Below are 144,179 nucleotides of genomic sequence, written 5' to 3'. Positions count from 1 at the left end.
AGGACAGAGTTGCTACATCGCGTCGGGGAAACAATTTCACTATCACACGGTACGTTTGCACGCCGACACAAGACAATAAGTGAGGCTGCCGCTCATTACCTTGAATTCTGTAGGCGGTGAGAGGAAATCCAAACTGGCCTGACCATTCCGTCCAGGATTCTTGCGTCGCATCAAAATTGCGAAACTTAGGTGCAACTGCATGTTGTGGCTGCGGTAGCGGTGAAGCGGCGGCTGCCGCATCGGTTTGAATGGCACGTTGACCCTGGACGAGCTGTCCAAGGGCATCCAATAACGCCTGCGTCTGCTGATTCTGCAAGCGATAAAATTCGGACAGTACATCTGGCGAAGCCATGACACAAGTAAATGTAAGCAATTAGAAAGAACACGTTTCCCTCGTCGCCAATGATGTGTTGGCAAATGTGCCAACACCTTGTAGATAGAGGAGGCCAAAATGCACGCTATCTAACGCAGACGGGCGTGAATTCTGGAACAGGATAAGTAGTGAATGGTAGCAAGAAAAGTACGTTGCTTTGGGAATACTTAACTTTTATATAGTCCTTTGGTTTACAACGTTCTTGATGAGACATTTCATACGATAACTATCAAACTATGTAAGGCTAATGGCGCCTTGCTAGGTCGTAGCCATGGACTTAGCTGAAGGCTATTCTAACTGTCTCTCGGCAAATGAGAGAAAGACTTCGTCAGTGTAGTCGCTAGCAATGTCGTCGTACTACTGGGGCGAGTGCTATTCCGTAACTCGAGACCTGCCTTGTGGTGGCGCTCGGTCTGCGATCACACAGTGGCGACACGCGGGTCCGACATGTACTAAATGGACCGCGGCCGATTTAAGATACCACCTAGCAAGTGTGGTGTCTGGCGGTGACACCACATTGGGCATGTGCAAAAGGGTATGGGTGCACGGCTTCGGAGGCTCAAACAAACTTTGGGTTCAAGTAATCTCAGTAATGGAAAGACAATAGGAGGGAGAGGCAGGCTTACTGATGAGGTAATTGAACGTCTACAGAGATTCTATGGGTATGCTATAAGGCAAAATACTAGTAATGTTAGTGACATGCGAAAAGCAGTGTGGGCATTGTTCCTTCATACTTCCTCTTCCAATGAATACCCTCAACACAGCCTGTGCCCAAAAGATTCCTGGTGCAAATACAATCCAAAAAAGGACTATGATCACAAACATGGTTTGCCAGCAGCTGTGATAAATGCAATAAAACCAATTTTTCATGACTTAGCACAGCCAGAATTGTTACACAAATGTCTACACGGATGCAGAATCCTAATGAGAGCGTCAACAATTTGATTTGGAAAGTGATTCCTAAAAGGGTATTTGTAAGCATAAAAACACTGCACTTTGTCATTTATGATGCAATAGCAACCTACAACCAAGGGAACAGTGTGAAGTGTGAAGTTCTGAAGGCATCAGGATTTACAGCTGGCGTGAACACTGTACGAGCACTAAGAAATATTGGCAGAGAAAGGATTAGAGGAGCAGAAAGAAGAGAAAGGCATATGAAGTATGATGGAACAACAGGCCAGAAAAGAAGACAGAAGAGGAAGCTTTTGTAGGATGAAGAAGAAGACCCCGATAGTCCATCCTATAGTGCAGGAATGTATTGAGAAACTTTGATAGCCATTTCCCGTAAATTGAATTTTTCGAATATAAGGAACATTTTCTCAAAATCCACTCAAGCTAGAGAGATGAAATTTTTATACAGCACTCCTAGTGGTCAAACTTACATTGTAAGACAGCCATTTGGCAATATGTTCAGTAGTTTCATTTCAGATAATTATAAAGCAATTATTTTTTAAAAAATTGGGTAATTAATAAAAGAAATAATTGGAAGGAATCTAGAAAAGATACTCCAAAATCCCTCCGTCATAACTGCAGTACTAAACCACTCTATATGTAAAAAAATTTCAAATTTTTCTATTTGGTAGTTTATTCATAAATGTTCCTCAAACTTAGTGATTTTAACATGGGCAGCATAGGGACCTCTGGCTCCCCTTAAGCCAATGTGCTGGGATTGCTTGCTTTCTGAATGATTTTTATTTACAGGGAAAGCACAAAATGTTGGATTTGAGATGCTTTCGGCAGAGAACGCTAAGAAGAAAGCAGTCACTGGCGTCAGTGCAGCCTGGAGCCCCGGGTGTCAGTCTTCGTCGAAATCGGGACACCAGTCGCGAGCGAATGTGTTGCTGTCTATTGTGTATATACAACTTGGGCCCTGCTGGGTGGTAGAATTGCGGCCAGGACAGTATGCCAGAAGCAGGAGAGGGCCGCTCCCTCTTGTTTTAATGGTAGTCTTTTGTTTTCCAAAAGAAATGCTGCTTGTGAGCTGCTTTCTAGATTCAGAGGACCTCTGATGTGATCCAGGTGCTGGACGCGATACTGCGCCACTTGTAAAATAGTCAGTGACGTCACGGAGATGTAGCGGCAGCGGCCAGATCCTAGGAAGTAGGAAGGCGTTTTGTCAAATGAATCGTGTTGTTTTGGAGGATTTTGTGTGCCGAAAGGACCCACTCTATTGAGCCACTGTGTATACATTTTTCGCTTTTGGTGGGCTACAACATCTGGTGGGAGATGATAGCAGATATAAGAATCAGTGAAAATTATTAGAATGAGTGTCTACACGCTTAGGAGAGCGGTTTGGAGGAGGCGTGTCATATCAGTGATACATGTTGGAGATGGAGATTAGCTCACCTTAGGAAACGGATGGTGTCCAGAATTGCGGCAGCAGAAATACGCCCTTTGCTTCTGTACTGCAGAGTCATTTGCATGACGGTGATGGTCAGCGTTGCTGTTCGTGTGAATAAGAGACAGCGTCGACACGGTAGGACATCTCCTGGTCTGCACTTGCAGACATCTGCCTGATCACGTATCTCAGGTCAACTGTTGTTCTAGTGAATATTTCAGCTTCTTGATTAACCAGCAGGTTTAAGGTTAGCGTTCCCATTCAGCATTAATGAACTTACATTTTCATTTTCAGATTAATACAAGTGCGCAAACTTTTTTCACACAGCCAAGTAAATCTTTGAATCAACAGAAATACCCTAATTACAATTTACACACACAGTATGTGAACCATTCCACAGTGTTTGCCAGTCTGTTCGATATAAATATGTTTATTGAATAAATTAAAGTATTAACTGAAAATTTGTTTGTGGTGGACACCTTTCATTATATTAATATGTTCCTTGCGTAAATATCCACTTTAGGAGCTACAGCTAGGGCCTTACAATCGCTATGTCCGTTAAAGTTGTGCATATTGAAACTTCTAGCTTTCATGATAAGGGTGTGGCCGTCTCACAGCTAGTTTTCTCTCTTAAGTAACTACACGCATGCAGCGTATTTCGCAATAATTGTCGATCTTGGAGCAGACAATTTGCTTTTGGATCTCCCGATTCGCAGTCAGAAGCAATAATGTCACCTTTTTTTGTTTATTCAAGTCACATTATTGGTGGCACCAGATTGGAGACAAAAACACCGTACTGCAATAGCTCTTACCACTTGCTAACACGAATTAAAGAGTCATGTAGTTTCTTTTCTCAAGGTTTACATTCATAGATCTGTAGATTCTGCTCCACATCTGATGGTGTAATCTGCATTTCAAATCAGCGTTGTCGATTTTTCTGAAGGGCTTACGCGTACAAATTTTGCATCATAGATACAATTTATTGTGCGCAGTAAATTAGAATACTGTATCATACTTTTTTATTTGAGCGATGTCAGACTTGGACACAACTGTCACTGGAACATTATGTCACAGTATCCAAATTTCACATCAGGTTGGGGCCATCGGCTCTAAATCAGTTCCAAGGGAACTTAAACAGAACAGAAAACCTTCATCCTACGAAATGCATTGAGTGCAATCTGAGCTGTCGTTGCGCGCCACGTAATCAAGCGAGATGGGAGGTTTGTGCAATGTGCCAACAAGACGGACACTCCGCCGATAGATGATGAACGCAGGTACTCGTAGATCAGCAAGAAGAATTTAGATATAAGTTCTATTGGAGAAATGCTTATTGTGAGCGATTTGTATAGTAGTTTGTGTAGAATTATGAGGAGAGAATTTATCTTCAAATCCTAACTACCAAGGAACAGATCAGTTCAGAAGAGGCTACCAACGAAGTACAAGAGTGGGGGACAATCGAAAAACGGAAAAGGTGTTAACAGATTTATGGTTCGTTAGAAGATACGAGGAGTGCGAAATTTTGTGCCACAGTTAATATTTACGTAGTAATCATGAGTACGATAACTTTCAAGGGTATGAAGGGCAGTGAATATCTCTTGTCGCACGTCCTCTGCCGACAGATAACGGGGTATTAAGTCCTTAATCATTTCAAGCCAGAAATTAGAGATACCTATAGAGTACATATTATTGTATAAGAAACAGTAGAAATAATTACCAGAAAGTATGTGTGGATCCTGGTATGAAGATGTGAGTGTAGTGTCAACCCACTTCACGCAAGATTTGAGTGTGTAAGTCGAGCGCCAGCACTTGCAATTTGATTTGAGAGAGTGTCGCCTGATCTGGCACTCTCCCGTCGGTAAGTCAGTGCCATGTCGTTATATAACCGCGTTTTGTGGAAAGTGATAGTATTTATAATAATACTTTCTTACAGTACAGTTTTAATACTGTGAAGAAGACAACGAAAGTATTTTCACAGAAGTGTACCATGTTCACTACCAAATGGAATGGGTTTTTGCTCGTAATGTTTATGTACACGCAAACACACATTATTACCAAGATATTTCTGACTGTAACACTGAAAAACCTTAGTACATTACTAAACTGAATGGTACTTTTTGTGTGTAAAAATGTTTAGCGGCAGAGCGACACTAGTATTTATAGACAGCGCACATAGTAAGTCGTAAAAAATATTCTTTCTTCTGCAACAATGAACAATGAAGTATTAATTCGGACCACAGACGCTTGATTAACAGTTATCAAATGTGAAGTGCTATCGGTTATTTCCATTTAAAACTTTTGAGAATATGACGGCACATCGGTAAACAGATAAAACGACTCGGAGTGATCGTAAATTGTAAAGCGAATTTAATTTTCGTTGATAGTTTCTCTGAAACTATTGTCCGCAGTATTTGTTCACTGAGTTTTGCAATTCATGTAATATTCATAAAAATTACCAGTTGAGTTTGCTATAGCACAACTGCAAAATGTAAACTTTCACGGCTGGAATTATCACAATTAATAAGAGATTCCGGGGTTTCACTTTTTCAAGGAGGATCGTAGCTTTGTTGAACGTCCGATTCGCACCCCGGATCGCCACTGACTACAGCAAACTTCCGATACCGTGAGCTTCCGCGCAATGGCGTGACGTCACATGTTTTGAATACGCGAGAGCAACTGGCCATTGTCGACTGCCGTCGTCCGCCATTATTCTCATCAAATGGTGGAAGACTGGTACACATCCTCTTAGACCACAGCTTAGAAATCATAGCGATACTCAAGCGCCGGTGAAATCGAAAGTTTTCCTCTCGTTCCTTAAGGACGTGATTAACCGCATAGGAAAAGTCTTGAAAAAGCGGAACGTCGCGGTGATTTACGCACCCACACGGAAGATACAAGATCATATAAAATCGGCCAAGGATGCTAGTCAACCACTGGAAAAAAGCTGGAGTTTATAAAATTCCGTGTAGTTGTGGGGAGGTGTACGTGGGTACTAGAAAAATAATTGTCAAAAAACGACTCGAAGAGCACAAGGGAAACTGCAGAAGATGGGAGGTTGACAGATCAGCTGTTGCGGAACATGCTTTACAACCAGGAGACCATCACATTCATTTTGACGAGACTCTAGTACCAGAAGCCACAGATACCACGAAACCTTACACAGTGAGGCCATATAGATTGTGAAACACCCCAGGAATTTTAATAGGAAGGAATAGGGCGTACAATTGAATGAAATCTGAATTTCGGTGCTGAGGAAGATGTGTATCAGTCTTCCACCATGGGAAGATAGTAACAGCGGACGACGGCAGTCTACAACGGCCAGTTGCGTTCGCGTATTCAAAACATATGACGTTACGCCACTGCGCGGAAGTTCACGGAAGCGAAATTTTGCTTTAGTCAGTAGCGAGCCAATGTGTGAAACTCATGTTCAACAAAGCTACGATTCCACTTGAAAATGTCCTCCGAAGATAGGGACGAAACGTCTGGATCTGAAGTGAAATCCCTTAGACCATGGCTTAATAGCCCGGTGTGTTTTATTAATTGTGGTAGGTCAGCTGTGGTAGCTCACTGTCACAGTTGTCCACAGAATTGACGAATAGGACTTCGATGTGAATATCGCTTGGTTGAGCGCTGAAGCCCACTTTCTTTTGGATGGTTTCGTCAGTAAGCAAAATTGGCGCATTTGGGGGACTGAAACCGCGCATTTAGCGATCGAGAATTCTCTTCACCCATAGAGGGTGACTGTGTGGTGTACAATGTCCATTAACGGACCAATCGGTGCGATAGTCCTTGGTGGCACAGTGACTACCAAACGGTATGTGAAGGTTTTGGAAGATGACTTTATCCGCATTATCTAAACTGACCCTAATTTCGGCAAGATGTCGTTCATACAAGACGGAGCTCGACTCCATCGAAGCAGGAGAGTGTTTGATATCCTGGAGAAGCAGTATGGGAACCGTTTTCTGGCTCTGGGGTACCCAGAGGCTACTGTCATGGGGCGTCGACTGGCCGCCATATTCTCCGAATCTGCACAGAAGCGACTCCTTTTTGCGGGGCTATATTACGGACAACGTGTACAACAATAATTCGAAAACCATTTCAGAGGTGAAAACAGCCATTCAGGAGGTCATGGACAGCATCGATGTTCCGTCACTTCAGTGGATCATGCATAAGTTCGTTATTCTTCTGCGCCACGTCATCGGCAATGATGGCAGGCGTATCGAACATGGCATAACCTAAATCCCAATATCTTTAGCGATGTCTACATGCCGAATAAAGTGTGTGCACGCTGTAGTTTGTAACTAATTTACCTTTTTTTCATATAGCTCAATAACTCTCACCCTGTATATAAGGAGTTGTCCCATACTACGAATACGTGACTGCAAGCAAGGAGAAAAAAAGATGACATCTGCAGAAGTTACCGCAGAACTGAATGTCATAGACGCAAACCATATCAGGACGAAAACAAACTAAAGGCAGCTCCACAAGCAAGAAGTAGCAGGGCATTCTGGATTTTCAAAATCACTCATCAGTGAAGCAAATGCCCTTAACAGTGCCGTCAGTGCAGCCTGGCGGTCCGGGTATCAGTCTTCGTGAAAATTGGGACACCAGTGGCGAGTCCAGGGGCTGCTGGCTATTGTGTATTTACAGCCTGGGCCCTGCCCAGTGGCCAAACTGTGGACAGGACGTTTTGCTAGCAGCAGGAGAGTGCCGCTCTCTCATGCTTTTCTGATGTCTTTTTGTAGGCAACTATCGTTCACATTCCAAAATAAACACGGGTTTTCAGCTGCTTTCCGAATTCAGAGGACCTCTCTTGTGATATCGGTACTGGGCGCGAAGCTACGCCTTTGCCAAATTAGTCAATGACGTCACAGAGACATAGCTGCTGCTGTCGGATTTTAGAAGCGGGCAGCGTTGGCCTTGTACCACGTCGGTGTTGTCTTGAAGGGAATTTGTGCGCAGGAAGGATCCGCTCTTTTGGTGGACATACGGAATCTAGCGGTAAATGATACCAGGCATAAGACTCAGTGAAAATTAGTAGAATGAGTGGCTATACTTGTAGGAGAGCGGATCGCAGCAGACGTCAGACCGTGCATATCAGTCAATTACACTGGAAACGGAGATTAGCGCAACTTAGGAGACGAGTGGTGTTAAAAGTTGCGGCAGCAGACACCCGGCCTTGGCTTCTGTACGGCAGAGCCACTCTGATGACGGGGGTGGACTCCACGGCTGTCCGTGAATAGTTACAGTGAGAATGAGTGAAAGCATCGTCATGATAGGACATCTCTTGGTGTGCACTTGCAGACATCTTCGTGATCACCTGTCTCAAGTCATCTATTCTTGTAATGAGTGTTTCAGCTTCTTGATCAACCAGCAGTTTTACAATCACTGTTTTCATCTAGTATTAATGAACTTTGAAATTCTTTTTTATCTATACGAGGGATAGAAGGGCATGACTTTTTCATACAGCCAAGTAAGTCTTTGAATCAACAGAAAGCTTCTAATTAGAATGTATATTTATGGAGCGTGCGACCCATTCCACAATCTTTCATATTCTGTTCAATAAGAAAATGTTTATAGAATAAATTAATGTATTCACTGAAAGAGTGTTTCAGTTAGACAGCTTTTATTACACTAAAATATTCTTTGTGTAAATCTCCACTTTAGGATCTACAGCAAAATCCTAAAAAACCGCGTTATTCATTAAAGTTGTGTGTATTAAAGTTCTTAGCTTACTTCTTAAGGCTGTGGCCAGCTCATTAATAATTTTCTGTGTTTGAGTAACTTTCCGCACCCCTGGGTTTTCACAATAAATAACGGTCCTGTCTATATGCTCCTTTCTTTGGATTTCCTGAATCGCAGTCAGTATCAACATCAGTCTTTTTGTTACGCTTCAAGGAGCGACAATAAAGTAATGAGACTGATGTGAGAAAAAAATGTTGCTTACCATTTTAGTCAAGTTTAGTGTTGTCTCCTTCAAAGTAGTTCCCTTCTGATTGCACACAATTTTTCCAGCGCTTCTGCCATTGATGGCAACATTTCTGAAACTCGTCTTCTGTAATATCCTCCAAGACCCTCGTCACAGCATTTTGGACATCTTGTGTTGTTTGAAAATTGTGTCCTCAGAACGCCGTTTTGACTCTTAGAAATAGAAAAAAGTCGCACGGAGCAATATCTACTGAATAAGGTGGCTGAGGTAGTACTGAAATTTGTTTCGAGGTTAAAAATTGCTGCACTGACAGAGCAGTATGGGATGGCGCATCTTTCTCATGCCAAGATCTTCAGTTATTATTCGACGAACCGTTTCTAGATTGATGTTCAGTTCTTCTGCAATCGTTTTCACAGATAATCTTCGATCAGATCGTACAAGTTCACGCACCCTAGCCAAATTGACACCCATCCGTGAGGTTGATGGTCGTCCATTGCGGTCTTCATCTTCAACATTCGTTCTGCCTTCACTAAACATTTTATGCCAATGAAAAACTTGAGTTCTTGACATAACCTCCTCTCCAAAAGCCTTCTGAAGCTTGCCATAAGTTGTCTTCGCGTTTTCACCGAATTTAACGCAAAAAGAAATGGCATACCACTGCGCAATATTATGCGATTCCATTTCTGTGACGACAGCCACAAACATATATTAACTTATTACAGCACAACTCACGACTGAGCAGTTGCATCGATGTGCCTCTTGGACTAGAAGCAGTTCATAGACCAAGGTCAAAGATATTGTGTCTACGCAAGTTTGCAGGGTTACCACATCTTGCAAAGAAAATCAGTCTCATTACTTTATTGTCGCACCTCGTATTACAGGTAGTAGACAAAAACATCGTAATTTCCTACTACTTGCCATCGTGAATTAATGGGTCATGCGATTTCTGTTCTGTAAGTTCACGTCCATCATCTTCTGGATTCTGCTTCGCATTTCATATCTGATTATGTAATCTGCACATCATAACAGTGTTGTGGATTTATGTAATGTGTAAAAGAGATGGATACAATTCATTGTGTGTATGGAATTATAATGCTGTCGTCACATTTTCTTCATGGGCTACTGGATTTGAGTTAGTACAAAGGGAACTCACACGGAACGTATAACCTACATCCTAAGAAGTTCATGTAGCGAAATTTGAGCGGTCATTGCGCGCCATGTAATCAGGAGACACAAGAGGTTTGTGCAATGTGCCAGTCCGGAACCGCGCTGCTGCTGCGGTCGCAGGTTCGAATCCTGACTCGGGCATGGTTGTGTGTGTGATGTCCTTAGGTTAGTTAGGTTTAAGTAGTTCTAAGCCTAGGGGACTGATGACCTCAGTTGTTAAGTCCCGTAGTGCTTAGAGCCATCTGAACCATTTTCGCGATGTGCCAACAGAACGGAAACTGTGCTCAGGAATGCAACAGCTGCATGTGGCTATGTCTGAGGAAGAAGAAATACCGGTATCAGTGAGTGTGGCAGACACGGAGCTATAGGTGATGAACGTAGATCGATCAGCAAGAAGAATTTAGAGATAAGTTCAAAAGGGAAGACGTCTATTCGGAAATATTTGAATAGTATCTAATGTAGTATGTGCAGGTGAGAACTTATCTTCAAATACCAAGGAACAATATCTGTATCAGATAAGGTTACTGACGAACTACAAGACTGAGGGATAAACGAAAAGCGTAAAATGCTTGTGTAGTAATTGATTTATGATTGGCCAGAAGATACGTGGCGGTCGAAATTTTGCTTTCATTTTTATGTCATTTTGTGCCACAATGAATAATTAAATGGTAATAGTGAGTGCAACAGCTTTCAAGGGCTCAAGCTCAGTGAATCTCTATTGCCGGACGCAACGTACTTCACAGCATTAAATCGAGGTGTGAACGTAGCACCAAATAAATTCGCAATGTCAGTACTCACGTACATCATTTTTTAGAGTACATTCATGTGGCACGATACAATTTTAAGACGAAGGTGATCTGAAAGATGATACCAGACGCGTGCCGCACTTAGGAGAAGTGTGTTTTCAACATAAACCGTGAGACGATGCAAATTAGCTGTACGATGAGATAGATTATGGTTACAAGGTGTTTATGAAGGAGTATAGAAACGGGATGAAAGTTGATCTTCACGAGAAAGAAAATAGAAATGATCGATGAATTAGATCCGGCCCAGGGGAAGATAATGGAATACATAACCAATCGTGTGCCACAGATCACGATTGTCGATGGACACGTGGAGAGACAGTCTATCGAAGAGCTGATGAAGAGGAAGCGCAACGAGATATGCATAGGAATGAATTCACAACCATATAAGAGGAGTGCACAAAGTCGAGTCAGAAGGCGTTAGATGTCACACTGGCAGCACCACTCGCAGTTTCACCATACACAACAAGTGAAACATCAGAAGATGAGTTCAGTACCATGAAATTGAAATGAGGGAAGAAAGTAAGAACATGGAAGAGGAGATACAACCAATGAGGAAAGAAACAGAAGACGTTGGAAGTTGGTTCAAATGGCTCTGAGCACTATGGGACTCAACTGCTGAGGTCATTAGTCCCCTAGAACTTAGAACTAGTTAAACCTAACTAACCTAAGGACATCACACACATCCATGCCCGAGGCAGGATTCGAACCTGCGACCGTAGCGATCTTGCGGTTTCAGACTGCAGCGCCTTTAACCGCACGGCCACTTCGGCCGGCTGACGTTGGAGGGAGGGTAGAAAATTTGAAACGTCCCCTTTGAACAATTTATATATGGCTGTGCTTAACCTGACACACAATATTTTGTTAGCGCAACGCAATCTGACTTTCAAAATTCCCTACAAAAGAATGGCCCTGACTAACATTAAACTATACCTTTCACAAATCACTTACCTCACAAAAATCTTCGCTGCTCAAGCTACTGCAATACAGCGAGCGCCACTACTGCCAGCTAAATAAAAGATTCAAACTATGGAAGGCACTAACTACTGATAGGGATAGTTAGCAAATGAAAGATATTAATAGAGAACGAACAATGTATTTACCTTGATATCATCATATATAAATATAGCAGTTCATGACAAATTTCAAAACTCCGCCATCTCTCTCCCCACATCCACCACTGCTGGCGGCTCACCTCCAACTGCGCAACGCTACGCGCTGTTCACATCCAGCTGCCTAACACTACAATGGCGAGTATTACAACAATGCAAAGCAGCCACAGACTGCACACAGCACAGCCAGTGATTTTCATACAGAGGTGGCGTTACCAATAAAAAAACCTAAACAGCCTACTTACATAAAGAAAACATAAACAGCCTACTTACAAATTAAATTCGAGAAATAAAGTGAGATACGGAGAAAACTGACAAAACGGTAGAGGGAAAGAAGGAAAGCGTTCAGGAAGTGAAAGACGGAGCCAAAGACGCAAACGAATAGCAGTAAAGGGAAATGAATAGTGTGAGGATATGAAGGAGATGAGCCGGGAGGCAATATTGAAACTAGAGAATACAATCAATATCTGGGAGAAGCGACAAGGGGTACGGGAGAGACTAGTGGGTAAGTTGAAGGAGCGTATCGGCCAATTTCAGGAAACAGTGAAGACAAAACCAGAAGAGGCCATGCACCAACTGCACTGCAAGAACCGCGAAGTGATATCAGAGGCGATAAGCAAGGCACAGGCCAGATTTAATAGCATGGAGAAAATATTTACGGAAGTATATTACAGCTATTGTCGCGGAGACCAGGAGGACATAACTACTAAAATAGAGAGCAAGGAAGCAGGGACGTGGGAATCAGGTATTGTCCAATCGGAAATGGACAATATGTGTGAAAAGGGGGAATGGATGAATAACAATAGTAAGACTGATTACGGGACAACCGTGAATAAACTCGCTTGCCAAATTGGGAAACCGAAATTAGTCACTAATGTAGCAGGAGTTAAAACTAGTAAATGTAGTAAGCTTTACTTTGTTTGTTTTATGTAGCTGTTAGTCCGCAGCTCGTGGTCGTGCGGTAGCGTTCTCGATTCCCGGTGGGGTCAGGGATTTTCTCTGCCTCGTGATGACTGGGTGTTGTGTGATGTCCTTAGGTTAGTTAGGTTTAAGTAGTTCTAAGCTATAGGAGCCTGATGACCATAGACTTTAAGTCCCATAGTGCTCAGAGCCATTTGAACCATTTTTTCTTTATATAGCTGTTATCTACCGTGTCTTATAACAAAACCTAAGGGGTGTTATTCGGAAAGCTATTTTTCTCATTTCATCCATACTAGAGCATTATTTTTGGATGATATTTCGCGTGCACTTAAAGTGCTTTCCCTAGATGTTAGTTAAAAAAGGCAGTTTACCCCTTTCACAGTAGTGCCCCATTCATTATTTGTTTTTCTCCGCTTTTTTTCTAGGCTTGACTCACTCACCTGTCATGCTTTGTACATTTTGTAAGTATCTTTTCAGTGTCTTGAATTTTATTATGACAACCAAAAAATGTGGTTTGGCTCTTAACGTGAATAACTTCCCGAAAACTGGGACTCCGTAATTGTCCATTTATACTATGTAAATATAACGACTGGGAGTACTTGTCATTGTTTTTTTGTTGAAAGCCAACACTATGGTTCTGTATTTCTACCATTTGAAAAGTTTCACACAGCGATTTGTATTCTTGACAGATGAGCTTGAAGATACGCCTATACTGACGTGAAACCGGTAGTTGCGAATGAACTACCTTCATAGAGATATGTGGCTTTTGGAAACACCTCGTGATTCTTGACGTTTAAACAGTCATAATTTTTGTGATATTTTGCATGGAGGCTTAATTACTTTTAAATGAAAATATTTTTAGTAGCTGTATGTCCGGTTACGAAGTCTCGTAATCGGTTGGCCCTGAGTAGTATTAGTACGCAATATGACTGCAGAGAATAACAATAAAGAATGAAAGGAAATTTGCGTTAACACAATTGATTAATTAAGTCCCCAGCAACTATAAATGCTACGAAACAACAAAGCACAAGAGTAACTGTTCTGTGTGTGGAAGTGTGATTCAACGCACACATCTGGCACGGTTCTTCCTCACTACGACAAGATATTTTAAACAGCATTTACAATGAAGTAATTAAAAAAACCAGAAATACTATAATTGCTTATAGAAACCAGAATTACAGTCTAATACATGAACACCAGCCAGATGCGTTGTTGACTCAACCTGTGACCAAGAGGCATTGTTATTTAGGAAATTTGAAATAAACATTTTTTTCTTACCTTCATATATATTGACGAAAAATACACTTTGATCATTGCAACACCCAACAGAACAACTGCACACGACATGGCCTCAACTAATACAGCTATCGACATCCTCTCAACAAGCACTGCCCACGGTAATCTCTGAACTACTACTGCCCACGGCAACTTCTGAACTAAAACTGCCAGTGGAGGCGGCTGAATAATACTCTTTGGCGCAATCTCTGGCGCTGTGACTCAGTGTAGCCACCTTTCATATGCCCCTTGTCGACGGGCTAGAATTTGATGGTATTTTTGCCAGAATTGGTGGTGAAAATACCACCAAATTCGTCCAAAAAATACAGACAAAAATAAAAGATAATATTAATAAGTAAATATCACATAACTTAATCAATTTTGCCTTTGCACTGACCCTTCAATAACCTAATATATAAAATACAGTAGCACCAGCATTGACGGATAGGTGTAGGTAAGAGTCTCATAAAATTTCATAAACAGTAAATACACAAAAAATCAATTTATACAAATATTCACATAAAATCTTTTCAGTGGTTCAGTAAACAAGCAGCATTCCTCACAGTAGTCAACAGTTCCAACAGTAGCATCCAGAAATGGTCAACAGGTGCAAATAGCAGTCTCATAACATTTCATCAGCAGTATTTAAACAGCTTCAACAGTGGCACCCAGAAATGGCGAGCAGGCGCAGACACCAACAAGTGACATTATCTCAGTAGAAGCAGTTCCATCAGTGGCACCCAGCAATGTTGACAGGTGCAGACAGCAACAAGTGACATTATTTCAGTAGAAGCAGTTCCATCAGTGGCACCCAGTAATGTCGAACAGGTGCAGGTAACAGTCCATAATATTCACTATCACTAATCAGGCAGTTCATCAGAGATTATCAGCAGAAATTAAACATTTCCAAGTGACACCCATCATGTTGAACAAGGGCAAGTAACAGTCTATAATATTCACTATCACCAATCAGACAGTTCATAAGAGTTTATCAGCAGAAATTATACGTTTCCAAGTGACACCCATCACTGACGATAGGTGCAAGCTCGAACAACAGTTTGAATGCACACACAATTGCTTTTACTAAATCATTATCAATGCTCTTACACTAAACATACAAATTATAACATACACACAAATGATATCAGATAATTGTCATATTAACTATTACAATACACAAATAACAGTAAACCTATAATATTTATGGGGTCAGTGCAAGCCACCACAAACAAGTAAAATAATATTTAGGAGGTAGGTCGGTACCAATTATTTGGGATTGGGAAACTAAAACACACAAAACACACTCATTCAGATTTTTAATTGAATAGTGTTAACTGTGTAAATGCAATTCTGTCAAAAATTTGATGTTCAACATGTGTATCAAGTAGTAGTAGCAGCAGTGTATAACAGTCAATAATAGTTTGTCAAAGTCATAGTCACCATGTCAAGACCAAAGTTTGCCAAGCCAAATCAAATGTACGGTTGGTGAACAACTGTCAGTGTGCCAAGATGTGCAAATACTTCCTCTCCCCCCTCCCCAAAAAAAAAAAAAAAAAGTATATACTGCTTATTGATTTAACAAAGTGCGTGTGTAGACAATCTTCCTCCCACTTGAGTGTTCTAGTCTGCCACCTCCATCCTCCTTGTTCCATATAAACCAACAAAAAAAAAAAAAAATACGCTTCTCACTTACTTTACCTCTTATCCACCGAAACTCCAATAATCATCAGCATCACATAATCTTAATACTTCAATAATACCTCTTACTTCGATAAATATAAACCTTATCATCAGTATCATTTACCTTACCTCTTGTCCACCAAAACTCCAATAATCATCAACTTCACACAATCTCAATACCTCAATAATACCTCTTCAATATATCAATACATATAAACCTTATCGCCAATATCATTTCACTTTCATAACAACTCTTTTCTCTAGTCAGTCTCCTCGGACAAGTACAGATAAAATCCTAATGCAAACTTCAATTCCTCATCCCATACAATCCGAAGACACAATGTCCATACACAACATCTATGTAATCCATCTGTCCCAAATCTTCTACTCATTATCAATTATAAAGTACATTTTGGTTACCTTGTCCATCATTAAATAAAAGAATTGCATACATTACCTCTAACAGCCTTTAGTTTGAATAACTTTCAGTAAGTAAGTGCGAGTACGGAGTGTGACTGATCCTAATATTTCACAGTGTGCACACCACTTCAAGAATCATGGCAAAACAGAAGCAAACACGTGGAGTATTTCTTGTGTCAAGTGTCACTTGCTATTTCAATTGTTCACAAGAATGCAGTGTAATAACTGGCAATGGTCTAAACCTAGTGCTGGTGTGTCATGTCGTTAGCTTCCTTCCTATTAACATAAATTTATACAGCTTCCATAAAACCTCCAGCTCATGTGACTTCCATGAAGTTTCTTGTACCAATGTCGTTCGTAGAATTATAGGAGTTCATTTTATTATCTTATAATATAAGGCACTGAGCGTAAGCAAAACGTGCAATAGCGAGTAAATGTACCAGTAGAGAACAGAATGTTAACAAGTGGATGTAGCGCAATCCCTATAACGAGCTCTGCCAAGCGAACAATCTATATTTAATACCATAGTGTGACCTAAACTCCATGTTCGTACACCGAATATCAGCATTTCTATATACCAAATGAAAAAGTAGTTACGACAACAAAACAGAAATGTGTAAATATGCAATCCATACGCAAAGCAGCAAATATATATATATATATATATCTTACATATTAAACAGGTCATTAGCATCATATCAGCATAAGCAAATAAATGTTCATATGTAATCTTAATAAGTAAACATGAAGGCGCAAGCAGATAAATCACAAATCATAACCTACATACATAACCATATCAGCACAATTAATCAGGTGACAATTATAATGTAAATAAATAAGCACAGCAGGCCCATAATTAAAAAAAAGTGACATCAGTGAAACAGCAGTGCAGCGAAGCGATGCGTAATATACATAACAACCCTGTTCATTAATCAATCATTGTCAAAATCAGATAACACAAAGTATAAATCACGTAATCGCGAGCAGAAAATTACGTCTAAAGTACGTACCTAAGTGGAAATATGTTACCTGAAAAATAAACTCAATTAATAGTTACCTTTTTAGTTCATTACTTTCTTCTTCGAAATTGCATTCTTCCTGAAATTTTCTCAATAGCAAGTCCTCTTAACGTCGGACACACACAGAATTTACCTGAAGTTCTTAAATATTTTATACAACTGTATCCTGAAAAAAAACTGAACGTTAATAACATAATTTATCAAGTCATTAAAGCTTTATACTGAATTTAATCAGAGAAATTAGATTGTGTATTTGCTTACGGCTGTCAGTGCATTCGCACTGAGCACTCGATCAGCTGTAGGTACGCGTGACGTAGGAAGTAATTGTTTGCGGTCAACAACTGCCTTGTGCTGCGCGCAGATTTGACTGTTGGTTTGAGTATATGCCGCCGCCACAACACGGCGCGGTATCCTTGTATTCTCTGCGTGTGTACGTATAACTGTTAGTTTCTCAAAAGTATGTCATTCCACAAAAATTTTAACGTTCGATATATGACGTATTCCCTTAGAGCGCCGAGATTTAAAAGTTTCTACTTCGACAGTGTTATCATGAATAATTTTGCGAACTCTATATGGACCGTTATAAAGCAGAAAAAATTTGCGACACAAGCCTTTTCCTTTGTGAGACAAACGGTGAAACTTAATTAACACCTTTTGACCAACTGACAAGGTTTTTAAACGACCAGGACGTTTAGCTGATTTCTCTCTTCTAGCAGCCACAGATGCAATATTTTGTAGAGCCAGGTTGACAACTCTAGAACGCCGCAGTTTCCGTGAAGGCGGAAAAGGAACGATTTCAGAAATGCGGTTTGTCGGTGCTTTACTTTTTAATATCAATATAGGTGGTAAAGAAGTTGAATCATTAGGGAGTTTATTCAGAATGTTTTGAAAAATATGAAGATACTGATCCCACGTTCTGTGATTCTGATGACAATAAAGTCGACACAATTTATTGATTTCCTTCATCCATCGCTCTGAAGCGTTAGATTGAGGGTGAAAAAGTGAAATGAAAATTGGATTAATCTTACGACGCCGTAGAGTACAAAGCCAAATTTTAGAGCGAAACTGTGATCCATTATCTGATATAACCTTATCAACATGACCCACTTCTTTACGAAAATGTTTGATGAAAGCATTAGTTACTGAACGAGCTGTTGCTTTGCGTAAAGGTGTAAAACACACATATTTTGATGTCAATTCCACTGCTACCAAACAATACACAAAACCATTAGTAGAACGAACCACTGGACCGAACAAATCGACTGCAGCCATCTCCTTTAATTTCGCTGGAATGATAGGAAACAACGGTGCTCTGTGAGAAATAGTTGGCGGCTTAGCCTTTTGACATAATTTGCATTTGGCAAGAACAGATCGAATACATTTTTCCATATTACTGAAGTAGCAATTTTCTCGTAATTTATGAAAGCATTTTCTGGGACCAAAGTGTGCATAACTGAAATGCATATACCAAATCAATTTATTAACCCACTCATCAGGAATGTAAACTAACCAAACAGAGTTGTCGACAGATTTTCGTTTAAAAAGAATATCATCGCGAACTAAATAATACTGTCTAATCGCTACGCTTTCCTTTCTCGTCCACTTCTCATTAATGTCCTTCCAGATTGGATCCTTGGTTTGCTCATTAGCGGTGTCCTGGGACGAACACGAAATAAAATTTTCAAACGCAACACCTTGAATATACATCAAACAATAATTGTTTTCTTTGCAGTCCTCCTCAGAACTTTGTTTCAAACCCATAGGTGCACGTGATAAAGCATCAGCAATAATATTTGAACAACCCTGTATGTAAACAATACTAAAATCAAATTCCTGTAGGTACAGCGCCCATTGTGACAATCTTCCATGTGTTAATTTTGTTGACATAAGAAATTCCAGAGCTCGATGATAATGTAAACCTTAGTACGTCTGCCATACAAAAATATGCGAAATTTTGTGAAAGCCCAAACAACAGCCAAGGCTCCAAGTTCCGTAATCGAATAATTCTTTTCTGATTTAGAGAGAACACAACTTCCTAATGCAATAGTTTTCTGTACTACAACGCCGTTTTCTTCTATCTCTTGAAATAAGTGTGCACCTAGGCCTTTGTATGATGAGTCCGTCGCCAAACAAAAATCTTTAGATAAATCCGGATGTGAAAGAAGTGGAGCAGCAGCTAAAGCATCACAGAGTTGTTCAAATTCTGACTGAGCTGCCTCATCCCAACACCAATTAGAATTCTTTCCAGACAGTTCACTTAAACGAGATGTGGCCAAATTGCCCAATCTAGCATAGCGTCTAAGAAAATTACAGACACCAAGGAAACGACGAACATCACGTTTTGTAGTAGGAACAACGTAATTACGAATAGCGTCTAGTTTCTCTGGATCAGGAAGAATACCTTCTGCAGAAATAATGTGACCAAGAAATTTCACCTGAGAACGACCAAATTCAGATTTTTCCAAGTTCACTGTAATGCCAACCCTTGCAAAAATACGTAATAATGAATTCAAAATTTAGTTATGCTCACTCCAAGAACGTTTAGCAATAAGAATATCGTCAACATATGAAGTAATATTGTCACGAAGATAAACAGGTAAAATTTCGTTTAAACCACAAATGAATGCAGCTGAAGATACAGTAAGTCCAAACGCAAATTTCCGAAATTGATAACAGTTACCAAAGGCTAAAAAGGCAGTGTATTTTCTACAATCAGGGTGGAGTTCTATTTGCCAAAAACTTGCGCGCATATCAATCGTGGATAAAACTTTAATTCCATGGAAATGTTGAAGAAGTTCATCAAAATTTTGTGGACGGTCGTCGGTTTCAGGAATTATATTATTTATCTGCCTGGGATCCAGAACCAAACGAATTGACCCATCCTTTTTAAGAACGACATGTAATGGGCTGGTATAAGGACTGGCTGTTGGCTCAATAATGCCTTTATCTAACATGCATTGAAGTTCACTCTTAACCTTGTCTCTATAAGCCAAAGGAATAGCGTACGTTTTTCCTCGAAATGGTGTGTGTTCTTTTACTTTAAACAAATATTGTAAGCCTTGTATAGTTCCTGTGTGATGACTAAATACTGTAGCATGTGAAGTCAAAATTTGGTGCAGTTCTTCCCTTGCAACGCCATCTGGCACTTCAGCTTTGTTAACCTTTTCATTAATTCATTCTTCGCTATTAATTATATCATCCATCCCGTCTCTGTATCTATTGTCGTTGTCGTGAATGAACACATTGTCGTTATAATGCTCAGCGAAAACATCTGAAGTAAGAAACCTTAAACATTTTGTGTCTGATTCAATTTCGTTACGCACTCAAAAGATTTCAAACATCTCGGCATTCCGGCAACAGTCAAGTTCACACTTCCTTCTTTAAAGTTTAAAATTGCTTTAAGAAACTCCATATCTAATACAATTTGTGAACTGAGTAATGGAACAATAATAAAATTAGCAGAAAATTCATATTCTTGACAAATGAAATTTAAGTTGGTCTGTTGTTTGATTTCCACACTTTTTCCAGAAATAGCTCCTCGAATTGTAGTTTTAGAAGCAGGTAACACAGGACAAGCAATAGTTCTTACACATATACGAAAAACTGATTCACTAAAAACATTCTATGGGCTCCCAGAATCTAAAACCGCAGTGAACTTATTCTTACCCACACATACTTAAATAACAGGATGTAAAAATGCGTCTACATTATTTTCCCTATCGTCTAGCAAAATGTCTCTCATGTCTTCCAGGCGTACGTAGTGTAAAGTCGTAGTGTCATTGCTTTCTGAACCGTCTATATTGCTGCCAGAAGCCGAAGCTACAAGACATTGTCAATTGTTCGCGTCACGTCTTTGATTATTCCCGTCATTTCGCGGATCAATTTCTACGATTTGCACTTGTCTCTCTGAATTTCTGTCACGCGGAGGATGCCAATTAGGTCCCTCCTGTCTTTTACATGTAAATTCTTATTAAAATTTCTATTTTCCTGGCTATCCTAATGGCTACTTCTTGTGTAATTTCGACTGTCACTTCTGAAATTATTGTTATGTCTACTACCCTGGTTATTTCTGTAGTAAGAATTCCTATTATTGTATGAATAATTTCTGTCTTGATGATACCGATTACTGTTTCCGTATGATTGATCATTCCGGTAGGACTTTCCGTTATTATAATTGTCTGTGTAATTTCTGTTAGAACGTCTGTTACTATCATAAGGCTGGTATCTATTGTCCTGTCTGTTTCGTCTGTCATTTTCAAAATTACCGCTATAACGTCCGTTCCGATCATTATCCCTTTTCTCTGAAAATCTATTTTAATTACTGTTACTGAAAAAATTACAAGAAGTTCCGTCGTCGTTGTCATACTCAAGTTCCTCTAGCAAAGTCTTAAAAGTCTTAATGTCGTCTTTACATCTTCCGGCTAAAGCAATTTGTCTTATGGATTGTGGCAGCTTAGTTAAACAAATGCGAATTAATTCAGTCGGGCTATAAGGGTTAGCAAGGAACTGATTCTTTGGAACCATGTCGTCAAAGTATTCTGCTGGCGTGCGGAACTCAGACTGTTTAAAATTACGCTGCACAATAAGACTATGTTCGACTCTCGTCTTGCGTGTTTTCGGACCAATATGCCGATAGAAATGCATGATAAAAATCATTTACATTATTACAAACCCTAATAAGTGCGCGCATCCGCGTCGCCGGTTCGTTTTCTAAATATCCACACATAAATTCCAGTTTGTGACTTAGTGGCCAATTTGGTGGAAGTGCGTACATAAATTGATCTAACCATGAACATGGATGTATGTCATTCTTAGAATTGCGAAATATCTTAAATTTCCGAACAGTTAAAAAGTGTTTATAGTCAAAGTTCTCGCCTCGTGGCGACAAAGACCTACCGCGTCTGTCCCAGTCCGAATGTCGATTATTGTCAAGCTCGCGCGCCTGGCGCTCTCTTGTTGCACCTCGTAAATGAAATAAATTATTTTCTTCAAAACCCGCTGATACCTGTGATTCTAAATTTCTTCTACTGTCATTTCCTACGATTTCGCTTTCAGTTTGTTTGACTTGCTTTCGTAACGCCTCAGATTCCCTTTTCACACGTTCATAAAATTTTCCCTGATTTTCAACATGTTTATTTATATTCTGGTACTCTTCGATTTCTGCAAATGGCAATGGAGCTGTATCATCTGAATCTGTGTCCCGATTTAAACTAAGACTTGTCAATTTATCTGAATCTCCTCAACACTTTCCGATAAGGTACCTATTTGTTCTTTCTGTTTACTTACGTCTTCCGTAAGTGTCGCGACTCGGGTTTCAGTATTGACACATTTAGTAGTTAACTGTTCATATTGTTGTGTTAGTATAATTATTCTTTCATTTGGTACGGATCCCTCGATTCTTTCAAATATTTCTTCCTTATCATGTGCACGTTGTAAATTTAACTCTGAGAATTTTTGTACTATCACGCGATCTCTTTCTTCCTGTTCTGTACCCTGTTCCTTTTGTCTAATTTCTATTGAAATTAATCTATTATTGTGAGAATTCAGAATCGGTTGTACTTCTTCTCTAATTTCTTTCTTTAATTCGTCTTTCATGTTTTTAAAACATGTCCCTATTCTTGAGTCTAACCGTGTTTCCATTGTTCCCATATCAGTTTCTAACCGTGTTGCCACTGTTTTTGATTCAGATCCTGTGATCCCATAAGTCTAACCGTGTTTCCATTGTTCCCATGTCAGTTTCTAACCGTGTTGCCAAAGTTCCCATATCAGTTTTAATTGTTCCTATTTGTGATTCCACTGTTTTTAATTCAGATCCCAAATTTAATATTGCGCTCATCAACTGCTTCATTATAACTAGTTCGAAATTCTTTTCGCCCCTAACATTTCCCGCAAAACCAGCTTCCTTCGTCATAGCTGTAAAGCTATCTGTGCTCGATACTATTCCATAATCTTCTGTCGTTAATCTCGTATTCGGAAAATTTTTTGATTGTGAAGCATTTTGAACTGGTTCCGGCCTATGTCGCCTGCTTATTAAATTATTTTCTACTTCATTATTCATCATACTGTTCTCCTGTGTTGGCGAGTTCACCATGTTAACAATTTTGTCATTCTGACTATCCATCATTTTTGCCTTTTTCAGTGATCGTGTAGTCTTTTACAAAACATACAAAACTCGTCACTATACGAAAATTACACACAATATGACACTTTATCACCAACAATACCATTCACACGAAATGCTTCCCGACAAACACGCCTACCGAACAATTAAAACCTTCACAATTGCACAAAATTGTCAAACCCGTATACGACTTATCAAAAATTAAATTCCACAAAAATACCGTCAGAAGAATTACAAGACAACTACAAATGTTCAATTACAAAATCTATACATGCAATATAGACTACAATTACTAAACTACACATCACTACAACAATCCTACTGTCTGCTATTTTTACTATCAAAAGAATTCCAAGTGACGATCCGAAGCAGCGGTCGCCACGTGCATGGGGCTTAATTATTTTTAAATGAAAATATTTTTAGTAGCTGTATGTCCGGTTACGAAGTCTCGTAACCGGTTGGCCCTAAGTAGTATTAGTACGCAATCTGACTGCAGAGAGCCGTCCGCGGTGGTCTAGCGGTTCTAGGCGCGCAGTCCGGAACCGCGCGACTGCTGCGGTCGCAGGTTCGAATCCTGCCTCGGGCATGGATGTGTGTGATGTCCTTAGGTTAGTTAGGTTTAAGTAGTTCTAAGTTCTAGGGGACTGATGACCACAGATGCTAAGTACCATAGTGGTTAGAGCCATTTGAACCATTTTTGACTGCAGAGAATAACAATAAAGAATGAAAGGAAAATTGCGTTAACACAATTGATTAATAAGTCCCCAGCAACTATAAAAGCTACGAAACAACAAAGCACAAGAGTAACTGTTCTGTGTGTGGAAGTGTGATTCAACGCACACATCTGGCACGGTTCTTCCTCAATACGACAAGATATTTTAAACAGCATTTACAATGAAGTAATTAAAAAACCAGAAATACTATAATTGCATATAGAAACCAGAATTACAGTATAATACATGAACACCAGTCAGATGCTTTGTTGACTCAACCTGTGACCAAGAGGCATTGTTATTTAGGAAATATGAAATAAAAAATTTTTTATTACCTTCATATATATTGACGAAAAATACACTGTGATGATTGCAACATCCCCAATCAAACAACATCTGCTGTCTCACCCAACAGAACAACTGCACACGACATGGCCTCAACTAGTACATCTATCGACATCCTCTCAACAAGCACTGCCCACGGCAACCTCTGAACTACTACTGCCCACGGCAACTTCTGAACTAAAACTGCCAGTGGAGGTGGCTGAATAATACTCTTTGGCGCAATCTCTGGCGCTGTGACACAGTGTAGCCACCTTTCAATTTTCAATGGTTATTGAATGTTAAATGTTCTTTCTGTTACTCACAGCATTTGGAAGACATGTGTCAGATGGAGTGCAAGGAGAGAGAAGAAAGAAGGTGAGAGCTTTTCCGTATAGAACGGTTGGAAGACATGTGGAAATTGTATAGTGAAGCGAGATGTATTGAGCGCTTTGGAAATATATCGAGAGGCCGGTGGAGAAAATCATCAACAACATGACAGTCGTTCTGCTAGTGTGTACTGTGTCTAAGACCGATGTAAAATAACTGAACAGTGATACTTTTTGTTGTTTCGTTGTGTCCTGTGTATAAAGTACTAAATGACTATATCTATCCTAGCTTATTGGTCGGAACTGGTACTCGGTTCATTAATCCAAAAAACTGATGTAAAGACCGTAGATCTGCGTGAATGCTGTGATACATGATTGTAGATAGCCGACACTAAAATGAAACAGAAGTGTGGTAACGCACTTCCTTGTCACACATTGACGTTAAGAACATTAATCTTGACTGTATGGTGAGCCGATCGCCATTCAATTGGCGTGACTACAGTGAGTGTTCTGCACGGTACGGATTGTCTGATGTGTAGCGTGGGTTGTTAATTCAAGCTACAAATTTATTAACGCTGTTTACTGTTATTCCGTTGAAGGTTGTCGAGCCACGGTCGAACGGATAAACCATAAATCTGTGACCAGACACGGTTAACGAACATTATGACGTCGGGATTCGTCACGCGCTAAGTGAATGCAGCTTGTCTCACTTTCGTCGTTGCGTGTAGAAGCGCCAATTGAGATAATTCTACAAACGTCGTGCATCCCTGATGTGTTCACAACTGTGTAGCTACGGTCGGGAGGCACAGCAAGATGACGATAATTGCTGCACTGTACGCTCAAGGGTTCTGAACCAACGACGCGAACGTCGACGTTTCACCGGCAGCACCAGCTAAATGGCAGCTGACTTTGAAAAACATTGCTAGAAAGTTCAGCTCTAGCGAACTGTCTCCCAAATAATCATCTAAAAGCTTTTGCAGAAGCAGGGGTAATTTCTCATTATCGATGACTATAAGTAAATGCAAATCATCACTCTGGTACCGCGCGCAGCGAAATTTGAATCCGCGCCAGACGTCAAGGACGTCGAAGACCCCCTAGAGGTCTCTGCATCATCGCGCCGAAAGCTGTGGCGGCGCGCGCCTCCTGGCCCGCTTTAGTGTGAGGTCTCGCTGCTCCTTTTTGACTGTCCTCTCTGTGAGGAAGTTCAAGTGGAAGTTTGTGGCCTGTTGGCCTTTACTCCCCTAAGAATCTTGATTAATCTTGTTTCTTGTACTATTTGGTTATATCTGGAACTGGCAAGGAGTAACAGTCGGGTTGGCCGAGCGGTTCTAGGCGCTACAGTCTGGAGCCGCGCTACCGATACGGCCGCATGTTCGAATCCTGCCTCGTGCATGGATGTGTGTGACGTCCTTAGGTTAGTTAGGTTTAAGTAGTTCTAAGTTCTAGGGGACTGATGACCTTAAATGTTAAGTCCCATAGTGCTCAGAGCCATTGGGCAAGGAGTGCCGATGATCTATTTCTGGTACTTGTCGATGTGACGCTTTTTCTTTTCCTTCTTACTGGTGACTGAGGATTGTTCCTCGGTGTCGGCTTGATGCGTAGCGTATTCAGCTTTCAGGTTTTCTCCGCAAACCAGAGTAGTGATTAGACAACGTATCTGCACTAAAGTGAAGATAAGGTAGGAATTGATGAGCTCATAATCCTCCCTGGTAAGTCCTAGAAGGCCTTCAGGATAGCTAACTGCTCAATGTGGGGGTGGCGGTATTGGATAGTTTGGTGGAACAAAAGAATAGGGATTTTCGTGGTGGCGGTATGTAACGTCGCGAAGCGAACTAGCAATCTTATTCATTACAGCACTTGCGCTGTACATGTCCGGAAGCGGGAGGAATGGTACTTCTTCCCACTCTTCTTCCTCTCGTGCAGCTGCTTCGGTGTCCTTTTGCTGCGTCGCCTCCCCTTCGGCAGGCTCGTCAGTTTGTGTGGCTACCGTTGCGAATTCCTTCTCTCGTGCAGGAGTCGTCTGGGTGGCGGTGTCTTCTGTTGTGGCGGAGTCTTCTTTGGCTGAGCGAAGTTCCTGCGTCAGCACAGCAACCTGACGCCGAGCCTCGCCCACTTCCGCCAACATGGCCGCCCTCTCTTCTACCATGGCGGATTTGAAGGCGGACATGGCTTCTTGTACAGCGTCCTTTAGACGCCTGGAGACGTCTTCTTCTGTACAAGAGACCATCTCTTCATGTGTGGTGGTCACTTGCTTCTGCGTCTTCTTCTTGTCCGGTCCGCGCCAGTTCCTCTTGTAGGTGCAGGAACGGGCGTTCGCCGCGTGTGCGCCGCCGCAGTTGACGCAGGTACAAGGGGTGTCCTCCTTCTTGCAGGCGCATGTGTCATGTGCTTGCACACACTTCAAGCACGCAACTGTGCCGCTGCAGTGCTTGGCGACGTGGCCAAGCTTTTGGCAGCGAAAGCACTGCGCTGCAGTCTTCTTCTTCTTGTTGCCGGACGTTCCTGCTAGCGTGAGCAGCAACTCCGGCAGGGCTGCAGCTTTGCGTCCCCTTCCGCCTCCCGACATCTCGAGGAGCAACAGTGACAACAGCGACCTCTCCGCAGACTGAGCGGGAATCCGTTAGTGTGAGGGCGCCACAGTGGAACACGTGGTTCCAGCGGTCAATAGCGGCGCCCCTGATAGAGTACTTAAGCACCAGCCTCTCGCTCAGCCAGCCAGTTTAATGTCGCGTACGTCTGTGGACACATCGCCTCGCGTTAGACACCTTAGTTACTTTCTTGTTCTGTGTACGAGTGGACGTGTTTGTTAGGTTTCCTTGTGACTCCATTGTTCGATCTTGTTGCTGTTCGTTCTGTCCTTCGTTGGTCGTGTCTGTCCTCTCCCGTGGTGTTGTTGTTCGCTTTCCGTCATTTCAACCCCGCGACCGACCGGGTCGCAGTTACAATGATCACATTGAACTGCAGTTTATTAGTAAGATTCAGAAATCTAATTAAAACTTTTTCCGTTCATTAAAACATTCTTGCTACAGATGTTATAATTTTATAGTCCCACTAATTTTCGACAAGTCCTTATATTTGGATATAATTGTTATTATTATTAACGAAACAAAACTTATTCAGTCTCTATTTTTCATTCGCCTTTTAATAACTTGCATGCTTACTTAGGTTGTTTTCTGTTGTAATTCTTTTATTTGCATGTTCCTTTGTTTTTGCGCCAGTTCTCTTGCGGATTATTGTCGTGTGCTGATGAAATACGCGCGTTGTGCAGTGTCCGCCATTACGTCAGCAGACAGTCATACCCCACCACGACCGGTCCAGTGTGTTTGTTGAAATACTTTGTTAGGGGGAAACATATTTACTTTGGCAGATGGGTGAGCACTTATCATGTGGTATAATGAGCCTCGCTCACATGTGTGAGCGTAATATTTAGTAAATCCTGGAGAAACATTCAGTGTTCTTGGTTTCAGTTATTCCAAAACGCAAGTACTTCAGAAACCAGAGGGGACGTATCAGGGTTCCTCCACTTTTAGTAGACGCTCGCAATCATTTCTAGTTGACTGATATGCAAGGGGTGTTGTGTTTTGTCACAAGAGGACGTGCCACTAAAGGGAGGTGGGTGAGTATCGAGAAGTAGTAACAGCAGAATACTTATAAGCCCGCCCGGCTAGCCGCACGGTCTAACGCGCTGCTTCCCGAGCAGGAAGGCATGCCGGTCCCCGGCACGAATCCGCCCGGACGATTAGCGTCGAGGTCCAGTGTACCGGCAAGACTGTGGGTTGTTTCTAAGGCGGTTTTCTGTCTGCCTTGGCAAATGCGGGCTGGTTCCCCTTATTCCGCCTCAGTTACACTATGTCGGCGATTGCTGCGCAAACACTGTGTCCACGTACGCGTACACCTTAATTACTTACTCTACCACCACGCAAACGTTTGGGGTTACAATCGTTTGGTATGAGACGTTATCGGGGGGAGGGGGGGGGGGGTGCGATCCACACAATAAACCTGGAACCCTTGATTTGGTTTGTTACGGGGTGGGTGGACTGCTGTGGCCTGGGGTTGTGAACCACTGAGGGCTATGGCGGGACGAAGCCTCTCCGTCGTTTCTAGGTCCCTGGTTCAATAGACTCACAATAACACTCACATCCCTAGAAATTGCTCATGTCGACTGTTGATGAAGTGATTGTATAGTAGAAATGTAAAGAAACCATCACAGCTAAACCAAGACCAAGCATACTCATGTGCTGACAGACATGGACGGTAGGGTATTGCGGAAGATGGCTGTAAAAAAAATCGAATTAAATCTGGGGAAAGAATCACGCATGAGTTAAGAGTGCTGCCAGCACAATGACTGTGTGTATGGATTTAAAAGAAAGTTGTACAGTGGTCGAACAGCTGCTCATAAGCCACGTAATTCTGCAGTAACATGCCAAGCGACGCCTGAGATTCTTTAAGCCTGATGAGCGATGACTGGAAACGAGTGATGTGAAATGATAAATCACACCACACCCCGTGGTAATTCGATGAATGGTTTGACTATAGCGAATGCGTGGAGAGCTTTGTTATGTCTAGTGCCAATAGTGAAGTGTGGAGGAGGTGGTGTTACTGTATGGGGGTATGTTTCGCCGTCAGAATGTGATTCACTTACTGCGCTTGAGAAAACGCTAAATGCTGAAGGACGTGAAAAACTTTTACAGCATTGCGTATTGTGTACAACAGAGGTACAGTAGGGAGACAATTACTGGTTGTATCGACACGACAATTCATCCTGTGGTGAAGCAGCATCTGTGAGGCAATGACTTGTGGACAAGATTATTTATGAAAATATGTCATTAGGTTCATGTTGTGGCTATGGGCTGTCTTGGGAAGACAACGGAAGCGTTTCCGCAATCGTTTACTTAAACAGCGTCTGCTCGGCGCCGGACCGAACACAGTTTATGCACACGTTTGGAGGCAAACGATCAGCGAGTGCGTAAATCAGTCCCGCGCCGAGCGCGTGACAGCGGCGTATGCGCCTAATGATCTACCCCAAATATGGTAATGGAAATGAAGTGGAAATGAACGTTTGGCGTCATTGGCCGGGAGGCCCCTTGCAGGGCAGGTCCGGCCGCCTTGGTGCAGGTCTTATTACATTCGACGCCACATTGGGCAACCTGTGCGTCGTATGGGGATGAAATGATGATGAAGACAGCACAACACCCAGTCCCAGAGCGGAGAAAATCCCCGACCTAGCCGGGAATCGAACCCGGGCCCGTAGGACGGCAATCTGTCACGCTGACCACTCAGCTATCGGGGCGGACGATAAGGTAATTTTCACCACACACATGGCCGTTATATACGTCAGAGGGAGTCGTCTACAAACTTAGTGAGTGGAATAAAGAGAGGACTCGGCTTGAAGCGATGGAGGGACAGTTTAGTAGTCCTCTGGGACGCAATCCCGTTTCGGTCGTCGCCAGGCTGCTGGCTTGGATCTTTTGGAGAATGTCTAGAGGGTAGTATCACTGAGACACGGGTTCGCGAGTTCGGAGGCAGCTGACTAGTAGAGCTGAATAAGCCATATACAGCAATAGCGTGCAATGAGTTAGAGCAACTCCAGTCTGTAGTTCCAGAAGTATACTCACATTAAACTTTGTTATTCGGAGTTTAATAGGCCCGAGTTTCTTTGAGAATTACACTGAATTCAGTGTCTCCCAACGCCCTTCCAGTTTGTAGATTCTTCACAGGTTTCAGTCCTGTAAGCTGCCCACACGAAAGCCGCTCTTCGATTGCATCGTTCGAAGTGAGCCCTTTTCAATCAAAACCTGTCCTTCTTACTCTCTGTCGTGACTCGGCACTAGAGTCCCGACCTGAACGAAATGGAAGAACTTTGGGATGATTCAGAACGTGGACTACACTCCACAACCCAGCATCGAACGTCACTACCTTCTTCGTTCCGGGTCGTGTTGAAAAATTAGATTCTGTTCCTCCACAGACGCAAGGCCGAAAGATGGACACACGCCAACCTACAGTCCGGTAACTGGTGTACGGATACTGTTGATCAGACTGTGTGAGGTGGCGCAGTGGCCTCGCATTCCGAAGGACCACATTTCAAACCCGCGTCCAGCCATCCAGATTTGCCTTCTTTGTGATTACCCTAAAGCGCTCCAGTCATATGCTGGGGAGGATCCTACGAAACAGCACGACCGCTTTCCTTCCACATCTTTGACAAAATCCGAACTTGTGTTCCGTCTCTAATGACCTCGATGTCGACAAGACATTGAACCCAATCTTTCTTTCTTCCTTCCTTGTGATTTTTACTCTATAATTTCTTCTGGTTTTGTATCTGTTCCCGATAAAAAATCCTTTCTGTCTAGCGCAATTTTCATCATGAGTTCTCCTGTACGCCGTTATTTCACAATGCTTATCCGGCTCCCTGTTGTTGAAGCACCCCACTGTTGAAACTCGTTTCCGCCCAAGAGAGATTTTCGCAGGGTATAGCGGGAAGCTTCGGGCAGCGACCGCTCGAACGAACAGCGTGTAGAGGAGGGGCGGCGACGCTACTGGCGAGTCGTTCGTCTGCGGCGGCCATCGCTCCGGGTGCGGCGGAGCAGAGCTGGTGGGCGCTCACCGGCCGCGCCAGACCGCAGAGGCGGCCGCCAAATTGATAAGGCTGGAGGCAGCTCCAGCTACCGCCTCCATCTGCCGCCTCCCCTTGCCGGCCGCCGCTACGCCTCCGCTCCGCTCGCAAAGTAGATTAGGCTCGGTTGCGGCCGCGGCGGCGATAAATTCGGCCGGCCCTGCGTAACGCGCCGGCGATACAAAGCGCCGCTTTATTAGGCCCTTCCGCCTGCCCGAGATTAAACATCAAGTTAATTACGACACGGCGCCTGCATGTGAGCGTCGTATCGAGTCTGGGCCTGAAAGGTAGTCGAGCACTGTCTGAAGCACTATGCTCTCCAACGGCGGAAAACGGCCTACGATGGACAGGGCGCTAATCGCTTGTAATAAGGCGCTTGGGCGGATCGTTGTTTTCCCCTCTCTTCTTCTCTCCATCTAGCACTAGGGACTTGCTATTGTGATGCCCATCTCTTCTTTGACTTTAGTTGATTACTTATTCTTTCTCATCTGTATCTTAATATTTTGTGAGTCAGTGTATGTCAGCTCACTCAACGAACGAGCGCTGCATTTAGTGAACTGATTTTAACATTTTTTAATTATCTCGCTTTCTCGTCTGTCGACCTCTTTAGTACAAATTCTGCAGCTTATTTTGAAGTACCCGATGTGCTAGATACTTGAAATTTTAAACATAACTCGTAAGTGGATGTCATTGCAATATTAATTAGATTTCTCGTCTCTCTGACCACCTAGCTCTAATATTGCTTGCGGGGGTGGGGGTGGGGGGGGGCTGGGGGTGAATTAAATGATATTACATGTTCCTAGAGACCTTTACAAGTCTCAGACATCTATTATGATATAGGTTGAAGCGATAAATGAAAATTTGTGCCAAGGCTGGGCTTTGGACCTGGGTCTCCCACTCACTGAGTAGATGCACTAACCACTACGCCACCTGGCACAGTGGCTTTTGTTTTTCCACAACTGCACAGACTAGCACGCCGCCCTCCTCAAGGGGGCTCAAGTGTGAATGGGAATTTGGACTGAGGAGGGAGCCAAGCTAGGTTGTCTGTTCAGTTATCCAAAGCCACCGTGGCAGAGTGGTCTAGTGTTAGACACATCTTCCTAGTGGACAGGAGACTTGGCTTCGAATCCCAACCTTGCAACAAATTTTCATTCTACGTTTCCGTCTGCTTATAAAAATCAGCGGTGAAAAGACGCCGCGTGGTGTGGCCGCGCGGTTAGCTCCCTGGCACGGATTGCGCGAGCCCTCCCGTCGGAGCTTCGAGTCCTCCCTCGGGCATGAGTGTGTGTGTATTGTTCTTAGCATAAGTTAGTGTAAGTTATTGGAAGTAGGGACTGATGTCCTCAGCAGGAATTCACAAACATCTGAACAGTTTTTAAAGAGGTTTTGGTAATACATGACATCTTAGCTGCCCTACAGGACCAGCGTGTTGTGCAGTTAGTATCCAATGCACTTCAGGCGATATGCTTGGAACTCGACGACGGCGCCTAGACGGCTCTGTCAGGTCCCAGAGCGCAGCTGTAGGGTCGTGCCCACCTTTTCGGCCAATTATCACTCTTGGATGCGTTATAAATCTACTTGCTCCGCAACTCTGTCTTCCGCTCTGTATTATTATTGCTCTTGTTTATGTTTTATAGCTCCATTGCTTGATCTCAGATTTCGTTACGCCTTAGGTTTTGCTCTTCGATCGCTGGTTTGCAATTATTTACTTTGGAGTGCCGTCTTCACTGTCCATTTCACTCTTGTTGTTGTCCTCCTGTTCACTTACGGCTGTTGACGGCCCTTGACTGGAAAGACAGTACCTGCTGCTTCATTGAGTCATTACCGATCTTTGTCAGATTCCTGTCACAATACTTTGCAACAATAAAAACAAAAATGTTACAGAAAATCATACCAAATCACAAAAAGTATTTTAGAGAAACAACAGTTAAACAGACTATTATATTTTTAGTTGGTAGGTACAACACTATAGTCCAATCAATGAAGGAAAATTAGGTGAAGAGGGGAGACTTTTGTAAACAAGATACTAAAAATCTTGACGTGTGGAGTGTGACCGTGGGCGGATTGTAAAGGTTACTTGTTCATCTTTTTCTCAAAAACATAGAAAACCGTGGCTTCTGGCGATAATGTTTCACAGTACAAAATTAAACTGCATCAAATTACATACAAAAAGGTATATTCGTTGTTGCCCTAGAACTAATGTTTCTGTATTGCAGTGGATGTAAAAATCGCAGATTATTAAAAATACTGTTTTCCCAGTATAAAGTTGGTCTTCGCTCTTAAATGAAGTGGATTGAGAAAAAATATTAAACATGTACCATATACAAATGAGGGAGAACCGTATTAAGGGATACACTGTATTCTAGGGCTGTAACAGAGAGTAAAGGGTGAATGGAGGTTAGATGTCTGAGGAGAGATACGTCACTGGATTCTGGTCATGCACTTCCCTCATTCATGGTCTCCAGACTGAAGAGCGAGCAGGCGATTCTCACTTTACGAACCCCACCACATCACAAAGAGCAACTACAGTGTGCTTAAAAAGCATAGACCGAGCCTCCCGCAGCTCGCCCTATGAATCACTGGAGAAGTAGCGTGTAGATGGACTGGAAGTTTTTATGTTCCACAAAAAGTGCGTTAACACTACATGAAATACAGATATGAATTACTAATAATATTAACACAAGAAATACGTTAAGCACAGTATCTACGAGAACGTAAATCTCTGCACGCTGCTCTACACTGCTAGAGGAGAAACTGATTCTTAGTCATCCTGTACTGCCGCTGTAGCGTTCTGCTGGGAAAGGAAACTTCCCCCACCACGAGCACTGCTTGCTTTTCAGTTTACGAAAAAACTGTGCGTCCCCTGCTTTTCGTGTTCACTTCGCTCGTGTTTATATGGTGAAGTTACTTTCAGTGAATTAAGAGAGTATTTATCTGCTGTAGTTAAGTGAGCCACTATGTAACAAAGCGCCGCATCTGGAACTGTCAACTGTCTGCAACCCTGAAGAGTCTGTCGCAAGTCTAGCATGGTAGAGAAGTGTACTTTGCAATGTTGATTTCATTGTGTCCACTATTATTGGCTGGAATAGTATCTGCAGCATGAGAGATATTAAACCCATCACACTCATTCAGCACTCCCAACATCTGAAAAGACCCAGATGCTTAAACTGGCTGCCTCTGTAACAGACGTCGGTCACCAAGGTGCTTTGGAACTTCAGAAATTTCAGTCTAAGGATCACTTTACATTAGATTATTATTAGATTTGAACATGATCAGTCGTATTGACTCCTACCTTCGAAAAATGTATGCTGTGGAAGTTTTATGTGGCTCCACTCAGTGCAGCCCACACTGCAACTGCCATAATTCCTTAATTGAAGAGATTATGTAGTCTACAAGTAAAACAACTAATGGTAATGGAGGTGAAGTAACTTCGTCGTCATTCATTAATTCGCAACCATGTGATTACAACATAGCTACATCGATTTACAATATGCTGTTGACGACAGAGAGAAGCAAGGTGCCATATTTACCAATCCACTCCCTTTCCCACCAACACTAAATAGATCACTTAACATCACACCTACAAATCAAACATTCTCATCCATCGTTTATAGAAACGTATTCTACGATAAAATTCACTTAACAGTTACAACTAAGTTCTCATTTAACAAACCTAAAATAACCCCACTACATAAACAGAAGGTCAATGAAGTAATTTTTTCTACTTACGTAAGAGGGCTGGACAAGAAATGCTGGGGAGGCGTAACCTGTCTGTAAACTGAAAAACGCTCTTGGTAGGGAAAGTCGCCTTCCCTGGAAGAACACTACACCTACTGTTCAGGATGATTAAGATTCAATTCCCCCTCTACTAGTGTAAAACAGTGTGCAGAGATTGATTTAGAATCTGTCCATATCTCTCCTTGCGTTAGTATTAAAACTCCACTTAGCAATTGATATCTCTATTTAATACATTGTTATTACACTTCGTGGAAAATACCCCTCCCCCACCGGAGTGCCTGCTCACTGCGTCGCCAGTGATTCGTATAGGAGCTGCGGAAGGGTCGCTATTACTTTGTGAAACAGCGTGTAGTTGCTTTTTGTGGCGTAGTGGGGTAGAGATAGTCGGGAATCATCGCCTACTCCATACTCGGTCGCAGACCTATAAAGGAAGGAAGCATGACCACAATCTGGCGACGTGCCTTCCCTCAGCCGTCTACTCTCCAACCACCCCCGGCCACGAAGTCGCTCCAGCCCATCTCACACAAAGAACACAGTTTACCCCTGAACCGGTTTTAATGCACACAGTTAATATTTGTTCTAAAACCTCTTTATTTAACATTAGACTTCCATTTTACACCGTAAATGTGATGGTTAAACGCTTTCTACCGGACCCCAACCCACCTCACTCACACCTATACCCCACCGGTCAGCAGTTTCACTATGTTATTCATTACACTCCTCCCGACCACTGCACAAAAATTTGCGACAGCGCGAATCTTTCCCTCAGTCGACGGTTTTCGGTCTTCGTTGACTGGGTTACTACTCTATTACAGATGTGATCGGATAAAAAGACACTGAAATAAACCTTAAATTTACATATGACTATCTCATACTAGTAATTGCATCGAAATGTTCAAAATCCATTGAGAAATCTCACACACGCAAGACTAAATAATAATAAATTTTGTTGCTGTTGATGCCGTTGATGTGTTCCAAGAAATCGACAAGTTTCTCACTTCGATGGTGCTAACTGGAAAATTGCAATGCTCTTACTCGTAGTCCTCGTCCACCTCAAACTAAAGAGACACATTGACCACAGTGTCTATAGATAAGCTACGAATACCAATCTGTACTGGCACGCCATCGTCATCATCTCCCTGTATAGAACCGCACTCTGTTTCGAACATTGGTACATCATGCAACAACGACAATGATAACAGAGCTGATAAAGTGGTCTATAAGCTGAGCCACCTACACAAAGTCTTTAGGAACAACGGCTAGCACGTTCATCAGATAAATGAAGCCATCTCAAGCAGGAATCAGAAAAAGACCACCCACGTGGAACCGGAAAAGAGACTTGCTTGTTAGCTATTTTGAAGCTCTTCGACGGGGAAGATAAGCCGCTTATAGAAAGGACACAAAGTAATGTTGATCTGAAGGCCTCCAACAAGAATCCGGCAGTTGCCGAAACCAATAAAAGATGCGGCAGTTCCAAGAACACCCGTTGTCTGCAAGCAACCTTGCGAGTGCGGCGTGTATTACATCGGAGAAACAGTGCGCTCTGTGGAACAAAAGAGGAAGAAGTCAAATTTTCTAGCCTTCACAACCTCAAAAACCCCGATTTATCTTACTCTAGGAAATGCTCACCAGATCAAAGTTGTCAAAACCACGGCCATGGCTCGCACTAGCGGATTCTCGAACTGTGTAATTAAAGGAGCCCTTCATAGAGGCAGTGGCCTACAGCTCAGTGCAGGGTGGAATCCAGCGACCCCGAAATTGAAACCGAGGCATCCAACACGGAGTCACTGTACGTCCACATATGACGATGCTATGGGCACCAGTGACGCCACAGGCGGCAGCTAGAGTATACGAAGACCTATCAGCAGCCCGTCGGCTGTCATTCCATTTGACAGTCCCTAGGAGTGCTCTGGTGGAAGCTTGTGGAATTTTATACACTTGATGCGATTGGGAGCTCAAGAACATTTTATTCTATCTGCTAACGCTGTCTCACATGAGAACGCAGTGTCTACTAGTCCTTCATAGTGATTACTCAATATCTGACATTGTTCATGCCCTATACATGCTCTACCAAGCCAGGTAACAAAACTAAACGAGAACTGAGCTAATACTCTATGGTGACCGTTCTTGCTATCACACAAGGAATGCTTTAAGTGTGAAGGCGCAAAATGGCCAATGATGTTTACGACATTCGACGACCCACATACTGCCTATCATGCAACCACAATATTTGCTGCTAATGACAACGGTAGGGGAGGATGGGAGGGAGGGGGGTGGGGGGGAGGGGGCGGGGCGGAACTGGAGGTATCCAATGACGAGCACAGCATGAGGCTACGGTGCGTGGCTGAACTGCTTAGTCGATGAGTAAATCACAACAGTGCATTGAAGTATATCTACAGAAACAGGTGTCGATGGGTACATTACGTCAAAAAGAAGAAACCCAAGGAATTTCATGGTGAGAAAGAAGTGGCCGATGAAATATTGGCGTTTCTGCAAGATGGGTTAGTAGAATGTGGGGTGCCGTATACGCTGGACTATGTGAACAATGTACATGAGGAGTATAATGATGAAGATGCGTGCTAAAATGTGAAAATGATATTGGAAGAGATGTTAAACTACGCAGTTAATTATCTTCGTCGGAAAGCGAGCCACGAATTCTGTCTCCAGAAAAATGTAGTAAAGGACAACCGTTGTCCAAGGAAAGGATACCAACATAAAAACGTACAAGGAAAATCATCCACAGCATAGTAAAAGAACAACTATGAATAGATCTCGAATAATTTAGCAGCAATGTAACCGTGTGGTGCATAAGAATAATTGTGGATATTCAAGGGAGGACAAGGCGCAGTTATTACAAAAACTGGTGTTAGCGCGTGTCAAGGATGCTCGAACCAATTTACACGATGTGCACGATAGTGACCTTTTACGTCATGCACATAATTGGGAATGACGTTGATTACAGTGATTTCAATAGAAGAAGTCGACGTCTGCGTGTCTTCAAACAGAGCTGCATAACTGGAAGACGTAAAGTACACTCCTGGAAATGGAAAAAAGAACACATTGACACCGGTGTGTCAGACCCACCATACTTGCTCCGGACACTGCGAGAGGGCTGTACAAGCAATGATCACACGCACGGCACAGCGGACACACCAGGAACCGCGGTGTTGGCCGTCGAATGGCGCTAGCTGCGCAGCATTTGTGCACCGCCGCCGTCAGTGTCAGCCAGTTTGCCGTGGCATACGGAGCTCCATCGCAGTCTTTAACACTGGTAGCATGCCGCGACAGCGTGGACGTGAACCGTATGTGCAGTTGACGGACTTTGAGCGAGGGCGTATAGTGGGCACGCGGGAGGCCGGGTGGACGTACCGCCGAATTGCTCAACACGTGGGGCGTGAGGTCTCCACAGTACATCGATGTTGTCGCCAGTGGTCGGCGGAAGGTGCACGTGCCCGTCGACCTGGGACCGGACCGCAGCGACGCACGGATGCACGCCAAGACCGTAGGATCCTACGCAGTGCCGTAGGGGACCGCACCGCCACTTCCCAGCAAATTAGGGACACTGTTGCTCCTGGGGTATCGGCAAGGACCATTCGCAACCGTCTCCATGAAGCTCGGCTACGGTCCCGCACACCGTTAGGCCGTCTTCCGCTCACGCCCCAACATCGTGCAGCCCGCCTCCAGTGGTGTCGCGACAGGCGTGAATGGAGGGACGAATGGAGACGTGTCGTCTTCAGCGATGAGAGTCGCTTCTGCCTTGGTGCCAATGATGGTCGTATGCGTGTTTGGCGCCGTGCAGGTGAGCGCCACAATCAGGACGGCATACGACCGAGGCACACAGGGCCAACACCCGGCATGATGGTGTGGGGAGCGGTCTCCTACACTGGCCGTACACCACTGGTGATCGTCGAGGGGACACTGAATAGTGCACGGTACATCCAAACCGTCATCGAACCCATCGTTCTACCATTCCTAGACCGGCAAGGGAACTTGCTGTTCCAACAGGAGAATGCACGTCCGCATGTATCCCGTGCCACCCAACGTGCTCTAGAAGGTGTAAGTCAACTACCCTGGCCAGCAAGATCTCCGGATCTGTCCCCCATTGAGCATGTTTGGGACTGGATGAAGCGTCGTCTCACGCGGTCTGCACGTCCAGCACGAACGCTGGTCCAGCTGAGGCGCCAGGTGGAAATGGCATGGCAAGCCGTTCCACAGGACTACATCCAGCATCTCTACGATCGTCTCCATGGGAGAATAGCAGCCTGCATTGCTGCGAAAGGTGGATATACACTGTACTAGTGCCGACATTGTGCATGCTCTGTTGCCTGTGTCTATGTGCCTGTGGTTCTGTCAGTGTGATCATGTGATGTATCTGACCCCAGGAATGTGTCAATAAAGTTTCCCCTTCCTGGGACAATGAATTCACGGTGTTCTTATTTCAATTTCCAGGAGTGTAACTAAATTCCAAACAAAGCGTCAACTTGACGATGGAAAGTTGTTTAATGTGCTGCGAGAAGTTTGAGGTGCTCTGCCCCCTACGATTATTTCTCTTGTGCGTGATCTTGAAAGTACAGTAAGGAATATTTGCGTTACAGCGAGCAAAAGTGGGAAAACGGGCCGCGCGGGATTAGCCGAGCGGTCTAAGTGGGTGCAGTCACGGACTGTGCGGCTGGTCCCGGCGGAGGTTCGAGGCCTCTCTCGGGCATGGGTGCGTGTGTTTGTCCTTAGGATAATTTAGGTTAAGTAGTGTGTGAGCTTAGGGACTAATTACCTTAACAGTTAAGTCCCATAAGATTTCACACCCATTTGAATATTTTTTTTTTGGGGGGGGGGGGGGGGAATGGGTGTAAGATATGAACTATGATACTCGCACTGCTTTCGCCTAATATCTGGCCAAAAAAACTGATTTTGTTTGGTTTCTGGTCGGCGCATAAAAATAATGCTCCTTTAGAGAAGAGTACCCCTCCTGAAAAGAGTGTGAAATTCCAGTTCATACCATCTGGAAGCACTGGACAAACTGAGCTTCTGGATCTTTGTTTTTTACGTGCCAATAAAACACATTATGTCATTATCTGCAGCTACGCGTTAAGGGATAGCCAGTTTCACGATATGCTCCACGGCAGTCTATTTCCCATTCGTTTGCATGTCATGACATTCCATCAGTTCTCTTTACCCCGTTACACCAAAATGATCCAGTGATCCTACATGCGTTCTTGAAGAGCGGATACATACCTGAGCGTCATGCACGGTTTGTATCCGTCAAGGAGTTCGCCTCCGAACTTGACGGCGCGAACCTTGGTGATCACTGTTGCGCGCCATTTTTCGGTCGGTGTTCATGAAATCGGGCAGTGGTTTGTTTTGAACATTTCTTGAATGTCCATTTTGTAAAGTGTAATACTTATGTCCCATAGAAGACTGATTTCAGCAACTCCCCCCCCCCCCTGCCCCCCCGCCCCTTATTTTCTGTCGCCCTCCTGAGTCATTAGCAGCCAATATTGTTCATGTCATAATTGTTAACACAACAGATGAGCCTTGCGACCTCGCCCTAAATGGGTTCCTTGTCGTGAACTGCAACTCTTAGGGCTAGCGCGCACGTTTAATTGTCACCGTGACAAAGAATTTTCCGTCACTGCCATACTACTTTAACAAAATGAAGTGCGCTCACGAAGAATAACAATCATCAAACTTTGTTTGAAATCCAAGCGTTATTTGTCGACATGGATTTTGAAGAGACATTATTTATTTGCCATTTTATTAGACGTAAATGAAAATTTGAAAATGGTTCAAATGGCTCTGAGCACTATGGGACTCAACTGCTGAGGTCATTAGTACCCTAGAACTTAGAACTAGTTAAACCTAACTAACCTAAGGACATCACAAACATCCATGCCCGAGGCAGGATTCGAACCTGCGACCGTGGCGGCCTTGCGGTTCCAGACTGCAGCGCCTTTAACCGCACGGCCACTTCGGCCGGCTGAAAATTTGAGACAAAATAATGGTGGGTGCACCCACTTTTGATTGACAGGCAAATAAGGAAACTCTTACAGAATGTTTCATAAGCTTCGACAGCATCCAAAGAAATTTTTATAATATTTTCCAATGAGTGTTGAAAGTTTTGTTGAATTATTTCGCACTTTACCTGCACTAATATATAAAAATAAAACATGAGATTGTATGTTCCACCCACCTGAAAATATTATTCTTCGGATTTCTTCCCTTCTATTTAATTTTCATATTTATGTCCAAATAATTCTTCACATTTTTGTCGCTATGTGTTGGTCTACATATTATCTGATGATGAGTCCTATACTTCTTTACACAGCTTAGGGGAGCGACGCGGGAGACCCGCGCCGACTTACTAGGCAAGGTCCTAGTGGAGGTGGTTTGCCATTGCCTTCCTCCGCCCGCAACGGGGATGAATGATGATGAGGAAGACGACACAACAACACCCTGTCATCTCGAGGCAGGAAAAATCCCTGACCCTGCCGGGAATCGAACTCGAGACCCCGTGCTCGGGAAGCGAGAAAGCTACCGCGAGACCACGAGCTGCGGACACCTTTTATCTAGGAATATCATTACTGATTTCGTCTTCGTGCACAGTCACGTTGGGCGAAGACGTTGATGCTATGTTTGCGTGTCACGGTGTCGGAAATTGGAAAGCTAATGGGGAGCGGGGAACGAATGACGAATGACAATTTTGTCACGCGTGCGCGCGTGACTATCAAAGCCTAGCAGCGCAGTGACAGTTTTCTCACAGGTTTGTTGGAGAATCGACTTACAAAAGTGTAACCCAGCTGTCATGCCGTAAAAAATTCGCATCTATGTGTCTGGACAAGAGTGACAAAACAGTCACGATAACATGTATCACCCGTGGGCGCTAATCCTAATCATTTACGTACTCGCCGATGACGTGCACGTGTACGAAGACAACCGACCATGTGTTCTGCGTGTTCTACTTTTTCTCAGGCAGTGTATTTTCTCCACCTCAAGTGCCCCAGCGACACCAGGCAGTGCTCACAGCGTTTTTAATCGTCATATTTTCTGTGTACATTATGCGTGCGACGTCCATGTAGTTATCGGTGAACTATAGCGTAAATGAGTGGCAAGACACCGCCTTTTCCTAAATCCATCGTGAATTTCGGTAATGGGTGCTGCTAAACTATAACAAGTACTTTGCAGTTTTTCACATCCGTGCGGCGAGACTGCGAATGTGTTCTCAACATAGTTGTAAAAAAACATGACTTCGTGGAATCCACGACCGGGGTGATGTCCTGAAAGATCATAAACCGGCTGCAAACTTGACGACGACAGGATGTGCTTCAGTATAACCACTATCGTGCTGTGAAGGAACTGCGAGATCAGATACAGCAAGTGTTTTTCAACAACATGAGTGAATAATGATACCTCATCGGGTATAATCGTCTCCAAGGTGCAGGCGCTTAATTCGGCTGTCGCAGTCGGCCATATTCCTTATGTTATGCGCGCTGTGTCCCACATGGGTAGCAAGTACACTGGCAAGACGGTTTACCTGTCACGTACTGTGCATTTCATGACACACACACACACACACACACACGCACGCACACACACACACACACACACACAGACATACATACAAATACCGGTGAGCAGCCATTAATTTTCTTATTGACATGGGTGTATCAAAAAGGACATATTTTCCATTTGAAAACTGTTGAGGAAACTATAAAATTCGCAAGTATAGTACTGTCCTCCAGTATACTTAAAAGTGAAAGAACTATTTCTAGCTTTCAAAACTATCAGTTCCTTCCTCATGGCAGGAACCGAGGGTAAGTCAATTAAGGATGGGACTGAGGGACAGATCACTTAGCCCAGAGGTTAAGAGGAATTCACTCACAAATGTATCCATCGAGTGTACTGCTATTTAACCTTGTGAAGGTAAATACAGGTTAGCCGTTCTATCAATTTCAATTTTATAATAGTTCATCTCACAGGCCTGTCCACAATCAGGATGTCCCAGATAACCCTCAGTTCTCAGTTTCCTCTGAATCAGTGCGTTCACCCTTTTTCGGGTAAAATATATTTTAGACAATTCTTTAAGAATAAGTTGTATGTGAGACCTCACATAGCCAGGAAACTGAAGGAAAAAAATCTCACATCCAGAGTTTCAAAAGGAAGATATCATAAAATTATTACCGCTGAATTGACCCGAGTTCTCTTTGTTTATTTTTTTTATGTAAAGTTGTTTCACGCATTTCACCCTTTCGAGTACATCATCAGTCTTAACGCCACTGGAAAACTGAACAACTGCTAATAAAGAAGCAAATATGCTACCTGATATGTTAATAATATCTTATTACATTGTAATGAAGAAAATAAATTTCAATAAGTTTCAACTTATATATAAAAGTGCTTTTTTTCATTTTCACGACGCAAAACGTGGTGCCCAGCTATTTAGAACCAAAATTGTTTGAAAATTATTACGAAAGAATACTACATTTTTCAAATTTTTTCATCGTAATGTTCTTTAAAAACACTTATCACCTTGTGCAAGACACTACGTATCGTATTACAGTGCTACTGTCAAAGAAAAAGGTAGGGCTGTAAGGGAATGACGTCTGTCTGCCACAGGAAACTGTTTCGTATTAATCACTGAACTGCAGTAGAACAATTTAAAAGTCGCCGTCGCCAGATTTTATGGTACGCTTCAGCAATATGCATATAAAATAACTGAATGCAACACGAAGAACAGCAACCAGTTAGCTGTTCACGTCGTGCAGTAAGGCCAGTATCACTGAACAGCTGTATAAGATAGTATTGTTCACATACAGATCTCAAACTGTAGCTATATCATGGGGCGAGTGGACGATTACGGGATCGTCACCTTTGAATAACACAAGCTATCTCTAAAACTGGTGACAATCACCATGTTGCCACAGAGTTTTCATTTCATTTTTCTCTGTAGAACACCCCTTTCATACAATGTGTTTTCGATGTACATAAAAAACTTGGTAATGACAAATTAAGCCGGCGTCTTTTCGTCTGAAAACATCAGCAATCGATCAGATTCTTTTCTTTAAAGTAAATTTATCATCAAATCCAAATCAGACATATACTGTCTTGAAATTCATACTACATAAAAATTTAATAATTTTACTGGTTCAATAGGAATTCGTACGACATCCTAAAAATTACAATGAATGCGGAGAAATAAGCTTCTGTATGCCAAGAGGAACACAGCTGAATTTTTCACGCTGGAGGTTCTGTGATTTACACACTGCACTGTGTATTATACGAGCGGTGTATTGGGTGTATTTGCTAGCGACAACATGCTGCACGGAATCCTGTGGTTGTCGAGTGACGGATTGGAATTGCTTATTGAAGGCACACAGGAGCGTGGTCGCGTGCTTTGTTAGCAGCGTATTTCTTCTTGTTAACCATATATGATTAGCCGTCTTCATCCTAAAGTCTTTTGTTTAAACCACGCCGTGAGAGTGACTGCTTAGAACTCATCGTGTTATTTTTTCTTTGAGAATAATCAATAGTTTGTGTAATTGTATAAATTTTTTTAAGACATATGCATAGGCAGTTTGGTAGAAATTTTGTGGCTTGTTGTCGTAGCTATCTGATGACGGTAGTAGCAGTAGACCATTACATAGTTGTGTGTGATGATTCTAGTTAACTTTCATAGCTGTTTTATCATTTTATGTTTTAATGCGGAAATTGTCTCAGATATGATGTCCGGTTATGGCTGAGGACCCGGCACTGTGAACTGTTAATACTCTGGCCTGGTTATGTGTATTAAGACAAAGATAGTATTTTAGTCTTTTATTTAATGGTAGACATTTGTCTATTGGTTGTGCGGAAATCTACTTAAGGTCCTTCACAGGCTAGAGCATTATTTTACTTTGGGGAAAGTGTGTTTCTATTCTGTTGTCATTAGTTAAAATAATAGATGAGATTCACCTCTGTACAACAACTATCCTGAACCCCACTCCACCCTAATCCTTCGCTGTGAATCTACTTTGGTAAGTAAGTAGGCACAGTTACAAGCCAAATAAGACATGCCATCCGGAGTGTTAAATGAATTATTACACATACTACCTCTAATACCTAAAATATCCTCTCAAGCGACGTAATATAGTCCTACAAAATGCAAGTAATATAGTTTCGGAAACCATTGCGGTTGCAGGGTGTTAGATGATATTTCACAAGTAATGCACGAGTAGCAGCTTTTCATCACTGCTCGGAAATAAATTCGCGAAATGTCGCACGTAACTTTGATACCCCTTCCCATCAACGACTCAAGATATGGACATAGCGTTTTAAAAATGATGGTAGGCAACGTGACAGGTATTTAGCAGTGTGTACTAAACACCTAATTTTTTTAGCTGCGAGACCAAACCGATGTAGCTTTGTTAACACTCTTCAAAACCTATTTAAAAATGATTACAGTGGTGGAATACTCGTCAAATTTTTTAAAATGGTTTCACAGGAATAACCAGAAAACTTATTGAAAATGAATGACAAACTGCTGGAACAGTGAACTTCCTCTTCAGTGGCCACATAAACATCACGGAATGTGTATCAAATTGTGCTGCACAGAAAAAGCTCACCTCAGCCATTTCTGAGGCACGATCTGAGTCTGGCACAGACATGGAGTTGGTAACAAAGGAATCTTATTTGCATGAAATAGCTCAGTGACCACGTTGGTAATGGCTCTGAGCACTATGGGACTTAACATCTGAGGTCATCAGTCCCCTAGAACTTAGAACTACTTAAACCTAACTAACCTAAGGACATCACACACATCCATGCCCGAGGCAGGATTCGAACCTGCGACCGTAGCGGTCGCGCGGTTCCAGACTGAAGCGCCTAGAACCGCTCGGCCACTCCGACCGGCCCACGTTGGTAATGCTACTTTATGAGAATCTCGTGAAAACGTCGAATGTAGCAGACGAAGAACAGCATGGAATGAAGAACCTGCACAAAGGAAAGGGCGTGTGAAGAACGAACTATGAGTAACCGTATAAAGGTTACGGGCGGGAAGATGTGCCGGTCCCTGGCACGAATCCGCCCGGCGATTAGTGTCGAGGTGCGGTGTGCCTGACAGTCTGTGGATGGTTTTTAAGGCGGTTGTCCATCTGCCTCGGCGAATGCTGGATGGTTCCCCTCAGTTACACTATGTCGGCGATTGCTGCGCAAACACTTACTCCCCGTACGTGTACACCATAATTACTCTACCACGCAAACATTGGTGTTACACTCGTCTGGCGTGAGACGTTCCCGGTGGGGTCCACTGGGGGCCGAACCGCACAATAACCCGGGTTCGATGTGGGGCAGCGGTGGGGTGAGTGGACTGCTGTAGCCTGTTGTGGGGTTGTATACCACTGAGGGCTACAGCGGGGACGAAGCCTCTCCGTCGTTTCCAGGTCTCCAGTTCCATACAATACAATGCAATACAAGTATATAAAGGGATAGTGCGTGGTGACAGAATCGAGCAAGAGCGAGTGAGTTTAATGTGAGGCAAGTGCCCATCTAGAAGTTTCTCGTTTGTTTTTCCACTCTTGCACTCCGGTCTAGATTCCCCCTGTTTCTTGAGTCCATCAAGAAGGGGATTATGGGTTTTATTCAGGAGACTGAATCAAGACTTTCCGTGAGAGTATCCTGTTATGACAAATTCCTAGAAGTTGGAGGTCTGTATCAGCAGCAACTTTTATCTCGCCCTAAGCAGTTCTACAATCGAACAAGGACAGAGTAATGCTGGGTATGCCGCACGTTAACTACAGCAAATGAAGCACGGGACAGGAGAGTGGACCAGGTATGGAGCACCTGACCCGCCGACATCGCCCGCATGTAGAAACCGTAGCCGCACCGCCAAGGTGAGTGTGGTTCACCTCAATAGACAAGCGTTTACGCATAAACACCTAGGAAATTCTCACAGTATTTGTCGGAGAGTGCTCCCCCTTGCAACTCGAATAAGGCAAGATGACAGCTACAGGCAGCACTAGCTGCTCCATTAGCCGCCAGAATTGAGCGACGACGACGTGGAAAGTGATAACGACGGTACACAAAAGAGATGTGCAAAAAATCCACTACCGATGTGGCGATTGCGACGACGAGGTCTGCTAGCAATGAAAACCAGAGGCTAACCAATAGGTCAAATGGAAGAAGCACCGATGTTGACAGATTCATCGCGTCACGAAACCCAGTGCCAGCTGCTAAACTTCGAACTCCATCGCCAGTACTATGCACGGTGTGTACTTTAACCGCCCTGAAAAATAACGAACAAAATTGCTGTGTAGCCCATCGGAGATGCTCTACTCCACTGCCACTTTTGGCGGAGTGCTGTTGTGACTACATAGATGAGAACCACTATGCTCCAGGAAGGGGACTGTCTTCCATACATATGCAACAGTGCCGGAGAGGACTCGAACCAATATCTCGAGGGTTTCAAGTACGACGTCAAAAACGTCTAGCAGTTTTTGGAAGATGTTGGATGTATAGTGAGATCTGTAACTCGCCTCAAGTAGCCGGCGCGGAGGGAGATGCCATAAATCCCTATAACCCTTTCCGATACTGAGCGCAACAAGAAGATATACCAAGGCGCCAAACTAGCTGTGAGATGACTTCCGAGGAACTGCGGAATAATCGAAGACATCTTCATCGCTTATACTGCCGAGGTCTGTGCCTTGTTGCTCTGTGGTAGGCCACTAAAATACGTGAAGTAGACAGAACCTCACCATCCTAACGAGTGCACCATCGACCGCCGGGTACAGAAGGCTGTCTGTCAGCCTTGAGGAGGGATGCTCATTCCACAAAGCAGTTGCGGCCTGCTAGCATAGAAATAGAAGATGAATAGGTAATGCACATCCTGGATTATCTTACACTGCAGCCGTCTAGTCATCAAAAACCGCGTAATCTTCAACTCAGCAGAGGGCGCACTACGAAGACAACAGATCAGACCCCCCCTCCCCGCAAACGGCTTCACCGAATGAAAGTGCAACGGGTATACATAAAGAATCAAACGGCAATGCAGTCGTTGCAACCAGCCAGAGCAGAAGTGAAATTTACGTTTCTTAACAAACACCATCAGCCGCCCTAAGCAAACTGTACAACGACCTGAAAGTACGGCAGCGCGTCCCACTCAGCATTACAGTTTGCTTCAACCAAGTGACGGCCATCATGGCACAATGCCGGAGACGTTAACCAAGATGACATCCGCAAAAGATTGAATCTGCAGACCAGTCCAGCTTCAGAAGGAGTCAGGTGGGAAGCTTCAGACAGCAGTATGGTTTCGTATTATATGGTCTAAGCAGACATCGTATGGAATGTCAATGAAATCCATCTGCAACAAGAACAATACCACGAGACCTGGTTGATAAATCGTTTCTGTGACGCATCTGACTTAAGGAGTTCATACTACAACTACCAATTACACTTCACAGATCGTCTGGCTGTTGGTGGCGTCTCAGTAGTCTACACACACTCCACATTGAATCACGACCTCTTACACCTACTACAACAGCTGAGGCAATAGCCATAACCATCGACACCAGGCATGGTCTAATATCGTCGACAGCAGGCGAATGACCGACAAAAGCATTTCAGGACACCATTAACAATGAAGTATTGCTGAGACATCTACGCATGCTATTCCTAGCAAGAGACATTAATGCAAAGCATGTTGCTTGGAAGTCAATGACCACCAATCGCAATCGTGGAAGGTTGCTATGCGTCGTTGAGCAAGAGGACGTGTTGGTGCTAGAGTCATCTCGACCACAAACCTATAACTGGAGAGAATTTGGCAGCTGCAATTCAAGTGAAGTGTCTGCCCTTTTAAATCATTGCAGAAGTCCTGGATGCGTTGGCTCCAGATCATTCTCCTGCTATCTTTAATACTTATACAGCTAGCTCATGGACAACCACAAGTGCCTTTAACTCAAAGAGGACGAACTGGGACAGCTACTGAACTCTTCGCTGACCATTACTCTCTGCCAAACTCAGGAGATTAGAACAGAAGAAGCACTTTACCCTTATGCAAAGAGATGCTGTACGCCGCTAGAGGCACCACTCCCCATGAAAAGGGAATACCGCGCCAGCAAACCCGGCGTGTGACTCATGACGTATCATGCCGGCAGATTTGAGTGCGCTTCACCAGCTTTTGGCAGCCAAATCAGAGAAGAACAGGGGTCGACGCGAATGGTAGCTTACATGGAATTCTGTCACGAAAAGCCTGATTCAAAGAACACAGTGTGACATTCGCAAAGAAATTGATGACCAGGTGTTGGACATTAGGGTCGAGGCATTATGTGTGGTACGACCCGAGGTACACCTCCAAATCCCACAACTTCACATCCAGTACTTGGTCGCCAGCGACATCGACGCCAAAGCTGATGCTGTCACAGATGTCGTTGTGGACAACTTCACTCTGCTGAAGATCCCGTGGATACGGCTTAAGTTGCTCTGGTCAGTCAGTGTCTTCCTTAGTTCTTGGGTACCAAAGTGGAAGAAGAACATATTCAACAGATCCTGGCAGATAAGGTCCGCTGCTAACTCGTAGCTCAGCCTGAAGAAGTTGAGTGAAGCATACAGTCTTCAATCCACTGCTTAAGCAGGTGCCACCCACAGCCACTAACAACAATACGAGCCTCTTCTACGACATTCTGGAACCTGCCGAATATCCAGCACCGAGGAAGCGTGCAGATATGGTCGCCATTCCTAAACCGGGAAATTATTTGCGATCACCACAAAGCTGAAGACACATAATCATTTATACAGCGATGTCGAATGTGTCTGAACGACTTTTTTCGCAGAGCCTGCTGCAGCAAATTGAAGAAGGAGTCATCTTCTCAAACAGCCACTTCGGGTTTAGGAGTCGTCACTCGACCACTCAGTAGGTGCCGCGGCTCTCTAATGAAGCGAAGAAAGCCGCTGATCGCCAAGAGTTCTTCGGTATCATTCTCCTTGATGACTCCAGCGCCTGGTGTGGCATGATGAACCACTGGGGTCACATGTGAGGCTCTTCTGCAGCGACCTTCCACAAAGCAACTTCTACGTCTGTGCTAGGAATAGGATCTCTAAAGGACTCCAGATCCTGGCTGACGAACCTCTAGGATTTGTATTGATCCCAAATCTGTATATCTTGTATTCACTGAACTTGCCACAGACACGAAAAGTTCAGCTGGCATTGTATTCTGACAACACGACTCTGCCACCTACATCACTACCGAATGACTATCGATGTGTAAGCTTGCGGTCAACGTGGCGAAAACGCAAGCAGCCATCGCCACACAGCGGAGAGTTCCTGCAGCCTACCATTCCGCTGCGCCCGAGGTAGTCCAGTTGCATGGAACGCAGCAAATCTCTACTTTGGAGTCACACTGGAGGGGCGCCCACCATGGCGCCAGATCATCGTACTACAGTGCAAACCACTGGGAAGATTGAAGACCTCAGCCGAATACTAACTGATAGGTCAACATGGCCAGCAGCGATCAGCTTGTCATCTATAAAAGCCTCATACGACTGCAGTACGCAGCTATTGTATGTGGAGACGTCATTTATATCCATGGCAGCAAACTTAAGAGGATTCAGGACAGGGCCCTTTTCGATATTTTTTCACTTTCAGATGGTTCAAATGGCTCTGAGCACTATGGGACTTAACAGCTGTGGTCATCAGTCCCCTAGAACTTAGAACTACTTAAACCTAACTAACCTAAGGACATCACACACAGCCATGCCCGAGGCAGGATTCGAACCTGCGACCGTAGCGGTCACGCGGTTCCAGACTGAAGCGCCTAGAACCGCACGGCCGCAACGGCCGGCTTTTTCACTTTCCCTGGGAATATCCGGACCAACAGCTGGGTGTACTCACCGATATTCAAGCACACAGTATAGTCGTTCTATGCCAAGAATGAGGATGCCACCAATGATAACATCCGTACCCTAGGTCGTCGACTCCACTGCCGCAGGGGGAACCGATAACCTGATGTGCTGTGGCACTGAACGTCTACCGCTAGTCAAGATCGTTTCCAATGAGGCAGAAACCCACCTGATAATTATGCATAAGGAAACAGAGTAAACAAAAGACAGTCAAAAATTACTTCTAGACGTCGACTGCAGGAAAAACACAGTGTTGATACCTCACCAAAACCGGGGACAGTGTACGTCCTAAAAGGAAAAGAGGAATGTATAAGGCGCCTATTGATGACAACTCGTTCTGCTGTCGAAATCTCTGATACAGCGATCGTTCTCTTCGTCCTAGGTCTTTTCCTTCGCATTACACGCCGGGAAAGTCTGGAGAACTAGCGTCACATCTGACTGCAATTGCACTGCTCCAAATTGTCATCCTGTTCTTCTGTACTGAATCAGTTGTTTAACAACAACAGCTCCTACTGACTACGGTTTGGTTCTCCTCGTTGTTGTACATATCAGTGTTTGAATTTTAATTGCACTGGATGCAGTGATGTTCCACTCTTTTTTTCTAAAAGTTTTATTTTGTAGTTTCCACATTACACTGCAGCGAGTTTTAAAGTTTCCACATACATTGAAGTGAGTAATTAAATAACTTATTGTAAGTGATATTCAAAACGTTCAAATGTGTGTGAAATCGTATGAGATTTAACTGCTAAGGTCATCAGTCCCTAAGCTTACACACTATTTAACATAAATTATCCTACGGACAAACACACACATCCATGCCCTAGGGAGGACTTGAACCTCCACCGGGACCAACCGCACAGTCCATGACTATAGCGCCCCAGACCGCTCGGCTAATCGCACGCGGCAGTGATATTCAGATTAACTTTGATATATATGGTGAGTTTCTAGCTCTTTGCACAAAACGTCTAGGGGTAACAGATCACGTCACAGATAACAACTTTGCTAGAGACGAAACATTAACTGAAGCTTTCCCTCTGAGGCTGTAAGGTTATGACTGGGTTGAGAGCGTTAAGGTACCGGTACCCGTCAAATAACATTTTATTTAATATTAACGAAAGGAAAAGTTTTACTTCCCCTTTTGTGTTAGCGACTTAAAAACAACACACCACCTGCAAAATAACATGTTAAGAATTCCACTAGGCTCAGTTAATCAGACTTCAGAGACTAACCAGAGACCAATCCAATCACAAAGAAAAGGAAGAAAAGATTAAGTATTCTCATACAAGTATCATGTATGTCCTATTCTTCACATCCACAGAAAAGAAATAAAAGCACAGTTTAAACACGCACTGGAGGCATCGATGTAAATCTGAGACACCACAAAGAAACAAAGGTGTATATATCTTCGCCTTTCACTTCTTACAGGGAACCTAATTAGGTATTCACTAAAAGGTGTTTCGTCCAAAATTTTACAATATGTGATTTACACACTCATACAATTTCCGTCGACCCATGCAGCTATTCGCGCCTCCAGCTATGAACCTAGTGTTTCGAATCCCGGAGGCCGGAACAGAGGGTCCGTACCTTCCCTAGCCCCATCAATGCATAGTAACCAAATAAATTCAAACTATTCGGGGAGCTTACATAAGATCCAACTTCAAACAGAGACGGCGCTTATAGAATTACCAATTGCCGGCCACTTCTGAGACTTCACAGTTGTTAATAGCTTCGCTTTTAGTGACACTGAAAAGCGCCTCAAGAGCATACTTTGACAAGAATTGATTAAACAACAACACTACGTGGAACGAGAGAAATAGTACTGCCAAGACAGCCAGACAAGTTAATGATACATTAAAAAAAAAAGTACCCAAATCCGTCAGAAGAAATCATCACCACAATGCAGATCCCAGTATAGCGTCAAACAGAATGAATGTACTCAAATTATTATAACACACTGAGGTGATAAAAGTCATGGTGTAGTGTAGTGATATGATGCTCACATACGGAAGGCGGTAGTGAAATGGCAGAGTTACCATTTCTACTCACAAGGGAACCTCACCATCGCACCCCCCTCACATTTAGTTATAAGTTGGTACAGTGGATTGGCCTTGAAAAACTGAACACAGATCAATCGAGAAAAAAGGAAGAAGTTTTGTGGAACTACGAAAAAAATAAGCAAAATATACAAACTGAGTAGTTCATGCGCAAGATAGGCAACATCAAGGAAATAATCATACAAATGTTAGACAATCGTTCGATCCCTTAAGGAACTTTCTGATTCCCTACAAAAAATGGTTAAAATGGCTCTGAGCACTATGGGACTTAACTGCTGAGGTCATCAGTCCCCTATAACTTAGAACTACTTAAACCTAACTAACCTAAGGACATTTCACACATCCATGCCCGAGGCCGGATTCGAACCTGCGACCGTGGTGGTCGCGCAGCTACAGACTGTAGCGCCTAGAACCGCTCGGCCACTCCGGCCGGCCGATTCCTTACAGTTCGGAAAATATTCATTGACCTTGTTATTGAAGTCGCGAGCTATATTTGCTGGATTCATATTGCCCACGGAATACATCTCACATATTAAATGCACTCTCGTCCAAAGTAGCGAACAGTCAACTGCCAGTCATGGAGCCTCGTTAGCAGGAATACTCCCTCTTCCGTGCGCTGTAATCGACTGACGTCGTGTGTTTCGATGTTTGTTTAGGTGTAGCGTCCCCATACGACTTCGCAGTTACCTCGCATCGGACGGACGGACGGACAGATAATAATTGTGTGAAAATAAAAAATTAAACTTTTCACTCAGACTTGGACCAATGACATCTCGTTCCTCAAATGCTCACGCTAACCACGAGACCACGGCCCTCTTGAGTTCACACTCTCCTTGATGTTGCTTATCTTGCACATGGACTACTCAGTTTGTATATTTTGCTTATTTTTTTCATAGTTCCACACAACTTCTTCCTGTTTTCTCGATTGATCTGTGTTCAGTTTTTCAAGGCCTATCAACTGTGCCAACTTATAGCTAAATCTGAGGGGGGTGCGATGGGGAGGTTCCCTTGGTGATTTATGTGGAAAGGTTTCCGACGAGGCTATGGCCCCGCGAATTGAATCAACGGACTTTGAACGCATGGGACATACCATTTGGATAATCGTTAGGGAATTCAGTATTCCGAAGATACATAGTGTCAAGAATGTCCCGAGATGTTTAGGACGCGTTGTAGGGATAGAGCATAGAGTGACATTATACTGAGTGAACTATCCGAAAATTACCTCGAGCAATTAAACAGAGAACCGACTCGTGGAGATAACATCTTGGACCTACTGATAACAAACAGACCCGAGCTTTTCGACTCTGTTAGTGCAGAACAGGGAATCAGTGATCATAAGGCCGTTGCAGCATCCCTGAATATGGAAGTTAATAGGAATATAAAAAAAAGGGAGGAAGGTTTATCTGTTTAGCAAGAGTAATAGAAGGCAGATTTCAGCCTATCTAACAGATCAAAACAAAAATTTCTGTTCCGACACTGATAATGTTGAGGGTTTATGGAAAAAGTTCAAGGCAATCGTAAAATGCGTTTTAGACAGGTACGTGCCGAGTAAAACTGTGAGGGACGGGAAAAACCCACCGTGGTACAACAACAAAGTTAGGAAACTACTGCGAAAGTAAAGAGAGCTTCACTCCAAGTTTAAACGCAGCCAAAACCTCTCAGACAAACAGAAGCTAAACGATGTAAAAGTTAGCGTAAGGAGGGCTATGCGTGAAGCGTTCAGTGAATTCGAAAGCAAAATTCTATGTACCGACTTGACAGAAAATCCTAGGACGTTCTGGTCTTACGTTAAATCAGTAAGTGGCTCGAAACAGCAAGAGTAATAGAAGGCAGATTTCAGCCTATCTAACAGATCAAAACAAAAATTTCTGTTCCGACACTGATAATGTTGAGTGTTTATGGAAAAAGTTCAAGGCAATCGTAAAATGCGTTTTAGACAGGTACGTGCCGAGTAAAACTGTGAGGGACGGGAAAAACCCACCGTGGTACAACAACAAAGTTAGGAAACTACTGCGAAAGTAAAGAGAGCTTCACTCCAAGTTTAAACGCAGCCAAAACCTCTCAGACAAACAGAAGCTAAACGATGTAAAAGTTAGCGTAAGGAGGGCTATGCGTGAAGCGTTCTGTGAATTCGACAGCAAAATTCTATGTACCGACTTGACAGAAAATCCTAGGAAGTTCTGGTCTTACGTTAAATCAGTAAGTGGCTCGAAACAGCATATCCAGACACTCCGGCATGATGATGGCATTGAAACAGAGGATGACACACGTAAAGCAGAAATACTAAACACCTTTTTCCAAAGCTGTTTCACAGAGGGAGACCGCACAGCAGTTCCTTCTCTAAATCCTCGCATAAACGAAAAAATGGCTGACATCTAAATAAGTGTCCGAGGAATAGAAAAGCAACTGGAATCACTCAACAGAGAAAAGTCCACTGGACCTGACGGGATACCAATTCGATTCTACACAGAGTACGCGAAAGAACTTGCCCCCCTTCTAACAGCCGTGTACCGCAAGTCTCTAGAGGAACGGAAGGTTGGAAATGATTGGAAAAGAGCACAGGTAGTCCCAGTCTTCAAGAAGGGTCGTCGAGCAGATGCGCAAAACTATAGGCCTATATCTCTGACGTCGATCTGTTGTAGAATTTTAGAACATGTTTTTTGCTCGAGTATCATGTCGTTTTTGGAAACCGAGAATCTACTTTGAACGAATCAACATGGATTCCGGAAACACCGATCGTGTGAGACCCAACTCGCTTTATTTGTTCATGAGACCAAGAAAATATTAGATACAGGCTCCCAGGTAGATGCTATTTTCCTTGACTTCCGGAAGGCGTTCGACACAGCTCCGCACTGTCGCCTGATAAACAAAGTAAGAGCCTACGGAATATCAGACCAGCTGTGTGGCTGGATTGAAGAGTTTTTAGCAAACAGAACACAGCATGTTGTTATCAATGGAGAGACGTCTACAGACGTTAAAGTAACCTCTGGCGAGTCACAGGGGAATGTTATGGGACCATTGCTTTTCACAATATATATAAATGACCTAGTAGATAGTGTCGGAAGTTCCATGCGGCTTTTCGCGGATGATGCTGTAGTATACAGAGCAGTTGCATCATTAGAAAATTGTAGCGAAATGCAGGAAGATATGCAGCGGATAGGCACTTGGTGCAGCGAGTGGCAACTGACCCTTAACATAGACAAATGAAATGTATTGCGAATACATAGAAAGAAGGATCCTTTATTGCATAATTATATGATAGCGGAACAAACACTGGTAGCAGTTACTTCTGTAAAATATCTGGGAGAATGCGTGCGGAACGATTTGAAGTAGAATGATCATATAAAGGTCATTGTTGGTAAGGCGGGTACCAGGTTGAGATTCATTGGGAGAGTCCTTAGAAAATGTAGTCCATCAACAAAGGAGATGGCTTACAAAACACACGTTCGACCTATACTTGAGTATTGCTCATCAGTGTGGGATCCGTACCAGATCGGGTTGACGGAGGAGATAGAGAAGATCCAAAGAAGAGCGACGCGTTTCGTCACAGGGTTATTTGGTAACCGTGATAGCGTTACGGAGATGTTTAGCAAACTCAAGTGGCAGACTCTGCAAGAGAGGCGCTCTGCATCGCGGTGTAGCTTGCTCGCCGGGTTTCAAGAGGGTGCGTTTCTGGATGAGGTATTGAATATATTGCTTCCTGCTACTTATACCTCCCGAGGAGATCACGAATGTAAAATTAGAGAGATTCGAGCGCGTACGGTGGCTTTCAGTTAGTCGTTCTTCTCGCGAACCATACGCGACTGGAACAGAAAAGGGAGGTAATGACAGTGGTACGTAAAGTGCCCTCCGCCACACACCGTTGGGTGGCTTGCGGAGTATAAATGTAGATGTAGATGTAGAACAGCAATTTTCACGCATTACCTCACACCACGGCAACACAGTGGCCGAAGGCCTTCGCTTAACGATCGTCCCAAGAACATGTGTAAGCAATCAACCTGCTATCTGTTGATATCCTAACAGAAATTGAAGAAGAATAGTAGACATGAATGTAGTGAGTACAAAATACGGATTGAGTGTAAATCGAATAAAGATGAGAGTAATGAGATTGGTGTTTCCATTGGCATCAAAATCGTTGGCAACAAATTAGTCAAAGTTAAGGAATTCTGCTGTCTTGAAATCCAAATAAAGTATAACGGATGAAGCAAGAAGGACATAAAAAGCAGAGCAGCATAGGCAAAGAAGGTATTTCTGGCTAAAAGAACTCTACTAGCTTAGACCTCAACCTGGAGAAGAAAATGGTTCAAATGGCTCTGAGCACTATGGGACTCAACTGCTGTGGTCATAAGTCCCCTAGAACTTAGAACTACTTAAACCTAACTAACCTAAGGACAGCACACAACACCCAGCCATCACGAGGTAGAGAAAATCTCTGACCCCGCCGGGAATCGAACACGGGAACCCGGGCGTGGGAAGCGAGAACGCTACCGCACGACCACGAGATGCGGGCGGGAGAAGAAATTAATGAGAATTTACATCTGAAGCGCTGCATTTATGGCAATGTATCATGGTCTATGGGAGATCCAGAAAAGAAGAGAGGAGAAAATTAAGTGGACATGTAAGAGTTGAGAAGGTTCTTCGGAGAATATATGATAAAAAGGGACTGGATGATAAGACATGTTATTAGAAAATAATTTCCATTGTACTAACGGGAACTGCAGAGAGTAAAAGCTGGAGGGGAGCAAAAGCTGGATGGGAGCATAGAGGTTTTCCTGGTCTCTGAGTATGCTATGTTGCATTATTACTGCTGTGTGTTAAATATTTTACGGAATATTGATGTTTGTGTTAGTATGTAAACTAATGAGCTCCTGTACACTAATTGGTGTAATTTTACCGTTGGACACGAGTATTGTTTATCGATGCATGATTAATGAATTTTATTTACATTTTATAGTGTTACCGAGCACAGTACGCTGTACAATGGCACTCGTATCGAGAAGTGCCACACATTTCGAATGCTCTGTTGCAGTTTCTTCGGAATAGGCACGTTACGTAATATAGCAGACCGTATAAATTACAGTGTGTAAACTGAATTAAGATTGCAGTCTTTGTTATGTAAAATCGGTGACTCATCACACAACCACGGGAATCACTTGCACGTAGTTTACTTTCAAATGAAAAAATTTTATGTCCGAAGAAATGTATGCTTGCAAACGAACAATTTTTGGTCATCATTGTTGCATTTGAAATACCAGGCTTATTTAAAGGATGTCTGAACACTACAGCGATAAGGGTCATTTGTATTTGGCAGAAAGCCTTTCGTATTAATGAAGTTTGGGTGTAACTCGGAACACCAGCGGTACAGTATGTTACAAAGGGCTAGTAACTTTAAGCGGTTGTAGAAACAAAGTTTACTCAGAAGACAGTAAACAAATCACATCAGTAAATGGTGCTGGATGAGTTGGCATTGTTAGGTACAGATCGTCCTCAATAGAGTGAATAAGAAAGAGCACCACCATGAGAAAATTATTATTCTATTTATAGAAATAATAACAATGTCAACCACTACTGTACAACATGGTTTTACTAGCTCATAAACTAACAATCGTGAATATGTCAATACGTTACGGAAATGTTAAAACATGTCAGAGCACAGGAATACCTTATAGTGCCAGATAACTGGATAACAGTAAAAGGTAGAACAATGCCGGTAGAAAGAGGAATGGGCATTGTCAGGGACGAAACACGTGGAGTGAGAGAAACTTCTAGCGTTCTATTACAGGCTTCAGATCGCTGCTGCTCCTCTTCCAAAGTAGCAAAATAGAAATTCATACTTAGAAAAGATCGAGGGAAATGAGAGGATATCAGTTTCATTACTTCCTGTGCATCCAAAAATTTAGGAAGCATTCAGTGGATTGGAAAGTATACTCGGTAGCAGATATGGATAGAGGTCGCAACAGAGCAATTATGTACTGTCGGTTGAATATAAAAAAACAACAAAATGGTGGCACTTGGGTGTTTGGGCAGTTAAAAAATTTAGAAACAGTGAGAAGAAACTGATATAATCCAAGGTAATGTGTTGGAGTTAGGACAAATATTACAAATATTGAAGTTTTCGAAAAGAGTGTGAAATATTATGAAAAATATAATGGTGCTTGGAGAGGTGATTGTAGATTCATCAAAGCAATGATATGTAAAAAAAATTGCACTGCTTACGTATCAAAGAATATAATTCGAGACCAGGTAGGGTAAGAAAGGAAGCCAGTCGCATACATTTAGAGATGATATTAACAGAAAGTACAAAATTAATGTAAATGAGAATTACATATACGAAAGTCAAAAAGTTAAGGAGAGAGATAATATTATCTTCTCTTTGATCAGTAAATGTACTACATATTTGGCCTAAAATGAATGTTGTCTTATGACTCGCACAGTGCATGTTCCATACTAGAAATTTACGCGATATAATGCATTTTGTTACAATATTAACATTTGTTTTATGTGAACCTGTGAAGTGTTCCAGTGAATATTAAGTGGTATGTTCCTGCTTGACTTTGTATTGCTGCATTATCATTGATCATTATTTAATCACTGTGAATTACACATCACGCCGTTCCAGACTATTTCCCAATATTCGCTTTGGTTAACGTTAGTACGTAACCTTTACCTCCCAAATGTATTACTAATTACATGATAGTCTCGCTGGCTAGGTGCAGCGTTAAAGAAATACGTAATATTTACATCGTATACATTAACTCGTGTTACCACGTTCGTAAGTACATTAACCATTTAAATAGAAATTCCCATGATCCTTGTTACTCACACGAGACATAGCCTTTATTACAAAAAAAGGCTATTTTATAATAGGATATCAAAACTAAAAAATTCTGTGCGAATTAGCATTACCCATGTCGTAAATCAAGACCCCGTTGGTGTTTGCCAGAGCAATAGCTATTTTTTATTTGACATATTTATGACAGTAAGATCGTAAACCCTATTATCAGTAACGACTAAAAATTATTTATGCAAGTAAATACTATTCAAAAAACCATGTACAAAATGGCACATCTTCTGAGACCTACGCAGACTACAGAGTTGCTCTGAAATTGTTGATAATATAACCAGAGAACGAATGTATATACCCTAGCAAAATGTCATTTTCTTTACATAAAAATTAGAGACATGATTTCAGAAACACGGTTTCTATGAGAAGGTATAAAGGATTTTACTTTTATCGGGAGGATTAGGAGGAAATTAATGTCCCGTGGAAAACAAGTCATTGTATCACAAGCTCAGATTAGGTTAGGAAATCGGGCGGGCCCTTTCAAAGGAACCATCTCGGCATTTGCCTGAAGCGATTTAGGGAAATCACGGAAGACCTAAATCAGGTATTTGGACCGTCGTCCTGTCGAATGTGAGTCCAGTGTGAAAACCACTGCGCCATTTCGCTCGACGATTTAACTTCTATGATTCTATAAACAGCGCTAGTGGGGTGCAAATTACAGTATGAGATATTCCCCATGTTTGCACCTCAAGATCATGGAACAGTAAAGAAATCAGTACATGTTGCTGTATATATGGTATGGAAAGAGACAGCGCATATAAAAGATAACGGCTATGATAATTTTTATTGTTTATATCTCTTAATACTGGACGTCGCTGATTTCAGTTACCAACAAACTGAGAGCTTCATAAATATTTGTAAACAGGCTGCAGCTACCTAACATGGCACTTCAAAACCAGCGACATTTTATTTTCTCACAGCGCAGAGACATGAAATAGGTGAACACACCGTTCTTGTGAAGGACGAATTTAGTATTGCAGCCGCGCTACATTCACGTAATACATTCACCTGTCGTTATGTGGACAAATAAGCTTAGAGCAGCAACAAATAAAACGTTGTACGCACGTGTGTCAACACTCTGAATCGCACTCATCGTCCGTGGTGCTTCCGCAAACAGGACATGCCCGCAATATAAACATCATTGTGGGTTTAAACACGGGGAACTGTTCGCCTGTTTTCTGGAAGCGCGTTCGCTGTAGCGTCTGCTTTTAACGAGGTGAAAGAAAAAGAGCCAGAATTCGTAGTACGTTATCCATGCAGTTTGTGTAAGATTCACTGCTGCCTACGCTGTAATCATGGCTTCCATTGTGAAGACTTTGAAATGCGGAGGCACCGAACCTATGACCAAACAGAAATTCTCTCATGCCGGTTAAGATATATTGCGCTTGACGGAATATTCAGTTTCAAGAAACCTAAAGATTTTGTTGTCCGTTATCTTCTTAAACATGAAAAATTGGTAATAAATGATATACTGGAGCAATGAACGAAGATTCCATATATTGTATATTACTCAATTTCGAAAACTTTTTGTAACTCGTCATTTTGAACATCACGTGGTTATTAATGTCACGCTAACAATTCCTTTGCATAATCAACTTATACCTAACAAACGAGGCCTAGAGAAGTATAAGGATTTCTTTGTACCTTTAAGTGAATCTCTGAACAATTTTATGGACTAATCGTGAGGAAGCAGGATCTGTTTATCAACAAAACTCGTATGTAGCATCTGAAGTTTGGGGAGGCGACTGTTCATCTATGTTACTTGCGTATCCTTTGCGCATTTCTGCTGTGATCATGGATTTTATTGCTAACAAACGGCTGTTGTGTGTTTCCATGAACAGAAATATGGAAACATGTATATCAGTATTATCCATGACTCAATGTGATTCTGGTTTATTTATCATTCGCATATCGTTCACTTTATATTGTTCTATGGGATGCAGATCTTCAAAATAGTTTCATTATCAAACGTATTTTCACGAATTTATTTTAGTTATTGTGTTCCTAAATTTCTTTATTCCCAGTCGGGATAGAATCTGTACATATCGCAACCATTCACTAGAAAGTACACGAACTAATACTTTTCTAACAGTCTATTTTTTTGCCGACAGACGTTCTAGTGTCAGTATTACAAGTCAGAGGAAAACATTCCTCTTGTCCCACATGACTGCTGTAACGTATCACACGCGGCCACATACGGAACAATTAGAGCACAAATGGAGGGAGACTTTGGCGCAATCAGGAATGTTACGTAGCGTTGGTTCTAATGCTGTAAAGAAACTCAGTTGTTCTTCCACAAGAATGTGTCGCTGCGTTTCGTTGTTTGAAGTTCAGTTACTTTACATACATAAATTTCAAGATTTCCATATAGCATTTCGCTTCTAAAAAATTATGTAGCTTGACCGCTCCGAATTGGGTGATGCCATTCTTATCTGGTACTGGTCTCAAACTTATCTGCGTCATTTCACGAATCGAAAAATGCCAACAAGTTCAGGTTGGCTTGCAATGTATTTCTGAGAAATTACTTACACGTTCTTTTCTTTCGTATCTCTAGGCCACATTACGTCAGGTTATGATGTATCCATGGGCTACAATCGCATACATCATACACTTGCTTTGGTACGATCTGTCACACGTAAATCTAAAATTCTTTCAGTGGACTTAGTATTGGTTCGTATTGGGATGCGGGTTCGACTCCTGGCCTGGTCGGAGACTTTATGCAGCCATGAGCAGGGTGTGGTGTTGTCCTCCTGCCGCCGGATTTTATGACGGGTTTTATTATTTCCGTTCCAAGGCCGGAGGGGCGTCGCAATGTCAATCAATTTCGGCCTCTCACAATGATAAATAGCGACTAAAAAATCTTTATACGGCTACTTGCGTCTCGTCTTAAACTGGTGATATAGAGAACTATCTCCAACGGGAAGGCTTGCCTAAGGATGTAATACAACATCCACGCGGCTTTAAGCGAATACCGTGATGTTATAGCCCCAGCGGAAACGTGTCGACTGCGCGCAGCTCTAACTTCGGTGGACTTAGATCATGCCTTCTACAGGGTGAACCATGATATTTTATTGTCAGTTATGAGCAGAATGGCGGTTCCAGTCAGCTCCGTATTTGCGAGACTTGATCCGAGAGTCTACCTCGAAGGCAAACGGCCGGGAAGCGGGCTCAGTTCACATGTACAGACCGGTTCATCAACGTTGCCCGCTTTCAGTGGTACTTTGGGAAAGCACTCGAGCCGATGACGCATATTATACGACGCCCTCTCACTGAAATAGCGCTACATAAGACCTCATTCATTCTATGTGCCTATGCGTACGACCTGATACTCCGTCCGTCCAGGACATCAAGTGCGTCAGGCTATAGGGCATTTCAACACTTGCGGGATGGCGGCAGAATAGTGTCGTTATCATGACAAACTGTTGAATAGTAAACATTGGACGAGGTCTGCAAGACTTTTCAGTTCCGTATCAGACTGTGGAAACTGCGATGCTCATGGATCATATTTACTCGTTCTTTGAGGCTGTCACCAGTGACGAGTTGTTGATGACTACTTCAGAACGTCCGATTGTCTATAAGCAACAGTTCGTCCCATGAGACAGCCCACGACAGGAAATCGATCGCTGCTTGATGGGTTACCAAGGCCGCAACGTCATGGAAATCAAACGTCCAACGAGAGCTTGGCAGCATATCTGTCGTGCAGTGCATAAGCCAGTACAGTCAACGGCATCACAGTCGACATGGTAGATCCTCATCAACCGTAAAATTGTCACACGGAACCGATTATATGCCATTTGTATGGTTGTTGGACACGGAAGAACATGGCTTAGTGTGTGGTGCTGTGAGGGATATTTGGATGATGAAGTGTCGAATATTGGTCTTGCATCGGCACCCCAACCATGCAGAGATAACGTCGCTTGCACTTTTCTTACCGGGCATTTTTTTTTTTTTTTTTTTTTTTTTGTCATCTGTCTACTGACTGGTTTGATGAGGCCCGCCACGAATTCCTTTCCTGTGCTAACCTCTTCATCTCAGAGTAGCACATGCAACCTACGTCCTCAATTATTTGCTTGACGTATTCCAATCTCTGTCTTCCTCTACAGTTTTTGCCCTCTACAGCTCCCTCTAGTACCATGGAAGTCATTCCCTCATGTCTTAGCAGATGTCCTATCATCCTGTCCCTTCTCCTTATCAGTGCTTTCCACATATTCCTTTCCTCTCCGATTCTGCGTAGAACCTCCTCATTCCTTACCTTATCAGTCCACCTAATTTTCAACATTCGTCTATAGCACCACATCTCAAATGCTTCGATTCTCTTCTGTTCCGGGTTTCCCACAGTCCATGTTTCACTACCATACAATGCTGTACTCCAGACGTACATCCTCAGAAATTTCTTCCTCAAATTAAGGCCGGTATTTGATATTAGTAGATTTCTCTTGGCCAGAAATGCCTTCTTTGCCACAGCGAGTCTTCTTTTGATGTCCTCCTTGCTCCGTCCATCAATGGTTATTTTACTGCCTATGTAGCAGAATTCCTTAACTTCATTGACTTCGTGACCATCAATCCTGATGTTAAGTTTCTCGCTGTTCTCATTTCTACTACTTCTCATTACCTTCGTCTTTCTCCGATTTACTCTCAAACCATACTGTGTACTCATTACGCTGTTCATTCCGTTCAGCAGATCATTTAATTCTTCTTCACTTTCACTCAGGATATCAATGTCATCAGCGAATCATATCATTGATATCCTTTTACCTTCTATTTTAATTCCACTCCTGAGCCTTCCTTTTATTTCCATCATTGCTTCCTCGATGCACAGATTGAAGAGTAGGGGCGAAAGGCTACAGCCTTGTCTTACACCCTTCTTAATACGAGCACTTCGTTCTTGATCGTCCACTCTTATTATTCGCTCTTGGTTGTTGTACATATTGTATATGACACGTCTCTCCCTATAGCTTACCCCTACTTTTTTAGAATCTCGAACAGCTTGCACCATTTTATATTGTCGAACGCTTTTTCCAGGTCGACAAATCCTATGAAAGTGGCTTGATTTTTCTTTAGCCTTGCTTCCATTATTAGCCGTAACGTCAGAATTGCCTCTCTCGTCCCTTTACTTTTCCAATAGCCAAACTGATCGTCACCTAGCGCATTCTCAATTTTCTTTTCTATTCTTCTGTATATTATTCTTGTAAGCAGCTTCGATGCATGAGCTGTTAAGCTGATTGTGCGATAATTCTCGCACTTGCCAGCTCTTGCCGTCTTCGGAATTGTGTGGATGATGCTTTTCCGAAAGTCAGATGGTATGTCGCCAGACTCATATTCTACACACCAACGTGAATTGTCGTTTTGTTGCCACTTCCCCCAATGATTTTAGAAATTCTGATGGAATGTTATCTATCCCTTCTGCCTTATTTGACCGTAAGTCCTCCAAAGCTCTCTTAAATTCCGATTCTAATACTGGATCCCCTATCTCTTCTAAATCGACTCCTGTTTCTTCTTATATCACATCAGACAAATCTTCACCCTCATAGAGGCTTTCAATGTATTCTTTCCACCTATCTGCTCTCTCCTCTGCATTTAACAGTGTAATTCCCGTTGCACTTTTAATGTTACCACCGTTGCTTTTAATGTCACCAAAGGTTGTTTTGACTTTCCTGTGTGCTGAGTCTGTCCTTCCGACAATCATATCTTTTTCGATGTCTTCACATTTTTCCTGCAGCCATTTCGTCTTAGCTTCCCTGCACTTCCTATTTATTTCATTCATCAGCGACTTGTATTTCTGTATTCCTGATTTTCCCGGAACATGTTTGTACTTTCTCCTTTCATCAATCAACTGAAGTATTTCTTCTGTTACCCATGGTTTCTTCGCAGCTACCTTCTTTGTACCTATATTTTCCTTCCCGACCTCTGTGATGGCCCTTTTTAGAGATGTCCATTCCTCTTCAACTGTACTGCCTACTGCGCTATTCCTTATTGCTGTATCTATAGCGTTAGAGAACTTCAAACGTATCTCGTCATTCCTTAGTACTTCCGTATCCCACTACTTTGCGTATTGATTCTTCCTGACTAATGTCTTGAACTTCAGCCTACTCTTCATCACTACTATATTGTGATCTGAGCCTATATCTGCTCCTGGGTACGCCTTACAATCCAGTATCTGATTTCGGAATCTCTATCTAACCATGATGTAATCTAATTGAAATCTTCCCGTATCTCCCGGCCTTTTCCAAGTATACCTCCTCCTCTTGTGATTCTTGAACAGGGTATTCGCTATTACTAGCTGAAACTTGTTACAGAACTCAATTAGTCTTTCTCCTCTTTCATTCCTTGTCCCAAGCCCATATTCTCCTGTAACTTTTTCTTCTACTCCTTCCCCTACAACTGCATTCCAGTCGCTCATGACTATTAGATTTTCGTCCCCCTTTACATACTACATTACCCTTTCAATATCCTCATACACTTTCTCTATCTGTTCATCTTCAGCTTGCGACGTCGGCATGTATACCTGAACTATCGTTGTCGGTGTTGGTCTGCTGTCGATTCTGATTAGAACAACCCGGTCACTGAACTGTTCACAGTAACACACCCTCTGCCCTACCTTCCTTTTCATAACGAATCCTACACCTGTTATACCATTTTCTGCTGCTGTTGATATTACCCGATACTCATCTGACCAGAAATCCTTGTCTTCCTTCCACTTCACTTCACTGACCCCTATTATATCTAGATTGAGCCTTTGCATTTCCCTTTTCAGATTTTCTAGTTTCCCTACCAAGTTCAAGCTTCTGACATTCCACGCCGCGACTCGTAGAACGTTATTCTTTCGTTGATTATTCAGTCTTTTTCTTATGGCAACCTCCCCCTTGGCAGTCCCCTCCCGGAGATCCGAATGGGGGACTATTCCGGAATCTTTTGACAATGGAGAGATCATCATGATACTTCTTCGATTACAGGCAACATGTCCTGTGGATACACGTTACGTGTCTTTAATGCAGTGGTTTCCATTGCCTTCTGCATCCTCATGTCGTTGATCGTTGCTGATTCTTCCGCCTTTAGGGGCAATTTCCCACCCCTAGGACAAGAGAGTGCCCTGAACCTCTATCCGCTCCTCCGCCCTCTTTGACAAGGCCGTTGGCAGAATGAGGCTGACTTCTTATGCCGGAAGTCTTCGGCCGCCAATGCTGATTATCTATGAAAATTTAGGCAGTGGTGGGGATCGAACCCGGGACCGAAGACGTTTAGATTATGAATCAAAGACGCTACCCCTAGACCACAAGTGCTTGGCTGGATATACCTACAAAAACAATATGAACTCATACTTTGTCATAATAAATATAGAACCTACTCCGCCAACTATTTAGGAAGCGTGTTTCATTATCCGCGCGTCAGCTGGGATATCCCAGGAATGACACGTTGAAAGGTGGCTACACTGAGTCACAGCGCCAGAGATCGCGCCAAAGAATTTTATTCCGCCGCCTCCACTGGCAGTGCTTCTTCAGAAGTTGTGGTGGTTAGTGCTTTGCTGAGAGGATGTTGATAGCTGTACTATTTGAGGCCATGTCGTGTGCAGTTGTTTTGATTGGCTAGACAGCAGATGTTGTTCGAATGGAGTGTATTTTTAGTCAATATATATGAAGGTAAAAAACAATTTTTTTAAATTTTTTTTTAAATTTCCTAACTAACAATACCTCTTGGTCACAGGTTCGGTCAACAAAGCATCTGGCTTGTGTTCATGTATTAGACTGTGATTCGGGTTTCTATGTGCAATTATAGTATTTCAGTTTTATTTAATTAATTCAGTGTAAATGGTATGTAAAATATCTTGTCTTATGGAGGAAGAACCGTGTCAGATGTGTACGTTGAATCACACTTCTACACACAGAACAGTTACACTTGTGCTTTTTTGTTCGTAGTTTTTGTTTCGTAGCTTTTATAGTTGCTGGGGACTTAATTAATTAATCGTGGTAACGGAAATTCCCTTTCATTCTTTGTTGTTATTATATGCAGTCAGATTGCGTACTAATACTAGTCAGGGCCAACCGGTTACGAGACTGCGTAACCGGACAGACAGCGACTAAAATTAAAATTGTTTGCATTCTATTTAATTAAGCCCCCATGCACGTGGCGACCGCTGCTTCGGATCGTCCCTTGGAATTCTTTTGATAGTAAAAATAGCAGACAGTAGTATTGTTGTAGTAATTTGTAGTTTAGTAATTGTAGTCTATATTGCATGTGTAGATTTGGTAATGAACATTTGTAGTTGTCTTGTCTTTCTTCTAATGGTATTTTTGCAGAATTTAATTTTTGATGTCTTGTATACGCGTTTGACAATTTTGTGCAATTATGAAGATTTCAATTGTTCGTTAATCGTGTTTGTCGGGAAGCATTTCGTGTGAATGGTATTGTTGGTGATAAAGTGTCATATTGTGTGTAATTTTCGTATAGTGACGAGTTTTGTATGTTTTGTCAATGAATACGCGATCGATGAAAAAGGCAAATATGATGGATAGTGAGAATGACGAAATTGTTAACATGGCGAACTCGCCAACACAGGAGAACAGTATGATGAATAATGAAGTAGATAACAATTTAGTAAGTCGGTAAAATAGTCCGGAACCAGTTCAAAATTTTTCACAATCAAAAAATTTTCAGAATACGAGATTAATGACAGAAGACTCTGGAATAGTGTCGAACACAGATAGCTTTACAGCTTTGACGGAAGAAGTTGATTTTGCGGGAAATGTTAGGGGCGAAAAGAATTTCGAACAAGTTAATATGGAGCAGTTGATGAGTGCAGTATTAAATTTGGGATCACGGTTAGACTCACAAATAGGAACAATTAAAACAGAGATGGGAACTTTGGCAACATGGTTAGACTCACAAATAGGAACAATTAAAACTGAGATGGGATCAATTGAAACACGGTTAGACTCACAAATAGGAACAATTAAAACAGAGATGGAAACAATGGAAACACGGTTAGACTCACGAATAGGGACATGTTTCAAAAATATGAAAGATGAATTAAAGAAAGAAATTAGAGAAGAAGTACAACCGATTTTGAATGCTCATAATAATAGATTAATTTCAATAGAAATTAGACAAAAGGAACAGTATAGAGAACAGGAAGAAAGAGATCGCGTGATGGTACAAAAATTTTCAGAGTTAAATTTACAACGTGCACACGATAAGGAAGAAATACTTGAGAGAATCGAGGAATCCGTACCAAATGACAGAATAAATAACGTAACACAACAATATGAACAGTTAACTACTAACTGTGTCAATACTGAAACCCGAGTCGCGACACTTACGGAAGACGTAAATAAACAGAAACAACAAATAGGTGACTTATTGGAAAGAGTTGAGGAGATTTCAGATAAACTGACAAATCTTAGTTTACACGGGGACAGAGATTCAGATGATACAGCTCCATTGCCATTAGCAGAAACCGAAGAGTACCAGAACATAAATAAACATGTTGAAAATCAGGGAAAATTTAACGAACGCGTTGAAAGGGAATTTGAGGCGTTACGAAAGCAAGTCAAACAAATTGAAAGCGAAATCGTAGGAAAAGACGGTAGAAGAAATTTGGAATCACCGATAGCTGAGGGCTTTGAAGAAAATAATTTATTTCATTTACGAGAAGCAACAAGAGATCGCCAGGCGCGAGAACTTGACAATAATCGACATTGGGACTGGGACAGACGCGGTATGTCTTTATCGCCACGAGGCGAAAACTTTGACTATAAACACTTTTCAACTGTTCGGAAATTTAAGATCTTTCGCAATTCTAAGAATGACATACATCCATGTTCATGGTTAGATCAATTTATGTACGCACTTCCACCAAATTGGCCACTGAGACACAAACTGGAATTTATGTGTGGATATTTAGAGAACGAACCTGCGACGCGCATGCGCGCACTTATTAGAGATTGTAATAATTTAAATGATTTTTAACATGCATTTCTATCGGTATATTGGTCCGAAAACACGCAAGACAGAGTCAAACATAGTCTTATTATGCAGCGTAATTTTAAACAGTCTGAGCTCCGCACGCCAGCAGAATACTCTGAAGACATGATTCGAAAGAATCAGTTCCTTTCCAGCCCTTATAGCCCGACTGAATTAATTCGCATCTGTTTAACAAAGCTGCCTCAATCCATAAGACAAATTGCTTTAGCCGGAAGATGTAAAGACGACATTGAAACTTTTAAGACTTTGCTACAAGAACTTGAGTATGACAACTTCGACGGGACTACTTGTAATTTTTTCAGTAACGGTAATCAAAATAGATTTTCAGTGAGAAGGGATAATGATCGGAACGGACGTTATATGGGTAATTTTGAGAATGACAGACGAAACAGACAGGACAGTAGATACCAGCCTTATGACAATAACAGACGTTCTAACATAAATTACACAGACAATTATAATAACAGAAATTCCTACTGGAATGATCAATTATACGGAAACAGTAATCGGTATCATCAAGACAGAAATTATTCATACAATAATAGAAATTCTTACTACAGAAATAACCAGGGTAGTAGATCTAACAGTAATTTCAGAAGTGACAGTCGAAATTACACAAGAAGTAGTCATGCAGATAGACAGAAAAACAAAAGTTTTTATAACAGACACAACCAAGAATTTACAACTAACAGACAGGAGGGACCTAATTGGCGTCCTCCACGTGACAGAAATTCCGAGAGACAAGTGCAAATCGTAGAAATTGATCCGCGACATGACGCGAATAATCAAAGACGTGACGCAAACAATCGACAATGATTTGTAGCTTCGGCTTCTGGCATCATTATAGACGGTTCAGAAAGTAATGACAATACGACTTTACACTACGTACGCCTGGAAGACCTGAGAGACATTTTGCTAGACGAAAAGAAAAATAATGTAGACGCACTTTTACATCCTGTTATTGAAGTATGTGTGGGTAAGAATAAGTTCACTGCGGTTTTAGATTCTGGGAGCCCATTGAATGTTATTAGAGAATCAGTTTTTCATATATGTGTAAGAACTATTGCTTGTCCTGCGTTATCTGTTTCTAAAATTACAATTCGAGGAGCTATTTCTGTAAAAAGTGTGGAAGTCAAACAACAGACCAACCTAAATTTCATTTGTCAACGATACGAATTTTCTGCTAATTTTATTATTGTTCCATTACTCAGTACACAAATTATATTAGGTATGGAGTTTCTTAACACACATAAGGAAATTTAAACTTTAAAGAAGGAAGTGTGAATTTGACTGTTGCCGGAATGCCGAAATGTTTGAAATTTACGAGTGTTTTACAAAATCTGAATCAGACACAAAATGTTTAAGGTTTCTTACTTCTGATGTTTTCGCTGAGTATTATGACGACAATGTGTTCATTCATGACAACGACAATAGATACAGAGACGGGATGGATGATATAATTAATAGCGAAGAATGAATTAATGAAAAGGTTAAGAAAGCTGAAGTGCCAGATGACGTTGCAAGAGAAGAACTGCACCAAATTTTGACTTCACATGCTACAGTATTTAGTCATCACACAGGAACTATACAAGACTTACAATATTTATTTAAAGTAAAAGAACACACACCATTTCGAGGAAAAACGTACACTGTTTCTTTGGCTTACAGAGACAAGGTTAGGAGTGAACTTCAATGCATGTTAGATCAAGGCATTATTGAGCCAGCAGTCAGTCCTTATACTAGCCCATTACACGTCGTTCTTAAAAAGGATGGGTCAATTCGTTTGGTTCTGGATTCCAGACAGATAAATAATATCATCATTCCTGAAACTGACCGCCCACAAAATTTAGATGAACTTCTTCAACATTTCCATGGAATTAAAGTTTTATCCACGATTGATATGCGCGCAAGTTTTTGGCAAATAGAACTCCACCCTGATTGTAAAAAATACACTGCCTTTTCAGCCTTTGGTAACTGTTATTAATTTCGGAAATTACGATTTGGACTTACTGTATCTTCAGCAGCATTCATTCGTAATTTAAACGAAATTTTATCTGTTTATCTTCGTGACAATATTACTTCATATGTTGACGATATTCTTATTGCTAAACGTTCTTGGAGTGAACATAACAAAATTTTGGATTCATTATTAAGTATTTTTGCAAGAGTTGGCATTACAGTGAACATGGAAAAATCTGAATTTGGTCGTTCTCAGGTGAAATTTCTTGGTCATATTATTTCTACAGAAGGTATTCTCCGTGATCCAGAGAAGCTAGACGCAATTCGTAATTATGCTGTTCCTACTACAAAACGTGATGTTCGTAGTTTCCTTGGTGTCTGTAATTTTATTAGACGCTTTCTTAGATTGGACAATTTGGCCACACCTCGTTTATGTGAACTTCTCGGAAAGAATTCTAATTGGTGTTGGGATGAGGAAGCTCAGTCAGAATTTGAACAACTTCGTGATGCTTTAGTTGCTGCTCCACTTCTTTCACATCCGGATTTATCTAAAGATTTTTGTTTGGCGACGGACTCATCATACAAAGGCCTAGGTGCACATTTATTTCAAGAGATAGAAGAAAACGGCGTTGTAGTACAGAAAACTACTGCATTTGGAAGTCGTGTTCTCTCTAAATCAGAAAAGAATTATTCGATCACGGAACTTGAAGCCTTGCTGTTGTTTGGGCTTTCACAAAATTTCGCATATTTTTGTATGGCAGGCATACTAAGGTTTACACAGATCATCGAGCTCTGGAATTTCTTATGTCAACAAAATTAACACATGGAAAATTGTCACGATGGGCGCTCTATCTACAGGAATTTGATTTTAGTATTGTTTACATACAGGGTTCTTCAAATATTGTTGCTGATACTTTATCACGTGCACCTATGGGTTTGAAACAAAGTGCTGAGGAGGACTGCAAAGAAAACAATTATTGTTTGATGTATATTCAAGGTGTTGCGTTTGAGAGTTTTATTTCGTCTTCGCTCTAGGACATCGCTAAGGAGCAAAATAAGGATCCAATCTGGAAGGACATTAAGGAGAAGTAGAGGAGAAAGGAAAGCGTAGCGATTAAACAGTATTATTTAGTTCGAGATGATATTCTTTTTAAACGAAAATCTGTCGACTACTCTGTTTGGTTAGTTTGCATTCCTGATGAGTGGGTTAATAAATTGATTTAGTATACACGTTTCAGTTATGCACACTTTGGTCCCAGAAAATGCTTTCATAAATTACGAGAAAATTGCTGCTTCAGTAATATGGAAAAACGTATTCGATCTGTTCTTGCCAAATGCAAATTATGTCAAAAGGCTAAGCCGCCAACTATTTCTCACAGAGAACCGTTGTTTCCTATCATTCCAGCGAAATTAAAGGAGATGGCTGCTGTCGATTTGTTCGGTCCAGTGGTTCGTTCTACTAATGGTTTTGTGTATTGTTTGGTAGCAGTGGAATTGACATCAAAATATGTGTGTTTTACACCTTTACGCAAAGCAACAGCTCGTTCAGTATCTAATGCTTTCATCAAACATTTTCGTAAAGAAGTGGGTCATGTGGATAAGGTTATATCACATAATGGATCACAGTTTCGCTCTAAAATTTGGCTTCGTACTGTACGGCGTCGTAAGATTAAACCAATTTTAATCTCACTTTTTCACCCTCAATCTAATGCTTCAGAGAGATGGATGACGGAAATCAATAAATTGTGTCGACTTTATTGTCATCAGAATCACAGAACGTGGGATCAGTATCTTCATATTTTGAAAACATTCTGAATGAACTCCCTAATGATTCAACTTCTTTACCGCCTATATTGATATTAAAAAACAAATCACCGACAAATCGCATTTCTGAAATCGCTCCTTTTCCGCCTACACGGAAACTGCGGCATTCTGAAGTTGCGAACCTGGCTCTACAAAATATTGCGTATGCGGCTTCTAGAAGAGAGAAATCAGCCGAACGTCCTGGTCGTTTAAAAACCTTGTCAGTTGGTCAAAAGGTGTTAATTAAGTCTCACCGTTTGTCTCACAAAGGACAAGGCTTGTGTCGCAAATTTTTTCTGCTTTATAACGGTCCATATAGAGGTCGCAAAATTATTCATGATAACACTGTCGAAGTAGAAACTCTTAAATCTCGACGCTCTAAGGGAATACATCATACATCGAACGTTAAAATTTTTGTGGAATGACATACTTTAGAGAAACTAACAGTTATACGTAAACACACGGAGTGTACAAGGATACCGCGCCGTGTTCCGGCGGCGGCACATCCTCAAAGCAACAGTCAAGTCTGCGCGCAGCACAAGGCAGTCAATGACAGCAAACAATTACTTCCTACGTTACGCGTACCTACAGCTGATCGAGCGCTCAGTGCGAATGCACTGACAGCTGTAAACAAATAAACACTCTAATTTATCTGATTAAATTCAGTATAAAGCTATAGTGACTTGATAAATTGTGTTATTAACGTTCAGTATTTTTCAGGATACAGTTGTACAAAATATTTAAGAACTTCAGGTAAATTCTGTGTGTGTCCGACGTTAAGAGGACTTGCTATCGAGAAATTTTCAGGAAGAATGTAATTTCGAAGAAGAAACTAATTAACTAAAAAGGTAACTATTAATTGAGTTTATTTTTCAGGTAACATATTTCCACTTAGGTACGTCCTTTACACGTAATTTGCTGCTCGCGATTACGTGATTCATACTTTGTTCTAAATTTCATGTTCTATGAATTTACTTGTGAAGCGACGTGCTTGCGTACATTAACTGATTTTGACAATGACTGATTAATGAACAGGGTTGTTACTTATGTATATTATGGATCGCTTGGCTGCACTGCTTTTTCACTGATGTCATATTTTTTTGTTAAGTGCCTGCTGTGCTTATTTATTTAAATTATAATTGTCACCTGATTAATCGTGCTGACTGTGGTTATGTATGTAAGTTATACTTTGTGATTTATCTGCTTGCGCCTTCATGTTTATTTATTAAGATGGCATATGAACATTTATTTGCTTATGCTGATATGATGCTAATGACCTGTTTATCATGTAAGATATATATATATTTGCTGCTTTGCGTATGGATTGCATATTTACACATTTCTGTTTTGTTGTCATAACTACTCTTTCATTTGGTATATAGAAATGCTGATATACTGTGTACGAACATAGCGTTTAGGTCACACTATGGTATTAATTATAGATTGTTCACTTGGCAGAGCCTCGTTGTAGGAATTGTGCTGCATCCACTTGTTGACATTATGTTCTCTACTGGTACATTGTCTCACTATTGCATGTTTTGCTTGCGCTCAGTGCTTTATATTTTAAGATAAGAAAATGAATTGCTGTAATTCTACGAACGACATTGGTACAAGAAACTTCATTGAAGTCACATGAGCTGGAGGTTTTATGGAAGCTGTATAAATTTATGCTAATAGGGAGGAAGCTAACGACATGACACACCAACACTATTTTTAGACTATTGACAGTTATTACACTGCATTCTTCGTGAGCAATTGAAATAGCAAGTGACACTTGACGCAAGAAATACTCCACATGTTTGCTTCTGTTTTGCCATGATTCTTGTAGTGGTGTAGACACTGTGCAATATGACGATCATTCACACTCCGTATTCGTACTTACTTACTGAGAGCTATTCAAACTAAAGGCTGTTAGAGGTCATGTATGCATTTCTTTTATTTAATGATGGACAAGGTAACCAAAATGTATTTTATAATTCATAATGAGTAGAAGATTTGGGTCAGATGGATTACACAGAGGTTGTGTGTCTACATTGTGTCTTCGGATTGCATTGGATGATGAGTTGAGGTTTGCACTAGGATTTTATCTGTACTTGTTTGAGGAGACTGACTAGAGGAAAGAGTTGTTATGGAAGTGGAATGATATTGGCGATAAGGTTTATATGTGTCGACGTATTGAAGAGGTATTATTGAGGTATTGGGATTGTGTGAAGTTGATGATTATTGGAGTTTTGGTGGACAAGAGGTAAGGTAAATGATATTGATGATAAGGTTTATATGTATCGACGTAAGAGGTATTATTGAAGTATTAAGATTATGTGATGCTGATGATTATTGGAGTTTTGGTGGATAAGAGGTAAAGTAAGTGAGGAGCATATTTTTTGTTGGTTTATGTGGAACAAGGAGGATGAAGATGGCAGACTAGAACACTCAAGTGGAAGGAAGATCGTCTACACACACTTTGTTAAATCAATAAGCAGTACTTACTTTTTTTGGAGAGAGGAAGTATTTGCATATCTTGGCACACTGACAGTTGTTCAGCAACTGTACATTTGATTTGGCATGGCAAACATTGGTCTTGACATGATGACTATGACGTTGACTAACTATTATTGACTGTTATACATTGCTGCCACTACTACTTGATACACATGTCGAACATCAAATCTTTAACAGAATTGCATTTACACAGTTAACACTATTCAATTACACAGTAGCACTTAATGTGGATGAAAGATGAGTGAGTGTGTTTTGTGTGTTTTCCTTTCCTAATCCCAAATAATTGGTTCCGACCTATCTCCTAAATATTATTTTACTTGTTTGTTGTGGCTTGCACTGACACCCATAAATATTATAAGTTTACTGATATTTGTGTATTTTTAACATTTAGTATGACAATTATCTGATATCATGTGCGTGTTTAGTGTAAGAACATTGATAATAATTTTGTAAAAGCAATTGTGTGTGCATTCAAACTGTTGTTCGTGCTTGCACCTGTTCAACATAGATTGGTGCCACTTACAAATGTTTAATTTACGCTAATGAACTCTGATGAACTGTCTAATTAGTAATAGTGAATACTATTGACTGTTACCTGCACTTGTGTTCAACATGATGGGTGCCACTTGGAAATGTTTAATTTGTGCTAAAGAACTCTGATGAACTGTCTGATTAGTGATAGTGAGTATTATAGACTGTTACCTGCACATGCTCAACTTTACTGGATGCCACTGATGGAACTGCTTCTACTGAAATAATGTCACTTGTTGGTGTCTGCACCTGTTCAACATTGCTGGATGCCACTGATGGAACTGCTTCTACTGAAATGATGTCACTTGTTGGTGTCTGCAGCTGTTGACCATTGCTGGGTGCCACTGTTGTAAATGCTCAACCAGTGATGAGAGGTCACTGGTAGCTGTCTGCATCTGTCAACATTACTGGGTGTCACTAATGGAACTGCTTATACTGAAATGATGTCACTTGTTGCTGTCTGCACCTGTTCAACATTGCTGGGTGCCACTGATGGAACTGCTTCTACTGAAATGATGTTACTTGTTGCTGTCTGCACCTGCTCAACATTGCTGGGTGCCACTGTTGGAAATGCTCAACCAGTGATGAGAAGTCACTTGTTGCTGTCTGCACCTGGCAACATTATTGGGTGTCACTAATGGAAATGCGTCTACTGAAATGATGTCACTTGTTGCTATCTGCACCTGTTCAACATTGCTGGGTGCCATTGATGGAACTGCTACTACTGATGAGGTCACTTGTTGCTGTCTGCACCTGTTCAACATTGCTAGATGCCACTGATGGAACTGCTTATACTGAAATGATGTCACTTGTTGCTGTCTGCACCTGTTCAACATTGCTGGGTGCCACTGATGGAACTGCTTCTACTGAAATGATGTCACTTGTTGCTGTCTGCACCTGTTCAACATTGCTGGGTGCCACTGATGGAACTGCTTCTACTGAAATGATGTCACTTGTTGGTGTCTGCACCTGCTCAACATTGCTGGGCGCCACTGATGGAACTGCTACTACTGATGAGGTCACTTGTTGCTGTCTGCACCTGTTCAACATTGCTAGATGCCACTGATGGAACTGCTTATACTGAAATGATGTCACTTGTTGCTGTCTGCACCTGTTCAACATTGCTGGGTGCCACTGATGGAACTGCTTCTACTGAAATGATGTTACTTGTTGCTGTCTGCACCTGCTCAACATTGCTGGGTGCCACTGTTGGAAATGCTCAACCAGTGATGAGATGTCACTTGTTGCTGTCTGCACCTGTCAACATTATTGGGTGTCACTAATGGAACTGCTTCTACTGAAATGATGTCACTTGTTGCTATCTGCACCTGTTCAACATTGCTGGGTGCCATTGATGGAACTGCTTCTACTGAAATGATGTCACTTGTTGGTGTCTGCACCTGCTCAATATTGCTGGGCGCCACTGATGGAACTGCTTATACTGAAATGATGTCACTTGTTGCTGTCTGCACCTGTTCAACATTGCTAGATGCCACTGATGGAACTGCTTCTACTGAAATGATGTCACTTGTTGCTGTCTGCACCTGTTCAACATTGCTGGGTACCACTGATGGAACTGCTTCTACTGAAATGATGTCACTTGTTGGTGTCTGCACCTGCTCGCCATTTCTGGGTGCCACTGTTGGAACTGTCAACTACTCTGAGGAGTGCTACTTGTTTATTGAACTATTGACAAGATTTTATGTGAATATTTGTATAAACAGATTTTTTGTGTATTTACTGTTTAAGAAATGTTCTGAGACTCTTACCTGCACTTCGTAATTGCTGACGCTATTGATTGAATTGTGTAACCACATGATACTTGTGTAAACTATTATGTAAAATCGCATGTATGCAAGCATTTGTATTCCTTACTGTATTTTATATAATAGGTTATTGAAGGGTCAGTGCAAAGCCAAAATTTATCTAGTTATATGATATTTACTTATTAATATTATCTTTTACTTTTGTGTGTTTTTTTTGACGAATTTGGTGGTATTTTCACCACCAATGCTGGCAAAAATACCATCAAATTCTAGCCCGTGGAGGTGGGGCATATGAAAGGTGGCTACACTGAGTCACAGCGCCAGAGATCGCGCCAAAGAGTTTTATTCCGCCGCCTCCACTGGCAGTGCTTCTTCAGAAGTTGTGGTGGTTAGTGCTTTGCTGAGAGGATGTTGATAGCTGTACTATTTGAGGCCATATCGTGTGCAGTTGTTTTGATTGGCTAGACAGCAGATGTTCGAATGGAGTGTATTTTTAGTCAATATATATGAAGGTAAAAAACATGTTTTTTATTTTTTTTTAAATTTCCTAACTAACAAAGCCTCTTGGTCACAGGTTCAGTCAACAAAGCATCTGGCTTGTGTTCATGTATTAGACTGTGATTCGGGTTTCTATGTGCAATTATAGTAATTCAGTTTTATTTAATTAATTCAGTGTAAATGGTATTTAAAATATCTTGTCTTATTGAGGAAGAACCGTGCCAGATGTGTACGTTGAATCACACTTCTACACACAGAACAGTTACACTTGTGCATTGTTGTTCGTAGTTTTTGTTTCGTAGCTTTTATAGTTGCTGGGGAATTAATCAATTAATTGTGGTAACGGAAATTTCCTTTCATTCTTTGTTGTTATTCCATGCAGTCAGATTGCGTAGTAATACTAGTCAGGGCCAACCGGTTACGAGACTGCGAAACCGGACAGACAGCGACTAAAATTAAAATTATTTGCATTCTATTTAATTAAGCCCCCATGCAACGTGCCATGCGATCGAACGTTCAAAGACAATAATGTACACGGTTTCAGTATGCTGGAATATTCGTGGGGACTGGGAGAATGATCACAACTGGTACATCATGTTATTGGTATACCCATTACAACTGCGTCTTTCCTGTCCCGACCCTTTTGTATTTTAGGGAACTATCAGTTAAGACGATTTCGTGTTGTTTTATGCAGTACACCAGCTTCTACCCACAACTTCAATTGTTTTTTGTTTCTGGGGTGAAACAGCGAATCCATGTTTGATCAGTAGGAACAAACAGGCACATAAGATCAGCTGTGCTGTTTTTGAAACGGCCCAAAAAATCGTTACCGAAGTGGATTTCGCATTATTTTCTGGGCACCATTCAAGGTGATACTCATCGTACACAAAACTGAGATAAAGACCCCTTAAAACGAGCTCCTCATGCAGACCTTGAAAGTCCAAGTGATGTCTAACGGCCGCCGTGTCATCCCCTGCCTTGCGGCATCAAGCGGGTGCAGTATGGAGGATCATGTGATAAGCACGCCTCTCTTTCAGGTGCTTCTGGACTTTCCAGTCCGTGGACCCGGTACTCCATATTCACATAGCTCCTCAATGGGTATCACGAGGCTGAGTATACCGCACACCAGTCCTACAATCACAGGACAATCTTTGGCAGTACTGGGATCGAACCTGGGTATCCGCATATCAGCTACCTATCATGACTGCTCAGCTACGAAGTGATACACTCATTAATAAGAATGGAGAAAATTTTAAGATAATGTGAAAATTGATTTGTTCCAGGATATTCATATATAATTTCAACCAGAAATTATAGGTTACGGAGTGGATGACAACAAGGAAAGAAATCAAACATTTCCTTATCAAAGACATCAATACGGTGTGATCCTTAATCGATTTATATGAGAAAAAACACGAAAAATCTATGCGGCTGAAACTGTACTTTAGCTGTCCTTCAGATTATAGTGGTAGAAGGTTATTCCACTGCTAGAGAGAAACACACTAACATATGTAGCGAATCCTATTACGAAAGTGTGTTTTTACCAAACGGAGGCGTTTGTTTTAGTCAGATACGACCTGAATAAAGCCCTGTTTCTGATATGGAGCGGCTGCGGTTCTGAAAAGGGCATACAGATCGGAGTTTTGAAGTAAAGAGATTGATATAACTCACGTGCATACCTCAAAAATTATTTGCTACTCACTTAGATAAAAGGAAAGCATATTTATACATCTGGTCATAAGTGAAATCAAGTTCAACATCTCGAAACCTCACAGAATAGAAATAACGACGAGATGGCAATCAGCATGGGGACTGATAACTTCTTCCCTTAGCAGCAGTTCAAGCAAAATTTAGAGTAGTGAAGTGTTCAGAGCAGTGCTCCCAACAACCTGTTTCAGCTCAGAGCCCCCTTACTGTCTTGGGATGCTGACTAACAGCCCCCTCCCCTCTCCATCCAACAATCCTCACCAAGACCAGTCTTCCTAGTTTAAAGCCAGTTAAAGTTTACCTTTGTACGACATGATATTGTCACTGTCATATCTTGAACAGTCGGAAGCTTTTTGTATTTAGTAACCTTATGTGAAGACAAATATAACAACTTTTTAAAATAATTTCAACAAAATGTTTAAACTCTTGTACTGCAGCAATGGTACTCATTTTTGTACTCACTTTTGTAAAAGTTGTTTTTACTGAGAGATTAGTATTAATTGTGAAAATTATCAAAAAGTTATGGTAATCAGACGTGAATAATTAAAAAGAGCTAAGTATTTGACACATTAAGTTCTGACAGGGAAGACATTTCTTAGTTACTTATTTAGCTTATGGCATGACACACTACATTGGAAACAGTTTAAGAGAGAATATATGTTATATGTTGTTAAAATTTAGGACACAGACATAATAAAATAATGTAAACTGAACATTGGCACATAACGATAAATGTATAACTACATTGCAAAACAATAATATTGCATAAAGTTCTCATTCCAGTATTTTAAGCAATAACAATTCCACACTGATATTCTGCAGCCGCTACACAGCTTGTGGTGTTGACCTCAGGAAGTCGTCATCAGTGCCGGTGAACGCCCTCAGTGGACACTCGTGGATGGTTTGTTCTTTGGCACCACAGTCGCACCCAGGGCCAGGTCTCAAGTTCTATCTGTACATTGAGGAAACGCATCGGCCATGACCTGTCCGTACTCTGTTCAGTGTTGCCCAGGTTTTCGTTGGGAGGTGAAAGCCATCTGGATGGTTGGGAGTCTCAAATAAAGTATGCCATCCTGGATTGGCTCTGTTTTTCCAGTCCGTTCGCCAGCTTTGAGCGTCATTATAGTTTTGGCTCAGAAGTTCCTGTACAGTCTTCACAGGGGGATTTCTGGATTTGAGTCTTGGTGGTATCACTGGAGATCTTTTCAAACTCTCTTATATGTTGCATCGTCGTATATAAGGCAGATCGATGTTACTGAGGACTGGTAGCCAGAGAGTGGAGTGATTTTAATACTCCAGCAATTATTCGCATCGTCTGATTTAGCACCACATCTACTTTCCCCACGTGCGGATTGCTTAACCACACCGATGCCGGGTATTCAGCTGTTCAGTAGACTAAGTTTAGAGCGGTGTTATGGAGTGTCTCTGCACCAGCTCCCCAGGTCGTTCCCGCTTATTTGTGGAGGATGTTTTATTGCGATTTCAGTTTTGCAGCCGGGTTTGGTAGGTGTTTTCTTTATGAGAGAGAACGCGATCCCATGTTACGCCAAGATATTTTGGATGGGAATTGTAAGGAAGCGCAGTACCATTCAGATGTATCTGTAGAGGTGTTCCAGCCAGCCTATTATTTAGGTGGAAGCATAAGGTCTCCGTTTTAAGTGCACGTGGTATTAGTTGCCATTTCCTGAAGTACTCAGCCATCAATTCCAGATCTTGGGTGAGAGTTTGTTCAAGCGCAGTCATATTATTATGTTGGCATGCAAGAGTGATATCATATGCATAACTAAATTTTCTGGATGTATTTCTTAGTAAGAATGAATAATTCAAATTTTAACTACCATTTGATAAAAACGTAGAAAAAAAAGAAAATGGAAGATACATATTATACATAGGCAATTAATATAAACTTCAACATCTTCAGTACACCATGAATTGCACTAGAAAAATTTACTTGCCAGAACAAGTACGGAGGTTTGCAATGAACGATCAGTGAAATCTGTTAGAGAGGAAAGTTTTGGTGGAAAGTTCCTATAGGACAAAACTGCTGAGCTCATCGATCCCTAGTCTTACACACTACTTTAATCTAACATAAACTGACTTACGCTAAGGGCAACACACACACCCATGCCCGAGGGAGGACTCGAACCTCCGACGGGGGAAACGCGCGAAACGTGACAAGGCACCTCATAGCGCACTGATACCCCGTGCGGCTATTAGAGAGGAACAAACAACAGCATTTACATCTGTTTCCACAAAATGAAACTGCATATACAGGGTGTCCCATTTATCTAGACCACTCAAAATAATTGTTTGTCCACATGCTAATTACAAAATGTTTCAAACAAATGTTCTTTAACCATCAGGGGGACATCAATCAGCATGATTGTTTTCGCTGTAGCTTTGTTTCTTACAAAGATATGATCAGTGGTATGACTTTTTAAATGGCACGCTGTATTTTTTATTCGGTAATTCATTTCAACTCCTAAAGACTTATTCAAAAATGTATCACAGTGTACCATTCACTGAAACACAATGTTATTAATTACATAACACAACACTGAGTTTGAACCCGGGATCACAATCTCGTCCAGTTGCAGGAGTTGTCAGAAGACAAATGAAAACCAAGTAAAAACGTAACACAAAATTCACTTTGACTCTCCTGTAAAATTTCCCAAGAGTAGAAAATTCAAAGGTGCTCAGAGTGGTGACCCTGGACGCCGACACACTAGTGCACTCGTTGAATGAAAGAATTATTTCCTGCTTCCTGTGTTGCCTGCTGAAGATAATTACAAGCATGTACGATACTTTCCTGCATGTTCTCAGGAGTTGTTGGTAAATCGCGATAGACAACGTGTTTAATGCACCCCCCAAAGAAAAACTTCCAGAAGATTTAAATCAGGAGACCTGGCAAGCCAAGTAACTGTTCGTCCTCGACCAATACATCTGGCAGGATACGTTCGGTTCAGAACACGACGTGCACGCAAGGCATTATGTGCTGGACAACCGTCGTTTTGATGCCACATAATCATTCTGGTTCTTAGCGGCACTTCATGCAGAAGAGGAGGAAGAATTAGTCTGAGAAAGTTGGCATACTCTGTGCCGTTTGGACTAACATTGATGAAGTAAGTGTCAGTAATTGTAGTACAAAGCATCCCAAACTAGAAGTTAACTCTCCATTGACGCTGATGTTCCATCGTGGGTTGCCGCTGGACCAATGATGCATGTTCCTTGTATTCAGCTGTCCTTTGTTTGAGAAGCAACATTCATCGGTAAGTAGGACACTGGAGAAGAAGTTCGAGTTGGCGAGGATTTACTGCTGTGCCCACTGACCGAACTGAACACGATTCTGGGAATGATTCCCATGCAATTCTTGATGTAGGTTTAAATGTGGATGGAACCAGTTGAAAGCTGGTTGGTAGGTACTCAGAGAGCGCACAGGATAAGGTTACAATTGTGGTTGGAGCCGTAAACAGTTACTGTGAGTTGCACAATCAAACACACAATTTTATTTGTCTAAGGACCACTTATTTACACATTGCTTTAAAAGATCACAATCAGACAGTACGGCTGAAGGCCTAGTTAAATAAAACTTGAGATTCTTTCTGGGCTGAAGGCCCAAAACCACACCAAAAACAAGAACGGCTGAAGGCCTGGCTTAGAAATCAAAAGCAATTAAAAGAGAAGGTAAAATTTCAAGAAAAAAACATGCAATTGAAAACAATAAGCAGCTGAAGGTCTACACTACACGTCTGAAGGACAACTATAATTAAAACACATTAATAAATATTTTTTTCTAACTAAGAAATTTCTTTTTAAACTTACAACAGAACGGCCGAAAGCCCAATTAAAGAAATATTAACTTATTGCATGGTTGATGCCACAAACAAATTTGAAACAACGGCTGAAGGCCTGATCAACAAGTCAGACAAACAATTTAAAATAAACCCCTTTCTTCCTATAAAAAATTTCCCTTTAAAGAGTACACACGGCTGAAGGCCTTAGTAAAAGGGTCTCACGTAAATCCTTGGATGAAGGCCACACATAACACATCGAACAACTAACAACTTACGGACTGGATTACAAACAATTTCAGATAGAACAAATTTTAAGGAGAAATATTTCTTTTAAATAAAATCAATCTTCAAAATTTTAATTTAACACAGCTGAAGGCCTTTATGTAAAATTTAAAAAGAACTGAATTAATACACAGCCGAAGGCCTCGCACAATACTTCAAACTAAAATGAAAATCACAATATAAAACAAACAAGCAAGTGGTGCTCAGAAGTGTTCCAAGGGTCAGCCTGAGAAGGTAGCTCAAACGTAAGGTGAAGTGAGACAGGCGGCCAAGAGTTGAAGTCAAATAATCGGATGGAAATTCAGACCAGGGAAGGCCCAAGGACCGACCAACTATTTAACCAATTCCCTTCAGTCCGGCCAACGGCAGAATGATGGAAAATATCGGACGAGGACGAGGATACAAACAGCACTATGTGTTCAGAAATTGGCATCTAAAAAACAGCCAAGGGAGCAATAACCACTCTAAGCAAAATATGAACCAAACAACTTAAAAGGCTGTCCAACTACACGCTATGCCAGACAGCATCAACACGACGAGGAAAGGCACACTGCCGGAAAACTACGCTAACGACCAGGACAGGTAAATGGGCCGTTAACGGCCACAGGGCAGAAAATACCGCTGGTGCACTTCACTGGCCAGTAACAGTCAATTTAATACTTAATCACAATATTGGAAGACAGCTGCAAGATTTCGCCGACTCCAACACATCATACGTTGCTGCTAGCCCGAATGGCCCAGGGAGCAACAACCAGCAAGTGAATGAAGAGATGTCACAATAGTTGTGATTTCATACCAGGTTAACTGATCACTCAACTTCAGCGTCCAGGTTCGGTGGGCAACGAACTTTGTCGCTCTCGCAGCTAGCGCCTCACGATCCGACAGCGCGTGCATGCCGCAAGCAGTCCCGGCCCGGCCTCACGCCATGGAGACTTCCTCGCTGCTCTGTCCCAACCGACTGACCATCACAAACACCACCACGACCTGGAAATGCTAGTGGTCACACCACAGATAGCACGACAGTACTAGTATCGATAAGCGCTGCTGTTGCCACTCAAGGAGGCAAGCCAGCAACTTCGTTACGCCAGTAAGTAAGGAAGAAACAAGACGCCACTCGATGTGACAAAATGCCAAAGAACAAACGGCATGAACGCGAGCCGCACACAGCTCACTGGTGTCGTGGTTGGCTCTGAGCACTATGCGACTTAACTTCTCAGGTCATCAGTCGCCTAGAACTTAGAACTAATTAAACCTAACTAACCTAAGGACATCACACACATCCATGCCCGAGGCAGGATTCGAACCTATGACCGTAGCGGTCGCTCGGTTCCAGACTGTAGCGCCCAGAACCGCACGGCCACTCAGACCGGCATTGGTGTCGTGTAAGAATACGATGTACACTGCTTTTGGGAACGCCAATCTCGTGTTCAAGCTGTCGTGTGCTCACATGTGGATTCATAGCAACGAAGCTAGAACAGAAACTTCGGCAGCTTCGTCTGTGCGATTGCTACGACGATTGCTTTGTCGTTCATTGAAACTTTCCGTTTCCTGAAGCGTCGTAACTAGACCAGATAACATCCGTTGGGAAGGTGGGTTCTTGTCAGGATATCGCTCTCTGTATAGTTCCACTGCCTGTGTAGCATCTTGCCTACGTTCAACAACCACAATAAAAGAAACGTTAGGCCGATGCAGTTTGTAGTAAGAACTGCTGTACTAAATGCACCCATACATAAGAAAACAGTATTGCAATTACTGTTTTGCTAGCTTACATTCCCCATAGATGAGTAGCATTTCTACCATCTCTCCGATGGTGTACATTCTACTCACACAACTCTTCAACGGACGATGGTTGACGGAACGACGGGTTTGCAATTTACTTATGTTTACATTTGTCCTCTGTCAACGTGAGCACGTGGATGATTTCCATTACCCCAAGTACGTGCACTAAGGACTAGGAGCGTCAACGTCATTGTTGTGTTATGTAATTAATAATGTTGCGTTTAAGTGAATGGTACACGGTGATACATTTTTGAATAGGTCTTTAGGAGAGGAAATAAATTACCGAATAAAAAATATAGGGTTCCCTTTAAAAAAGTCATACTGCTGTTCATATCTCTGTAAAAAACAGAGCTACAACGAAGACAATCATGCTGACTGATGTCGCCCTGACGGATAAAGAACATTTGCTTGAAACATTTTGGAATTTGCGTCAGGACAGTCAGTTATTTAGGATCGTCAAGATAAATGGGACGTTCTGTATAACAGCAGAAATGTGAGTCTTTTACATTATGTACCTCTACAGCAGTGACAAGCATGTCAGTTAATACGACATGATATGAAATCTGTCGTATCGCGTAGTATACAGGTTGTCATGTTTGTTACTGCTGTACAATCCTACTCCCCGTTCACATGGGGCTCCCAAGAACGGTTCAAATGGTTCAAATGGCTCTGAGCACTATGGGACTCAACTGCCGAGGTCATTAGTCCCCTAGAACTTAGAACTAGTTAAACCTAACTAACCTAAGGACATCACAAACATCCATGCCCGAGGCAGGATTCGAACCTGCGACCGTAGCGGTCTTGCGGTTCCAGACTGCAGCGCCTTTAACCGCACGGCCACTTCGGCCGACCCCAAGAACGGGTTTTGTAAACTTTCCGTTTATCACTTACGGTTTATCATGTAAATACTTCAAAATCGATTCTGGAAACGTGCCTCTAGTTGTCGGTTTTTAAATTCCACAATCGATTTTCGCTCCCATTTAAAGGCGAAACCGCTTTTGAAACGTGCTTGGATTGTAAGGTTACGTCATGATTTCAAAATATTCGACTAATGTTTACGGGGTGACTTATTGTGCAGTAAAGGAAAAACAGTCGTGGTCTAGTGGAAGTCGGCCTTTGGCTGTGGTGAGGCACGCATGCCTTGTTTGTGTCTCCTCTGTTGTGCTGCTTGCGTGCCAGCGTTTGTCTACTTCCGTCTAGCGGCTTGTCTCAGAGCCCGACTTCATTGATCATTCTGGCGTTTTCTTATCGCCAAGACGCAGTAAAATTAAATTTTCCGTTAGATCAAGAGCGACCGAAGGCGTATGAAGTTGAATGTTTGATACGGGATGAAATGTGACTCCCGCCACAAGATGTTCTCAGAATATATTTTTACGATCCTCAGTACCATTGTGTAGATAAAGCTCGCGTATGACGAGCTGTGCGCCGACGGTGTGCGTCGCCACGGTAACCATCTCAACTCCCGGTGTCCGTTCTGAATATCTCCGACGTAGACTGGTTCAGACGTCGATCGGAGATGTTGCTCTTCCTGCGGCGCCTACTGTGTCACCTCTGTCTTATGCGTTTGCGGCGGTGCTGCCTGCTACTCCCCCTCTGAATCAGTCGGTACCGGTGTCGGTCCCTCTCGACGACGCGATAGACGTATCGCCTATCTTACACCCCTGCCGGAGGCAATACAAATGAACGACGACCATCAGCAGGCACAAGCTGTCTGTCCCAGCCACATGGTTATCGATCAAGGAGCTGTACCTACCTCCGCCCTTCTGCCATCTGGCCACATGTCGGACGATAGCCACCCGCCATCCGGACACGGAACACCATATTAGGATGCAACGGTCGCCGAGGAAACGGAAGAGACAACGCCGTACCCCTTCTAACGAATGCGTCCATCGGAAGTCTCCACAGGATGACGCCCCTACTACTGATGGTGCGCTCTTCTCTTAAGCTCAGACACCTTACGACGTGACGTCCTTCCCTGCCTCCATCTCCAGCCAGCGTCCACCTTGCATCCCTTTCTATGTCTGATGCTACCTGTGGGCGCAGCTCTGATACTGTTTCACTGAATCGGCGCAATGATGGATATCCTGGAACGATGGAACCCCGTTGATGGAGTCGGGTTCCTCCTCGTCACGGTAATGTGCCCTTCCATGGGGGCCTAACAGGCAGTTTCCTGTCCTTCACCCGTGTTTGAATCGCCTGTCTTCCTGTCGATGGCAGCTTTCCAGACTTATCGCATAGCTGCGGTCAGTATCAAGACCATTCGCATACGCCACAAACTGGTATTACTCCTTGACACGCTGTATGCCGCGCATATAGATGTAGCTCTCCTTCAGGAGGTGCATGTTTCAACTTTCTGTGCTCCCTAGGGTTTTACATCACATGTCTCTGACGTTTCCCCTACTGGTAGTGGTGTGGCGATCCTCTTACGTGACGGTGTTCTCGCTGATGCAGTTGCCTATCTCCTTGATGCCAGAGGTATGGCTCTCACGTTTAGTTGCGTTAGGACCGTCAGTGTCTATCTGCCATCAGGTTCGGATCGCCGCCGTGAACGTTCGACCGTGTTCTCAGAGACAGTCAAGCCTGTCTTCCTGTGTCGGCAGGATGCATTGATCATGGGAGGCCACTCCACCTGCACCGAGGCACCCAAACTACCACGTTACTCTCCATGCGCGGCGGTAGTGCGCAGCGCTAGCGACAATTATCCATCACCTCAGCCTAGTGGATTCTTGGGTGGATGTTCACTGCGATAGTCCGGGGTTAACGCATTTCACTAGCCATTTTTCCAGCCGATTCGATCGTCTTTACATCTCCAGCGCTATTTACAGTGAGGTGTAGGCTGCTGAAGTCTGACCCCTTGCGCTCTCTGACCATGGCACATATATCTGCGTCATCAATCTCAACCGACAAAAGATGTGACGCGTCCGTGGACCATGGAAACTGAACACCATCCACCTTACCTCCCCTGACTGCCGGCGACTCATCGCGACCATGTGCGCAGCTTGTCGTCGACGCCGTATCAGTCTGTCCTGTTATTGTGGGTGTCCTGTGCAAAGCCTGCCCTCCGCAAGACCTTGAATGGTTACGGAAGGGAGGTTGCGGCTTGGCGGCACCGGACTCAGGAATTCCATTTCACCATTCTCCGGGGATGTACTATGCTGCGGTATTCGCCAGAGCGTCAGATGATGGCAAATCGTGCCAAGGCACAGCTCACATCTCTCTCTCGCCGCCAGCTTGAAAGAGCTATGATCAAAGCGCGCAGACACGATGGTTTGATATAAGAGCGTCCATCTATGTATCATGTCATAGCAGAGCTACACCACCATCGGAGGAATTGTAATTAATGTTCTTACAAGTGATGATGGACAGCGTTTTGATACCCGACGGGATATCGGTTCTGCCCTGCATGCGAATTACGTTATGCTCTACTCATAACAACGGCTACGCCCTGCCAACATTACGACGGTCTCCAGACTCTCCTTTGACTCGCTTCCCGTGGATGCGAAGATGGATCTGAATGCTTACGTCACGAAGTCCATGACGCTATCCAGGCGGGTTCTCAGAAAAGGTCGCCGGACCCGACGGTCTCCCTTTTCTGACGCCAGTGTGGACGGAAATTTGTCGGGACCTTATCCCAGGCCGACCCCAGACGGTTTCCTCAATGGTTACCCCATTCCCATACACAAGCAAGGGGTACTTCATCGATATGCGATTACCGCCCCTTGACGTTACTCAATAGCGATACAAAGATCTTTACCCGGCTGTTGGCTGCGCGGCTCAAACGGACAGCTCGGTACGAGGTTTGCCCCGATCAAACTTCTTTGGGAGGTGCCTGTAACATCCACACTGCCATCTGCCGCTGTCGAGAGATAATCGCTGTTGCTCACGCTCGTCGTATGCCTGGACTTTTGGCAGCTCTTAACTTCAACCACACCCTCGATCAAGTCGATCACGACTACCTGCAATGTTGTATGCATTCGCCATGGAACCGTTGCCCTGCGGCCTCCGTCAACGCCTCTCTGGGATGCCTCTCGGTGACCATTTATTCAGCTACTCTGCTTAAGCAGACGATCTTCTCATCGTTCTTCGTAGCGGTGATGAGGTCCAGAAGTCACTGGCATGGGTTAACACCTACGACGAAGCTTCTGGTAGCTGCCTTGACGTCCGCAAACAGAACGCCATGGCTATAGGTGAGGGACTTCCAGTGAACAGTGCTGCTCCTTTGCGTGTAGCTGATACTCTCCAATGATTAGTACTCGATTTCGCAAGTGATCTGTGGCGGACAGTTGTCCTCAAATGCCGAGTCTACTTTCCCAACTACGAACTGGGTAGTCCATCGTTTACGAGCACTCGATCCTCTGCAACAGACACAATACGTAAATGTATAATTGGCGTCACGTATCCCCAACGTGGCAGAGACACTTCCTATTCCGCCATCCATGGCCCGCCGCATGATAGCGGTACTGGCTTCGTTTGTTTACCACGGCTTACTGTTCAAGATAAGATACGAGATCCTCATCCTGCCGCGGTGCAGGGATGGTTGAGGTCTGTATCGTGTGGCTGATAGAGCGGTAGCACTTTTAATTGGCACTGACATGACGTTGTGGAGCCGTGGTCCTACGTGCCTTACCAGCCTATTGCTGGAGGCCCTTGTACCACGCTCTTTCTCCGCACCTATCCAGCTTTCGGAAATCACGCCACCCTTGTTTTACTTTTGCCACTTTTTCCTTGAACTGGGCTACGTCCGTACTGTGATACCGCCGTAGCAATTGACATCCACGAAGGCGATCTATGGTTTCCTTCAGCAGCACAGGTCACCGAATGTGGCTGAGGGGAAACTTCCCCATGTCGACTAGCGTGCCGTTTGGCGATCTGTGTGAGCTCCTTATCTTAGTAGTGACGTCCAGTCTGCATGGTACCTTGCTGCCAATGGTTAGCTAGTCACGCCTTCATGGGATTCACCTCGCAGATACCCCGTTGTGTGTCGACTGTGATGTTATGGACACAGACGAGCACCGTCTGGTGTGCAGATCGGCGAGAGTTATCTGGTTCTTGCTGTGACAGATGTTGTGCCTAATTGACGGTACGACTCCTCATCTGATACTTACTCAGCTGCTCCTGTTTCCGAAGGCGAGATACTTCCCGCAAGAGAAGACCTCTGTGAAATGGATTTGTGGACACGCAGCACACTACTTCTTTGTTGATGGAGAAAAAAGTATCCTTCACTTTTGGCCATTCGTTACTGAACGCCATTCTGCAGTTGTCCGCAGTCCAAAATACAGACCATTTCTCTCCACTTACCCTTGCAGTATCATCGCTAACCCACCCCAGAGCTCTGGTGTTCCTGTCATGATGAGTTGATCCCCACCTCTTCCACACTTAGAACCGATTATTCACCGGTCATCGGAATGTTCTTCCCGGAAAAACTATACGTTGATAGTCTAAATTAGTCTGACGTCTTGTTGCACCCTCCTCCTCGCGTTCCGCCAGTTTCCTGATTTCCCGCTGGTATTAATAAATAAACAAAACGAAATGGAACGAAAAGGAAAGCCAATAAATAAACAATGTTCATTGTACTCATACTCCTCCGTTTTGGTCCCGGGAAGATCCCTCTAAAAAAAAGAAAAAAGAAGAAAAAAAAGGAAAAGAGTAGCGTCTTTAATTAGTAATCGAGACCTCTCGATCCCGGGTTCGAAACACGCCTCTGCTTAAATTTTGATCAATAATCTGCACTGGCGGACGAAGGCTTCCGGTGTAAGAAGTCAGCCTCATTCTTCCAACGGCCTTGTCAAAGAGGGCGGAGGAGCGCAGAAAGGTTCAGGGCACTTACTTGTCCTAGGGGTGGGAAACTTCCGCTAAAGGCGGAAGAATCAGCAATAATCAACGGCATGAGGATGCAAAAGACAGTGGAAACCACTGCATTAAAGACACGTAACGTATACCCACAGGGCATGTGCCCTGTAATTGAAAAAGTGTCATCATGATATCTCAATTGTCAAAAGATTCCGGAATAGTCCCCCATTCGAACCTCCGGGAGGGGACAGCAAAGGGGGAGGTGACCATGAGAAAAAGCATGAATAAACAACGAAAGGATAACGTTCTACGAATCGGGGCGTGGAATGACAGAAGCTTGAAGTTGGTAGGGAAACTAGAAAATCTGAAAAAGGGAATGTAAAGGCTTAATATAGATACAGTAGGGGTCAGTGAAGTGAAATGGATAGAAGACAAGGGTTTTTCGGCGGATGAGTACAGTGTAGTATCCACAGCAGCAGAAAATGGTATAAAGGGAGTAAGATTAAAATGAATAGAAAGGTAGGGCAGAGAGTGTGTTTCTGTGATCAGTGCAATAATAGGGTTGTTCATATCAGACTCGACAGCAAACCAACACCAAAATGATAGTTCAGGTATACGTGCCGACGTCGCAAGCTGAAGAAGAAGTTACAAAGAAAGAATATGACGACAATGAAAGGGCAGCACAGTACGTAAATGGGAGATGAAGAACTAATAGTCATGGGGGACTAGAAAGGGTCGAAGGAAAGGTTACAGGATAATATGGGCTTGGGACAAGGAATGAGAGAGGAGAAAGACTAATTGAATTTTGTATAAATTTCAGTTAGTAATAGCGCACACTCTACTCAAGAATCACAAGCTGGGGTATACTTGGCAAAGGCCGGGTGATACGGGAAGATGTCAGATTACATCATGGTCAGACAGAGATTCTGAAATCAGATACTAGACTGTAAAGCGTACCCAGGAGCAGTTACTGACTCAGATCAAAATATAGTAGCGATGAAGAGTAGGCTGAAGTTTAAGACATTAGTCAGGGAGAATCAATACGCAAAGAAGTGGGATAAGGAGGTGCTAAGGAATGACGAGATACACTTATAGTTCTCTAATGCTACAGATCAGCAATAATGAATAGATAAGTCAAAAGTACAGTTGAAGAGGAATGGACTTCTCTAAAAAGGGCCATCACAGAAGTTTCAACGAAAAACATTGGTACGAAGAATTTGGCTGCGAAGAAACCATAGGCAACGGAAAAAACCTCAGTTGATCAATGAAAGGAGGAAGTACAAAATGTTTCGGACAACTCAGAAACACCAGTCGCTGACGAATGAAATCAATAGTAAGTTCAGGGAGCTATGACGAAATGGCTGCATAAAAAATGAAAAGAAATCAAAAAAGAAATGACTCAGCATGCAGAAAAGTCAAAACAATCTTCGGTGAAATTAAAAGCATGGGTGGTAACATGAAGAGCGCAACAGAAATTCCACTGTTAAATGCAGATGAGATAGCTGATAGGTTTAAAGAGTACATTGTAGGCCTCTAAGTGAGCGAAAGTTTGTCTGATGTGATCCATAGATTTAGAAGAGATAGAGGATCCAGTATTAGAATCAGAATTCAAAAGAGCTTTGGAGCACTTAAGATCAAATAAGACAGAAGGGATCGATAACATTCCATCTGAATTTCTAAAATCATTGGAGGAAGTGGCAACAAAACGAATATTCACGAAAGTGTGTAGAATGTATGAATCTGGTGACACACCAACTGACTTTCGGAAAAATATCGCCCACACAGTTCCGAAGACTGCAAGAGCTGACAGGTGACGTATATCCACAGGACATGTGCCCTGTAATTGAAAGAGTGTCATGATGGTATCTCCATTGTCAAAAGATTCCGGAATAGTCCCCCATTCGGATCTCCGGGAGAGGACAGCTAAGGGGGAGGTGATCATGAGTGAAAGCATGAATAACCATCGAAAGGATAACGTACGTTTTATCACACTATCAGCTTAACAGCTTGTGCATCCAAGGTGCTGACAAGAATAATAAAAAGAAGAATGGAAAAGAAAAATGAGTTTGTGCTAGATGATGATTAGTTTGGCTTAAGAAAAGGTAAAGGCACGAGAGAGGCAGTTCTGACGCTGCGGTTGATAATGGAAGCGAGACTAAAGGAAAATCAAGACACGTTCATAGGGTTTGTCGATCCCAAAAAAGCGTCCTTCATTGTAAAATAAACAAGATGTTCGAAATTCTGAGAACAATAGGGACAATAGGGATAAGCTATAGGGAGAGACGGGTAATATACAACATGTACAAGTGGACGATCAAGAACGAAGTGCTCGGATTAAAAAGGGTGTAAGACAGGGATGTACTCTTTCGTCCCTACTGTTCAATCTGTACATCGAAGAAGCATTGATGGATATAAAAGAAAGGTACAGGACTGGAATTAAAATTCAAGATGAAAGGATGTCAATAATACGATTCGCTGATGACATTGCTCTCCTCAGTAAAACTGAAGAAGAATTACATGATCTGCTGAAAGGAATGAACAATCCAACGAGTACAGAATGTGGACTGTGAATAAATTTAAGAACAACGAAAGTAATGAGATGTAGCAGAAATGAGAGTAGCGAGCAACTTATCAGGGTTGACTGTCACGAAGTAGATGAAGTTAAGGAACTCTACCACCTAGGCAGCAAAATAACCAGTGACTGACGGAGAAAGATCAAAAGCAGACTAGCACTCGAGAAAAGGTCATTCCTGGTCAAGAGAGGTCTATTAGTATTGAACAAAGGCCTTCATTTGAGAAACAAATTTATGAGAAAGTATGTTTGGAGCTCAGCATTGTATGGTAGTGAAGTATGGACTGTGATAAGACTGGAACAGAAGAAAATAGAAGCATTTGAGATGTGGTTGGAACCTGGTAGACAAGAAAGGCAGGATTCGGTTACGATTGTGGACGGGGCCGTAATAAGCTACGATTCCCTTTGCAATTACACATTTATTTTAGCGGTGATTCCAGACTCAGCAATAAATAAAGATATCACACGTTATCAATGAAAGAATAAACAACTATGCAATTAATAGTGGCCGGCCGCTGGTGGCCGAGCGGTTTTAGGCACTTCAGTCTGCAACCGCCCGACCGCTACGGTCGCAGGTTCGAATCCTGCCTCGGGCATGGATGTGTGTGATGTCCTTAGGTTAGTTAGGTTTAAGTAGTTGTAAGTTGTAGGGCACTGATGACCTCAGATGTTAAGTCCCATAGTGCTCAGATCCATTTCAACCATCTGAATTAATAGTGCTTTCAGAGCGTTAGAATTTACCAAATGAGCATAACATACAGACACAGCAAATAATGTTTTTTAAAAAAGCCAATGTGATCTCAATTAGAATTTTAAGGCAAGTAACCACAGTCATGGCTGGAGGCCTTTAACGCCAAGAACGGCAATTATAAAAAAAATTAACAAGCACACTGTGAAACAGCAATGTAATAGCAAAGGTTAATTTAAAAAGACAGGAAACTGATCACAAAACGGGCGAGACAAAATGATGGTAAACTTGGTAGCACAATGATTTAAACCCGCTGTAACGCCAAGAATGGAAATCATATTAAAAAAAGTAGAAAAATACAATAAAACAGCAAATACAAAAAACACAAGGCCAGTCACAGACGGTGCACCAGGATTCGACCTCTGAGTATGTTCGAAAAAGAAAAACACATTCGCGAGTGATGAGATTGGTAGTCAAGAGTTGCATTCACTTCACACGATGGTAACTCAGACTAGTGGCAGTCTAACGAATGACTAATAATGAACTTGCTGAGGCTACCTGACGTCCAATAAACTAAATGCAAGACGTAAAAAGCCGGAACCGGCGGTCTGAACTCCATCCGCAGAATACTGTGCTTAGAGCGCCCGGAACGAGAAAGGAATCACTACCACTAGAGTAGAAGAATCGCCAACCACCCTACAATCAAGAAAGCTGTCAAAACTACACGCCTCACCGGACAGCAGCGGCAAGGCGAGGAAACGTACACTGTGGTTACATACCCTAACCCCCAGGGCAGGTAACTGGGGCGTTGGCGGCCACGAGGCAAGAAAAATACCGCTAGTTGAACTTAACAAATAGTAACAAACTGAACGCAATAAACAGGAATTAGAAGTGCAGGAAAGCTAATCATATCCGCCTTCCCTTAAGCACTCCACTCTCTGCTCTTCGCCCCAGCAACACTTCGAGCAGCTACACGAACCCAAGTCACTGGAGATTCGTAAGAAACAGAAATATTAGACTGATTATGAATCTGTCTACCTCCAACAGTTAAGCGAAGAGAAAGAGCGATTTTGCTGACCAAATCAAACTGTAACTGCTGTTTCTCAGGCGCCACATTTAACGGGGCTATCAAATCGCCTTCAGACATTAGCATGCAAACACGACAGCAAAAACTGTTTCCGAAATTCGATTTTCGCGATTCGGAAGATGAGTCGCACTTAAAGGTAGTGTTAGGCAGTGACAATTGTTGATCACGTTTGACATAACAAGCGTGTAGTTTAAACATATAACTGACAGGTCAAATAATCAGCATTAACGGTCTTTTGTTAGTTCTGCGATAATATTTACATAAATTTTTCACATGCCTTCATGTATGTAAATTGCAATATTTCGACAATTGTTATATGAAGGTAGAATGTATCATAGGTATAAAAGTGTAATTTACACATCTGAAAGAGGTAATACTAATTTCACAAGACTTTCTGCAAACATGACGTCATTTTGACATACGAACAACATCGCCCGAGCTAACATCCCAAAGAGTTCGGGCTCACATGCGGTTCCTCTTCGTCGAAATGTCTTGGCTCAAACTCGTCTTGGGGTTGAACCGCACGTGTCGCATTACGCGCCCTAAATTATACACTTGTGATCCTTTGGTTAAATTGTCTAGCTGATGGCAAGTTTGCGAAATACAAAGTTAACACAACATATAATAACATCAATAATAATATCAGGAACCAAATTAACGACCCATAAATGATGTAGGCCACACAGTTGCGATTTGGTTAGAAGAATGTTTATTCAAAAGGCAAACTAATAGCAAAAGTTCTCGTATTTAGAGTTACTGTTACACTTGAGCGCATATCCATTTGATACATTTCGATCATTCGCAATCTCATCGCGAAATACAAGTTCGATACTCCACCTCTTTAACTATGCGAAAACTTTGAGTTCACACCAGGCACGAGGCTGCTCACCGCTTAGAGACTAAGTTCCGTGATACCACACAACGCGAAATTTTTCAAGTCGTTTCACTTCCTAGCTACCTAAATACCGACTGTCCGCTTTCGTGTCTCAATACGAACTGTGCCCTTTGGTTAATACAGCCGAATTGTCCGCTTTCGCGTCGGCACCAGCACTCCCTCTGCCCGTCCCCGGCCGCGTTTCCGGCGTGCCGAGCATCGTCGCTCAACTGACTAGGGGAGTTCCCTTCCCTGAAGCCGTCCATGTGATTGACTGCAGCTTAGTCTACATTATTTTACATTTTAATATATTTAAATAATCAAAACTTGACCACTTTCACATTCTCAACAAAGTAACAGTAATATCCATTACATAATAAACGTTAAATTCTTTTACTTAAAACCAATACAATTTTCTTTTTATCTTTGAATGTCACTTCCAGTAGCCTTGCACTAATGTGCTTTCTGATAAATAAATAAAGAACAAAAGTAACTATTATGCACTAAACTTTGCAACAAATATTCTATTACCTAATGGTTCAATAAGGTGTCATGCTGTAATCGTTCAATGTGTTTTGTGAGGGGGAGATGATGATCTGATGCTTAACTGAAAATACTGATAATTTAAATTTGTTATACCTTTTAAAAAAAATAAAGTTACAGAGTTGATATTTACAACATTTGTCATTTTAATGATGCGCTTTTATATGAAATGTCGATCGTTAAGATCGACCAAAGCCTTCAGATTTTAGCATTCAGGTCTTTATTATAAAACATGTTAGTTTCACTTTAACAGTAAATCCTAAACTATTACAGATATGATCAATATTCAAGTTGTAATGGGATCACCATGAAATTTTATGGAGGTCGGCAGTTTAAAATTACTGCGGCTTCATTCCCTGCACTCCTACAGAATTAAATAGTTTTCATAAATGTTTCCCTTTATGGCCGATCTTAGGTCCACCATATTTAACACGGCTACGTCTCCTTGGCTACATAAGCCTACTGGGTTTCCCTATGACGAAGTTTCCCGTCTTTCTCACTTGCACACTGCAGCGCTTAGACTTCAATAGACAATATCCGCCGGCCGGAGTGGCCGTGCGGTTCTAGGTGCTACAGTCTGGAACCTAGCGACCGCTACGGTCGCAGGTTCGAATCCTGCCTCGGGCATGGATGTGCGTGATGTCCTTAGGTTAGTTAGGTTAAATTAGTTCTAAGTTCTAGGCGACTGATAACCTCAGAAGTTAAGTCGCGTAGTGCTCAGAGCCATTTGAACCAGACAACATTCGCCTGTGAGTTTCCCCATGTTGTGGTCAATCTGCGCCCTTTGTGGCATCCGGTCCTGGACGACAGGGTCCGTTTCACAATTCCTGCAGACTGACTTTTTCGGCCATATACTTAAATGAAAGCGAAATGCTCATTAACTCACAGTCGACAACCGCAGAAACTGTTATCGACTTTCGTTAGTAATCGATACGGGCTTCTTACAAGACTTCATGCACATGTATCGGAGATTTACAAAAATACGCTGTTATTGGTACGATTTGTTAAGATTATTATTATAGTTAAACGTTACAACCATTTATCGACGCCTAATTCTTTAAGCAGTCTCTAGACTGAAGATGGCAACAACAACAACGCTTTCATATAAGAATACTGCCCTAAAAGTGAGTTGTAATAATCAATACTTTAAAAATTAACCATGAAACACACTACTATTGTACACTGAAGAGAAACAGAAACTGATACACATGCCTAAAATCGCGTAGGGTCCCCCGCGAGCACGCAGAAGTGCCGCAACACGACGTGGCATGGACTCGACTGATGTGTGAAGTAGTACTGGTGGGAACTGACACCATGAATCCTGCAGGGCTCTCAGTAAATCCGTAACTCCGTAAATCTCTTTTGAACAGCACGTTGCAAGGCATCCCAGATATGATACGTAATCTGAGGAGTTTGGTGGCCAGCGGAAGTGTTTAAAGTCAGAAGAGTGTTCCTGGAGCCACGCTACAGCAGTTCTGGACGTGTGGGTGTCTCACTGTCCTGTTGGAATTGCCCAAGTCCGTAGGAATGCACAATCGACATGAATGAATGCAGGTGATCAGACAGGATGCTTACGTACATGTTACCTGTCAGAGTCGTATCTAGATGTGTCAGGAGTCCCATATCACTCAGCTGCACGCGCCCCTCACTGTTACAGAGACTCCACCAGCTTAGTCTCCTGCTGACATGCAGGGTCCATGGATTCATGGGGCTGTCTCCATACCCGTACACGTCCATCCGCTTGATACAATTTGAAACGAGACTCGTTCGACCAGGCAACATGCCTCCAGTCATCAACAGTCCATTGTCGGTTTGACGTGCTCAGGCGATACGTAAAGCTTTGTGTCGTGCAGTCATCAAGGGTACATGAGTTAGCCATCCGCTAGGAAAGGCCATGTCGATGATGTTTCGCTGAATGGTTCGCACGCTGATACTTGCTGGTGGTCCAGCATTGAAATCTGCTGCAATTTGTGGAAGTGTTGCACTTCTGTCACGTTGAACGATTCTCTACAGTCGTCGATGGTCCCGATCTTGCAAGATTTTTTTCCAGCCAGAGATTTGATGTTTTACCGGATTCCCGATATTCAGGATACACTCGTGAAATGGTAGTACCGGAGAATCCTCACTTTATCGATACGTCGGAGATGATGTGTCCCATCACTTGTGCGCCGACTGTAACACGACGTTGAAACTCTCTTTAATTTTGATAACTTGCCATTATAGCAGTAGTAACCGATCTAACAATTGCGTCAGACAATTGTTGTCCTTATAGGTGATGCGTACCGCGTTGAAACAAAGTGTGTTGAAAATATGACACAAACATGTTACCATTATCATTAATGTCAATTAATAGTGCATCAGCTCTATAAGCCTTCAAGACATGTGATAATCAAGACAGGAGACGAACAGAATAAGACGAAATACTAGCGTCAATGATAATGTCATGGTTTATGGAGTCTAAAGATGTACGTAGTTTCGCATCCCGTTATATGCAAATATATTTTTGATCCGTGACTTTCTTTCAAATGTAATACAGTTATGTTCTGCAATATTCGATGGTATTTACATTTCCGTCAGATGAGAGAAGGATGAAACAAATATTTAGCGATTTTTGAGGGTGTGGTTAGGCAGAAAAATAAGGGGACAGTTTGAATTGCTGCTCGTTTCACTCTCAGCAATAAAATTCGTATACTTCCTTCTCACAAATATTTGGCTCTTTATTTCCGACTATGTGGCGATCTCCTAGTATGTGGTTAGGCAAGAACCTAAGATAACAGCTTCAATTGCTGCGAGTGGAACGGGGAGCAATAACATTCGCATTCTTCAGTGTCGGAAAGTCGGTAGCACTTCCTGTGGTTGATATTGCGCGTGAAGTCAGAACGAAGTCACGTTTGCAGAAAGTGTTGTGAAATAATAGTTACCCATGTGAATGCATGTCACAGACGTATATAAATATGATATTAAAAATAATACAGGACAGGTAATGTAGACCCTTTGACCATTCGGTTCCGTGCTTACGCTATATAATAGCTACGTTAATTGTAATAAAAAATTGTCACTACCTAAGATCTGGCAGCAGTAACATACATGACAACCTGTATATTACGTGATAGGAAAGATTTTATAGCTTATAGTATTAGCTTACACGAATGTCACTACTATGGAGGTACATAATATAAGTAGACTTATATTTCTTCTACTATATACTCGTACACAGTTGTCATTTTATAGAAATAGATGTACATAAATTTATTTGTTCCTCTGTATCAGATGTAACTGATAGTGGGTTATAAACACGAAAGCCGGGTTTGACAAATAGAAATTTCTAGTTCGGCTCATGCTGTGTGGAAGCTGTCCCTTAACAAATATTTTCAAGTTGCGGAGCATCAAGAATTCGAGGTTTTTAATACTAATGCCTGTTACAAGAGTCACTTTAATCTATGTCTTTAGTGGTTTCGACTCACCTGATGAGTACATATCTAGGTCCATCTTAGTCGCCGGCCGCGGTGGCCGTGCGGTTCTGGCGCTTAAGTCCGGAACCGCGGGACCGCTACTGTCGCAGGTTCGAATCCTGGGTGTGTGTGATGTCCTTAGGTTAGTTAAGTTTAAGTAGTTCTAAGTTCTAGGGGACTTATGACCTGAGATGTTGAGTCCCATAGTGCTCAGAGCCATTTGAACCATTTTTTTCCATCTTAGTCAACTGGAATCTCACATTCCTAAGCTTCTCTTCTTGCTTTCGTCAGAAAGTGCGTCACCGCGTTGAAACCCCAGTCCACAAATTGTAAGGAGGTAGGTGGAAAAGCTAAGACGAGCAACACAGCTTCGTGCAACAGAGGAGGATAGTTGTTCGCACTCAATGAGAGACTAGATATAGCCATACAGGCGAAAAAACTGCTTATACTTCGCAGTGTCTCGAGCCAGTCAATTGCTGTTCCAACCCCTGACGATACTGCAGTGCGTCTACGAAAAAAATATACTGGATATGACACTGATTGGAAGCCAAAGATTTTCACCGTTTCCTACTGGATAGAGTCATGACGTAAGCAAGAGCGTACCAAGGATTTGAACTGAAGGGCACGGGGACGAAGCATTTTAGTTTAAAGATGACGAAACAGTTTAGTAGTTCCCAGAATGAGATTTTCACTCTGCAGCGGAGTGTGCGCTGATATGAAACTTCCTGGCAGATTAAAACTGTGTGCCCGACCGAGACTCGAACTCGGGACCTTTGCCTTTCGCGGGCAAGTGCTCTACCATCTGAGCTACCGAAGCACGACTCACGCCCGGTACTCACAGCTTTACTTCTGCCAGTATCTCGTCTCCTACCTTCCAAACCTTACAGAAGCTCTTCTGCGAACCTTACAGAAGAGCTTCTGTAAGGTTTGGAAGGTAGGAGACGAGATACTGGCAGAAGTAAAGCTGTGAGTACCGGGCGTGAGTCGTGCTTCGGTAGCTCAGATGGTAGAGCACTTGCCCGCGAAAGGCAAAGGTCCCGAGTTCGAGTCTCGGTCGGGCACACAGTTTTAATCTGCCAGGAAGTTTCAGTTTAGTAGTTGTGCGACAAATATACCTGGGTGACCAGTCAGAATTAATTACAATCTACCTTTGTTCAGAGTGGCACGGAAATGATTTATCTGTACGCGTAGTAGGCAGGAAGCGAGTTGTCAGCGGGATAAGTGACGCGCCATTGGCTGTGGCTGAGAACGGAGCAGCTGTGTGATCCAGGCGCCGGCGGTCACCGTTCCGCCAGCCACAGCCCGAGTCTGCCGAGCTGACATATTTCACAGAGGCCGCCGCATTTGTCACAGTCTGCCGGACACTGGCCAGGAAATGCTACTTTTATACAAATTGAGCAGCCATTATAACTTTAAGCAAGCGGCGCTCATTCATTCCGGTGCCGCAGCGGCCCCTAAATCATCTCCGGCCGGGTCGGGAAGCAGCAGACGCACTCGCTTCCTGCCGCCGCTGCGGCAGCGGGTCAAGTATTTTATGTAGCCAGGATTTACTGGCAGCGTGAATTTTATTTACTGCGTTGAGGGATTTTTCGCGAGCGCGGTACTGCAGTGTTTCTATCGGGCAGCGTAATTTTTTTTCCCCCCCGTTCCATTCTCGCGCTAGTAACCATTGTCTCTGCTGCTGCTGTATTTTTAGAATCCGACCCACAAAGACTTGGCGACAATGAATTGAACACATCGCTCGCAATCAGGTGTGGAAATTCAGATAGTTGTGTTGACGCAGTGTCACCATGAGAACAAAATATGTTTTCATCTCTTAAGCAGGGAACCACTCAATTCACACGCACCGTGGTATCGGTGTTCTGGAGATTTTCTGGTACAAAAATCCTATCGACCTCTTTTAGTTCAGAAGTAACAAACACGTAAGTTCAACTCTAACACAGAATCAGTTGTCTCCTTTATTTCCTTCTGTAGTACTCTACAATTGCGAAACCACCACAAGGCAATATTATTTAATGACTGCTTTGTACGTCTCATTCACTCAGCCTTACAGATGTTACCAAATGTACCTGTTATACGATTCCGCCGGCCATTGTGGCCGTGCGGTTCTAGGCGCTTCAGTCTGGAACCGCGTGACCGCTACGGTCACAGGTTCGAATCCTGCCTCGGGCATGGATGTGTGTGATGTCCTTAGGTTAGTTAGGTTTAAGTAGTTATAATTTCTAGGGGACTGATGACCAGAGATCTTAAGTCCCATAGTGCTCAGAGCCATTTGAACCATTTGCTATGCGATTCCTTATGTAATATTATAAGGATAGGTGACGAACTTCATGCGAAACCTCCGAATATCGTGCCGGACTTCATTTTGCTCCTTTTTTGCAGCAACTTGACGCGGCATGACTCAACGAAGGTTGGGAGTGCGCCGCAGAAATGTTGAGCCATGATACCTCTATTTTATTTTTTGAGTCATCATTCTTTTGACTGGTTTGATGCGATCAGTCACGAATTCCTCTCCTATGCGAACCTCTTCATCTATAAGTAGCAACTGCAGCCTAAGGCCTCAATTACTTGCTGGATATTCTCCAATTTCTACCTTCAGCTACAGTGTTTGCCCTCTACAGCTCCCTGTAGCACCGTGGAAGTCATTCAGTCATGTCTTAACAGCTGTCCTATCATCCCGTCCCTTCCCCTTTTCAGTGTTCTCCACATATTCCTGTCCTCTTCGAGTCTGCACAGAACCTCCTCATTCCATTCCTGATCGGTCCACCTAATTTTCAACATTGGTCTGCAGCGCCACATATAAAATGCTTTGATTCTCTTCTGTCCCGGTTTTCCCACAGTCCATGTTTTACTACCATAAAATGCGGCGCTCCAAAAAAACACTCTCACAAATTTTTTCCACAAATTAAGGCCTATGTTTGATACTGCTAGACTTCTCTTGGCCAGGAGTGCCCTTTTTGCCACTGCTAGTCTGCTTTTGATATCCTATTGCTCTGTTCTTCGTTGGTTATTCTGTTGTGTAGGTAGTAAAATTCTCTAACTTCATCTGTTTCGTGTCCATCAATCCTGATGTTAAGTTTCCTACTGTTCTCATTTCTGCTATTTCTCATTACTTTCGTACAGCTTCGATTTACTCTCAACCCATATTCTGTACTCATTAGACTCTTCATTCCATTCATCAGACCATTTAATCCTTGAATTTCATCAGCGAATTTTATCAATGATTTCATTTCACCTTGAATTTTAACTCCACTCCTGACCCTATCTTTTATTTTAATCGTTGCTTCTCCGATATGCAGATTGAACAGTAGGGGCGAAAGATTACATCCCCGTCTTATACCCTTTTTAATTCGAGTACTTCTTTCTTGGTCGTCCAGCCATTATTCCCTCTTGGCTCTTGTACATTTTGTACATCACCCGTCTCTCCCTATAGCTTACCCGTATTCTTCTCAGAATTTCGAACATCGTGCTCCATTTTACATTGTCGAACGCTTTCTCCGGGTCGACAAATTGTATGATATTATCTTGATTGTCTTTGATCTTACTTCCATCGTCAACTGCAACATCATAATTGCCTCCCTGGTGCCTTACCTTTCCTGAGGCCAGAGACATTCAAGCCATGGCGGTGTTGCTCGCGTTGCCTTTCGAATTCCTGTCGCCACTAGCTCGAACTGTCGTGTGATGTCCCTCTGATCTGTGACCACTTAGGCGTTTTCTCGAGGCTGTTGATGGGTACGAGGCGTGTTGTGGCGTAGAGCGTTGGAGAGTAGTACTGCAGCTAGGAGGACGGTGTGAGATGTCAGTCCGGTGTGTGAGGCGAGCACAAGCGCAAACGTCTTGGCCACAGAGTTCTGTGAGTGGTTGCTGGATTATTTGTGGGCCGATTTGAATCCGTAACTGACTTCAAGTGTCGTCTTCGTGAGTATCCTGACCAGCCATTTCTGGGACGTGGCACACTGATGAGAGAGTTGAGGCCAGTTTCGCTGTGCTGAATTCTGGGCCACCTTCGAATCACGAACTTCAGTTAAGTTTTGGATTTTGAGGTCTTAACTGCTATTTTCTTATTGATACATATAGGTCTGCTGCGATCATTGCGGTTTCTTAGCTTATCTGTTTCACCACCGTTTGGTTCCGTGAATTGTGGTTGCTGTTTGCTTTTTTCTGAGTCGGTACTGGCCTTGGTTGTTTGTTAGCAGGATATCCGAAACTTTGTCAGCCGATAGTGTTTTCTGAGATGCAGCGATGACGTGTTTCTTCTACGTTGTGGCCAGAATGCCGCCCCTCCCCCCCCCCCCTCACGCAGTACTTAAATGGTTAGGTTTTAGCCGACATCCTTGGCAAATATCTTCGAACACCAGACAAGCACATAAGTACCTTTCCCTTGTATTATTTCCGGGTACCGGTTTCGTGATACCTTCAGGCATTGCAGACGCCATTGCTGTGTTAATTATATTGGGTTAGGAGGTGTCTGCGTCTCAAAATTTGCAATTTCTAAGACTATATAATGGAAATTGACAGCCTAGTTTTCTTTCGGGGGTTCCGCCGTTGTTGTAGAGGCTGTATCTTGAAGTGACACGGTATACAGTTCGGGTAGTTATTTTTGCTTCCACGTAATTAATCTTGGTTTGTTGATATTTTTTGCCGGTCTGTACCCAACGAAAAAGGCCTTGGAAGGCCGATCCTCTGGTTGTAACCTTCCTTGGGCTTCCTATTTGGTGTAGTCTTGTGCTCTTGCGTATAAATCTTCTGGTGCACCACGTGTGAGGAGGTAATTCAAACTCTTGGTTACTTAACTGAAACAGTTAATCAAGAAAGTCTGCTTGATTTCTGTTTGACAATTCCACTTAACTGAAGGTGCTATCACTGTAGGGCTAACTATTTCAAACTAGGTAATTTTACTTAACTGAATCTGTTATTACTGATGGCCTGCCTATTTAGCATCTGGTAATTTTATTTTACCGAAGCTGTTATCACTGAAGGCGTGCCTGTTTTATTTATTGGGAATTTTACTTTGCTGAAACTGTAATTAAAGAAGGCCTGCCTATTTTATATTTGGTAATTTTGCTTAACTTAAGCTGTTATTAAAGCTGACCTGTCTGTTTTTCTATTTGGTAATTTTACTTAATTTAAGCTGTTATTAATAAAGGACAGCCTGTTTTCTACTTGGTAATTTTTCTTAACTGAAGAGGTTATTGAAGAAGGCTTACTGTTTTCTGTTTGGTAATTTTACTTTGCTGAGCCTATTATTAAAGAAGTCCTGTCTGTTTTCTGTTTGGTGATTTTACCTAACTTAATCTGATAATGCAGATGGCCTGCCTGTTGTATATTTGGCAATTTCACTAAACTGAAGCTGTTATCACTGTAGGCCTATCTGTTCTATATATGGTAATTTTATTTAACTGAAGCTGTTACTACTGATGGTCTGCTTGTTTTGCATTTGGTAATTTTGCTTAATTGAAACTTGTAATATTAAAGGCCTGCACTTTTCTGTTTGGTAATTTACTTAATTGAAGCTGTAATTAAAGGAGGCCTACCTCTTTTCTGTCTGGTAATTTTACATAACTGAAGCTGTTATTTAAGGAAGCCTACCTGTTTTCTATTTGCTAATTTTATTTAACAAAAGCTGTTATTAAAGGCCTGCCTGTTTTCTGTTTTGGTAATTTTACTCAACTGACACTACTATTATTTAAGGCCTGCCTGTTTTGTAATTGGTAATTTTGCTTAGCTGAAGCTATCATTAACGAAGGCCTGCCTGTTTTTCATTGTAATTTTACTTAGCTGAAGCTGTTATTAAAGGAGGCCCCCCAGTTTCCAGTTTTTTTTTATTTCATTTAACTGAAACTTTTATTAAAGAAGGCACGCCTGTATTCTTTTTGGTAACCCCACTTAACTGCAACTGTTATCATTGGAGGCTTGCCTGTTCTCTGTTTGGTAATTTGACCTAACTGAAGCTGCTGTCATTGAAGGCCAACTGTTTTCTATTTGGTAATTTCGATTAACGGAAGCTGTTATTACTGAAGGCCTGTCTGTTCACTTTTAATTAAACTGAGGGCTATTTCATAATTTGGGTTAGCAGAAACTGTCATTAATCAAAGTCTACCTATTTTTATTGCCCTATTATTGATATCTGATATCCTACTCGATCTGTGTTGTAATTAACTGAAATTGTGATTGCCAAAGGCCTGTCTGTTTCAGAGGTATTTATGCCAATAAGGTAGTAATATGAAATGACCAATTATGATATATGGGTCCTAACCTTTTGCCTTACATCTCTTTATCCATAATTGTAGGTTTCAACATCCTAATTTTTATTTTCCATTGTTCGGTATATTATTCTTGTCAGCAACTTGATACATGAGGTGTCAAGCTGATTGTGCGATAATTCTGGTACCTATTAGGTCTTGCTGTCTTTGGGACTATGTGGATGATATTTATTCGAAATAAGATGGTTTGTGGCTAGAATCATACACTCTACACACCAACGTGAATGGTGATTTTGTTGCCGCTTCCCACAATGAATTTAGAAATTCTGATGGAGCGTTATCTATCGTTTCTGCCGTACATGATCTCAAGTCCTCCAAAGCTCTCTTAAATGCTGGTTCTAATACTGGGTTCCTATCTCCCCTAGATAGACTCCTGTTTCTTCTTCTGCCACATCAGACAAATCTTCCCCCTCATAGAGGCCTTCAATGTACTTTTTCCATCTATCCCCTCTTTTCTCTGCCTTTAACAATGGAATTCTGGATGCACTCTTAAGGCCTCTATAGCCGTTCATACCTGCGAAAGTGTTGCCAATGATGGATTTTGTGCGCGAACTGACCTCTCGATTAAGTCCCATAAATGTTCGTTGGTACTCATGTCGGGAAATCTGGGTGGCAAAATTATTCGCTCGAACTGTCATGTATTTTTGCAAATCAATCACGAACAATTGTGACCTAGTGACAGGACGCATTGTCATCCACAAAAATTTCCATCGTTGAACGTATGTAAATGGTCTCCAAGTAGCCAAACAAAACCTTTTCCAGTCAATGATTGGTTAAATTGCACCAGAGGACCCTGTGCACTTCATGTAATCACAGCTCACACCATTATGGAGCTACCGCCAGCTTGCACAGTGCCTTGACAACTTGGGTCCATGGCTTTGTGGGGTTCTGCGCTACACTCGAACCCTACCATCAGCTCTTATAAACTGAAATTGGGATTCATCCGACTGAGCCACTGTTTCCAGTCATCCAGGGTCCAACCGATGTTGTCACGAGCCCAGGAGAGACGCTGCACGCAACGACGTGTTGTTAGAAAGTGCACTGACGTCGCTAATCTGCTGCCATAGCCCATTAACGCCCTAACGGACATGTTCGTCGTACGTCCAACATTGATTTCTGCAGTTATTTCACGCATTGTTGCATGTCTGTTAGCAATGACAACTGTACACAAACGCCACTGTGTTCTCCATGATGAGAGGTAATATCTGAAATGTGGTTATCTTGGTACACTCTTACAGTGTGGATCTGGAAAAGCTGGATTTATTAACGATTTCCGAAATTTTATGCTCCAACTGTCATTCCACATTCAAAATCTGGTGATAGTCATCATGTAGGAAACCTTTTACATGAATCACGTAAGTACAAGTAACAGCTTCACCACTGCACTGCCCCTTTATACGTTGTGTACGCGATACAACTGTCATCTCTACATGGGTGTATCACTATACCATGACTTTAGTGACCGCAGTGTTTATTCGTTCACATATAGAGAGATGTCCTTGATCTTCACTGGTGAAAAATCGAGACTTATTCACTTTATCATGCTATTTTCTCAGAACAATAACGTGTATTGACTATAATTTTGCGTATACACTGGTCAAAGTGGGTAATTAATCAAGATAACATAATATTTTACGAGAAGAATGCTGTATATTCACTCAGGTGCGATAATGTTTAACATACTATGCCCAACATTTCAACCAACAATAATACGTAATTTATTTTTCCCTTACCTGTGGGAAAATGTCCAAAGAAGTCCACTCCTGTTAAATCATGTATACCTATCAGAATTATCGGGTGCAATTTGTAGTGCACATGACTATTATCCTCTTTAAGGAGCTGAAAGGTCATACAAGATCTCAACATAGTGACTATCTTCTGACTCATATTCTTGAAACAATAAAAATTACACATGTGTTTATTACACATCTTCATTCCAGTTTGTGCATAAACCATATTAACACTGTTTCTGCATTACATGGAATGTGCAGTCTCCATCTTGACTGATCTGACAGCACTTTCCAAAATAACACATATTTTATGCTCATCCATTCATAATTTTCCGACTGGGATAATGATAGTTCTTTACAACTGTTATATGTATCAGTAAAGTAAGGATCCTCTTTCATGTCTTGTTTTATCTTTAAGACTAGAATCGTTACAGCATTGTTGTGTAGCTTAATCCCAAAAAACTGATGGCAAAAATCACTCCTGGACCTTCACCCATACCTACTGGTAATTGTGAAACACATTAGGAACTATATTATGCAATCCTTTTCTATAGTAAATATTTGTATGGCAATCTTGACAGAATATAGCCCAGTGCATGAGTCTTTGATGCAATAACCTGATTTCAATCAAAAACTGCAATGTTCGATGGACTGTATGGATAATTTTTTGATACTCCACACTATTACTAACAGTTCTTTCTTGTGGCTGTCTAGTTCATTTCATACATGATGGTACTTCTACTAGCAAAGGCTATCGTTCTGTGTTCCCCATTTCAGGATTCCACTCCCTAGGAATATTTCTGCCATGATTCTGTACTCTGATGCATTGGTGGCTAGCTTAAATAACTCATTCATTATAGGATGACTGAGGAGAGGGGCTTATACCAGCCTGTTTAATATTTGTAAATGCTTTCACTGCACCTTCATCCCATGACCACAATGACTATAGCTTTAAAAGATGTAGTAAATGTGAATCATCAATGCTTGTCCCTCAATATATCGACAGTAGAACCCCAAGAATCTAAAAGTCAACGCCATGTTTTATCTTTTGAGGTTCTAGACACTACTGTATCACTCTTATTCATTCTGGGCTTGGCTTCATGCCTGTAACCCTAATTAAGGGTCCCAAAAGTTTTATTATTCCCTCACAAAATGTGATTTTAACAATTTTATTGTTATTCTCTTTTCATTGAACTTTTTCAGATTTTTCGTGAGTAAATAGCTATGATTTTCTCGAGTTTTTGATACTAGTAAAATGTCATATACATAAATAATGAGTTCTTGTAACACTTCTTTACATAACTCTTCATTGTACATCTGAATGAAAACCGACTGAGTGTTAATACTCTAAATTGGAAAGATTTACCATCAAATTAAAAATGTGGTATATTTTTTAGAGTTATCATGTTGCCTCATCTGCCAAATACCATTTGTGGCAGATATGTAAGCGAAATATTTGGCCTCTTCAAAATTGGTTACTAACTACTTTATACAAACAGTTTCTATACAGGGTGTTATAAAAAGGTACGGCCAAACTTTAAGGAAACATTCCTCAAACACGAAGAAAGAAAATATGTTATGTGGACATGTGTCCGGAAACACTTACTTTCCATGTTAGAGCTCATTTTTTTACTTCTCTTAAAATCACATTAATCATGGAATGGAAACACACAGCAACAGAACGTACCAGCGTTACTTCAAACACTTTGTTACAGGAAATGTTCAAAATGTCCTTCATTAGCGAGGATACATGCATCCACCCTCCGTCACATGGAATCCCTGATGCGCTGATGCAGCCCTGGAGAATGGCATATTGTATCACAGCCATCTACAATACGAGCACGAAGAGTCTCTACATTTGGTACCGGGATTGCGGAGACAAGGGCTTTCAAATGCCCCCATAAATGAAAGTCAAGAGGGTTGAGGTCAGGAGAGCGTGGAGGCCATGGAATCGGTCCGCCTTTACCAATCCATCGGTCACCGAATCTGTTGTTGAGAAGCGTACGAACCCTTCGACTGAAATGTGCAGGATCTCCATCGTGCATTAACCACATGTTGTGTCGTACTTGTAAAGGCACATGTTCTAGCAGCACAGGTAGAGTATCCCGTATGAAATCATGATAACGTGCTCCACTGAGCGTAGGTGGAAGAACATGAGGCCCAATCAAGACATCACCAACAATGCCTGCCCAATCGTTCACAGAAAATCTGTGTTGATGACGTGATTGCACAATTGCGTGCGGTTTCTCGCCAGCCCACACATATTGATTGTGAAAATTTACAATTTGATCACGTTGGAATGACGCCTCATCCGTAAAGAGAACATTTGCTCTGAAATGAGGATGGACACATTGTTAGATGAACCATTCGCAGAAGTGTACCCGTGGAGGCTAATCAGCTGCTGATAGTGCCTGCACACGCTGTACATGGTACGGAAACAACTGGTTCTCCCGTAGCACTCTTCATACAGTGACGTGGTCAACGTTACCTTGTACAGCAGCAACTTCTCTGACGCTGACACTAGGGTTATCGTCAACTGCACGAAGAATTGCCTCATCAATTGCAGGTGTCCTCGTCGTTCTAGGTCTTCCCCAGTCGCGAGTCATAGGCTGGAATGTTCCATGCTCCCTAAGACGCCGATAAATTACTTCGAACGTCTTCCTGTCGGGACACCTTCGTTCTGGAAATCTGTCTCGATACAAACGTACCGCGCTACGGCTATTGCCCCATGCTAATCCATACATCAAATGGGCATCTGCCAACTCTGCATTTGTAAACATTGCACTGACTGCAAAGACACGTTTGTGATGAACACTAACCTGTTGATGCTACATACTGATGTGCTTGATGATAGTACTGTAGAGCAATGAGTCACATGTCAACACAAGCACCGAAGTCAACATTACCTTCCTTAAAATGAGCCAACTGGCGGTGAATCGAGGAAGTACAGTACATACTGACGAAACTAAAATGTACTCTAACATAGAAATTAAGCGTTTCCGAACACATGTCCACATAACATATATTCTTTCTTTGTGTGCGAGGAATGTTTCCTGAAAGTTTGGCCATACCTTTTTGTAACACCCTGTATAATAATTTAATGTATGTAACAATTTAATGTATGATCAGCAATACTAAATGAACGCCTCCTGTAGCCTTTTGCACCACAAGTAATGGATTATTATATACGCTCAAACTTTGTTTGATAACTTCATTACCTACCAAATTTTTAATTTCCCCTGGAAATGCTGCTCTACTTATAGGTACTGCGTATGGATTACAAAACAAAGGATATGAATCTGTTGTCTTAAATTTACATCTATAATTTCCTATAGTTCCTGCTTTGTCAGAAAATACATATACATACATACATATATATATATATATTAAAGAGTTACTTTTAAAGAGTTACTATGTCATTTTGCGAAATTAGCTCAGTAGTCTCTATTACAAATTTTCGTGTTTAAAGGAAGGGTTGGTTTTATCTCAGCATCTGACTTAAATGACATTTCACTATTACTTCCACTGAAATTACAAAAATGTCTTCATAGCAAAATTTTTGACTATGTTTTACTTTAACAACTATTCCACACCAAGCAACATAGGTATATTTATATTTGACACTATTAATAAAGTATATAAAAATTTATGTTCTTCTATGGTTATAGATATCCCACTTTTTGCTTTCTTCTTCTTCTAATAATCATTCTCTTGTAGGTATCTTATGGGTAAAGGAAATTACCTTTTCTATGTATGGGCCTGCTAGATGTTGGTTACATACTTGGTTGTGGCCCCTGTTCAGGGCATTCCCTGTTTTCCATAATTATTATACTCTCCTGGAAATGGAAAAAAGAACACATTGACACCGGTGTGTCAGGCCCACCATACTTGCTCCGGACACTGCGAGAGGGCTGTACAAGCAATGATCACACGCACGGCACAGCGGACACACCAGGAACCGCAGTGTTGGCCGTCGAATGGCGCTAGCTGCGCAGCATTTGTGCACCGCCGCCGTCAGTGTCAGCCAGTTTGCCGTGGCATACGGAGCTCCATCGCAGTCTTTAACACTGGTACCATGCCGCGACAGCGTGGACGTGAACCGTATGTGCAGTTGACGGACTTTGAGCGAGGGCGTATAGTGGGCATGCGGGAGGCCGGGTGGACGTACCGCCGAATTGCTCATCACTTGGGGCGTGAGGTCTCCACAGTACATCGACGTTGTCGCCAGTGGTCGGCGGAAGATGCACGTGCCCGTCGACCTGGGACCGGACCGCAGCGACGCATGGATGCACGCCAAGACCGTAGGATCCTATGCAGTGCCGTAGGGGACCGCACCGCCACTTCCCAGCAAATTAGGGACACTGTTGCCCCTGGGGTATCGGCGAGGACCATTCGCAACCGTCTCCATGAAGCTGGGCTACGGTCCCGCACACCGTTAGGCCATCTTCCGCTCACGCCCTAACATCGTGCAGCCCGCCTCCAGTGGTGTCGCGACAGGCGTGAATGGAGGGACGAATGGAGACGTGTCGTCTTCAGCGATGAGAGTCGCTGCTGCCTTGGTGCCAATGATGGTCGTATGCGTGTTTGGCGCCGTGCAGGTGAGCGCCACAATCAGGACTGCATACGACCGAGGCACACAGGGCCAACACCCGGCATCATGGTGTGGGGAGCGATCTCCTACACTGGCCGTACACCACTGGTGATCGTCGAGGGGACACTGAATAGTGCACGGTACATCCAAACCGTCATCGAACCCATCGTTCTACCATTCCTAGACCGGCAAGGGAACTTGCTGTTCCAACAGGACAATGCACGTCCGCATGTATCCCGTGCCACCCAACGTGCTCTAGAAGGTGTAAGTCAACTATCCTGGCCAGCAAGATCTCCGGATCTGTCCCCCATTGAGCATGTTTGGGACTGGATGAAGCGTCGTCTCACGCGGTCTGCACGTCCAGCACGAACGCTGGTCCAACTGAGGCGCCAGGTGGAAACGGCATGGCAAGCCGTTCCACAGGACTACATCCAGCATCTCTACGATCGTCTCCATGGGAGAATAGCAGCCTGCATTGCTGCGAAAGGTGAATATACACTGTACTAGTGCCGACATTGTGCATGCTCTGTTGCCTGCGTCTATGTGCCTGTGGTTCTGTCAGTGTGATCATGTGATGTATCTGACCCCAGGAATGTGTCAATAAAGTTTCCCCTTCCTGGGACAATGAATTCACGGTGTTCTTATTTCAATTTCCAGGAGTGTAGAATAATGCTTTGCAATCACTGTATTCTCTGTTCCTCTCAGATTTCCCAGTGTTCTGTCGTTTTCACTAGTAGCTAATACTTCATGAAGACATATTGATGTTTTGACAGTCTTAGCTGTCTAGTGGGCAGGAAATATTTTGCCCACTCGTAGGTGCAGTCCTATTTTGATTTCTCTTCATACTTGTCGAAGATTACTATTTTGTTTATTAATGAATTTGTCTGGGAATCGTTTGTTATTCATAACATTACTTACCCTGTTATCCTCTGGCATATGTTCATTCCTTTCTTTCGTCAGTGTATCTAATTCCTCAGCAAAAGTTAATAAATCATTAATGGTAAACCAGCCTCTACACCACACATCCTTTTGTAGATATAATACCTCCATACCAATATTATAATTGAACTGGACTCCTCTATTGTCTTATTAAAATATTTAAAATGAGTGAAGTGTCATTCAGTATACTTCTTGAAATTTCCCTAAGAGTTCTTGTAGTATTTTGGGTGTAATTAGGTAATGTCAATTTGTCTTATGTGCTAGTAGACCAATATTTTCTTCTAATTTTCTCCTTAAAATCCTCACAAGACGAAAATTATTCAGAAGGCGCAGAATCTCGTTCTGTTGTATCACTATCAGGGCTGAATCTATCTTTTCGCTATACTCCCAGGTTTCTGGTGAAGATCTAGAAAATAATCTCGAAAAACAGATCAGGTGAACTTCTCCATCATGTTTGAATCTCGGAAATTGCTATAATAAATTCATTTTACTTCCCAAACGTAACTCCTCTTATAAAGGACTCGATAACCCACCGTTATCTACACCTACCTTCTTATGGGTTTTCTGTTTAGTACTCTCAACAGCCACCCATAGTCTGCTTAGTTATATTTTATGTAAATTCTTGTAATCGTTCCTCCATATTAGATAGTGTTTTAGGTGTGTTAGCCGTTTCTCTAAACTCTTTTCATTGTTCTAAAACAGTTACTAGCTCTCAGATTTTTTCTTTTATGGCACATTGAACTAATTTGTTAATTTTACCATCTAATTCTGTGACTTGGGCTTTCACTTAATCTCGAAGTAAACTGCATTGGTTATTGATCTTATCCTTCAATTCCTGAGGTAACTGGGTCAAAGCCCTTGCAGTGGTAATTAATTTAGGTTCTATTTCCTGTCTGATGTGTTATTTTATCTCTAATTTAATTCTTCATTAGTATTTCCTATTCTGACAGTGAATTCATTACTTTTAGACTCTGCTTTGACAGATAATTAAATCCCAGCGTCAGATGACTCATTCCTAGTCTCATATCGTTTCTTATTTGTTGAATCTATTATGTTAGATAACATCCAAAAATTAGAATCTACTTTGTCAGGCAGTTCCTTAATATTAGAATCTCCTTTGTCAGATTTTTTTTCCTAAAATACTTCAAATAATTCTGGAGCATCTGCAGCCATTCTTCTAATAATAACTGGCGTATAACGCAAATATTCCCTGTTATGTACAATTTACCTTTTCCTTGAGTCATCAGTCTTCTGACTGGTTTGTTGTGGCCCTCCATGAATTCCTTTAATGTGCCAACCTACTCATCTCAGAGCAGCACTTGCAACCTGCATCCTCAATGTTTTGCTGGATGTATTCCAACCTGGGTCTCCCTCTACAGTTTTTTCCTCCTCTACAGTTCCCTCTAGTACTATGGAAATCATTTTCTGATGTCTTAACACATGCCCTATCATCCTGTCCATTCTCCTTTCCTATCTGATTCCGCACAGAACATTCTCATTCCCAACCTTATCAGTCCACCTAATTTTCAATATTCGCCTCTAACACCACTACTCAAATGCCTCGATTCTTCTCTTCCTGTTTTCCCACAAACCATCTCCTACTACAATGCAATGCGATCCTCCTAACATACTTTCTTAGAAAATTTCTTCCACAAATTTAAGGCCTATGTTTGATAGTAGTAGATTTCTGTTTGCCAAAAACGCCCTTTTTGCCAGTGTCAACTTTTGATGTCCCCCTTGCTCCATCCATCATTCGCTATTTTCTTGCCAAGGTAGCTGGATTTCTTAATTGCGTTTACTTCATCGCCATCAATCCTGATGTTAAGTTTCCTACCGTTCTCATGTCTGCTACTTCTCGTTACTGTCGTTTCTTCGATTTACTCTAAACCCTTATTCTGTATTCAGTAGACTGTTCATTCCATTCAGCGGATCGCGTAGTTCTTCTTCACTTTCACTCAGGACAGCAATGTCATCATTGAATCGTATCGCTGGTATCCTTTAACCTTGAATTGTAATTCCACTCCTGACCCTATCTTTTATTTTTGTCATTGCTTCTTCGATATACAAACTGTACAGTAGTGGTGAAAGAATTCATCCCTGTCTTTCACCCTTTTTAATCCGAGAAATTCGTCCTTGGTCGTCCACTCTTCCCTCTTCACTCTTGTACATATTGGATACTACCTGTCTCTCCTTACGGCTTACTGCTGGTTGTCTCACAATTTCGAACATCTTGAACCATTTTACAGTGTCGATCGTTTTTTCCAGGTTTACAAATCCTATGAACTTGCCTTGATTTTCCTTTAGCCGTGCTTCCATTATCAACCACAACATCAGAACTGCCTCTTTGGCGCCTTTACCTTCCCTAAAGCCAAACTGATCTTCATCTAACACAGGCTCAGTTTTCTTTTCCAGTCTTCCTTATATTATTCATGTAAGCGACTTGGATGCAGGAGCTGTTAAGCTCATTGTGAGATAAATCTCATACTTGTCAGCTCTTACAGCCTTAGTGGATGATATTTTCTCAAATGTCAGATGGTATGTCACCAAACTCATACATTCTACTCACCAACATGAGTGATCGTTTTCTTGCCACGTCCCCCAGTGATTTTAGAAATTGTGATGAATGTTAACTATGCCTTTCGTCTTATTTGTTCTTAAGTCCTCCAAAGCTCTTGGAAACTCTGATTTTAATATTGGATCCCCTATGACTCCTGAGGCTTCTTCTATCAAATCACACAAATCTTCCTCCTCATAGAAGGCTTCAGCATACTCTTTCACCTAGCTGCTCTCTTCGCTGCCTTTAACACTGGAATTCCCACTGCACTCTTAATGTTTTCACCCTTGCTTTTAATTTCATTCAACGTTGTTTTGACTTTCCTAAATCCTGAGACAGTTCTTTCGACAATCTTTTCTTTTTCGATTTCTTCGCATTTGTCAAGCAGCCATTATGTCTTAGCTTCTCTGCGCTTTCTATTTACTTCACTCCTCAGAGACTTGTATTTCTGGATTCCTGAATTTCCCTGAATATTTTTGTACTTCCTTCTTTCATCGATCAACTGAAGTATTTCCTCTGTTACCCCTGTTTACTTTGCAATTACCTTTCTTGTAACTGCGTTTTCTTTCCAACTTCTGTGACTGCCAATTTTTAGAGATGTCCGTTCCTCTTAAACCGTACTGCTTACTGTGCTATTCCTTGCTGCTATGCCTATAGCTTAGAGAACTTCAAGCATATATTGTCATTCCTTAGTACTTCTTCAGGTATTGATTCTTCCTGATTAGTCTCTTAAAGTTCAGCCTACTCTTCAGCGCTTCTGCATTGTGATACAAGTCTGTATCTGTGCCTGGATACGCCTTAAAATCCAGTATCTGATTTCGGAATCTCTGCCTTACCATGATCTGATATAACTGGAATCTTCCCGTGTCATGCTGCCTTTTCCAAAAATACCACCTCCTCTTGTGATTCATGAACAGATTATTTGCTATTACTAGATGAAATTTATTACAGAGCTCAGTCTTCTATAACTGTTTCTTAACTCCTTCCTCAATGGCTGCATTGCAATTACCCCTGACGATTAGATTTTCATTTTCATTCATGTACTGTATTACCCTTTTAATATCCTCATATTCTTCTATTCATCTTCGGCTTGCGACATCGGCACATATATTTGAACTATTGTTGTCAGTGTTGGTTTGTTGCTGGTTCTAATAAGAACAACTGTTCCACTGCACTGTTCACAGCAACACTCTCTGTGCCATATATATATATATATATATATATATATATATATATATATATATATATATATCTGTGTGTGTGTGTGTGTGTGTGTGTGTGTGTGTGTGTGTGTGTAAATATGATTATTTACATTATTTTAGTTTTTTAAAAATTTTTGTTGAACTGAATTGAGATAGGCTGAAGTAGTATATATAGGGTGTCCCAGCTATCCTGTCCGCCCAAAATATCTCTGGAACAATAACAGCTATTGGAAAACGACTTTCACCGTTATCAATGTAGGGCTGGGGACCACAAAGGTACATATTTGGAAGCATTCTGAAACGAAAGCATATGTGTTTTTTAACACAAACTTATGTTTTTTTTTTTAAATGGACCTCTTATATTTTTTCTTCAGCAATCCATAGCATGACAAAGCACATACACAATGGCGTTAATTACATCGCAATATTCCCATTACATCCCGAGATATTAAGACGCGAAGTTGACGCTTGAAACACCCGACATGCGCTCCTAGCGCACGTCCTGAGGCTCAGGCGTGAACCTCATGCTGCCTGTAATCGCGATGTGATTGACATGCATAACTACACTTCCATACTTATCAAGAGGTCCAAAACGAATAACACGGTCTGCTGCAATCCTGCATTAACGTCGTACACTCCAGCAGGTATTTACCCATAGGCTAAGGGTGATGTGGTTCTGTAACATATCTGTGTGTAACCTCCCCCTCACTTATCGACCTTAATGACAGTTAAAAATTAAACCGCGTGTACCTAATGGAAATTTGGGAAAAGCAATCGTCACTGAAGTTAATCTGTCGGTAAAGAGGGAGGAAAGGGTTACATCTACATGAAAGGAAAAATGCAAATGAAACTGGTGGAAATTAATTTTCAAAAGGGGTAAAGTTAATAAAGAAAGTAAATGTGTGGCCATTACGTTAACAATTAACTAACGGTAACTAGATATTTGACATTTGGGGGAAATTACGGTCGCCAGTCCTATGGACCATTACTATAGTAACTGAAAAATAAAGGTTATTACACATAAAATTAGCACTAGAAGTGTGGCAACTGGAGGTTGACATGTGTAGTGTGAAAACTGAAAGTTTGTCAGAAGTAATAAATTTCGCTACACTCTGACTTAATTTAGCAAAATAATTAATAAAACCGAAAAATTGAAAGTTAATTTAGTGACTGAAATTAATAGGGAGCTTTGTTTCTGAAGCACATGGAAATTCAGCAAAATACGGTTAGTCTTGGGCTACCTCAACAATCATTTCAAAAGCTACTTGAATCTACGCAATTTATAAATAAGAGATTTGACTTTTAACTTGAATTAAATGATTCTGAACAATTAACAATAGTAACCAAGCCGAGCTGCAGTCACAGGTAAGCTAAAATATGGTAAAAAAACTCTGACTCTTAATTTCTGCTTGCGTAATCTAAATATTGCAGCCAGCTATGAATACTTTAACTGAACTTTGTAATTAAAGCAGTGAAATGGAATGATATTACTTTAATGCTGGCGTTTGAATTTCAACGAAACTCGGGTTCATTCCAGAAAAGGAAGGGACTCTGCTTGGTAATGCAATTGAGACAATGAGCAACAAGTGTTCATGCTAAGTTGCTGTATTTTTGTGATGCAACAGTTTTAAAAGATGAGGTCTGTCATACAGTTCTAAAACTGCAAGTGCTTCCAGTCTTCCTTGTTGGTTGATTGAAAGTTTGAAGCCGTCGATCGAGGAGGTGGCGACATTCACTCATTGTCGGCCGTCGCTGTTGCAGAAGCTGGATGTTGGCGCGCCTTTTTCTCGACACAGTCACCAGGCGAAACGGGCTCTTGATGTGCGCCAGCTAATGCTTCCCGTCCGCGACACCATGTCAGAAACTAACATAGCAAGTCGAGCGCAATTACATGCTGCCAAACCCTGAAAGCGCGGCAACTCGCGTGAGCGTCGCGCAACACACCTGCTCCACTGCCCTCCTCCAGCCAGACTCTCCTCTGCTCTGCTCGCGCTCCACGCGGCAGAGTTAACATACCAAACATCCTAAACACTTAGGTTCTCCACACGACCTATCGATGTATTCGTTCGATAGCATAGTTTTCCCTAGGCAAGACCCAACGTAAAATATAAATAATATTTACAAAACAAACCAATTATACATCGACATAGATGCATAAATATATATGTATATAAAAATAGTAAAACAATTACAATATATAAAGGCACAGAAACGTCATACTGTATATTCAGGTAACAAAATGAGGAAAAATCTAAAGTACAATAGATGGAAATAGAGGGATATGCATTTCCGGCGTTACATGTGTACCACAACTTTAGTCACAAAGTTAACTTTGCTTATCGTTAATCCATCACTGAAAAGGTAATGCCGTTCAACGTTGAAACTTTACTTTACAGTAGATCTACCGCAAGTGACAGTTAATCATTCACTCGTAATTGTAAAATTCATGTTGATGGTTTAAGTGAAACGAGCAAGTGGACTAAAAGTTTTACCGTTGTTTAGGTAAAAATGTTTTGATTTGGGAAGTCCAGGTAGGACACAGAAGATGAATGTAAACATGTTTAACCAATTAGTTTTTTTATCACATAATTATCAATGTTATGTTTATCTAATGCATTAAATGACAAATTGTTGCAAACAAATGTTTCTTAACATCACTGGGTAAAATGGCCCTTTGTAGAAACTTCCACTGTGATACCAGCGCTACATACTAAACATAGTGTTCGCGTCTCATGCGCAAAGTGATGCCCATTGGCTTGCATACATAGGGTCAGTCTGCGGATGAAGTATGCCCTACTAGGTCCGATATGGTATCTCCAATAATCCCAGACCAAACATTAACTTTCCACGGACGTTGATGCTCTACCTGACGGAGCCATTTTGGATTGTCTGCGGACCAATAATGCATATTCCTCATATTGACAATTCCTTTGTTGGAGAATGATGCCTCGTCGGTAAAGAGAACATCTGCAAAAAAATTTGGATTAGTCAGAAGTTTTTGCTGAGCCCACCGACAAAATGTTACCCTATTGCGGAAGTCATTTCCATGAAGATCCTGGTTTAAATGAACAAGGTAAGGATGAAATTTATGTAATTTAAGAACACACTGTGCACTTGATTTCGACACACCAACTTCACATTCAATTTGACGTGTGCTGGTTTGAGGATTCACAGCTATGGTAGCGAGCACAGCAACTTTAGCACGTTCATCTGTGCGTGTTCTAGGACGATGTCGAGGTCTTAGATTTAAGCTTCCCGTTTCACGTAGACGAGATGTGAGACGACCAAACATCCGGCGCAAAGGCGATGGCTTGTCGGGGAATCGTCTTCTGTACAGTCGTTCGGCCTGAACAGCATTTCGTCCGCCTACAACGGGGTACAGTACAGGTATGCAGAGTAGGGTAGAAAACAGACCTATTAGCTTAATAATCATAATGTTCGCTAACAGTACTATCAACAAACAACCAATCTCATAACGTATTTCCCGTCAACGTACATTCTCCATAGATCAGCAGCGTTTCTGCCATATCTTCATGTGTGTACATTATACTGTACAGTATAAGTTCCACAACACAAAGTTTATTCACAATGTGTACTACCTCCGTACCGTCACTAGATTACTCTGATGCACGACTACACTGGCAAGCGGTGTACGGCACGCCAAAGCAACAAACAAATGGGATGCTCGGAGGGTGGTGGAGTACAGGAGTTTGCATGGGTCGCAAATCATAAACAAGGCGAGGTGGTAACTGTGGCAGTAGTGGGAACTACGTTGGACATTTGACTAGGTAGAGCCAGACCCTGTGCGACAGGCACAGTGGGTCATAAAACGCATTAGATAAACCTTATTTTGGGTGTGCAGGATAAATAAGACAACATGACGGGTGTACACCGATCGGTACTGCTTCATATTGTGTACGTAGATACGTAAAACGTGCAAGAGGGAAACCATTATCTGCTTATGAGAGTTGATGGCAGCAGACCGTAATATTCGTTTTGGACTTCTTGATAAGTATGGAGGTGTGATTACACATGTCAATCACATCGCGATTACAGGCAGCATGGGGTTCACGCCTGAGCCTTAGGACGTGCGCTAGCAGCGCATGTCGGGTGTTTCAAGCGTCAATTTCGCGTCTTAATATCTCGGGATGTAATGGGAATATTGCGATCCAATCAACGCCATTGTGTATGTGCTTTGTCATGCTATGGATTGCTGAAGAAAAAATATAGGAGGTCCATTTAAAAGACATACGTTTGTGTTAAAAAACACATATGCTTTCGTTTTAGAATGTTTCCAAATATGTACGTTCATGGGCCCCAACCCTACATTGATACCGGTGAAAGTCGTTTTCCAATAGCTGTTATTGTTCCAGAGATATTTTGGGTGGACAAGATAGCTGGGACACCCTGTATATATATATATATATATATATATATATATATATATATATATATATATATATATATCATCAAACAAATATTACTGCTGAATTTTCTTCAGCTTCATCTAATTGTATAATATCGACAGCGTTACTAATAACTGCCACTATTTCATCACCTGATTTAGATTCAGTTACTTTACATATTTTGGTTGATCTGAATGTTTGAAATAAAGAAATAAATGATTAATTTTATTCTAGTTTAACTACACTTGTGCTAATATTTATGTATATATTCTTAATGTTGTTTTGCTGCAGCCACTTATTCCAATAACTGCAAATCTTATAGAAATAGATATTAATTTATCGTGACTATTGTTATAGTTTTTCTGGAATTCTTATTTTTGGATTCGAATCTGTCTTCATTTTATTACTAATCAGTGAGTAAACTACTTCAACTGAGAAGTAATTAAGCAGTGTTAAAGAAAAGAGTAACAATACCTATAACAGACAGGTAAGAAGTGTGACATGGGTTGGATTTTATAAAACAGTTTTAACTCAAAGTGTTACATCAGAAAATAACCAATTATAATGTAACAGTGAAACAATAATAAATTCTATTGTTCAGTAATCATTGGGAAACTTAGGATAATAAATTCATGAATAAAACCTAACATATGCATTAAAGGCGATGAATGTTTAAATAGAAGAGATTGTTGCTGTTGATATTCCTTAAATTATTCCATTTGAATTGATTAATATTAATTTTAGTGTCATTCTTTGATAAATATTTAGTATTTAAGCTATCACTGCAGTAAAATGTTTATATAGTAAGGGTTTGTCGTCCCAGAATTTCTTCAATATATTTAATAACTCTGCAGTATTATACATTCATCTGGTTTAAACATAAACATATGGATTCCTCCACTAGTTGTTTTATAAAAATTCATGAACTGTTGGTTATGAAAATATTTTAATCTGTAGAACTAATTGCAATATGGAGGATGGAAAATTTGTACCCTCACTGTGCCACTGCATCCTGACAAAAATCCGTGTATTATATTATGATAGATCACATAGCTCAATCACAGCAGCTTTTTGAATCATGTTATATATCATCACCAGTTGCATTACATCATCATCAATGCATACATTTATTTTATTAATCGTTATCAGTAGATGTGTTTATTCATCACAACTATTTTTATGTACTTCATCCCCATTTGTTTTCATTTATCATCATTCATACATCAAAAAGAGATTTCCAGAAATGTGGTCATTGGGTACAAACAGTCTATGGACACATTTTACAGAATTTGTAAATTCTGATAAAATGTCTAAAATTACCCTATAATTGTATAAAAATGACTCATAGGGGAAATGAGTTTCACTTATACTGAAATGCTGCATGCCAGCCACTATGCCTGACACTAAATCTCCATTCATAACAGAACTTTCAATTTCAATTGAATCTTATCAGATGCCACCATATGCTGTGCTTAACCCTCTAATAATGATACTATTATATCAAGTGATGGTGATGACTGCAATTTGACAACAGAAATGGATAAAATTGGAAAACTGTTTGCTTGTAATGGTAGATTATCTGACTCAACTTCAGTAAGAGCTGCTTCAACATTTTCACCCAACTGGTGTGAAGATGTTTCCCATTTTGAAATATTTCAGTGAAATTAGAAGAAAACCCAGAGATACAGGCTAATTTATAAAATTCTGATAATAAAAGATACATATCCAGCCTTTACTCGCAAACAATCTGTTATTACACATTTGCAATCAAACACACTTATATAAAAAAAGGAAAGATGTATAGTGAAGTCAGGCAAGAAAACAGGTAAAGTAACTTCCAACTGGTATGACATAACCATTCATGAACTAAAATGTTTAATAGGAATGCATCAACTCTGAAATTATTAGAGTAGCGATCCTATTCTTGGTGTGCCTGCTATCTCATCAGTGATGATAAATCATTGATACAAAAAATTTGTTGAGAATCTGCACTGCAATGACAACTGAACAAGTGTAAAGAGAGATACAACACTGACATGACAAGATGCACAATATCCGGTCAGTCATCAGCTTTGTAACAAAGAAGCTGTGTGAAGTAGACAAACCTTCTTCTTTTTTACTAGTTGACGAATGTATGATGCCATTCAAAGGACATTCAGCACTAAAACAGTATATGCCAATGAAACCAGTAAAGTGTGGGTAGAAAGTGTGTTGCTTAGCTGATGCAAGTGTGGGTACACTATAAACTTTGACAACTGCACTGGGAAAAAAAATAAAGATAATAGGTCTCAGTTTTCATTGGGTAAAGACAGTGTACTTACCCTAATAAATTCAATGGGTGGAAGTAAAAGGCTAGTGGCATTTGATAATTCTCCTACAACGTTTCGAATAATGGAAGTGTTAAAGTCTCATAGACTTTATGATTTTGACACTGTTTGTCCAAACGAGAAGGATCTGCCAGACATACTGAAAAAAAACTTAGCAGAGGAGAGTTCGAATTTGTTGTCAGGTCATGTGTTGCAGCATTTAAGTGGCAGGATAGTAAACCTATGTGTGTACTATCAAATTATCACAATCCCAAAAACACAACAATTGTTTTGAGAACAAACAAAGGTGGCGGCAGAAGTGAAGTATTCTACCCTTTGCCCGTGGCAGAGTACAATAAAATAATTAGAGGGGTTGATAGATTTCATCAGCTACGAGAATGGTATGCTGCATGTCATCGTTTATTGGAGTGGTGGCATAGACTGTTTTTCTTTCTAGTAGATTTGGCAGTTATCAATTTCTACATTGTATAGAAGTTTCAAAAGACAGAATCAGACTAACAAACTTTTCAGTTACGGCTGGCAAGACAGTTTATACGTGATTTCTCAAGTCGTAAGCGAAGAGGAAGCCCTGTGCATTTCGAAACACCGAAAAGGGGCGTGTGTGGAGCGCCAGATTTGGTTCGTCTGCAGAAAGTTGGGTCTCATGTGCCCATAGAAGGTGCAACAAGCAGAAGATGCCGCAAATGTAGCACGAAGAACAAAGAAAATATAACAAAAAGACTATGTGGCATCTGTCGTGTCCCTTTGTGCAAAGCACCGTGCTTCTCTAACTTCCATGGCACATCACATTAGTGAACTCAAAGAACAACACAACGTAATGCATGAAAACATGAATATTTAAGCTTTTTTTAATAATCACAAATAAACAATAATTTTCTTTTTTTTCAAATCTTCAGGAGCAATCATTCCAGAGTTCAGTGGGAACATTATTTCACACTATTTTTATACCTATAGGCTAACATCTGAGTTTCAAGATTTAAGGTACGATTTTGTATGTGGTTTCTTAGCCCACTAAAGCGCTGATGTAAAGTCCACAACTTCTGTAAATAATTTGGTCACGAAAGAGTTCACCAGATGCTCACTGCAGTTTCAGATGCAAACACTGAAGTTGTGATGGTATTCTCTGTCTTGCTGATATTTCTGCTGCGGCAGTCTCCATACTCCCATCATCTGGTAGTATCTGTTATTTTAAAGCAAATACATTTGCTGCATCACAAGCTTTTGTTCTAACAACTGCTCAAACTTCCCATAGATATCGGAAAGTCATATTGCAGATTTATTGCTTTATGTGTGTACAATAAAAATGTGTGTTCTGCACCAAGGGAATCTGGACTATACCAGATATGTCGACAGGATTGGCTCCTGTAGAAATAATAAATAAAGCGGTTATAGGAGAGTCATTATTAAAATGGTTTACATGCCCAAATTCAGAGCTGATCTGGAAAAGTTGCTGCAGAAGTACAAGAGAATATGATTGCACAGATACAAAAAGGAGTCAGAAGTTTTAATAATGAGCTATTCTACCCAAGTTCCAAATAAAGAATTTGGTATTAGTATGCGATTTTCGTCATAGCTCGAATTTAAAGAAGGAAATGGGAAAATTTTTTCAGATTTATGGTGGACCTTTTCAAGTTCACAGTACACCCAATCCAAAAGCAATATATCTAACAGACCTTGATACACAACAAGATAAGAGATTATACAGTATAGGTATGATTAAAAGGTTTAAGGCCGATGGAGAGTTTGCCTTCTTTGCAAATTTGGTGGACTGATGACACTGGGCGTTCGAGTTTAATTGTTTCTGTATTTCCTTCTTCTTTGGCTCTTGTATTATCTTTTATCAATATTACACCATATACTACCACTTCTTCCAGAAATAGAACTAAATATGCGACCCCAACACCTGTACACATATCGTCAAGTGTCTATTAAATAATAACAGCATTGGCACATTTATGAAGATAGCTATGAGCTTAGTTAAGAAACTTAACTGTAAGTTAACATTTCAAGGAAGTGCTATATGTTAATCACACCACACATTGCAGGGAAGAAGAGTTCAAGTGGAAGGAAGGACAAACTCATGGTGTGCTAATATGCTTAGCCAAGTAAGAAACATGATCTTAACAGCTAACAAGAGACAGAGAAGGTCTGACTATTAGTAACTTTTGTATTGTCCAAATCTAGAAATTATAAGAAAGTAACTTGTCCTTTACTTTATTACTGTTTTGAGTGAGAAAAGATAGAAAACGGGGGTTAGTAATTGGATATGCTGATGAAGTGAAGAACAGACATGCCCAACTAGCGGATGAGGTATGGGAGAGGAAGAGGGTAGGTTGATCCATTGGAGGAGTGGCCTATACCTTCGTCAAGTGAATCCTTGGGAGAAATGCCCTGTACTACTGTATGTAGGTAGGGAAGAGGAAAGGTCAAACTGACCCTTAGAAGGGATGATCTGTACCTTGGTCAGTTGAATCCATTAAGGGAATGATTGGTACCATATTCTTTCTTAGGGAAATAAGAGTAAACCCACTTCTACAATGATACAGAGCTTTGACGAAGTGATTGACCTTAGAAGGAGTATAGGTGCAGTGAATACAGAAGCATGAAGCTGTATAATGACTGGTGGTAAAGATATGAAGGTCTTCTCCAAACTAGTTCTATAATCGAATAGACGTACCTGGAACTACAGTTGAAAATGGTTGGAGCAGGAATGTTCCAAGCTTGATCGCTAGAGCCTGTACTGAGTGAGATTTGACTAGAGAACGAATAGTAGGCATATACCCAAAATACAACTCCTCAGGTAATAATAATGTAAGAAACAAGACATAGACAGTAAAATGTTGGGTGTACTGGATTGAAGGAAATACAATATTAAAGAAATGAATATATGCAAAAACTGTAAGTTAACACAATACACACACACACACACACACACACACACACACACACACACACACACACACAGATATACAGATATATATGTATAATTACTGGACAATTTTTCACATTACACAAGATCAAGATGTGAAGTTAATAAGAGGAAGCTACACAAAGTAGACTAACACTGTTTAGCAGAATTTACCTGAAACGAAACAACAAAACTGAAAAGACTTCTAATTAAAAATGAAATTATATTCCTTTTTAAAGAAGAACATCATATTCAGTGCTTTTAAGTAATTAGGTTGTTTACAGTTGTATGTTAATGGGAATTTTTTTGAGATTGTGAGATGTCCCATAATCGTTCCTCTAAGTGGGAGAATATGAAGTGTTACATACTATTTAGGGAAATAACATTACACATTCCTTGTGAGGAACAAGAGAAGATGATCCTAACAAAATAATATGAAGTAGGGAGTAAGTTGTGAAACAAATACAGTATGTTCATGTTTGGTTTCATATGTGCAGACATTAAGGGGAGTAATGGAATACCAAAAAATGGCAAGATTTGGTGACAAATAAATGGCTTCAGCTGCTGACAGCTGGTCCTTTTCCATTCTGATGCTGTGGCTTGGTGGTGATTTGAATGTCAAAGAGCAACCACACTCTCCAAGAATTAAAACACAAGACAAGATGGCTTGGTAACAAACGAAACATACTGTAATCTGGTTTGTCACATTGAGCCTTTGATGCTTATGTCGTTTGAAAGTGTGTTCTACTCAAATTCATATGCCACATTAATGATATGTACACCCATTAAAGGAAGATATGTTTGTAGAAAGAAAGTAGTGGACATGCTTTCTCGTAATATGAGTAGAAGTGATCTTAGAACCAACTATGGCCACCAGACTAAAAGAAAAAGGTAAAGAAATCAGATGTTACATCAGGTGACAGATTTCATAAGGTGTTCTAACTCAGCTTCAGCTACAAAGACCGAGTCAGGAGCTAAATCAAACCCTAAATGACAAAAAAATGGAAGAGATATAACACTTCAAACTCCTTTACAGATGAGCCACATCACTGAGTCCTTCCGTCAAGCAGAAGTCGACCACTCACCTTTCCTACCGGAATCCTCACATGGTACTATGAGATATTATGATCTTCATAAAGATAACATTTTTTAGAAAAGGTTACATGTGAATGTGGTAGACATGTAGAAAGATGTATGTCCAAATGACACGTAAGAACATTAAGTCATAAGAGCTGCACAGGTACTAAAATTTCGTAATAACTTTTATATCAATTTGCTGCATTTGTATCTAGTTGTATAATAATTAATTTGTTTTAATCTAACAGCTGATAGAAATACCTAATAATTATTGTGTCTAGTAAAAGATAAATATGCATCTAAGTGTGAAAATAATTAAGATATTGGATACATATTAGAAGTTGATATGGAATATCAAAATGAGCTACATGATAGTCATAAAAATCTGCCATTTGCACCTGAAAATAAAAAAAACTATTAACTATATTGAGAAAATTAATATTGATATCTGATATATTACAGAAATTTAAAACAATATTTAAATTTGGACTAACATTAATTAAAATACATAGAATATTAAAATTTTTTTATGTAATTGGTTTCAAAAGTATATAGATAACAATACAGAAATAAGAATGGAAGGGAACAAGGAATATGTAAAAGATTTCTATAAACTCATGAATAATAGCCTCTTTGAAAAACAGTGCAAAATGTACAGAATCAAGTCAATATGAAATTTGTATTACAGAGGGAAAAATGTGATAAATTAATAGTGAAGGTAAATTTCAAACAAAAAACAATATTTAGTGAAAATCTAGCAGCAAAGCATGTGACTAAAATTAAAATTAAATACAGTAAGACAAACTAGATTGGTATATGTATTTTAGACATATCAATTGTTTTAATGCATACTTTTCATTACAAGGTAAAGAAACATAAGTATGATACAAAAATTGAACTATGTTATTAAGAAACTTACCGGCATACTTAGGGGCACATACAATATAGAATGTGAGAATGTGTATGCAGATATGAAGAGTATTCATGATGAATGTGATACAAATGATTAATCATCTAAGAATGTATGAAATACACCTTAAGTATTAAAAATTGTTAGGAAAAACGAAAGATAAGTGTAACAGAATGAAAAAATAATGACAGACTTCATTCAATTGAAAGCTTAGATATAACATAACTTGTTGGAAATTATCAACATAAAAATGAAAAGGTGTTAAAAATGTGGTAATGAAAAATAGAATCACATTTGATGGCTGTAGGTCGTGCTTCCCGAATAACTGTCAATTCCATAGATAGAAGAATTTAATTAGAAACTATAAACATGTATTACATGCAACCAGATCAAATAAAATAGTGCTGAGTGCACAGAATAATAAATAGCACATTATAAGTGATCAAATGAATACATTGTCACTGGGGCACTGTAGTAAACTACAAATAACATCATTACATTACTTGTAAATATTCATATTTGTTGGTTGTATGTATATTTATTTATCATTACCATTAGTTGCATATAATTTTTTATTTGTCAGTATCATCCATATTGTAAGAAAATATATAATATGGAAGATAATGATAAATAATGAAAAATAGACTCACATTTGATGGCTGTAGGTTGTGCTTCATGAATAACAGTGAATTATATAGATAAAAGGATTTAATTAGAAGCTATAAACACAAAATATATACAACCAGATTAAATAAAATAGCACTGAGTGCACATGATGGTAAATATCTCATTATAAATGATGAAATGAATACACTGCCACTCGGGCACTCTAGTATACTACAAATAACATCATTACATTACTTGTAAATATTCATAATCGGTGGTTGTATGTATATTTATTTATCATTACCATTAGTGGCATATATTTCATATATTAGTCATTATCATCCATATTGTAATAAAATATACAATATGGATGATAACAATAAGTAAAAGTACTATGTAATATTTTTATTATGTGTCAATATCAAACATTTTACAACAGAAAATTTAACAGCTCTATTAATTATAATAAATTCATAATTATGTTAATAATGCAATGAGTCAGTTGTTCACTCATTAAATAAAAAAAGGGTGTGACCTTACATTGTATAATCACTAAAATTAAATTTGTGACATTAAATACACAAAAATGTGTCAACAAAATGTAAGATTTATATTCTGTATATTAATTATGGGTTGCATCTAAGTAATAACTACTGAAGCACCTTAATAGCATCAGATAATAATAATAACAACTTTCAAAATGATGTTACCAAAATCCTAGTTATAAATTTACAGGGAATGATTTTATTAATTTCAGTGTGAGTAAATCTTTTAAATTGTATGTCTAATGCTGATTTACAGAGAATCCTTAATGATTAAGCAATTTATCTAATTTTAACTTATCTGTTTATAATGAATACAAAGCATTGTGCTTATCATCATCAGTACCAGTTCTACATATATACATTTTACTTCTACTCGTCTGGAGAGAGAGAGAGAGACAGAAAAAGACATAGAGAGAAAGAGTAATACTCAAAAGCTGGCACATTTCTAAACGAATTATCTCAGTATCATATAGGGTACTACTGATGAGGACTGGAAGTATTCCACCTTCATCCCACTTCAGTCTCTTCCTGGCAACTGAAAAATGAAGAGGTACGATGCAATGAACTTTTACTATACTCTACACTGGTGTCATTGGTTTTTCCTTTTATTTTCTGGGTTTAAGATTTCCTTTTGTACAGCCCATTTCAATGACAATATGGTGTAACATCAGGGTAGACAATTGTACCTTATGCAACCACCCTCTCGACCCCCACTGCCTAAGACAGCACCCAATACGAGTATATATTGCTGAAATTAATGTAAAGTCATATAACAGAAAAGTTAAAATCTCTCCTGACAGTTCCAGGTCATTCCTTTCTATCTGTCATATCATGAGACAAGCTACTGTATCGTGGCCATTCAGTGGCACATATAAATAATAAGTAACATGTTATAGTAAAGGCATTAAAACAGTGCAGTGTCTGAGGTCAAGGATTAATATTGGAAGAAACCATGGAAGTTAGGTGCGCATATTTATGGTTACTATGTACTTTTTGTAGACAATTCTTACATTGAAGATGGCGTCAGTCAGTTTCTGTGCAATATCCTGGATGTAGTACTTCCAAGAAACGTATCATCGAGCACGTCTAGATAAGACTCTAACAGGTGACATGTACGTAAGCATCCTGTGTGATCACCTGCATCCATTCGTGTCCATTGTGCCTTCCGACGGACTTGGGAAATTCCAGTAGGACAATGTGACAGCCCACACGTTCATAATTTCTACAGGGTGTCTCCAGCAACACTCTTCTGAGTTTTAACATTTCTGCTGGCCACCAAACTCCCAAGAAATCCACATTACTGAGCACATCTGGGATGCCTTGCAACATTCTGTTCCGAAGAGATCTCCAGCCCCCTCGTACTCTTATGGGTTTCTGGACAGTCCTGTAGGATTCATGGTGTCAATTCCCTGCAGCGTTACTTCAGACGTTAATTGAGTCCATGCCACGCCGGTTTGCCCCACTTCTGTGTGCTCACGGCCGCCCTAAATGATAGTTGGTAGGAGTACCAGTTTCTTTGGCTCTCCAGTGTCATGATCCAATGATGTCTTGGGTTAATTATAATAATGTAAAAGTTAACGACACCCGATTGGCAAAGAAAAAAAGAAAAAGCCAGGTACCCATTTCAGTACCCACAGTTCTCAACTTACCGTTGAACAGAGCTACTGCCTTTCACACAAGAGACTAAACAACATTCTTGTTAACGCTCCTTTTCGAAAATCGACATGAGAGCACGTTACAAAATTTTGTGTAATGAGAGAATTTGCTGCTTTTTTATATATAGCCTTCTCACTACCTCGCAGTGGTGTTCGAATAGAGTTAATCAGTTCGAATCCTATTGGTGGAAGAAGTTTTCTACACTAAATTTTGATCGGAAAGTGGAGGGTCCAAAGTGTCTCACAGAGTGAGAACGATTTGCTCTTGATGATGATCCGTCCATCGGATGCGGCCGTTAAGCCTGGTACTGCCCTTGTTAGTATTTGACAATAGTGAGCTCTGTGCAGGCGTTGGTTGTCGTCTTCTCCCTTTGCTTCAACCATTAAGTCACAGTCATTACACTACACAAGCATTCATCATAATCGCACACAAAATACATATACACACTTGACCAAAAGCGACTTTGAGAAAACGATCGAGAGACCACATCCACTTTTACATTGTTGAGGGCGGCATTTTGGGACTCCAAGCGTCTACACTATCCCTCATTTCTCGAATATGGGGTTGACTCTAGTTTTACTTTAGGAACAATCTCCCATACGTCTTGTATTAAGGGAACTCCTTGTTTCTGGTCTTACTTCAGGAACAACCTCCCATACGTCTTGTATTAAGGGAACTCCTTGTTTCTAATTGCTGTAATGCCACTCATAACTATAGACATATAGTGATAAAATTTATTGAGGAAACATGTATTCATTAAATGGGTTCGATATTACGCAGATCCTACAGTGCAGAAGTAATATGGAGCTGGTCAGAATACGTTATACCCTGAATAGACTGCTGGCACGAAGGATTCTACGACCCACGTTCCGACGGCCTAACGATGTGTGTCGATTTTAGTCTCACGAGTCAACGTTGTATCCTTCAGTTCTTTTTCCGAAATCTGCGTTTACGATGGAAAACAAATGGATTGCTACCAAAGCTCTTCTAAGAATTGAGAAGCTTCAGATTGCTACCAAAGCTCTTCTAAGAATTGAGAAGCTTCACGGCACGAAAAGACAAACAAAAGCAATTAGCGTAGAAAAACAAATTTGTGGAGGAATGCTAACTGGAGTGAGAAAGTCGAACACTTGCGGAAAACGCACTTGTAGCACAATACTTATATTTTTCCTTAAATATAATTAATTATTTTGTTTGGTTTTAATCTCTTGCGGCTTCGTTTCTATGGCGCGGCACCAGCGAACAGTAGCAGTCGCAATGTGGTACAAATAAGCCATTGTTTTTTAACACTGGCTTGAGTTGAGTTTCGGTCGGAGATACGGCGTGTGTATATGTTCCCTGGTTTTCGTTACATTTTTACACATTCATTTTATTTATGAAATCTCAACTGCATTGTCCCTAAAAATTTTAATGCATTTTCACATGTAATGTCAAGTCTTTTCCCCATATACGATTTAACGCTGAAGCAAAGCGTAATCAGTCGGGCCTGAATTGCTATTTCAGTGAAGTTTTGTATGAACTCTTTATAATTGCTCATCCACACTGACAGCCAAGGCTGCAAGCTCCTATAAAGTTACGAAAGAGAAGACCAGAGAGGTAAGGTGCTTGCTGTCAGACTGTTATGATGTACGAGGGACGGAAGAGGGGGTCATGGGGAATGAAGAGGGATGGGAGGTGATGTGTGGATAGGGAACAGGCGAGAGTTTCTTAGGAAACTCTTGGTAATATGTCTTTCAGTCAATAATTTTAAAAATGATTGGATCCACCATCAGCGAGATAAGCCAGATTTCTGTAGCTTATTGTGATAATTTAAGTCAAAATTGTCACTGACAGGCTTGTACATAGTAAAAAAGTTGGCTAGTCTGCTGGTGGGGTCGTGAAGTCTACACAGATTTCCACCCTAACCCAAAGTTTGCTGAGGTGCCATGTTGATCGTCCTCGTCTGTAAACGTCCGAATTCGACACGACACCCGCGCAGAGAATGAAAGAACAACATTTGTGGAGCCAAAACCAGGGGCAAAAAAAAAAAAAAAAAGTGAAGGGAGACTGTCCGAATAAGAATGTCTGTGAAATAAAAATGTGCGGCTGGTGAACACTCAGTACCGTGTTGTTTCATCTTGTGTATGAGAAGATCCTTGGATCCTGCTTCATATGCGTCCATAACGTTGTCGAGGCGTCACTGCCCAAACCTGTAACGATCTTTTGCTGTGGCTGGACCGTGCTCTTCTAGCGGGCGTGGAGAATTCCTGCGACAGCGCGCCGATAATCATAAGTGGTCACAAACATTATCACTCGTGTTCGTATCAGCAGAAACCGTGGATCACAGTCGAGGCTAATTTGAGGACTGTGTAGCATTGGTACAGAATCCTGCAACAAATTATCGAGCCTTATAGTACCATTTCGGCTGTGAATTCCTCTTTAGATGTGATAATGCGCGAGCACAACGCACACCTTCTTTCAGCAGGCAGGAATGTGCTGCAGGATTCTGTACCGATACTTCACAGTCTTCAGAGTAGCCTCAAATGTAACGACAGGTGTCGCAAATCCTTCTATTCATGATACCATTTCAAAACATCACTAATCCACTAACCCCCATTGGGCCAGTGGACTGCATGCCTGAGGCATTCATTGGGACCTGCCACATCGACACACGATTTTCAGGCCTCAGGAAAATTCCACCGTCGTCGGTTATCCGGCAGTATTGATCCCAATACCATTGCAGGTGTCTCTTGGTTCAGATTCTTTGTGCGCACAACGCTCATGAATTTTGTGCGTGCAAGGGTGGTCACATACTGTCTGGTTAGCTAGTTAAATTGTCCACAGATCATTTAAACGATTCTTTTATCGAAATGATGTTGAACGAGTCATATTAACAGAATCTTCCGTCGGTTCTTGGTGGAACAACATTATAATAAATGAAAAGCACCAGTTTGCTTTTGTTCTGTTGTACAATATTGCTTTTGTTCTACAATATTGTAGAACTAAAGCAAACTGGTGCTTTTCATTTATTGAACGAGTCAGTTTATGGGATACCTACACATGATTAGTGCTAACATTAATGAACAATTACGTCAAACATTTTGTGTTATCAGGCAAATGGTAAAATTATTTTTGCTGCTGCTTACTGAACTCCTCTCTGAGTTCAACATAAATGGTTAAGAAGCTCAGTAATATATTTTTTTCAGTTCAAGTCATCATCGATATGTACACCCAAAAATACATAGCATTCTACTCTTTTTTTGACTCCAGCTCATATGCTACCTCAGTTTCTGGCATGAGACCATTTGTACAGAAATGAATATAGAATATAGAGGGAGTCAATTTTCTGAGAATAATTTTATAATTCTTTGTAAAATATCATTTACCATCTCTCCCGTTGCTTCCTGTCTAATGGCTGTAACACCTCTGGTGCCTCTGGAATCCCCTGAAAATTCTCGTGGCACTGTCAATGATAAACAAAATCTGGCTGGTTATCCGAACTCAGGAGTGAGCTGTAGACAGTGAAGGGATCTCGTATGGGTCGAACGTAAGTGTGAGAGTTGGTTGTGCAGCTGTCTTCTTATACCACAGCAGCAGATATGAGTTGCTGCCTTGTGCGAAGTGTGGAGAAGCTCAGAACATATGCGCATTGGTCACTGGGAGCTCCAGTTTTAAGCAGGCAGATTGGGAATGAAGACCAGTGTGTGCTCGGTGTTTTTTCCGAGAAACCTCGTCCAAAATGTGGCTGAAGTTTTGCCGGTGTCTATTGGGCGCACTGTGTACAACAGGCTGCAAACAGCAGATCCGCAAATGACGCATTCCGCCTGCAGTCTGTGGTCATTCTAGGTTCCCTTAGGTGGTTGGATGCATTGTTGAAGACTGCTGGCGTCACAAAAGGTATAGCACTTCACACTATCTGCAGCGTCGTACCCAGAACCGGCAGCAGTTATGTCGTTTGCAAGTGAGTGGAGGGTCTAAAGCTGAGACTCAAATGATTCTGCAAATTTCGAGACATTCACTGTCGTGTGGAGAAAGATCTGCTTCGTTGCTCTCAGAGGAGAGTTTTTGTCCTTGCAAATCAGAAGGAGAAAATTTAATGTAGTATTAGTAAACTACAGGAACATCCATGATAAGGTAACAGAAGTAATCTCGTTCGCTGAAAAAATAATGAATGCGCTGTATTTGGAATAGAAAGCTGGCTGAAGTCGAAAGTGAGTAGCACAGAAACTCTAAATTCAGACTGAAATATACGTTGCAACGGTAGGCTAGAGGCGAATGGTGCCATTAGTTTTGGAAAATCGACGGAGACTGGAAGGCTTCAACTCAGAGACAGTTTGAAACGAATTATGGGCTGAAAGTGGAACTAAGAATCGAAATTAAGTGGGCGACCCCAACAAGAAGATCGATGGATTCAACCGCCATGTGAAATGGTGGACAGCTTCGAACCGTGCCTGAATGAGTACTGTCTGGAACCGAGCGACCGCTACGGTCGCAGGTTCGAATCCTGCCTCGGGAATTGATGTGTCTGATGGCCTTAGGTTAGTTAGGTTTAATTAGTTCTAAGTTCTAGGCGACTGATGACCTCAGAAGTTAAGTCGCATAGTGCCATTTGAACCATATACAACTAATGAACGAATGGGTCGCATCCGACAGTCCTGAAAGTGAGTATGGGGAAATATAATCAATCTACCATTTACTTGTGTGTAAAGTGACTGGTTATGGGGTGAACGGAATAATATACATACTCTCAGACTCAGGCACAGAGTGAGCCGAGAATTTTTGTTGCATGATATAGTATTATAAGAACATATGTAGGGAGTATTGTAATTGAGTACAGAGCTATAATAATACTGCAGCTAATACATTATGTGATGATAACCTTTGTAAATACTGAGATTTCGAGAGTAAAATAATCTAGGGGAAGTAAAGCGGCATAGATTTCTCAAAGGTGGTAATCAGATGCTTTTGTGGACCACCTGCCTGAGGAGTTGTAATGGTATATCACTTCAGAGAAAACTGGCAGTATACAGCGAGAAGTTTCCTTCCTGGCCACGATACTGAAATAGGACACTTCAGTTCTCCAATTATGAAATTGGAGAGTCATGGAATTAAAATTACTGCCGGAAACAGGAAATCGTGTCTTATTAATCTCAACGTTACTCGGCGAAAAAAAAAAAAAAAAAGTTGTGGACGAATTTCTGGGAGCAACGTCTCATACGTCGTTTTAAAAAACATACCTAACGTTTTGATTCAGTTAACGTACAGAAGTGAACCTGTGACCCTCAGGCTGCAGTAGCATCAGCGATTCCGAGTCTTGCAAGGAATTTTATGGAAGAGGCGAAAATATATTTATCATAGTGATAGAAAAAACCTGTAAGGTAATTAAGTGGTCAACATCAGATATTTAGGTTTTGGTTCGGAGATTTGGAGGACAAATGTATAAACCTCAATGCTGTAGGTATGGGCCGTTCAAAGTTCCCAGGAAAGGGAAACAGACGCTGCGGTTCGATAGCCGTATTAGAAAGTCGCTAAAAATGCGAAAAGTGCTTGCGGAGATGCATAGTTGTTCTATCGCCGCCGTTCGTAGTTACGATTATGTTACCCGTCGATCCCACTATACGGGGCGTCTAAGACGGATGGTTTTGTCACCTGAAAATTAACTAAAGAAATGCAAATCCTACCATCTTACGACTTGCAGAATCCTGCAGGTGTTATCCCTGAAAAACAGCTCCGCATTTGCATCTATGAAACAGGTTCAGGGGTTGCAACTGGCTACAGACAAGAGAAACACGCTCTGTAGATCACTTGATATACTCTGAAACCAACTGTTTAAAACCATATAAAACTACCAAGGCTTTTACCGAAATTTTTATGCAGTAAATCAACGTAGTTGTCCCCTCATTCGGAGCCTGCACTCGCCATAACTTTAAAAATTAATGGAGAAACTGGAAGTTATGTCAGCAAAAGTCAGTTAATAGTTCTTTCTAAAGAAGCACAATCAAATTCTCTTAATATGAAAAGAACCCATTTGCCACGTAGTATTATATGTTTACACTACTCGAGAAACAGTTTCTAATGTTTTCAGTGCTTCAATTATTTGACAAAATTGTGTGTCCGAAATCAAGTAGGTAGATCTTTTTTTTTAAGTCCACCAATATTGTATGATTAAAGATCATCTAAGTTCACACACAAAACGTGGTTTCGGATGCAGTGTTGGCGTCCTCTTACCACCACGACTCACATCTGTCGGGTGACGGGCGCAGCTTTCGCCTGCTGCAGCGGACTGTGCACGGACATATGCTAATAGCTTGCTAAGGCCGCTTTCACCCAGAGCAAAATGTGGCCCTTCCGACCATCTACGACACTCATATCGTCTCTGTTTTGGGCCTCTCCTATGGCTTTCTAATTTTCTTACCGTTCATAAATTTTTTGCAGGGTAATGCCCAGCAAAATGTATAGCCCAAGTCTCCAAAACAAAGGTACAGAAATTTGTTGAGGATGTTGGATGGTCACCTGTGGGCTGTATAAGAATTCATAAGGACTTCATTTCATCTCAATACTAACTTTACATTGGTTCAGAACCACACAACCCTACCTATATCTGTAAGGTACAATACTTCAAAAACCTGTACTGACGGCTTAAAATGATCGGTACAAGATCCAAACAGATTTTTCAGTACTTAGTGAAACCATTAATTTCACAACAACTTGACCAAATTGCACGTTATTTGCACATGAGCATATGGAACGTTGCTGTATATGACATCAGACTATTGCTGAATTATACCCCTCTAACTCCGCTCCCTAGCAGCCACTAACACGTCTATAAACACTATTATATCACGAGGTATATAATTTTGAAGATACCTTGGAAAACATGCGTCTTCGGTACTCTTTATGCATTGACGACATTATACTTGCTGCATAAGCTTTCCTTAGAGTCTGTAAATAAGTACACAACAATCGGTGGCGTCACCGCCACAGTCCCGGATCTGTCAACGGACAGCGTGGTTGTCCGCGTTCTGAAAACTGGCTGAGACTGGTAGAAGTCCTCACCAGTTTGTCCGCAAGTTTCATCAAATACTCAAATGAAACCAAGCACTGTTGGAAAAAATTGTTGAACGAAGCTAACTTAGCATAAGGAGCGCATTGTGAGAAATTAGAAGCAAAACTTTCCCAACCAATCTGATGAAAAGTCCTAAGAAGTATTTAAGAAACATCTTCGAATAGATATACATAATTATTGACTAATGTTTGAGATGTATCCGTTGAAATTCAGGAAAACGTATTACGCTCATGTGCGAAGATCATTTTGGATAATTCACATCTCCCGTAAAAAAAAGCGACATGCTTCCGAAACTCAGCACACTTCGTTCGTCCAGGAGATCCACAGCCAGTGAACAACGACACCCAGTTTGAAGGAATGGCTTCTGGAAGGCATTCGGTACAATTCCGAAATGTTGTTTGGTGAGCAAATTACGAGCTTATCGGATATCCGACCATATTTGTCACTGTAGGGAGGAATTCCTTGGAGATGGAATTCAACACTCCTTTGCTAACGAAACTGACTTATATCGGGCCTGATTTGTGACTGTAGTAAGGACTTCCCCACGAATGGAATGCAACACTCCTTTGCTAGAGAAACTGACATACACGTATAAAAATAACTTCGGTAGTACCATAAAGGAGCAGTACAGGGTCTCCAGATTCACAAGGCGGTTCGCGGAAGGTGCTGATGTCGATAGGAAGTTTGCAATGGCAGAAGACACACAGGGAAACCTGCAGAATATCGACTATTGCTTCAGGTCAGGCAATTGATCCTCAACGTAAAGAAATGTAAAGTACTACTCGTTACTATTGACAATAAACGATTGGTAATTATCTGACCTAGATTAAGTGAAAGCATAGGTATTTAGGAATCGTCATTCATCCACCAAAGAAATAACAATGATGAGAATAGACTGATTACTGAGTATGGCTCGTCTGTGGAATCATTACTGGTTTGGATTAACGGAAGCGGCAGAGAAGACCCAATGATGAGCGGATCGTTCGTCATATGATCATTTCGTCGGTACGAGAGCGTTCCGGAGATCATCAGTGAACTCCAGTGGCAGATTGTACAAGAGAGGCGTTGTACACCACGGTGAGGATTTCAGCTGAGCTTCCGACAGCGTACGACCAAAGAAGATCCGGGGGACGTATTACTTCCCCACATACACTTATCTCGGAATGACAAGGACGAGAAAATCAGGGCAACAGGAGATCATACAGAGGTCTACCAACAGTCGATTTTCCTATGAAATGTTGGTAGATGGACTTAGGAGGAAATTACTCTGTTGCCTGAAGTACTCTGTGGTTTGCGGAGTATAGATGTACACCCAACTTGGATGCAATATTTAGCCGCTGTTTACGTACCTTTTTCAGAAAAAAAGCCAGCAGTATTTCAGCAGGAAAGTTGTACTTGTACAGAAACTTTTAATGCATCATTCTGATAACAATCACAGAAGGAAAGTTAATTTTCTTTTCATTCCCTTTTTCCACTGGTATGTACATATTAATATCAAATTTATACTATATATAAAGAAGCAGAAATTAACCTAAATCTTCGATATGCCTCATCCGCCGACAGAGAGCGTGATAAACGTATTTTTCATTCTTTACCACAAGTCCGAAGACGCGTCAGTCAAAACAGCCTCTCACTATTGTAAGCATAGCTCACATTAATCGGCGCAAATGAACTCACGGTGATAAATGGAAAACATATTTCTCATGTTTTCTGCAAGAGTTGGCTCAGAGGTAGTAAAGTTAGGTTGATTCTGTCACCATCGATGCTACAGGTCGTTTGAGATTAGTAAGTATGCTCATAATTCAGCTAATGGTCATGAAGGTTGAAGCACCAGTGGCTGCCTAGAGTTAGGTAAAATCGTTGTAGTGGCAAATTAATGGCGAAGTTTATTTATTTTTACGAGTTTATGAGTGTTTACAAACAAAATAGGCGAGCAAGCACTGCGAAAACACGTTAAAATTTTTTTAGTTAAGCCTGAAAATGCTAATTTGATTCACTGGTTTATCCAACAGATAATTGTCTGGCGGATTAAAACGGATTATTTCAATCTATCCCACGGATGAAAATAGCTGTTGAAAGAATCAAATAAACAAATTATAGGACACCGTTCAAGAAGGAACTCGGAAAAGAATTACCCCCTTTTTGATTATAAAGAGAGTGGGGAATGCATTTAATGTGAAGTCTCAGAAGAGCCGTCATTGTGGCTGATGGAAATTTTCATTTCACTCTGGGAAGAGAACTGCACGCAGCGAGACGACCCGAAAAAGTCGCAGGAAATTGAACCTGTAAGCAGCCGAAAAGCGCGGCGCTAGGATCATGGCGGCGAGTTGCCCGTCCCGCCCGGCTCTGCCTCTGTCTCCGTCTGTTCCCTAATGAGTCCCCCTCGCAAGTTGGGGAAGAAGTGCGCCGCGCAGAGACTCCGCAGTTAATCGCGGCCGCCGGCGGATGCGGTCGCCCGGCGCATAATTACTCCACATCCGGCCGCAGTCTGTTCCGACGCCGGAAATGGCGGCGAATCGGGAAGATGCCAGCCCTGCCGCTGACGTCACAAGGCGTGTCACCCGTCACAAGCGCACTTTACTGTGTGTGACACACAGGCAGTGCGTCACGACCCATAGACGTCGCAGCAGGAGTTTAATCTGCACGTGTCCAGAGACGCTGCAGTGTCAGATGATGACTACGCGCTGATATACTCGTGAACGATGTGCGAGCAAGAAACGACAGATAACAGCCCCTACTCGAGCGGTAGTTATAAAATTTTAATTTTGAAAGGAAAAAAAAAGAGAAACCAAGATGCAGCCATCGTGTAAGTCGTTCTCTACATACCTTTCAATGCGACACTTTTTCCCCAACGATCGATGACTTTGGCGGTCACCTCAATTACGAAAACCTGAATTTTGTTTTTTGAGAAAACTTTCTAACTAGAAATCACCCTCTCATCTGGTACCTAGGGTTATTCGGATTTCTATTAATGCCACTTCGACGAACTTCCGCGTCGGTGAAAATGAGACAGAATGCTTAAGACAACAGGAACACCCAATACCCGAACGATCAAAATCTCCGACCTGGCCGGAAATGGGACCCGGAACCCCGCAATCAGGAGGCACTGACGCAAACAGCTATGTTCTGGACTTCATTCTTTCGATATGTTTCTCCTTCAATTTTTCAGTAGTGTCTCTGCGCGGATGTGGCATGACATTAGGTCGACAATTTACTACCGTCGTACTGCAATAAATGGCAGCAGCTGCAAGTAGTGGCAAAGGTGATAGATCGCTGATGAATCTGTAAACATAACGCCGTCACAATATTAGTCGCTTTGTGATACCATCATTAAGTTGTTCTTCAGCAAATATGTCAATTTACGAGCCTACTTCTCGTCGTTTGCGGGAAGTTTCAGTTTTCTGCTTTAACAAGAAGAAATCTGTAGCTGAGGCTCATAAAATACTGGGTAAGACCTGCGGTGAGACCCCTAATAGTGGAAGAACGTGCAGAGAATGGTTTCAACGCTACTAGATCTGTGATGTTGACGTCGAAGACCGGCTTGACAGTGGAAGAGAGAAGGCTGTCGAAGCTACTGAAATCGACGGAAAAAATGGCAGGAGTTCATTATCGAAAACAATTGATGCGTCTGAGCCGAACATTGAAAGACAAACGGCCACAACACAACGACAGGCATGAGAAGCTGGTTTTGCAGCACTGAAATGCTCGATCCCATGTCGCAGAACCCTTCCAAACACACTTAGGAACAGAAGTTTTGATGATAACTAGGTCCCCAGCCTTTGTAAAATTTTTAAATGAAATTATTTCCGCTTTTGGATGTCAAAACATTATTTATTGCAGTTTCAATTTCGATTTGTTGTCATTTTCAGGCTTCGTGAAACGTTGTAACCCTCTCAATAATGTAAAGCTGTACAATGATGTGTAAGAGAAGCTGTATGACGTGTTCTGGATTTATCCGCGGTTGCATACACTACATACGTTGTAGAGATGATGAAATAATGATGTAAACACTGAAAATTAAATTTTGTGTACTAGGTGTGATAAATGAATCGCAAAAGATTCATTGTTTACATCATTATCTCACCGGCTCTATAGCGTTCATAATATATGTAACAGCTGATAAATTCACAACACCTCATTCAACGGCTCTTATACGGTGTAGCACAGCTTTATATTACCGAGTGGGTTACAAC

This window comes from Schistocerca serialis, chromosome 5, assembly GCF_023864345.2.
Source record: "Schistocerca serialis cubense isolate TAMUIC-IGC-003099 chromosome 5, iqSchSeri2.2, whole genome shotgun sequence".
NCBI classification, from domain to species: Eukaryota; Metazoa; Arthropoda; class Insecta; order Orthoptera; family Acrididae; genus Schistocerca; species Schistocerca serialis.
This window is presented reverse-complemented; position numbering follows the sequence as displayed.